Here is a 144179-nt window from a genome sequence, read left to right as displayed (position 1 = left end):
CGTAAAGTTGCTTGCTTGGGGAAAAAAAAGAAAAAAAGTAGTAAGTGACCATTCCATGCAACAGTTCTTCAGTTTTGTATTCTGTAAGCTTTATCTCCATACATCACAGAATATCAGCTTACATTGTTGGATACTTTCTATAAGCACCATTAGGTGCCATAGTTTCACCTAGTGCTTACTAACTGAAGGAAGAATGAAGTCAGAAATGTTGTCATACTTTTAATTTCCCTGAAATCTATCTGGTTTTCGTCCATTTCGATTTTAATTTTCGCTACCATTGCTCCTTATTAATTCTCAGGAACAATTTAAAAAGTGAGAAGCAGGGGACTACCCGACCGTTCACAGATGTCTAGAATGTGTCACCCCTGTCTCCGCGACTGCAAAGCATGTGCGGCAGTACCATCAGCGCACTATGTAAGTCGGAGCGGAGAACGTCTTCGCCAGTCCTCGTTCGGCTCACCTGGAGATTGCTGGCTGCTGTCCAGCCGAAATATCATGCAATGAAATTTACGACGACCGGCTGCAAGCCAGAAATCTTTTTGAACTGTGTCACCTCAATTAGTACGTTGTTCATGCTCCTCAGGATGTTGGTGACAGCCGCATATTTTACAGATTACATAGCTGTATAAGACGCGATATATAACCGTGCCCAGCCATATCGAGGGTGGTGCTCTCTCTCTCTCTCTCTCTCTCTCTCTCTCTCTCTCACACACACACACACACACACACACACACACACACACACAAAAATGTGCAGGGACAATTAAGGTTTGTAATAATCCACCCCCATTTAATAGTACTATGTCGCGAATTCATGTTAACCCCAATCCACGCAGTTCATACATATGATCCCCTCGCGATCCCTCTGCTCCTCGTAAGTATTCATTGTCTGCGTCCCAGATCAGCTTTCTGCACTATTATATTAGTAGAATAGTTTCCGATGAAGGTAGTCAACCCCACTACACCCCGCGAACGATAGTTGAGAAGTCACAATTCCAACATACCGGATCACTACCGTGCCCTGCAGTTAGATTCTGATACTTCCGAAGGTCCGAATACTACAGTGGAAACATATAAAACTAACAATCTCTGTTTAATCTCCCCTCGGCAGACAAGGAAAAAAAGCCTCAGGATATCACCTCGGAGAAGTAAAGGTCAAAAAGTCACACCAAAACCAAACACTCGATTCGCACTGAAAAACTAAGATTCATTCCGATTCCGATGAACCTCAACAAGCCGGTTTCTTCGAACATCGCCTCCTCTAACTAACTATTAACTCTGTAATCTTACACAAAACTGTGGCGGTTTGATTAAATCACCATTAACTCGTTTTTGAAAGTCAGAATTATCGATCACCGGCTGCTACAGTAAAGCTGGTTACCTAAAGCTGGTCACCTAAAATCACATGCACCGACAGTAAATGACTCAGCTCTCCTGTGAAACTCCTCGTCACGGTCCCGCAGGACCTGGCTGATTTCTTCAACAAGGTCCATACACACTTTCAGATCTAGCGGGTTCAGGGCATTTCCAGAAATTTGTTAAAGACTGAGACTTCTTAACCAGCCAGTGACCTACCTGCAGAATGCTTGGTTTGTTTCTCGCATTCTCATTGACTTGGTGGCAAGCTACAGCACACTGAGAAACATAATTAGATAAATAACACCCATAAAAGTTTCCATATCATTATGGGAAACGCATATTTGTTGTGAAAGAAATCGCGAGTGACACACACTGTAGTCGCATTTTGGGCATCTTGGCAACCCGTCCAGCAGCCGACAACAAGCCGCATTGTAGTTCGAATCGCCCTCTGAAATAGCTAATGGCGGTCTGCAGCTTCGCAAGTAAAGCACCTACATTTTCTCTCCGACTTCACATACAGCGTGTTTCAAAACGATTTATCCTGTTTTACAGGAATTTGTGAATGGAGACAAAAACGTATAAGTTGAAGTTTACGCTGAAATAGAAAAACAACTACAATCGCTTTGCAGTAGAAAGGCATCTGGGCCGGATACGATACCTGTCGGATTCTACATAAATGATGTGAAAGAACCTGTTCCTCTTCTAGCAGTTATCGTAGATCGCTGAAGTAACGAACGGTACATAGCGACTGGAAAAAGCGCAAATCATTCCCGTTTCCAAGAAGGGTCGCAGAACAGATTAGCGTAATTATAAGCTTATATCATTGACGTCAATCTTTTGTAGAATAATGAGACATATTTATGCAGAAGATCTATGACTGTTTTGGCGAATGAAAATCAACATGGGTTTCACAAACAGAGATCTTGGGGGACTCAGCTCGCTCTATTCCTCCATGAAATTTACAGCGCTGTAGACATCGGCTCTCAGGTTGGTATCGTTTTAGTAAGGCTTTCGACACTTCCTCGCACTGCTCTTTAGAGAAAAGAAAGTAACGGACCAGATTTGTGACTGGATTCAATACTTCCTTGCAAACAGAACTCAGCACGTTGCTCTTAACGGAACAGAATCGACAGATGTAAAGGTAATTTCGGGGGTACCCAAGGAAGTGTGATAGAACCGTTACTGTTTACAATGTATATGATTGATCTAGTAGAATGCGTCGGAAGGTCTTTAACACTGCTCGCAGATGATGCGGTTCTCTAAAAGAAAGTAGCAACGCCAGAAGACAAAGACGATTTGCAGATGGACCTACGGAGGACTGATGAATGGTACAGAGACTGGTAGTTGAAAATGAACGTAAATAAATGCAAAATATTGTGCACACATACAAAAAGACATCCACTACTGTAAAACTATAATATTGGTGACAAATTGCTGGAAACTATAATCACCGTACCACATCTCACCGTACCACATATGTAACTACTCACAGCAACCGAAGTGGAATAACCACATAAAAAATTAGTAGGGAAAGCAGATGTCAGATTGAGATTCATAGGAAGATATTGGTGACAAATTGCTGGAAACTGTATTCACCTGCCAGCCGCGGTGGTCTCGCGGTTCTAGGCGCGCAGTCCGGAACCGCGCGACTGCTACGGTCGCAGGTTCGAATCCCGCCTCGGGCATGGATGTGTGTGATGTCCTTAGGTTAGTTACGTTTAAGTAGTTCTAAGTTCTAGGGGACTGATGACCACAGCTGTTAAGTCCCATAGTGCTCAGAGCCATTTGAACCACTATATTCACCGTACCACATCTCACCGTACCACATATGTAACTACTCAGAGCAACCGTAAGTGGAATAACTACATAAAAAAATAGTAGGGAAAGCAGATGTCAGATTGAGATTCATAGGAAGAATCTTAAGGACATGTAACTCACCCTCGAAAGAAGAGGCTTACAAGGCGTTCGTTCGAGCGATTCTTGAGTGTTGTTCATCAATCTGGGACCCACTCCAGGAATGATTGATGGAAAAGATAGAGACGATCCAACGAAGAGCGGCACTTTTCGTCACGGAGTAGTTTAGTCGGTGCGAGAGCATTACAGATATGCGGCTGGTAGACGCTACAAGAGAGGCGTTGTGCAACGTGAAGAGGTTTACTTTTGAAAATTCGGAAGAGTACTTTCGGGGAAGTAGGACAACATAGCCTATTACTTTCTCCCACGTACTTCTCGTGAAATGACAAAGAGAAAATTCGAGGAATTAGAGCTAACCCATACGTCATTCGTGAATGGAACATGGAAGGGGGAGCAGTTAGTGGGACCAGAAGTACACTCCACCACTCATTGTTAAAGAGCAGCTACTCACAGAGGTCCAGTGCGGGCTATAATTATCATATGGCAGCGAAACGTGATAGATATGCTGATGCGTTAATGCGGAATCGATTTAAACTTGAAAATAAATTAGTTCCAGTACTGGCCACCAGGTGCATATCTGACGCCGTGACTAAAAGAAAGACCTCAAGAAATGTTTCTATACGTATGTAATGCATTAAGATCGGGACGCTGGCAGAAAAGGTCAAACAAGTGAAAAAGACATAACGTTGATTTTATTATTGACGACCTCTTAGACAGTTTGTTCAATATCACCACTGGAGACGTCGACGAGATGCTGCATACGTACAACGACGTGATCAACAACTGCTCGCAGCAGTCCCAGTGGAATCTCAGCAACGTATTCCAGGTACTTCTAGTGCCAAAAGTCGCATGGATTCAGATAAAGCTATCTTGTATGTCATGCATCTGGAAAAACCTCTGGAGATAACAAGTTCGTGGAAGGTTGCATTGAGCAGATCTTTAACTGGACGAGTGACATGAGGTGTTGTCCCATCTTGCAGTAAAACAATGGTCTCGACACAGTTGCGCTCTTCCAAAGTAGGAATCACGTGCTGTACAAGGAAGTCTCCATAGTGTGCAGACGTCACGGTTCACCTGACAGCCCTCTGGATGTATTCTCTTCAAAGAAAAACGTGCCGAGAATAAAGGTGCTGGTGAATGCACACCACACGGTCACATAGGGGGAGTGCAGTGGCTCTTTGTGCACAATACATGGTTTAACAGTACCCGAAATTCGGCAGTTTTGTGTATTCACTGCACCTTTTAGTGCAAAATGTGCCTCATCACTGTGAAGAATTTTGGCCTGAGACAGGTCATCAATGTCGATCCATACCAGGAACCAAAGAACAAATTCAGAACATCGCTGCACTTCGTGATGTTTCAGTTGCTGCACCATCTGGATCTTGTACGGATACCGGTGTGATATAGACCGTAAAGCTTTCCGTACTGCTGACTATTGGGTGGACAATTCCCGTGGCACTATACACGCACTAGCGCTCCGCAGAGCACGTGCTGCGCAGTCAGTTGCATCAACAGCAACCTCATCAATAACTTTCCAGGATAGGACGCCTTCTTCTTCCAGGTGCCACAGCAAGCGCACCTGGTTTTCAAATTTCATTACCATCTCCTTTAAACAATTTATTGACTTCGGGCCTCTCCGGAGACAATTCAGTCGGCGATACTCTCTCAATGTAACACTGTACTTGCTGCCGTTCACTTAAAACAGAGCCAGTAACTTCGCACGCTCTCTCTTCTCAATAGACGTACTGTTCACTCATGTTATGGCTCGTCAAGTGACAGTGTGGATGTCACACCGTCAAACAAATAGTGTACAGCGCCAGATTTGCACCTGGTGGCCGCAACTGGAACTAATTTTTTCCCAGCGTAAATAGTTTTCGTATTAAATCATCAGCATATTTACCATGTTTCGGTGCCATACGATAATAAAGCCCACACTGGACCTCCACGAGCAGCTACGAAGTGGAGGCCACATTGAAGATTTTTATTAAAAATGAAACTCCTCCAGCTGTACTTTAGATTTCATATTTATTTGGCTACTAGTTTCGACGTTGCGTCAACGCTATCTTCAAGCCCGTACACTTTGATGATATCAAGTTGTATGTAGCTGAGTACTAGAAGTTGTTCCTACCGCTGACTTCTAGTACTGAGCCACACACAACTGACATCATTAAAGTGTACAGGCCTGAAGATGGCGTTGACGCAACGTCGAAACTATTAGCCAAATAAATATGAAATCTGAAGTACAGCTGGAGGAGTTTCATTTTTAATAAAATACCAGCTGATGTCCCACCATCATCCAATTTAAATACGGATGTACGAAGACACTGAAGATTTGTGAATGGTAAATAAAAACTTCGAATCAAAATGAAATTATAAAAATTGTCCCTAGTTCACTGCATGCATGTAAGCGATGTACTCGCGCAAAATCGGATTCTTTTGAAAATACGTAAGTTAAAATTCACTCGCAGTTTTCTGCCTTCATTCATGTAGGAGATGTAGTCTTGGAAATCGGATGACTGTTTTTGAAACACACAGTACTCCCTAGACAACCCATCTCTGTCGGCATGGAAAAGATACAAGTTCTCCTTGAGAACGTTGCCTAATATGCCCGCATCGGAACTGAGCCAGCTATCACTGCACACTTTTTGCTCGGTGCATATGTTTTACTCGCATCAGCAGACTGTCAAGAGCCCCATAAAGACTAGCACTGCGTACTATCAGCTCCTGCAGCTGCGCCAGCTTACGTAACTGGCTGCTCGTCTGCTTCGCGTTGTGTTGCTGTTCTACGTCTTGCCTAATCGAGTGTTTGCAGGCGCATTCAGCACGAAGAAGTAACGATCGCACGCGCATGAAACTAAATTCTGGCGCCAAATGCCACAGATGTGGTAGTTCTTTCAGTCCCATGTAAAGATAACGCGTTTACCGAGAGCGCAGCAGGTCGTTCTGGGTAAAGCAGTGTACTTTCTCAGCGTTTGATAATAGGTATTAACGTCTTTCTCACTCGTCTTATCAACATAGCTGTTGTACGTATCGTTTTCACTATGGTAACACTTCTGTTTTTCTTCATAGGACGTGATCAAAATACTGAATGAGGCGCGCACTGCTACTAACACTGGTACACCATTCTGGTAAGGAGAGCTGTGCAAATACCTGTCCGGAGAGCTCAATTTACGTTTCAGATTATTTCCTTAAGACGTTTACGGCAAGTCCCGTGATCATCTCGTTAACAAGGTCAGAATATACCTTACTTTGACAAAAACAGTGGAAAACTCGCGGATGCGTCTCAATGGTCGTGGAAGCGCCGTTATTAAGGCATTCGACTGAAATTCAGGAGGAGCAGAAATAATGTCCCTGTCCGACCACACAGATTCAGATGGAAACGCCGGGACGGTGCCCTTGACAACCGATTAGCCGATTTTGTTCCCTAATCCGTGTATGTGCTCCGTCTCAAAGATTTCATTGTCAATAGAACGTTAGTTGATAATTTTCCTTCTTTTTGCCCCGACCTTCTGTCACCCATGACAACGATGTCGATGGAACTTTGAAAGAAGTTCAGTTTTTCCTCACTTCTTCATCCTTTAAGATGAATAGGCATGTAGAAGTTGTACGTAACTATGAAGGGAAGCGTTTCGCTGCTAAGCATAACTGAAAACTTACCTCTAATTCCATTTCTTAGTGTACCATGAAGTTACGAAGAAGAAACTGAAAAGCAACATGACGCGGCCTAACGACTTGGAAGACTTTACCTTCAGTGGCAATGGCAACGAAAGTTTCAGGCTTTCATCAGATACTCGTATTGTTTGTCACTAGCAGACTTTCGTCGCATCTCATTCGCCCCTATAACTGTCGGAAGATCGTCTGTACGCTGCCATAAGCTTACTGATTTGTACAATTCCAGCACTGTCGTTTTATCTAATTGTCACGCTTACCTGAACCCGAAACTGAAAAAAGTAACCCATTTTTCCGAACTTCTGGCTGAAGATTGAAGAAAGGAAGATTAGGGCTTAACGTTCAAACTACTAAGAGTCCCATTAGAGAAGGAATAGTTTTCTGTTGGACATTGAGAAATAAATAGTACATGGAAATTTCAAAGGAACCGTCCCAACGAAAATTTAGTTCTGGTTAGCCCAACGAGGATTTTCACGTTATTTCTCTCGAACCTGTCTCGATAGATTTCTCACTGAGAGAGAATTTGAGAAACATTTAGGGCAAGATTTCAGTGTAGACACAATGAAGTTAGTTAGATTTCGTGTCCATGTCACACTCAGAACTTGATGTGATGTTTGAGGTTTTCCCGACCTAATAACTGCTTGAAAGGTTCTCTGGAGTTACGTCGGACAGTGCTGTGGAAATTTCGCAATATTTCAATAAGGCAGCTGCTATTCATTTACTGGTCGCACTCAAGATGACGAGCATAAGCCTCGCCGAAATATTGTGCAACAGTGTCCGGCGCAACGCCCGAGAACCTTTCGCCCACTCTCAACCTCCTGTAAGAAGGCAGTTATCGTCTCTGGAATCCTTTTGTGGTGGTGGTGGTGGTTAGTGTTTAACGTCCCGTCGACAACGAGGTCAATAGAGACGGAGCGCAAGCTCGGGTTAGGGAAGGATTGGGAAGGAAATCGGCCGTGCCCTTTCAAAGGAACCAGCCCGGTATTTGCCTGAAACGATTTAGGGAAATCACGGAAAACCTAAATCAGGATGGCTGGAGACGGGATGGAATCGTCGTCCTCCCGAATGCGAGTCCAGTGTGCTAACCACTGCGCCACCTCGCTCGGTAATCATTTTGTCCTCTCCCCTATGGTAAGCACCATAACAATACTTACAGAAGCGGCGCAACGTATAGAACATACCCACTACAATTTTCAGGTGGATATTGATAAGAAGTTATTACTTCAGTTTTCTGAATGCGGTAGCCCGCTTGCTAGCAATGTGAGCGAAATTTTGAAGACAATGTTCCAATTTATCTTGCTACGTTTTAGGCTTAATTTACGCCTCACGCTTTTCTACTGTTCACACGTGTGTGTTGTCTTCAGTGACAACATTATTATGTGGCTTGTAATTCTTGGAATCAGTTTTTGACAGACTTCTTAAACTAGCCCTCATCTTACAGCACTTCGCAATCAGATATTCATGGCTAACACTTAAGCCATCATGCGTCATATCGAAGTGAAAACTATCTAAATGTACACTGTATCTCTATTCGTTTGTCATGTTTTCTTTTCTTGATCCCAATATTTTGGTATATGCTATAATAATTATTCAGTTGAGTGACTAAGACAATAAAAAAACCGCGAGGGATTTTAATTTCGTAATTTCATTTATCCCTTACTCTGTATGTAATGCTTGGCGAAAATGCGCTGTTGTTGCAGTATTTTCGCCTTCTAGTTCTTTTATATTAGAAACCACTTCTGTTTGGAACGTTAAATTTGGAACTAAACGTGATGCTGTATTTTGTCGTTTGTTATTCGAGCAAAAAGGTAATTTTCAATATTGTACGTTAATGAATTGTCAACTTAGTCAACTTAGTCAACTACAACTGAATTATAGGTAACAAATGTGTTCATAGTGGGCAGTGGCCAATGATTCAGAGTAGTGTCAGCAACATAATGCGAGATGAACACCAATTTTCATCGTAGACTTTTGATTACGAATACAATTCAATGCCCTTGACGCACATAAGAAATTGAGAACAATTTTACGAACCTCTTCGACTACTGTATCACTCAAATGTGACAATAATAAAACCGTAGGATCAGCAACTCCTTGTGACTGCCTCATCTGCAATATCCAATCAGCCTATTCTTATTCCTCCACACAAGATGAAATAGTTCGGCTGATCGCTGTTATCGTTCTCATTCTTTTGCATAATTTCACTGCTTTTCACATTCCATTCAGACTGTAACATCGAGACATTTCCTTTTTCTCTTAGTTTGAGTTATTGTCTCATGGAAAACGATTCCCGCCACAGAACAACGTTTTCAGTAATGTGGTGGAATTTGTTTACGAATACGAGGAATGTTTCTGCTTCTTCACTAACATCAAGCTTAATGATATTAATGATATCTTAAAGATTAACATTTAGAAAATATTTTCTGCGAAAGTTAAGAATTTTGTGTCAAGAAGGTCAGGAACGGGAAAGACATAAGGAAGAATATCTATTCCGGCCATGAGTCAAACCTTAAGAGTAAGGCAGATATCTTTTTAATTATTTGCTGAACGGGCAGAGTTATATAGAAATGATATTGTCAAGCCAGTAGCTCGAAGTAGTGTGTAAGACCTTTCGAGTACAAGGTGCGTCTGAAAAGGTCCGTGAACGGTCTCGTTAAATAAAGGAAAATGTGTTACGAACAAAATACCTATACTGGCTTCCAGAGTGATCACCATTAGTACAACACACTTCTGAATTCGGTTGTGTAGCTGCTGGGAACTGTCAGCGATGCTTCTTATGGAATCGATCGAAGCACTGTGGTTACGCGTTGCTGGACGTCAGTACCATTACAGGAGATGAGACCCCACGTCACCAATACGATCCGGAGACTAAGCGACAGTCAGTGGCATGGTTTTCGTCGTTTCCCCGCCTTCCCCTCCAGCCTTCTCAAAAAAGGGTCGGCTGGTGAAATCCAAGATTAAGACGACGTTGACCTCCATTTCCGACAAAGTGCTTGATTCATCACGAATTTCTACCCTATGGAGGCGAGAATGACGCTGCAAACGGTGTCGTTGACTGTCGCTTAGTCACCGGATCGCATTGGTAGCTCCAGGTCCCATCTCCTGTAAGGATGCGGATGTCCTACAGCGCGTGACAACAGTGCTTCGAGCGATTCCACAAGAAACATTTCCTGACACTTTCCAGCAGCTGCACCATCGATGTCAGAAATATGTAGTAGCTAATGGTGGTCACTTTAAAGGTCAGTGAAGGCGTTTTCCCTATAACTCTTGTTTATTTTCTGAGACCGATCACCGAACGTTTCAGACGCACATTGTACAGGGCTATTACAAATGATTGAAGCGATTTCATAAATTCACTGTAGCTCCATTCGTTGACATTTGGTCACGACACACTACAGATACGTAGGAAAACTCATAAAGTTTTGTTCGGCTGAAGCCGCACTTCAGGTTTCTGCCGCCAGAGCGCTCGAGAGCGCAGTGAGACAAAATTGCGACAGGAGCCGAGAAAGCGTATGTCGTGCGTGAAATGCACTCACATCAGTCAGTCATTACAGTGCAACGACACTTCAGGACGAAGTTCAACAAAGATCCGCCAACTGCTAACTCCATTCGGCGATGGTATGCGCAGTTTAAAGCTTCTGGATGCCTCTGTAAGGGGAAATCAACGGGTCGGCCTGCAGTGAGCGAAGAAACGGTTGAACGTGTGCGGGCAAGTTTCACGCGTAGCCCGCGGAAGCAAGCAGGGAGCTAAACGTACCACAGCCGACGGTTTGGAAAATCTTACGGAAAAGGCTAAAGCAGAAGCCTTACCGTTTACAATTGCTACAAGCCCTGACACCCGATGACAAAGTCAAACGCTTTGAATTTTCGGCGCGGTTGCAACAGCTCATGGAAGAGGATGCGTTCAGTGCAAAACTTGTTTTCAGTGATGAAGCAACATTTTTTCTTAATGGTGAAGTGAACAGGCACAATGTGCGAATCTGGGCGGTAGAGAATCCTCACGCATTCGTGCAGCGAATTCGCAATTCACCAAAAGTTAACGTGTTTTGTGCAATCTCATGGTTTAAAGTTTACGGCCCCTTTTTCTCCTGCGAAAAAAACGTTACAGGGCACGTGTATCTGGACATGCTGGAAAATTGTCTCATGCCACAACTGGAGACCGACAGCGCCGACTTCATCTTTCAACAGGATGGTGCTCCACCGCACTTCCATCATGATGTTCGGCATTTCTTAAACAGGAGATTGGAAAACCGATGGATCGGTCGTGGTGGAGATCATGATCAGCCATTCATGTCATGGCCTCCACGCTCTCCCGACTTAACCCCATGCGATTTCTTTCTGTGGGGTTATGTGAAAGATTCAGTGTTTAAACCTCCTCTACTAAGAAACGTGCCAGAACTGCGAGCTCGCATCAACGATGCTTTCAAACTCATTGATGGGGACATGCTGCGCCGAGTGTGGGAGGAACTTGATTATCGGCTTGATGTCTGCCGAATCACTAAAGGGACACATATCGAACATTTGTGAAGGCCTAAAAAAACTTTTTGAGTTTTTGTATGTGTGTGCAAAGCAGTGTGAAAATATCTCAAATAATAAAGTTATTGTAGAGCTGTGAAATCGCTTCAATCATTTGTAATAACCCTGTATGTAGAAATTTTGAACGTATTGTTAATGAACGAAATAGAGAGCTCGTATTCACCGATTTAATAAAGCCATTCCTGCCTTGAGAAAAGACCGACGGTGACGCCAGCAGGGACAGTTATATACACTACAAAAGTATCCGGACACTTGGCTGGAAATGACTTACAAGTTCGAGGCGGCCTCCATCGGTAATGCTGGAATTCAATATGGTGTTGGCCCACCCTTAGCCATGATGACAGCTTCCACTCTCGCATGCATACGTTCAATCAGGTGCTGGACAGTTTCTTGGGGAATGGCAGCCCATTCTTCAAGGAGAGCTGCACCGAGGAGAGAAGGGGCCTGGCACGAAGTCGGCGTTCCAAAGCATCCCAAAAGTGTTCTGTAGGGTTCAGGTCAGTCCATTACTTTGATGTTATTGTTGTGCAACCACTCCGCTACAGGTCGTGCATTATGAACAGATTCTCGATCGTGTTGAAAGATGCAGTCGGCCATCCACGAACCGCTCTTAAACGGTGGGAAGCAAGAAGGTGCTTAAAACATCAATGTAGGCCTGTGCTGTGACAGTGCCACGCAAAACAACAAGGGGTGCAACCCCATCCATGGAAACACGACCACACCATAACACCACTGCCTTCGAATTTTACTGTTGGCACTACAAACGCTGCCAGATAACGTTCACGGGGCATTCGCCATACCCACAACCTGCCATCGGATCGCCGCATTGTGTACCGTGATTCGTCACTCCACACAACGTTTTTCCACTGTCAAATCGTCCAATGTTTACGCTGCTTACACCAAGCGAAGCGTCGTTTGGCATTTACCGGCGTGATGTGTGGCTTATGAGCAGCCGCTCCAAGTTTTATCACCTCCCGCCTAACTGTCATAGTACTTTCAGTGGATCCTGATGCAGGTTGGAATTCCTGTGTGATGGTCTGGATAGATGTCTGCCTATTACACATTATAAATAGCGTGTGACGAGGGCCTCCCGCAGGGTAGACCGCTCGCCTGGTGCAAGTCTTTAGATTTGACGCCACTTCGGCGACTTGCGCGTCGATGGGGATGAAATGATGATGATTAGGACAACACAACATCCAGTCCCTGAGCGGAGAAAGTCTCCGACCCAGCCGGAAATCGAACCCGTGCCCTTAGGATTGACAGTCTGTCGGGCTGACCACTCAGCTACCGGGGGCGAACATTACACATTATGACTCTCTTCAACTGTCAGCTGTTTCTGTCAGTCAACAGACGAGGTCGGCCTGTACGCTTGTGTGCTGTACGTATCCCTTCACGCTTCCACTTCACTATCACATCGGAAACAGTGAACCTAGGGATGTTAAGGAGTGTGGAAATCTCGCGTACAGACGTATGACTCAAGTGACATCCAGTCACCTGACCACGTTCGAAGTCCGTGAGCTCCACGTAGCGCCCCATTCTGCTCTCTCACGATTTCAAATGACTACTGAGATCGCTGATATGGAATACCTGGCAGTAGGTGGTAGCACAATGCACTTAATATGAAAAACGTACGTTTTTGGGGGTGTCCTGATACTTTTGATCACATTTTGTAGGTAATGGACGAAGTAGAAAAGCATAACACCTGTAGGATATTATGAATAATAGGAAATTTAACACAGATTACAGAATACAGTGGAGCCAGTAAATACCAAGTTCCTTCCGTAATTCTGTATTCATTGACTGATTCTCTCGGTTTCTTCCGTAGGACAGGGCATGTTTGGCGACAGATTTTTTCGCGTATTTTCCTGCAGACGTAGAGTTACAGTAATAGAGGGAGCTTAATATTGAGGGAGCTAGTCGTTCACATTCTATTACCCACAAACAGTTGGAAGGCCCACTGTTGCTCGAGAGAGTGGCGAAATTGCGCTGGAGAATTGCTGGTGTCTTCACAAGAAGATGAGTTCTCGTGCTCTGACCATTCCGAGGAATGATTATGTAGTGTGAGCCGCCGGAGCGGCAGCGGCAGCGCCCGTCCCCTTTATGTTAAGCATTATGAGAGGGCCGTAGCATATTTGCAGTTGTCAGCGCGCGCCCGTTTAGCATAGCTGAGTGAGTCGGCGTGCCACGTTTCCCTCACGCGCGACTGCGGTCCTTCGGGCGCTTAACAGCTCTAGCGCACTGCGGTGTCAGCTGTAGGCGCGCCGTATGAATATTCACAACCTCCGCCCGTCACATTACCGCGAGCTTTTCCGTTCGTTCCGTGCGGCCGCTCCGTATCCTGATTACTGCTAACGAGACCCGCTGCTTAACAGCCAGCGGGGCTGCGACGAGTGCGGAAAGCGCCAGTAACATCCTCTTTATTTTTCTCTCTCGGCTTCCACTTGAGGCTCGTACTCCGAACATGTCAGGAGCAGAAGCTTTTCATTCTGGTCGTGAATACGGCCGAACCAATGTCCTGCGAGGCTTCACGAATGTCTAAGTTAATTCACTGCCCTCTGAAGAGGCGTTACGTGACGAAAAGAGTTCTACAGCTTGCAAACCGTTGAATTAGACTTCGGTTTCAAGTTATTGCCGCTCCCTGGTCTCTGTGGATTCCGGGCCGTTATTTGTTTTGCATGAAAGAACAGTTACGGGCCGACAGTATAATGCATAATCCCCCAGTCTTTCTCCACCAAGAGATAGATAGAGAGAGAGAGAGAGAGAGAGGGTGAGAGGGATACACGCGCGAACACAGACACACACACACACACACACACACACACACACACACACACGCGCGCGCGCGCTCGGGCGCACTAATGAAATGAGGGGGGCTGTGTTTCAACGTACTAGGAAACAGCTGTTATAAAAGAAAAGGATTTTACGGAAAGAAGTAGCAATTGTGACAACCATATTTCAGCTGTACGACGAAACTTCCAATCCTCCGAGTAATATTTGGATGATCACATTGTCAACTTCCCTAACTCCAGATCATCATCATCATCATCATCAGTCTGAATTGCTCTGCTTGATTAAAGCTTTATCTAGACTTTGCTAAGCATTACAGTCTTCAGATAAACATATCACCGCGTCTCCTGCATTTTGTCTGTCATTTATCCAACATCCAGCAGCTCGTCTTTTTCGTCTTTTCTTATCTTCTGAAATCCAGCAAAGATGATTTTGGGTCCCTCTCCCATCGGTTAGGCAGCCTAGATGTCCCACCCATCCCTTCTTCCCTGAGCCACTTGTTTCTCTTTCTGTATTGCGGGCAATCACAACCGAATTTCCTCATTTTGACTGAAATGATCCGTTCTGGCTCTAAAACACCTTTATTCAAAGCCGTGACCTGTTTCGCGTCAACTGAAGACGTATCCTCAGGTGGTAGAGATTCTATTTGACGACTACTAGCGGAAAGGTAACTAACTGTCTTAAAACCAATCACTACGATTCACGTTAAGTTACGAACATATAGCGCGCTAAAAGCGGTAGTCCGTAGTTAAAACGAAGAACCATGCCAAGAGCAGGAAGGTGGTTGAGAGGCAGCAGACGAAGCAATACCGACCGCACTGAACGTAAACTTTCCTTTCCAAAGACACTGAAAATTTAGTCAGTACAGCCTTGCCTGCTACCGCTCATTCATCTTCCTACTCGTGGACTATCGCTTTTAGCGTGCTATGTGTTTTTAATTTCACTTGAAAGACGGAAAGTGGCTATAACGTATTTAACTTTCGTCTTTGAGTTGTGAAATAGAATCTCTATCACCAAAAGATGCTTCTTCAGCTGACAGCAAACCTATCGTAACTTTGAATGAAAGTATTTTACAGCCAGTGCGGATAATTTCAATCAAAGTGTCAAATAACTACCAGCATGGTTCCAGAGCAAACTTTATTTTTTCAATGATATTTACATTAAACAGATTCATATTTTTATCGCGTAAGTGAATGCTGATAAAACATACTGAACGTAATTTATTCTTTCCATTAACATCGAAAACTTCATTTCGAAAAGTCTCCTTAGCTTCTCGGAAACAACCCAAGCCACTTCCTCTCTTATGTTAATTTGTTCAGCTGTTTATCTAGTCCTAATTTCAACGAAATTGCCCCAAGTTCGAATCCATGCTAACTAAATTCGTACTATATGTATTCAACATCAGTTTACTTTTATTGGAAATGATTTTGAAGCATACCCTCAAACTTCGTTTATCACGGTCTTCCGTTCGATATTGAACTCAGTCTGCACTAGAAGCTGAAGTGCTATCTCACCACCAATACAAAGCTGTTTCAGGTACGCTCCATCTGGGTCTGCTCAACTATAGGATTTGAGTACTGCTTTTAGGCCTGCTGACGATGTTTCCGTTATATCGATTCTCTTTGCTTGCCTCCTCTAAGTATCCCTGAAAAGCCTAATTAAGTTGTAGAAATGACGTATTCATTATTCAGTAAGCTAACATAGTTTGAATAATGACTTCTTCTTTTCTATTAGTAAAGAGTTTATTGGAATGTAGTAAAAAGCTTACAATGAATCCATAAATTTCAGACATACGGTAATTCATACTCACTGCTCCTTTTATGTAATTCCGTTCACCAACTGCCAACGGTCCATTGTATTATACCAACTTCCAAAACCAAATAGTTCCTTCGGTCAATTAAAATACTTTTTTTTCTGTCTGGTATGTTGTAATTTTACTAAATATTTCATATCAACTGAAAATACAAATTGCTGTAGCCAGTGAAATTTATAATGTTTTCTGCTATGCGTATCGCAGGTTGTTAATTAGTAAGACGCGGATGTATATTATGTTGAACGGCATTTAAGTAACCTGTAGTGCTGACACACTTCACAAATTGTGTGCCTTATTAAGTAATATAAAAATACCATAACTTGCAGTGGAAAGTACAAAACAATGACTGTGACTAGTTAGAGCAGTTTGTATTTTCTGTTGATTTTTAACAACAATCACGGGCAGGCCTAACCTAACATATTTGACTTAAAAGTTTTTTTTTTTTCTCAGGAGGCCGATATCAACATTCTTCCAATCATGTGGCACTGTCTTTCTTCGAAAATATTCTTTAAATAATTTCACAAGTTTATTTTGTTTAGTTTGCCTCCAGCTTTAACCGTTTCTATTGAAGCACCATGATCTCCAGTAACTTCTTTCATCTTATTGTATACTCAATTACAAATCTAGTATCACATTCAATTTTCAATCTATGGTTAAACGTATTAACATTCAATTCATGTGAAACAGCTATTTCTGACAGACAAAGTAAATATACATGGTGTAAAAATAAATATTCTACATTGCTATTACATACGAGCTACACTTGTGAGACGCATGCTTCTGCCCATATCTTTGAAAATCAAGCACTCTCTGAAGAATCCCAGGGTGGTCACTGGTGGATGGCTGCCACTGATCGCGCGTTCCTGTAGTGTTTGGTCATTTAATGAGCATTCATACACCAAAGATTTCCAGTTCTCCACAATCAAACATCCACGGGATCAAGATCGAGGGTCGGTCGGAGTGGCCGTGCGGTTCTAGGCGCTACAGTCTGGAACCGAGCGACCGCTACGGTCGCAGGTTCGAATCCTGCCTCGGGCATGGATGTGTGTGATGTCCTTAGGTTAGTTAGGTTTAATTAGTTCTAAGTTCTAGGCGACTGATGACCTCAGAAGCTAAGTCGCATAGTGCTCAGAGCCATTTGAACCATTTTGAACCAAGATCGAGGGCACGAGCTGACCATCGTACTGGATCTCCCCGACCATTCCATTGTCTATGACACTACAAAATATGGTCACGGGCATTTCGGAGAAAATTGGCTTGTTATCCATCGTGCTTGAATATGTCTCCAGCCGCTGCTGGAATGGTACCTCCTCTGGCAAAAGTGGATCTTTCCCACATTTTTACACCAACCATTGTAGAACTGCATTCTGGCAAGCTGATCTCGTAGCCGAAGGGCTTGAACACGCTGCACACGATACGGATATAGAACTGTTCACGCAACATCGCCCAGAATACAGGATGACAAACTCCGACAGGCGCTGAGATTCTACGTACACTAGTTCCACGATCTTCTTTCGCACGTTGCAATAGCTCCTCCACAACAGGAGTACGAATGATGTGAGGTCTGCCACGATTAGCCCCGGTGTTGGAATTACGGAGCCTGATTCTGGTAGTCACTGGAAAAGACGGCTGAATAATTGTGCAGATGGTACCCAAAGTTTTGATATTTCTCAGCATACAGGACAGAGGCTCCACTCTTGCTTCCATGTGCCAGTATAACAGAAGATCATATTTGCCATTACCTTGTGAAATAACAGGCTTACATTATACCAGTAAGTGCAAAGTGAAGGCATTTCACAGACTGGTTGCATTAGAACTAACATAACCCTTGCATTTACCCAGAATTTTTAATGTGGCTTATAGTAACAGTACTGTAACAGATGTTTACTGCATACTATATATATCCACAATAGCAGAGTGGTATTTGCTCAGTTGTTTGCTGCGTACTGTAGCCGGCCGATGTGGCCGAGAGGTTCTAGGCGCTTCAGTCCGGAACCGCTTTGCTGCTACGGTCGCAGGTTCGAATCCTGCCTCGGACATGGATGTATGTTTTGTCCTTAGGTTGGGTGGGTTTAAGTAGTTCTAAGTCTATGGGACTGATGACCTCAGATGCTAAGTCCCGTAGTGCTTAGAGCCATTTGAACATTCTGTAGGTAATTTGTAATGTCAGAGACTACAGATTGCAAATTGTTTTAGCCACACTGTATACTGAATATCTGCTTACTCGTTTCGACTTTATAACAAATATACAAAAGCCTTCCATATTAGAAACAAATGGTTCAAATGGCTATGAGCACTATGGGGCTTAACATCTGAGGTCATCACAGAACTACCTAAACCTAACTAACCTAAGGACATCACACACATCCATGCTCGAGGCAGGATTCGAACCTGCGACCATAGCAGCAGCGCGGTTCTGGACTGAAGCGCCTAGAACCGCTCGGCCACAACGGCCGGCCTATTAGAAACAGTGCGTTGCTCGCAACAGATGATTAGGTACTCTGTACCCATATGTGTAGTATGTGCAGTGTTTTTTCTATGGAAGGCTTTTATATATGCCTTTGAAAATGATGTGTAATGGAAACGCGTGAGGCAGCTCTAACCAATAAACAGTGTGGCAAAGAGAATTTTATATCTGCAGTGCAACATGGCGGTTACGTCTCATTGTACGTTATTTGCAGATCATTAATAATAGCAAAGAGCCTGCAGTAGAGGATGTGTTTCACAAAGATTACCAAGTGTTCATAGCTCTTAAGATAGGCACTCTAGAGCCCATGTTTAATGGAAATTTTTTCTTGTTTTGGTGCATACTAGCATATCTCAAAATATGGGAATTAAATTTTTTAACATCATGTATATCAATAAAAGCTAGACAACTATTAAATATCAAAAAAATCATGGGAAAGTGGAACTCAGAATGGAAAGAGCTTTCGAAGTAAAGAATATTCTAAAACAATTGCTGTTTTGGAGACTAGCCTCTGGCACGGAAGACATAAATGCTTCACAATATTGAAGATCACTAAAAAGCCCCTGACTCTGAAACACGGTCTCTACACAAAGCATCTGCATTTTATTCGTTTGGTCGCCGCCTGCTTCATAAAAAAGGACGACGCCAGTCCCATTCTTTTTTCCCAAACTGATTTGATGCTACAGCTACTACAACGTTTTTTTCCCCCTACGTCTGTAGCAGAGCTGGAATGCAGAGAGTTTGGTACAGCGATATTCATTTATTAATGGAAGATAACATCACTTTTTATGTAGATGGTGATCTAAAAAGGTGTGTGTGTGTATGTGTGTGTGTGTGTGTGTGTGTGTGTGTGTGTGTGTGTGTGTGTGTGTGTGTGTATAACGTACTGTAATTGTTAACCTAACAGCACTATGATGGATCCTGAACACCTGGAATTTGGTTGAACGGAAGCTACTGGGAAGCAAAGAAGGAACGTTCCGTAAACAACGGGGTGGTTAAAGGTGGACAGGCTGCGATTGTGGGAGGGTGGGGAAGGAAATCGGCCGTGTTCTTTTCAAGGGAATCATCCTGCAATTTTCCTTCAGCGTTTTGAAGAAACAACTAAAAACCAAAATCTGGATGGCTGGACGGGGATCTGAACCTCCGTCCTCCTGAATGTGAGTACACTTCGTCTCCTTCTTCGGTAAGCTCCTTCGGCACGATCGTTATTACTGGAGGCGATTTACAGCAACTGTAGTATAATATCCAGACTAGACGAGAATAAAAGCTTTTGAAATGTGGTGACGAAGAAGAATGATAGACTGGTTGAGTATATCCGACAGATAATAAGAATGTAAGTCATTTAATCGTATTGGGAGGCAAGTAAACTGTTGCTGCAACTAAAATATGGGACCAATTTACAGAACATATCATGACACATCAAGGGATTGGAAACCTGATTGTACTAACCACATTCAGTTGTGTGTAAGCTATAGTAGTTATGCAGAGATGAGGAGGCATGCACAGAATAGATTACCGTGGAGAGCTGCATCAAACCATTGTTCAGACTGAAGACCACAGCGGCAGTTTAACGTCGACGGTGTAGCCGTTAGACACTGAAAACAGTCTCGGGCACGGGGACCAACCCAGCAAAAATGTGTCACAGTCGTTTCCAAGGAACCAGCATTCGGCTCTAGTGGTGTGTATAAGATAAACTTACTTCCAGTTCGCCGCACAACGTTCGAACCCCATTGCTCCCAAACTCTAATGAGCTTTACTCACAACATTCTGACAGCGCATTTTTCCCAGTGAGCCAAAAAACCATACCTCTTCCAGCGCACTGTACTGAGGGACGCCGACAGTCTTTCTTCCCACGTACGACGCTTGAATAGGAGTGAGTGAAAAACGAGGGGGGGGGGGGGGGTGAGTGAGGGAGGATGAAACATACATTGTGTACCCTCCGCTACACACGGTACAGTGGTTTGAGGAGCACAGGTGTAGATACAGAAACCGGAGTGTAGTTTCTTAACCAGGGCAACACATCTGTCGGTTTCATCAGAAGAGTTATTCCAGTCTCACATCTTTCATCGTACAGAGAACCGTTGCGTAACTTGGGCTACATACAATAAGATATTGCGACGGTGGCTACATCGTGGAAATGAGGACTCCTAGATGTCGCGGCGGGCGCATGAGGCCGTACAAAAGGTAGTTGCGCCACGCAGAGAGAAAAATGACTTTGCTGACTTCGTGAATAGGGACTGGGGAAAGCTGCTTATGTAAGACATTTTGTTAGAGATCAGGCAGTGATGGCCGGGTCGCTGCGAATGCTGTGGGTCGGTCCGTGTTGACCTCATTAGTATCCATCGAAAGCAAAACAATGGCGCAGAAAATGCTAGCAGGCGTCCCATCAGGATACTCGGCTTGTCCGCTTGATGAAGTGCAATAGCCGAGAATCTGTGAGGCAGTTACCAGCATCGTATGATGTTCAGAAAGGTACAAACGTTCAGGAAGACTTTTTTGCAAATGAGACTCCTTAGCAGAAGGCTTTACGTGGGTTAACTTACAACAGTCAAGAGCGCAGTGGCCGCAAGAATACCATGATTCGACCATGTATCAATGGAAACGATCTGTCTGATCTCATGTAACCATACATTCTGATACATACGTCGCTGTTTTATCGAAGAAACTGCTACTCGACACACGCGTCGCGCGAGCAGTCCAGACCACTCGTGGTTCTGACAACCAGCGGTGGAACATTCTTCTCGGTCTCATTAGCTGTTGCACAAGGCTCCTCGAAGTCTGTCGTTTGGGTCAATGTTAATGCCGACCACTTGTATTTCTTCGTGTACAGAATTCTAATTCAAGGTACTAAAAGCAATTCTCAGAGGATGTAGTTTTGTTAAATTAAAATAATCATTTCATGCGAAGGACAAAATGTAGCAGCGAAGAGGAGAAGCTATGCACTGGAAATCAATCGGACGTTTATTTACACGAATAGCAGATTCACACATTTCGGTCGGTGAGCAGAATGAAAATGTGTGAGGAGTACTGTCAAACAAAAGTTCTGATAAACGTTAAACTATTGTTAGACGTTTGGTCCGTGACATTATTCTAATTGTAGGAATACCGGAGCGTATGTCGTTGTCTCTGTCTCTGTCTCTCTCTCTCTCTCTCTCTCTCTCTCTCTCTCTCTCTCTCTCTCTCTCTCTCTCTGTCTCTCTCTATCCCTCCCTCCCTCCCTCCACCCCTTTCCACTCTTACACTCTTACTACTACTACTACTACTACTACTGCCTACTATTACTGCGGTACAAATTCGTTCGGCCATACAGATTTACCTTTTATGTCGCTTGAGGCAAATGCAGGTATAGTTATTAAGAAAATGACACGGCCAATTCTCTTCCACTTTCTGAGTTTAATCCTCCATCCATAACGAACTCGTCGTGCACAGGACCTCGAGTTCTTATTTTCCCCTCTCTATCGGTGTCTCTAGTCATATCATCATTCTGCTGTGCCCAGGCTCGCCGATAGAGGATTCGGTTCTGTGGGAAAGTCGATGGTTCCATTTCTGCGCTTTCAAATAAAACTCTGTTAGTCTGATACCTAGAATTGTTCAAAAATGGTTCAAATGGCTCTGAGCACTATGGGACTTAACATCTGAGGTCATCAGGCCCCTAGACTTAGAACTACTTAAACGTAACTAACCTAAGGACATCAGACACATTCATGTCCGAGGCAGGAGTCGAACTTGCGACCGTAGCAGCAGCGTGGTTCCGGACTGAAGCGCCTAAAACCGCTCGGCCATTTCAGTCAGTTCCCTCTACGTGCGGGAATGTCGCTATTGCTATTATTGTCTTTCAGTGGAGGGTCTTTCCCTTTCTCTGTTGCCTCACTCACGTCCCTGTTTGCCTGTAAATGGACACGTTTACGTAGGTGCAATGTTTTCTGCGGGCGGCGAGGTAACATCCCATTCGCGTGGGGCACCTCTCAGATGAGCAGCTGCAAGGAATCCTGAGCAAAAGTGTCCAGTAACTTTTTGAAATAGCTTTCCTTTATCGAAACACTTCGTTGTCTTGCTATTTTATCCACCGATGTCTATGAGTAAGATTTAGAACTTCAGATTGAAACGTCCCCTTAGAAAAATTATAAATGACTGTGCTTAAACTGACACACAATATTTTTAGCGCAACGCAATCTGACTTTCAAAAATCCCTACAGAAGAATGGCCATGACTAACAATAACCTATACCTTTCATGAATCACTTACCTCACAAAAATCTTCGTTACTCGAACTACTGCAATACAACGAGCGCCACTACTGCCAGCTAAATATAAGATACTAACTACTGAAGGCACTAACTACTGATAGGCATAGTCGGCAAATGAAAGATTTTGATAGAGAACAAACAATGTATTTACCTTAATAATGTTCCAAAGTCATCATATATATATAACAGTTCATGATATCCAATATTACAAATTTACTCTTTCTGATGGACACACATCCAGATCGTCCGCTCTCAAAATTCTGCCATTTCTCTCCCCACATCCACCACTGCTGGCGGCTCACCTCCAACTGCGCAACGCTACGCGCTGTTCACATCCAATTGCCCAACACTACAATAGAGAATATTTCAACAATGCCAATCAGCCACAGACTGCGCACAGCACAGTCAGTGATTTTCATACAGAGCGCTACGTGACGTTACCAACATAAAAACCTAAACAGCCTACTTACAAGATGAAATTCAGGTACGTAAAAAAAATGTAAAAACGGCTTTAGTGAAACCTTTTTTTCGGGGGGGGGGGGGGGGGGTAGGGAGGGGGAGTTGTTCATGAGACCAGTTCGCCTTGCCGCGAAATGCACGGTCTAGACACATTAATGTCACCACTGCCCGTGTTCGAAGTCAACGTGCAATAACCACTCACAGACTGCACGTGCCGTAACTAGTAGTGGAGAAAATGTAAAACGTGCCCAAGGGACGCGGAAAACAGTGCAGTTATTATCGTAAGGCGGAAACGGGGCGGTTTTTCTAACTTCCGAAAGGGCATGACCATTGCCTTTCGGGCCAAGGGTGGAAGAATTTTCGAAACAACTAGGTTTGTAAACGGTTCATGTCCGCCGTGGTTAAAGTACACCGTGAATGGCAAAATGGCGCTGTCGAAAACCACGGGCCATAGATGACAGGGGTGAGCGGAGATGTGTACGAGCGAATAGACGTGCAACTCCTGAGCAACTGATTACCCAGAAGAACCAAGGGGCTGTCACGAGTGTCTCCTGGACGGCCAGTCAGCGAACGTTGCTGCGTATGGGCCTCCACAGGAGGCACCTTGTGCAAGCAGCCGGGCTGGCTGCCGTTCATCGGCGAAGAAGGCTGGACTTTGCGCGCCAATACCGCAACTGGTCGAGGACTGAGAGGCAGCAGGGGTCCTTTCCAAACGAATGACATTTTATGCCAGATGGCTGTTGGCGTTTATGGCGTGAAACACCTGATAGCATCTACCCTGCATGAGTTACGGTCTGGGAGCGTTTTCGTGACATTCCCTTGGTGGTCTCGTCTTTCTGGAAGGCACACTGGATCAGCACACGTATGCATCTATTCTTGGGGCCAGGTCCACCCTACCGGCAATTTGTTTTTGCTTGTGCCGGCCGGAGTGGCCGAGCGGTTAAAGGCACTACAGTCTGGAACCGCACGACCGCTACGGTCGCAGGTTCGAATCCTGCCTCGGGCATGGATGTGTGTGATGTCCTTAGGTTAGTTAGGTTTAAGTAGTTCTAAGTTCTAGGGGACTTATGACCACATCAGTTGAGTCCCATAGTGCTCAGAGCCATTTTGTTTTTGCTTGTCAAGAGAACGAAGGGATTGAAATCGAAGGAAAGAGACTGGCATACTTAACTTATGCAGGCGACATCTGTTTACTCTCTAGGTTGGAAGAGGAGTTGGAGCAAATGACCAAAGCACTAAAGGAGGCTACCAGCAAATTTGGCTCAAATGGCTCTGAGCACTATGGGACTTAACTTCTAAGGTCATCAGTCCCCTAGAAATTAGAACTACTTAAACCTAACTAACCTAAGGACATCCCACACATCCATGCCCAAGGCAGGATTCGAACCTGCGACCGTATTGGTGGCGCGGTTCCAGATTGTATCGCTTAGAACCGCTCTGCCACCACGGCCGGCAGCAAATTTGGGCTAAACATAAACGAAGGCAAGACAGAGTTCTCGTTATGACGCGTGGTCATTGACAGACTGCTGATCATCTACAATCACTGCGGTTGGGGACCAGTCCTACAAGAGAGTGCAAGAATTCAAATACCTAGGGGTACTTTTGACTGAGAACTCGTCATGTGAAGCAGAGATCAGTGCCAGAATACAAGCAGGAAACCGATCTTACCACGGCCTAGCACAACTGATTCGGTTCAGATATCTCTCCAGACAGTTCAAGATTTGACTGTACAAAACCCTGACCCAGCCCGTTGTTCTATATGGCTGTGAGACATGGAGTATCTGGAAACAGGGCTTCCATAAGCTCCTTGTTTTTGAGAGAAAAGTGCTTCGGAAGATCTTCGGTTCGGTTCTGGATGCAGATACAGGGGAATGGAGGATCAGATACAACCGAGAGCTTGAGGAACTATACCAGCAGCCCAACATAGCAGGAACTGTCAAAGCCAAACGAATGCAATGGGCCGGCCATCTGGTCCGGATGGAGGATCACAGATGGCCTCGGAAGCTCCTGGATTTCACACCTACAGGAAAGAGACCGCCAGGGAGACCCAAGAAGCGTCAGAGGGTAATGGTACTTGAATTACGTAACATTACGGCAACTCAACTCAACCTCTCGATACCAGCAATATTCTACTGTGTTTCTGTAAAGTAGTTGACATATTTCTGAGACAACATTCAGATTTGATTTCATTAATGTAGAGATACTTTGATGCATCGATATGATTATGTTGCAATGATATTATTCTTATGTGTATTCTTCCTTTTGTCACTATGATCTTTGACGTACTTGTAACTCTGATTTTTGGGCGCGTAAGCGATTATTAGTTAGTAGTTAGAGAGTCGGACCTTGAGAAAGTCAAGTCTTGGACGTAGTCAGCTTATAAAATGTGAACTTTAACAGTGACTGTGAGGAAGATGTTTTCAAGTATGTTTTGTATTGTGAAGTGATGTTTTGTGTGTTACGTGATATTGCAACAAAAGCAATTAAAAGGAAGTGTAACTTAAATTCGGAGTGCTGATTATTTTCTTTACATCAGTATTGTGCTAACTTTGAAAGGTTTAATCTTCAAGAATGGTTTGTGAAGCGCATCTACAAAACTTTTGAATATAGCAGAATGAAACCTAGGCCTTTTTGCATCCGAGCTTGGAATCATCACCACCTAGATTTTCGACGATTGAGCCATGATTTTACGAGACCAGCGTGGGAAACCCGAAAAGATGAGTGCCTAGTTTATTCATTATTACATGAAATGACTTTATTAACTGTGCTCTAATGACACCTGCCACATAATAACTTTGTTGTTGCCCGAAAATGCAGTATTTAGCAGCGCGAGCAACACCACAATGATTATTGAATTTTGACCTTTGTTGTGGTACGGTTTTTAGAGACTCCATGAAGATTTAAACCAATTGTCGATAGATGTGGACGGATGGAGGATATCAGCAATGGACAGAATACAGTGGAGGAGGAAACTTGTAGATGCGCGCAGTCCTCTGGGCCTGATCACGTACTAGTAGTAGTAGTAGTAGTTGTTGTTGTTGATGTTGTTGTCACTGTGCCATCTACCAGCAGGACAATGCAACGTGTCATACAGCTCGGAGTTCACGTGGGTGGTTCAGAGAGCACCAGGATGAGTTTACCGTACTCCCCTGGCAACCAAACTTCCCATATTTAAACCCAATCGACAATCTCCGGGACCACGTCGATCAGGCTGTTCGCGCCTTCGATCCTCAACTGAGAAGCCTAGCGCAGCTGGCCACGGTACTAGAATCGGCATAGCTCCACCTTCCGGAATCTCACTCACTCTTTTCCTGCACATCTCGCGCTGCAGAAGTTGCTAATTCAGGCTTATGACAGACAGGTGGTCACACAAATGTGACTGGGCGGTGTAGCATTGTTCGCTACGTTTCGTCTAGTGGTTTCGCTCGCCTTACGATTTCTATAGGTCGTCCTCCGACATAAAAAAGCCGTCAGTAGCTCACCTGTATCAGCGGTTATTGCAGGCGACGTGGGGACGTCACAGCGAGACACTGAACACGCGAGCTGGCAGTGCGGTAAGGTTGACGCCGAAAGAAGTGCGCGATTGCGAGAGGGGCCAAGAAAGTTTGCGGAGCAGTCGTTAAGGCCGCATTGTGTACGCATTCCGGGCACCAAGGCGCGGCGCAGCGTGCAGCGCAGAATTTTTGAAAACTGCCGCACCGCACCGCACCGCACCGCATCGGTGGCGACGGCAAAAACGGCGCGGCTCGTGCACGCGGCAGGAAGCCGGCCGGGGCAGAACAACACGGCGGGATAAATTTGGCAGTTGCGCTGCAGCTGCGGTGCATTGCCCCCCTCCACGGCGCCGCTTCCGGTCTTTGTACTCCACATACGGCGGCTTCCGCCCTTCACACGTCCAGCGCCGCCATCGCAACCGCCGCGCCGCCTCCGCCGCCGCCGCCGCCGCCGCCGCCGTCGCGCCGTACCGGCCGACCTGACGCGCCAGGCGTCGCCAGTGCCGGCCATTGTGTGGCGTCCTCTCTACTCTGTCACCATGAAACGCGAAAAAAACTCTGCTCACTGCCTGTCGGCCATTCTGGGCCTATGTTACGGGGTCACTCGTCTCTAATTTCGCGAAGCGTAAAATATTCTCAGTATTGGTACCACGTCATATTTCACTGAAAAATTGAGCTCCCTGTGCCCCTTGTGCTCCTTTTTATAAATGTGGTATCGATTCCGCCCAACTGATCGGTTGCCTCAGAGGAAACACCTTTTTAAAGTATAACACAAAACAGAGTGTGACAACTGTGAAGAGGTCCGTAAGGTATATACATTCTTTCCCAACATCAGGGGGCGACTGAGGATGAAACATGTTAATCCCAGACGGGGTCACGGTTCATTTCTTAATCGGTCATGGGCCATATTCCACTTACTTGCTGCGTGTCAATCTCGGTTTGGAGACTGATTGTGCCTTTGGGGAGAGGGGGACCCCAGAATACACACTTTTTTTTAGTGTGACCGATGGTCGCAGGAAAGACGACTAGCGTACTCACACAACGACATGACACGATCACTTAGAAAATGGCTCTGAGCACTATTTATTTATTTATTCATTGCCAAATTACAGACCTGTTACCTGATGTTTAAAACAGGTCGTACATCCTACAATTTTCGTTTTTCATATTTTTACAGCTTTTCAAAATAACAATAATTTAAGGTTGAAATATAAATAAAATTTTGTTGTTTCTTAAGAAGAATATAAAAAGAGGATAGGATAGATGAGAGATTTGTTAGTACCATCACCGAATGTGACTGACGGTGAATACCTCGGAGTGGTTTCTTCGAGCCGTTGACCGCCAGCCACACACACACACACACACACACACACACACACACACACACACACACACACACACACATACACACACACAAATGGTTATTAGTAGAGAAATAATGTTGCTTATCCTATTTATTACTAATCCTATGTATTAACTGCTTTAGGTGCTCATGCATGTGCAGCATTTGGTGGTTTCTTGGCTAGATTGCCAGCACTTTTGCTTATTTACTGTCACATCTCAGCTTCCTCCTCCTGTTCCTCCTCATTGTCACTATTTTCGCTGTCACTGTGGGTATCGCTGTCCATCCTCTGGATATTGCTGTTACGCTGTACATAGGCATGGTTGTGATATCGTGTCCGCATATACTCTACATGTGTTGATTTTGAAATACTGTTTGTCAGTGCGTTTAATTGTGCCCATTTTTCTTCGTCTCTTATTGCTGTGTATATATCTACGTCTGTATCTGTGTAGTCTAAGTGTAGTGTATGCCTGTTGTTCGCGTATTGCCCGCAGAAAAAAAGACAGTGTGTTCTGGGGAACCTTCTTCCCCGCATGTGCATGTAGGTGTCTGCCTCAGACTCACGCGGTTAAGTGCGTGGGATAAGGTCCGTGTCCGGTTAAGAAATGTACCATACCGCGGCAGGGATCGATATGTCTCATTCTCAACCGTTCCCTTATGTCAACGAGGAAGTCGTGCAGTCTACGTCCCTTATCACTTACATCCCACTCACCCCACTTACATCCCACTCACCTTGCCATGTATCCAAACGCCAACTTTTATGCTGACGTATCGTCTCTATGGGCACACCGGTTATTGTGTGTACCTTATCCAGTATCCCCACCTTTGACCAGTACCTTGCAGCTCTGTATTTGATTGTGATATCTATGGGGCATAACACTGTGGGGCTTAACATCTGAGGTCATCAGTCCCCTACAACTTAGAACTACTTAAACCTAACTAATATAAGGACATCACACACATCCATGCCCGAGGCAGGATTCTAACCTGCGACCGTAGCGGTCGCGCGGTTCCAGACTCAAGCGCCTAGAACCGCTCGGCCACACCGGTCGGCAATCACTTAGAGATCAGACCTTGTACACCTATCTACATAAATACTCCGCAAGCAACATTGTGGTGGGTGCCGGAGGGTACCCTGTACCTCTGCTGGTCGTCACTTTATCTGTTCCACTCGCAAATAGAGCAAGGGGGAGAACGGCTGTCTTTATGTCTCCGTAAGAAATCTAGCAACCCGCCTCTGAATTGCCTCAATGTCTTCCTTTAATCCGACCTTCTGCGGATCCAAAACACAGCCTTGCGGACCGATCACAACGACTGTGCAGACAGAATATCTAGAGCGCTTGCAACAACGAGAGTACAGGCAGCAATGAGCACAGGAAACAAATGATTCCAAAGACAGTACTAGCAAGACAGATGGCAGTAGCAGCGGTAGCAGATCAGACAACAGCGGCGCTGTTGAAGACAGAAAAACATAGAATAAGGACTAAATGCGTAGTCACCAAAGAATCAAGAAAGCAAGTGTTCATAACACATTAATATTACGTAGTAAGAGAAACGTAGAAATAGAAGACAGCACACGCTGCGACATAAAGTAACCTAACGTAGTGTTCAATCATGCCATCTGAGGACGAGAGGCTCAAAGTATTACTGAGGCACTTCCTCCTGGAGAGCAAGGCTGGCGGGGTCCTGTAAGTCTAAGGTCTATCTTCTTATTTTTTTTACATTCTTCATGCGTAAATTGTTAACTTTAAGAATTTCCGGTCCATAATTAGTTTTAAGACTGCAGGTATTTAAACTTAGCAGATTGTCAGGCTTTGTTAAAATGAGAAGAAAACAAACGCTTCATATCCTGTACAAGTAAAATTATATTGTGAAAACACAGCTGCTCTTAGTAACCACGTAGCAGATCATTTGTAAACGCAGATTTAAAAAAATTACGTAGTAAAAGTAGGTTCTGATATGACGTAACGGGCTACAACATAAAATTACTTGCCGGCCGGAGTGGCCATGCGGTTCTAGGCGCTACAGTCTGGAACCGAGCGACCGCTACCGTCGCAGGTTCGAATTCTGCCTCGGGCATGGATGTGTGTGATGTCCTTAGGTTAGTCAGGTTTAATTAGTTCTAAGTTCTAGGCGACTGATGACCTCAGAAGTTAAGTCGCATAGTGCTCAGAGCCATTTGAACCATAAAATTACTTGAAACTGTCCGTCCCTTTCCATGTGCTCCTTTTTGCTTCATGGACTTTCTTTGTGTGCCTCAATTTTTCGTATTTGGTTTCTCGTTCACAAATTTCCCCAACTTGACTAAAATGCATTGGGATCAGAACCACCTTTTTCTTATTCGCAGTGACATAAGTAATTTTTTGTGAGGTTGCTTCCAGGAACTAATTCTACCATACCTGGCAGGACAGCAATGCTCATCTGAATTTTGATAGTTTTTTTTTCTTATAGAAAACATTTGCAGTACTTCATTCCAAGAGTGAAGTCTAAATACCTCGATTCTGACAACTAGTTTTACTTTAATTATTATTAATTAATGAAAGCGTCGATAAAAATTCACTGGTAACTTTCGTATTGTACTTTCCCGGACAATATCCAATGTCAGTTTCATAAAGCTCTGATCAAACTAAACAGTTTGACATACATCACAATAACATCTATTTGATTGTCATTTGAGCATTTTTCTCGTCATTTTTGTTGCTGTATGTTTTTATCTTACCACGAACCCTTTCATCTCAGTTCAATCAATACATTATAAACGCATTTTGCACGGGTTCAGATCTGGCAGTTTGTGAGGAACTCCGAATGCCATTTAGATGCACTAAATTATCCATATATTTGGCGATAGACATACCTTCAGATTGTATGAAACTTGATTTGATGCATAAGACGTGTCGTAATTCTGACGTAGGGCTTCTTTGACGCCAACAGAATGAAAAGGCACCAAAATAAACGAAGGTTGCTCAGCTGGAAGTGGGCAGTCACGGGCAGTAGTGGCGTTTGAGGTCAGCCTTTACACAATATCGACTGCTCTAACAAACAGACGCACTAACCGTTACGAATGTGCTTATTTTCAAGATGCCATTGTACTGTTTTGGTCTAGTGTGAAGTCGGCGAGAGTGAGGCTGCGAGACATTTCACTGCATCTTACTCTTGTTATTGTTTTTATACTGCACAAAAGCACACAAACGTTACTCTAACTTATGATCACGACGAGATGGACCCGTGGACTTCCATCCTGAACAACTAACCACCACAAGATAAATATATCCAATGAAGTTGGGGATTTCAGATTGTACTTAGTGGGACCTCCTATTATTGTCACTTCAAATAAGCGTAGATATCACCCTGTACTGTCAATTCGATAGGTGCAGATCTACTTCCGTGATCGTTACTATCTGATCCTTTTTTAAACAGCAGTTCGCTTCTAATTGACCGACGAATGTAATCGTCACCTTTTCACACAACAAGGAATATAGGGCCTTTCAAACGGATCATCGGATTTCTCTACGCGAATAAAGGTAGAAGCTTTGGATGAAGTTTAATTTACGCGTAATTTACAAAGTTTTTAGCTTGGAAGGACGCATCCGATTTTACGAGGGTACATATTTTACGTAGACACACATACAACCTTGGGGTACTTTTTACGATTACACTTTGAATCAGATTTTTCATTTACCTTTTTCAGATGTTCAGTATGCCCTCTGCCGGACGCACGACAAACATACAGATAATAGGCAAACTCGTCCCACACGTCCCACACTTTTGCGAGGATGGCTGCAGTTACTGCGTTCGCTGGTGTCGCGCGACGTCACAATTAACCCAAAGTGGTAATAGTTTTTTTTTATCGAAAATAGCTTTGGACATGTTTTGACATTACAATTTAAGAACAACAAAAACAAAATAATTCACGTATGCAGACATTTACAGACTTAAGAGTGTAGAATGACGGGGATGGGACAGGTAGTCAGCCGTGGCCTTATACGTAGAAGGGACCATTCCGGCATTTGTCTGAAATAACTTAGGGAAACCACGGATGGCTCGATGAAAATTGGAGAATATAAGGCCACTCTGTTTAAAGCAATGCTACATCGTTCTCTTACCCCTAGTGTTCAATAACTTTTTACAGATAAGTTATTCAATAATGACAAAAGACTACACATAGTTGTTTCATAACACTGCACAATCTCAGTTGACGCCAGGACCATACTATGCACCACAACTTCCCATTTGATAGCCTGAAAAACTGAGGCAGCCTACCTGTACCAGTAGGACGAGTGAGATGTTGAGCTCAGAAAGAGGATATGGTGTTACTATGATACAGTGCATAGATTTGGTAGTACATTTTCCAGAAAAGGAAGAAAAGAAGGAAAAATATAGTGTGGAAGTGTTATGTGGAATCTTATATGTTTCATTATAATTATTATTTTTGTTACAATTTTTACCAAACCCTTATTCTGTATCCTTCAGTGTATAGAATATTTGGGTCAACAAATACTTTCTAACTGCCTTTTTTTTAAACAAGTCTGTTTTAGCAGTTTCTGTAATCTACTTCGGTAATTTATTGAACAGTTTTATTCCATGATAGAAAGTGCTGTTTTGAGTTTTATGTTCATCCTTTACTGGTCAGTGCAAGTTCAGTCAAGCTCTTGTTCCATGCTCATGGACAGAGCTGTTTGTGCAGTTATTACCGAAGTTATTTTTGTTGTGTACAACTGTTTCATAGTTGTCTTCACATGGTGCAGTTGAAATCCTCAGTGTTTTGAATAGGTTTTTATAGCGAGCTCGAGTGCTATTTTCGGTTATAGCTCTTTTCTGCAGTTTGAAAATTATGTTCATATTTTATGCATTTGATCTCCAGAAAAGAATGCCATAGCCAAGAACTGAGTGTACGTGTGGATAGTATATAACTAAAAGACAGTGGTTTTTTCACATTTATGACCGGAATGTGAGGTAATAACGTGCTGATGACATTCTGTTTGCAAGTAACCTTGTGTGCTGACACCATTTTAACTGAGAATCAATATTCATTCCTAAAAATTTTGCGTTTGCTACACTGTCTGTAGAGGTGCCATCTATACTTAATTGAGCCATTTTCCCTCTTCAAACTGAAATTAATGGCATTTGTTTTCTTTACGTTCAGTGTCACTTTATTGCTTATTGACCAATTACTAACTTCCTTGCGGGTTTCATCTGCTTTCTCTCCAAGGAGTTCTCTTGTTCCTCGATGACTATAGTTGCTGTCATCAGCGAAGACAATTTTTCCTTCACGACTAACAACAGGAGGAAAAAAGTTGTTGAAGGGAGCGATATAGACGAAGCCTTTCACGCGCAAAAAAGTTACATACCGTCAGAGAAGCGGCCCTGGGAGCCACTGACGCAACGTAAGAATCGTGCAGCTCTGAGCTGGGTTAGGTGCAGCACCACACTCTCGGCGAAATGTGTGCCACTATGTTGTAACCAAAAGGTACATGGTGAAACAGAGAACGCAAAACGCCATTTTTTTCCTGTGTCATGGCTATTTCGACTGGACGCACACTGCGTTACGAGCGAGAGAGGGAGCTAGTCATATCAGTGAGACCCCTAGCAGCAGCTAGTTGAACCTGCAACTTACTATTGTCACCCTGGTAAATGTATAGGAACGATACGTAAGTTAAAATGAACCTAAGGCTCTGTCTTCATTCATGTAGAAGATTTAGTCTTTTGGAACGAGGTGAAACACATTGTACATCTGCAGTACTATACCACTACCACTGCCCGCACCGTCATAGTTCTTGACGATGATGGAAGTCACCGTAGACACGAGTTTCTGCTAATTAACGCATGATAGAATACCGAGAATATTGTATACAAGAATTTTGTCGCGTATTACTTCTTTAATCTTTGCCAGAACTGCTTGTTGAACAATCTCTATTCATCAGGCAATGGAATCTGTTAGCGTGTGTTGCATTAAGACATCACAGGAACGGCGAAAGACAAAAAAAAATTTAAAAATATATTTCAAAGTGGAGGACGGAAGAGATTGAATAGGGATGGACCAAATTTGTGGGAAACATTTTAGCTTTGATGGAGTTACTGGGACGTGTGCTAAATCATCACGTAATACTTCACATGGTAACGTAGAAAACTGTAAACGGAGAAAGGTGGTAGCAGGATCAAAGGTGCAGTAAATTAACAAAGATGAAGAGATATGCACAGTGTCAAAGTAAATGGAAGAGTTAAAGCATTCGCACGACTGTTGACAAGAGAAAAAGAGACTGGAAAGCATGATACGTACTTCAGAGCTGAATTTATTTACTTACCTCACTTCTTTAAATAGACATTAGCCTTTCTACTGACCTTACGTCACTCTCCATTTCTATGTGGCCGTACCAATCTCTCCCTCCATGCTTGTTTGCAGCGGTCAACGTCGGCAGACAACTCTTGACATGTTTTGCATTCTTTGCCGTCGTCTACAGTATTCGTCGCCGCTGTCGCTTTCAGCGCCACATAGTTCTACTTTCAAGTGCAAGTGTACATTAATTTTGTTTGGTCGTGTGATGCTTAGATTTTCTTCTTTCTCAATTCCAAACGGTGTATGCCTTTCATATCCGTCCTGCACTTTGTTTTAAAATTGTTATTAGATTCGTCTAGAAATTATAAATTAAAATTCAAAATAGTAGTTGCACCAGTATTTTGATGGAAACGAACCAATAACAACACATCTAGAGTAAATGTTTAAGTTTCACACTGTATACTCGCTGAAATGGGAAAAAGAAAAGGGACCAAGTAAATCCCCTGAAGGAAATGCGGTAATAATGTAATTGAAGATAACGCAGATGAAACAACAGATTACAGCTCTCTCTTTACAGTAAGGCACAGTGCACCTCTCCTTTTATGTATGTGCCACTTTCCTATTTCCACGAGCCCTAGAAGCCATCTCTCGCATTCATAACCGGCAGTGTAGGGCCTTTGCCGTGCACGTAATACTGATTTCTTGGTGCTATCGCGATTTAGAAGCACGACAATAGACTAACTACAGTCCTACAATATACAGACTTGTGGAAGTCGTACGGCGCGGGTAGATATAATTGAGGTACGACAGGGTACGGAGCGATAATAATGCTTTATTGCGCTAATATTTTCACGTTAAAAGGATCAAGCCTGTCCTGCTTCAAAACTACGAACGCACTACGGTCTTTGGTCAAGTCACTTACAGCCAGTCATTTAGTACGTCAGCTATGTGTATCATAGCGGATGTTCTCACAAGTGCTATGAGTTCCTGGAGCAGGCAGTTCCTCCATGAAATGACGAATTCAAAACGTTCATGTCGAGTAAGGACGAGAACTACGCTTTGATTTGCCAGAGAAACCTATAACCTCCCTACAAACATATATTATATTTCTGTATTAGATTAAACTGAATGGAAGTCTGATGGCGAAGATAAATATGACAACCATTATGAATCTCATATTAGATTGTTGATGCGAAGTTCAGTTTTCTGCTGGCGAACCACGTATGTGAATTGCATCATTGCAGCCCCTTACATTATTCGGTAAGTAATAGTGTGTTTATAGCCTCGCAGCGTTATGTGCCTATTTTTTATTTATTTAGGAGACTCTTTTGCCAAAATTAATGATTTGGGTCTCATAATTAAGTACTGAAGATCACCTTACTGTGGAATATTTTAAACATGAATTGCAGTGGATGCTCAGTTCCAGAATATACAAGGATTGATGAATGTGTGTTGTATGCCATCATTAAAGTGGTAGGCATTTACTTTGTACGCAAACAACGGTCAAGTTCAATATTTCCTTCCATCATTGTTCGCTCCTTCCAAATAGTCCACAAAACTATATATATCGTAAATTACGTTTCCTGTTCCTACAGTTCTTCATCTATTAATATTTGGTCATTCCATCAGTTTTTAGATGGGTATTTTGAGACATGTAACAGAGGAACTGATGAAAGTGTTCTTGTTGATTCTATTCATGAAGCAGAAACGTTCTTAATGAAACAAGAAGCAGAATTAATGACTTAATGTACTATTTAAGAACGAAGCAGTTGCCTCGAGGAACAAACCAGTAAGGCGTTTGAGAGAAAACCAAAACTTTTAGAAATCACAGTGATTGCTTCAATCGTCCTTACGAAATATATTTACTTATTTGCTGAATTCAGGCATGCTGCTTCGGGACGGCAGATCCGCAACCGTATAAAATTTATGGCTGCAGTCGTTGCCGGTTTCGGGCTGACTATCCCATTCTCAAACAACACACACCTTGTTATCAAACCGTAACTAGTTATACAACTTGGTGCCCATAGGCACGAATAGCTTTGTAACATTAGACACGTGCTCTGCCTTATCCATGAGAGTTCTTGTTGCTCACAGTTTGACTTCCTTGTACAGAGCTATTCGTACCTCTTAGCTCCATGTTATAGCTACGGCTCATAACGAGGTGTGTGGTTTGAGAATGGTGGAGTCAACCAGAAATCGGTAACGACTGCAGCAATGAACTGTATATTCGTGCAAATGAGATGGACAAAATAAAAAAAAGAGTTATCAAATTTTCCTCAATATTTGCTTATTTTACAGACAGTATTAATTTGTTCGAGGAGACAGAGATTATGGAATTAGCGTAGCCATGCATAATAATAATAAGCCCCAAACGAGTAACACCAAGATAGCATAAAAAGAAGTGCAAGAAACTGCCAGTGATTAAAGAACTTGCCTTCCGCGTAAGTCTTTTGAGAGAACACTGTGTACTTTGGTTGCACAAAAAATGACCTTATGTTCTCATTTTAATGAGAGGGCTGAAATGAAGAATGTTAGGCTCTCCAGTACATTCTAGGAGAAGCTGTCAATCGGAGCTTTGGCAGAAAATCAAAATGGCCTCGGAAGTAAGGACTGAGGAAATGGAGGGATGATGATGCCGAAAAGACTGTTAAAATGGTTCAAATGGCTCTGAGCACTATGGGACTTAGCTGCTGTGGTCATCAGTCCCCTAGAACTTAGAACTACTTAAACCTAACTAACCTAAGGACATCACACACATCCATGCCCGAGGCAGGATTCGAACCTGCGACCGTAGCAGTCCCGCAGTTCCGGACTGCGCGCCTAGAACCACTAGACCACCGCGACTGGCGAAAAGACTGTAAAGGACAGACAAGAAGCATTAGCAAGATATCCGTCAACACGGAAACGGGAAGATAAAATAGAATATCGTAGGGAAAGAGCAAGCACTAAAAGAAAAATACGTGGAAAACACAAAGAGAGTTAGGAAGAATTTTTGGTCCATTCAGAACGTCACATTTACAGACCCCAACTGACCACGTTCAAAATTATTAAAACGATAAATAGTGATAGGAAAGTGAATGTGAAAGTGAATCGCATCGCTATCTAAATGGTTGCAGCATTTTTAGAATCTATCGCCTTAAAAGACAGAGCCTCCTACAATCCAGTTTGGAGGGAGCTGTTCAGGAGAAATCATCCTTAAGCCTGAACTTAAAGAAGTATTAAACAAAATAGAAACTATCAAATCCCAGGATAGGAGTCTATCAGTCTACAGTGTTTGAACATGAAAGCAAGTCATTTGTTAACAGATCGTTGAACTTCTTAAATATTATCTGCTCAGGAGGTGATGCGCCTGAGAGCTGGACTAAATCAGTTATTGCCATTCCTATCTTTAAAAAAAGGAACCTGAAAAATTATAGTAGCCACCGTGAAGTAAGCTTCTTGAATTTAGCTTACAAAAACAGAATAAAAAAATAAACTGTACAGGCAGTATGAATTCCTTATGGATGAGGGGCAAAATGGCTTTCTAAAAGGAAGCTCATGCTGTAACTGCTCATTTTCATTGAAAGTACTAAGAGAAAGACATAAAGAGAAAATCGAGAAACACGCATTGTCTCTGCCGACATGAAAAATTCTTTTGATAAAGTCAATAGAAACAAATTATTACAGATTCTGGTAGATGATCACGATCCCCAACCACTTATCGTTAACTTATACAGAATTTTACCGAACATATTTAATTTGCAGCAAGAAAGAGGACAAATCATCAGAGTGAAGATGCGGCAATTCACCACTCTTGTTTATTATCTATATGATTAAAATCATCCGAGAGTGGAGACAAAGGTCATACGGCTTCATTCAAATCACCTAGTTGCACTTGTTGTTTGGTAAAAATACGTTGCTCTAACCTTTCCTTTCAGCAGCTCCAAAAATTGCAATTAGTATTTTCTTTTAGATCATTTTGCGTGAAGCAGTCCGTTCAATAGTTACTTACTTATAATAACACGTGCCCATACAAGTGAAATAAATATATAATTCAGGATAAATCACGTAATAATTGTTAAATCCAGGACAACTAGCTATCTGCTATTACACATCAAAAAATTCGTGAGTAACAAATATCATGGTTGTTGTGTTTATTGACGACAATTCATGTGTTCTCAATTGTTGATATGACACTGTTTGTTGTACAGGACTGGCCATGGTGTATTTTCTTAAAATTTAGAGAACAGCGGATGACTTGCCGCTTACTGTAAACAATTTGCAGATTATATCCGAGAAGTACAGCTTGGACATCAACATCAAAAAAACAAAAACTATGATAATCTGCAGAAAATACCCAGTACAGTGTAATGTATGTTTGAAAAATAAAATTCTAGAAAGAGTGAACACATTCACGTATTTAGTCTATGAACTATCGTTTCTAGAGGAAACAGACCTAGCTGGAAAAGCCACCAGGTATACAAAAAACGGCGAGAGTCACCAATAATGTAGTGAAACCTTCTGTAAACCAGAAGCACACCAAAATACGAGTTTCAGTATTAGAAGAGTATGTTTATATATGTAATATGTCTATTAACTGTAACTGATGACGAAGAACGCTGAAACTTGTCGCAGTAGATAATGACACATTGTGGAAGATGAGCAAAGTATTGGCGTGTGTATCTTTGGCCTTACATGGGTTCTGTATGCAGATAAGTGTGCCGTATATTTCGTATATGACACGCGGGAAGCGAAGTAAGACATTAGCAAGAGCTATACTGCGTTGTGACCATGAAGTATGGAAATTAAAGTCATAACATGCGAAAAGACTAAGAGCCCCGTGAAATAAAATTCTTGGGACGAACAGCTGATCACATCAAACACGATCTCAAAAGGAATGAAGGTGTGTTAAAGAAACTTAAAACGGAAGCTGTCACACATTTTATTCAGATCTACCAAGACAACTGAAGAAAATATCTACAACGAAGAAGCTCAAGCAGAACCCACACCACAGATCTCCAAAGGTGTACGCTCGTTAGGTCGATGAATGCAAAGATGACAGGATATTTTCTCAACAACGTCGTAAGAAATCAAGACGCGTAATATGTGTAAGGAAAATAATAATACTGATAATAGCAATAATAATAAATATGCTTGCAGTTTGTGTGGTCCAAACATCTATAACAATATTAATTAAAGCGCCTGGGGAAGTTAAAGAACCTTAAAAAACTTCGAAGTGGCCCACAAAGTCTGCTATGTTATTATTTAAAATTTCGGACTGCAGTGTTTTCAGGTCATTTCCTTTCAACGTAAATCAGAGTGGTTTAGCTCAGTGATCGCTTTCGAGCCGCATTAGTGAGTACAATTATCAACATGTGACATTTCAGACGGAATAGAACATAACTGTTAAATGCTTCAAACAAGCCCTTAACTGCATCACAGGTTTCAATGAAATTCCAAATCTCATCTCCTATGCGCCCACGAATTTTTTCTGTTCATTACATCTGAATCTTCCTCGACTTGTTACCCTTTACAGGAAGTTTATTTGTTATTTTATGAGACATCGCCAGCGAGCATTTACAGTACCGGAACATCACACTCTGGTTATCAGTGGGCGACTATCTGGACAAGGAACTGTGAGGACAAGAAGTTGCGCAAACTATCAACGAGGCAAATGTAAATGTTCACTTTGTCCTTTTTTGTTGTAATGATGCAGAATGGTAAACTGAGCAACATACGACTCTCATAGACGTTCACTAGAGCTTGTACAACGAATAAAGCGAAGACACGCCAAGGGCAGCGGTAATACAAACCAGTCATCATTCATAGGCCTACGTACTGAGAAACCTGTTTTAGTAAGCACACTCTGGTGTATCAATGGGATATGCACCTTCATGAGTATATGAACATATAATTTACACTGTTAATGCGTTAAACCTCTCGTTTATACTTTTCCAGTTTTCTGTAGTATGGCTGTACTCATTACATGAGACAAAAAAGTTTCGTAGCTGAATAGTTAGCTCCATTCGAAGTTAGATTTATGGTTAAGTATTGCGTATAATTATAATTACTGTATGATACATTTTATCAACCTAATTTCCATCAGAGGTTATCAACATTAAATACGTGAGAAGAAATGTAACTCGGCCGCGTGTGAGCAGGCGTACTTTATTTCAAAATACTGCAGATTTTACAGCTACCAGAATAATTATCGTTTGCTGTTTGTTTTAATCGTACGTCATAGTTATTTTCTAGTGTTGTTAGATTCTCACTTTCCTTCCATGGTAACGCCGCTGGTCAGATTACTTAATCCTTACCTTCATATTTTTTGTTATTTTTTGTTATTTTGAGCTTTTCCTCATTACAGAGGCTTTTCTCCAACATAATAATTTACCTGGAATTGACAATACAAACAATAAACGTTCTTAAACTATACTCTCAAAATATTTCTCCATGTGTTTCGATCTTGCGTGTCCTCTTCCTCTGCGCCCATTCTCCTCATTGTGTGCTGTACATTTTGGAGCCAGGTGGTCACAGGTCGTCCTCTTCTTCTTCTCCCCTCCGGTTCCCACTCCAGTATCAATTTTGGTATTCTGGCTTCCTCCATTCGTCGTACATGCCCGTACCACTGTAATTTCTTCCTATCCATTACGTCATATATTCTTTCTTTTATTTCCATTCTCCTTATTACTTCGGTGTTCCTTATCTTTTCTTTCCTGGAGATTCTTGCCGATCTTCTCCAAAAGTCCATCTCTAGAGCTTGTAATTTTTTAATGTGCTTCATGTTAACTGTCCAGGTCTCCGTTCCATACAGAACCACACTCTCTAATATGGATTTGTATATTAATTTTTTAGTTCTGCTCATTACATTCCTGCTCCATAAGACTGAGTTAAGCATCCCAATGACCCTCCGTCCGCTACTAATTCTTTTATTGATTTCCGACTCTGATTTTCCCTCGATTTCTAAAATGGATCCCAAATAACAGAAAGTGTTTATCTTTTTGATTTTCTTTCCTTCAATGTATAGCTCATCTGAATCATTAGTGAAGTATTCTGTTTTTTGGTAATTAATCTTCAAACCCCAAGTTTTGTATGCTACTGCTAGTTGATTGCACATATAGTTAGCATCCTCCCCATCTTGTGCTACGACTACTTGATCATCAGCAAATAATGAATGATGTAGGTAAACTCCATCTCTTATTTCTAATCCCATACTATTACATTTACGAGACCATGTTCTAAGGCTAATATCTATATAGATTTTAAATAATGATGGTGACATGGGACAGCCCTGTAAAAGGCCTTTGCTTGTTCTAAATTTCTGTGAAAGTTTATTGCCAACTTTCACTTGGCAAATGTTATCTTTATACATCTGTTGTATTATTTTAATCAAGGAAGGGTTTATGTTTGCCATATGTAGTGTTCTCCAAAGTAATTTTTTTGGAACAGTATCATACGCTTTTTCTAGATCTATGAAAATTAATCCTATACTTTTTGATTTTTCCCTATGTTTCTCCAAAATCTGTCGTAATGTGAAAATATGGTCTACACATGATCTCCCAGCCGTGAATCCACATTGTTCTTCTTGGGTTCTAAAATTTTTTTCCAGTTTGTTTTTAATTACTTTCGCAAAAATTCTCATTAATGTGTTTGTAACACAAATTCCTCGATAGTTTGAACAAATTTTGCGATCCCCTTTCTTAAATATTGTATTAATGTAACCTAGCTTCATCTCGTTGGGTACTGAATCTCCATGTATCATTTTGTTGAAGAGCTGTGTTATCATTTTCAGAATTTTGTCACCCCCATATTTCAGACACTCCAGATTGATATTGCCTGGTCCCGGTGATTTGCCATTTTTTCCTGTTCTCAACGCCTGAAGTACTTCACTTTCTAAAATCTGGATCTCATCAACTTCATGTCCTTTTTCTCTAGCTGTTCCTTCTTCTAGATATTGTTCTCTGTCCTCATTGAATAAGTTTTGGAAATACTCTTCCCATTCCTTTTGTGTTATTAGTTGGAGATTAGTTTTGCGTTTCGTATCCAGTCGAAGCCCTTTTAATACTGACCATGCTTCTTTTGCTCTCCCAAATCCTAATTTGCTATTCACCTTGGCACATGTTCTTTCCCATGCTTCATTTTTTGCCATCCTTATTTTTTTCGTCACTTCATTCTTCTTTTCCTTGTATATTGATCTTGTTTCTTCTGATTTGTCATTCAACCACTGAAGGAACGCATTTCGTTTTTCTCTAACGAGGACCTCTAGTTCCTCTGACCACCACTCTGCTGCACGATTGTGGTTGCTATCTTTTTTACCCAACACCTCTGTTGCTATGATTTTCACATTAGCTTTTATATAGTCATATATTTCCTCTGTACTTCCTTCAAATGATTCAACCAGTTTCCTTTCCATCCTGGCCGCAAAGAGTGTTCTGATACTTTCGTCTTGTAGGCTGTCAATATTAAAAGGTAAATTTTCATCTTTCTCAGTCTGGTTCGTTTTATTTATGTTACTTGTATCACTCCTTGCATTCTTCCATGGCCAGAAAGACTTCATTTTAACTAGATAGTGGTCTGATCCACACTGGGCTCCTCTATAAGATCTGACGTCTACTGCCTTGAAACTACTTGTTTGCCTAATGATAATATAATCTATTATAGAACGAAGTTCTTTGGTGTTCTGTTGCCAAGTATATTTATGAATGTCCTTATGTTTGAAAAATGTGTTGGTAATTTTTAGATCAAATTGTTCACAAATTGCACTCAATCGTTCTCCATTGTCATTATATTCGTCCTCTCCATGTTTTCCTACTATTCTACAAGATTCTCTAATTCCTACCCTTCCATTCAGATCTCCCATGATAATCAGTTCCTTTCTTCTTGGGATTTTTTCAATAGTCTCCCTGAGGGTGTCCCAAAATGTATCTTTCTCCTTATCTTTTGTGTCGTTCGTGGGTGCATATACGCCAATAATCACAACTTCCCTAGCAAATAATGTCATTTCAACAGTTATTATACGTTGATTGATGAATGTCCAATTTGTGATTCTTTCTTTCCATGATTTTTTTATCATAATGGAGACTCCTGCTTTGGCTCTTACTGCTTTTGATACCCCACTCCAGATATGTACATAATTATCCAGTTCTTCTTCTCCTTGGCCTTTCTTCTTTGTTTCAGAGAGTACGACAACATCCATGTTGAACATGTCAAGTTCTGCGGGGAGTAAATTTATTTTAGTGGAAATACCTTGCACATTCCAGCATCCAAACATAATTTTCCGTTTCTCATTGCCAGTTCGTCGTCCAAAGTTCAGATTTTTCCGAGGCATATTATTAGGTTTTTTAGCATTTTTATGTTTTTATGTGAGTGAGGAGCTGGCCCACTGCACAACCCCCAACCTGGAGGACCAGGTAATTTTTACTCAAGGTTTTCTTCCTTTAGTCTTTGATAAGCCAATATCATACTACAAGGCAGCAGTTGCTAGTTTTGGTCCACCCCGGGTATTTTATTTCCCCGGTACCCACCATATCTGGTGAGCATTCCCCTATCCGCCACCTGGGGAGGCGCCCGATGGGAGACCAGCAAACTCCACACGGGCTACCTTCATATTTTCTCAAGGAATAAGTACTGCCGCTCTAAAGGAACACCATTGTCAGCGTTGAGAGAGAAAAAATAGATTTCGCGTGGCTGTATTCCAGAAGCAGTTGAACATCAGATAATTAATGCTCCTTTATTCGAACACTAGTGACATAATCCTCACACAAAAGTAGAAGAGGTGGGGGCTGGAGAAGATAGTGGACTTCGAAGGGTGTTTTGACATTGCTGAATGAAGTCTAATGACTTCATAGAAAACATATTCAATCTGTATGTTGAGCAAGCAATAAAGGAAACAAAAGAACAATTCGGAGTAGGTATTAAAATTCATGGAGAAGAAATAAAAACTTTGAGGTTCGCCGATGACATTGTAATTCTGTCAGAGACAGCAAAGGACTTGGAAGAGCAGTTGAACGGAATAGACAGTGTCTTGAAAGGAGGATATAAGATGAACATCAACAAAAGGAAAACGAGGATCATGGAATGCAGTCGAGTGAACTCGGGTGATGCTGAGGGAATTAGATTAGGGAATGAGACGCTTGAAGTAGTAAAGGAGTTTTGCTATTTGGGGAGCAAAATAACTGATGATGGTCGAAGTAGAGAGGATATAAAATGTAGACTGGCAGTGGCAAAGAAAGCGTTTCTGAAGAAGAAAAATTTGTTAACATCGAGTATTGATTTAAGTGTCAGGAAGTCGTTTCTGAGAGTATTTGTATGGAGTGTAGCCATGTATGGAAGTGAAACATGGACGTCAAATAGTACGGACAAGAAGAGAATAGAAGCTTTCGAAATGTGGTGCTACAGTAGAATGCTGAAGATTAGATGGGTAGATCATGTAACTAATGTGGAGGTATTGAATAGAATTGGGGAGAAGAGCAGTTTGTGGCACAACTTGACTAGAAGAAGGGATCGTTTGGTAGGACATGTTCTGAGTCATCAAGGCATCACCAGTTTAGTATTGGAGGGCAGCGTGGAGGGTAAAAATCGTAGTAGAGGGAGACCGAGAGATGAATACACTAAGCAGATTCAGAAGGATGTCGGTTGCAGTAGGTACTGAGAGATGAAGCAGCTTGCACAGGATAGAGTAGCATGGAGAGCTGCATCAAACCAGTCTCAGGACTGAAGACCACAACAACAGAAAACATACTGAGACGAGTACCACTTCGCAATCCCCGTAACATTCATTACAGATCAAGACTGAAGATGACAAATATCATTCAGCAGAACATTAAAGAAAATAGCAGACAGCAAGTCTCAGGATGTTCAGACGGCTTTTTTAAGTAATTTTTTCTGACGTTTCCCCAGCACGAATAGCTGACATTTTAGAAACGTTCGGTAACAAGGCAACTGATTAAACGCTCTGCGGTTTAGAGCTTAAAGACTCTAGTATCTTCCGAAATAGTTCGCAGCCAGACTTCTGTAAGTCGTAGCTTTATGTACTGTTCAGCCGTATCGAAGTATCAGACGGGATGGGCGTTTACTTACTAGCAAGAGCTCTTCTAAATATTACGCCCGCACTTAAACATGGTACAACGATACATTACCTGCGCGAAAAAGTCCCCTGGCCACTGGCAGCGGGAAACGCTGTAGATGCATCTGGAGATGTGTCACCGTCGAGTGGTGCTCAGCCTGCGTGCAGAATCGCCTCCGCCTCCTCGGCGTGGGTGGTCGCCTGGCGCCTCTCGTACGTTGCCAGCATTCCTGATGCGCTCATCAGCGCCATCTCAGCAGCATCTCGTGGTTCTCGCTAAGCATCCAGAATTAACCAGCCGCTGAGGAGTGGCGCTTTTGTTCCAGTGTGAAAACTTTCTTCTTCACTTCCCGGAACAAATGACGTAATACGGAAGGGGAAGAATAAGTGAAAATGCCGTCAACGGAAAATTCGACGTCGATAGCGGTAATAGAAATCTAATACGGATATTCCGCGAGACTCATTCCCTGGGTTCCCGGGTTCGATTCCCGGCGGGGTCAGGGATTTTCTCTGCCTCGTGATGACTGGGTGTTGTGTGATGTCCTTAGGTTAGTTAGGTTTAAGTAGTTCTAAGTTCTAGGGGACTGATGACCATAGATGTTAAGTCCCATAGTGCTCAGAGCCATTTTTTTTTTTTAGACTCATTCTACATATTAATCCAGTATCACTCCGCACGGAAAGCTTGCTCCGGATACTGTTTGTAGAAAGACTATTAGTACTACCTGCTAAATGCTAATGGCTCTGAAACTTCCTGGCAGATTAAAACTGTGTGCTGGACCGAGACTCGAACTCGGGACCTTTGCCTTTCGCGTGCAAGTGCTCTACCATCTGAGCTACCCAATCGCGACTCACACCCCGTCCTCACAGCTTTACTTCTGCCAGTATCTCGTTTCCTACCTTCCAAACTTTACAGAAGCTCTCCTGCGAACCTTGCAGGTTTTAATCTGCCAGGAAGTTTCATATCAGCGCACACTCCGCTGCAGAGTGAAAATCTCATTCTGGGGACTAATGTATCTGTTTGAAATTCTGTCAAACAGAGTTTATATCCCAGAAACACTGCTGTTTCCACCTTGTTGGATTGTACTACATTCCCAGCTGTAGTCTCTTGTGCTTACGCAAATGCGACATGTGTGACACTCCATCCTACTAATTGTTCCTCCTGTAAACGATTTCCCAGTCTGATATAAGGCAGTGCTGCGTGGTTATTCAGCAGACTTCAGTTCTTCCTTTTCAAACGTTCTCTCAAGCTTGTGACACAACTTCCTAAATAGTGTGCCGGCCGAAGTGGCCGTGCGGTTAAAGGCGCTGCAGTCTGGAACCGCAAGACCGCTACGGTCGCAGGTTCGAATCCTGCCTCGGGCATGGATGTTTGTGATGTCCTTAGGTTAGTTAGGTTTAACTAGTTCTAAGTTCTAGGGGACTAATGACCTCAGCCGTTGAGTCCCATAGTGCTCAGAGCCATTTTGAACCTAAATAGTGCGAAAAGCACCTTGGTCAGTGGGTCTACAGGGTATTGCAGAAATGTTAACAAAAACCTTATGAGAATAACTTGAAGAGACCTGTACTGAAGAACTGTATTTCGTAAAATGGCATAAATGATTGTCATTATCATAATCATCATCATCCACGTCGTAATCAACCGCTTGACATCTACTGTTCGATAAAATCTCCGTCCATGAAGTTCTACAGCCTCGCTACATGTCAGGACCACCCGCTATTTCGTCTCCATTACGATCTTCAAGACTTGCATTACACCTCCAGTGTTCGGTGAGCAACCCTCAGCTTCTTATATGTTTTTCGTGTTATGTCTATATCTCGCTGCCATAATTCAAAACTGGTAATACACATTTATTTCAATTTTGCTTTACATACGCAATCTAAACTTAGTTTTAAAAACCTTATTTTGTGCACCAAAAGGACTTAATGCCACTTTTAGTCTTCTGTTTATTTCTTTTGCTGCTTCTCGCCCATTCTCTTCATTAGCGCTAAATACTACGACGCCGCGCTGAGAAGTGATGCTTCCGAGTTGTTTATGTGAAAACGTTTACAGTTTGTTAAATAAAACAAGCTGTATTAACACTCTATATCTTCATTCTTTATACCTAAATACTTGCAGCCCTCTGCCGCTAGAGGGTTCCGAATTGCAGAGTGTGTGTAAAGTAACTACAACGAAGCGTGATAAACAGCGTCCTGTAATCGAGTTTCGAGTTCGAGAAGTTCGTCCACAGATGGAGCACGCTCTCCTTCAGCATACAATGCCAGACCATGTACGAGCACTACGATATCTGCAACAACCCGACGCCTTGGTTACTGTGTCATTGATCGTCATCCATACAGTTCCGACTTGGCCGCATCCGATTTCCATCTATTTCCAAAACTTAAAGAGTTTCGTCAAGGACTTAACTTTGATAGCGATGAAACGGTGTAATCAGTGGTGGGGTTGGGGCTTCGTCAACAAAATCAAACATTCTACACTGACCGTCTCGAAAAAATGGTCTCTCGTTCGGAGAAATGTGTTCGTCGCCACGGTGAGTGTGTTGAGAAATAAATATGTAGACACCAAGAATAAAGACGCAGAAAGTTAACGTTTGCTTTACTTAAAAAGCTTTAATAGTTTTCACATAAAAATTTCGGAGGCATAACTTTTGGGCACGCCCTCGTAAACTGATCAACTAGTTGTATGACTAATGTGGACTATTTTTCATTATGTTCAATCTCTATTAGTTTAGCCTTAGAATAACTGATTTTGAAATATATTTTTAACATTTAGAAAGTTCTTCCGTTCATCATACGTAAAAGGAAGGTGGTTCCGACGTATTCCATAAAAACGTATTTCATCTTCGATTTGACTCGTTAAGGAAGTGAAACAAAAGGAAAGGCATCAAGAAATATGCAAAAATAGCGGAATTTGTATACAGGCAACCTGTTTTCCCATAATTATTATCGGCCTGTCAATGTTTCACGTCAGACACAAATTACTGTCACACGACAATGTTTGATACAGCGTATGATGGCAAATATAGTTAGTAACCATGGTGGATGTATATAGTAGCTGCTTAGAACACACTACACACTTATAGCATTCGTCTTAAACGAGCGACTCGACCATTATAACGGATAATTGTTCTAGGTGAGTTTTTCACACTATCCAAGACCATTTCCGCTCTTCCAACATTTAACTCTGTAGCCAACGCATATCTAAGAGGGTGGAGGAGAGGGGTGGCTGCATCGAGATCATGACGCCGTCAACAAACATCTTAGTAAATAGGTCTAAATTCTTACTTATTTCAATTTCCAAGTTTCTTAGTCAGTTTGCGGAAAATAAAGTAGCACGGAAACAGATTATAAATGGAAAGTAATTCTAGGAAATTACTAGCTATGTTCAATACAGTGCACTTTTAAGTTGCTCTCCTGGGACATGCAGCACTCGACACAGGTGAAGGCCCCCAGTCGCAGGCTGGCCACAGCAACGCATCTGACACGGTATTTGAGTCCACAGGTAAAACCAGCAAACCTTAAGCAGCTGGGTAAGCCAAGACAACAAGAGAAAGGCCCTCAATTCTTGGCTGTAGACAGAGACGGCTGAAAGAAACCGCATTGTTTACTGGCACGCCTAACCATAGTCTGGAGACTCGTGTTCACAATCGCAGTGCTAAGTGGAGTGGCAGTAAGTGTGACTGCACACATCGATTTCGTATCGTATAAATTATTGTTCTTGTGAGTATGCTAAAGCTACGCACGGAGAGACTCTGGTCGTATGTAAAATACGCTAGTGCCAGTACACAGTTAACACGAATGGTAATATTACTGGTGACAGCGCCACTAGAGCGGAGTTATTAAACACAGTTTTCTGAAACTCTTTCACCAAAGAACACCAAGTCAGTTTTCCAGAATTCGAATCAAGAACGACTACCAATGTGAGTCGCTTAGATGTAGATATCCTCGGTGCAGGGAATCAGCTTAAATCAATAAAGGCGAGATCACCGGTACAAATTGTACACCAGTTAGGTTCTTTCCAGAGTATGCTGATCTAAGATCCCCGTACTTAGCAATCGTATGCAACCGCTCCCTCGTCGAAAAATCCGTGCCTAAGGACATCACTACCCAAGAAAAGAAGTAGGAATAAGCCGATGAATTATAGATCCACATCGCTAACATCGATTTGCAGTAGCATTTTGGAACATTGACTGTGTTCGAACACTATGAGTTACCTCGAAGAAAACAATTTATTGACAAATACCCAACACGGGTTCAGAAACTATCCTTCTTGTGAAACACAACTAGCTCTTCAGTCTTAAGAAGTTATGAGTGCTACGACAGGGGATGTCAAATTGATTCTTTATTTTTAGATTTTCTGAAGGCATTTGGCGCCGTTCCTCACAAGGGACTTCTAACAAATTGCGTGCCTATTGAGTGTCGCGTCAATTGTGCGACTGGATTCGTGACTTCCTGTCACAAAGCTCACAGTAGGTAGAAATCTACGGAATGTCATTCAGTAAATAGAAGTTATATTCGACGTTACGCAAGGAAGTGTTGCAGACCCACCACTGTTCCTATGCCATATAAACGATTTAGGAGACAATATGAGCAGCCATTTTAGATTGTTTGCAGATGATGCTGTCGTTTATCGTATAACAAAAACATCAGAAGACCAAAACCAGTTGCAAAATGATTTGGACAAGATATCTGTATGGTGTGAAAAGAGGCAATTGTCTGAAAAAAAGGAAAGGTGTGAAGTCATCCGCATCATTATGGAAAGAAATTCATTAATCTTCAATTGAACGAATAATCATACAAATTTTAGGGCTATCGATTCATCTAAAGTCCTAGGAATTACGACTATGACAACATAATTTTATCAGTGACATAGATAATGTCTTGGCGAAGTTTAGCCAAAGACTGCGTTTTAATGGCAGAACACACAGAAGATGCAGCAGGAGTAACAAAGAGACCGCATACATTACGCTCGTTCGTCCTCTACTAGATCAATTTCAATTTTGGCTTATGCTTGGTGCTGGTGTGTCTGTGCAGCACTGTGTTCGAAAGACCGCCTGTCTGTCGTCAAGCGGATCGCTGTGTGGCGCGCCTCTAATCCTGGACCGTTGTCCTCCTCTGCGAGACACTTCCTGCCAGAACTGAGATTGAAGAGAATATTCTCTTGCATGCCGTGTACCAGGGATACACTAGTTTAACGTCATTTAACTTGAGTTATGCTTCCTTTGTGGACTCGCATTTCCATACGTCCTGAAACCGGGTAGTGCTTTCCTTTTCGGAAATAAATAAATTTTGCGGCTGTTGTTGATTTTATCATTAACGGTGGATAACATTTGTGGATATCCCGTCAAGAGAAATGTGTGTGAATATTTTTATTGTTATTAAAGCATAGGCAAATGTGGCACGTTAAATGTGGGAGTGGCAACATGCTATATTCCTGGCAGGAGGGGGACGGGAAGTGAGGTTGCAAAGAAAATAAGAAACTGTGAAAGCCCCACCCAAAAATAACCATGAATCCGTGTCCGGTCTCTATTCTTGAATTGTTCGATTCACTAATCAAATTTTCCGCAAATAACCGTCGACAAAAAGGAATACATAAACTGTGCTTTTATGCTTAGTGGGATGTACTTTTACTCTTATGCTTACTGGGATTATTTGACTCTATCGGGAAAGATAATTTTTTCCGTTTCTTTATGCCTTACTCGCGACAGATTTTTTCTGTTTGAGCTAAACATTTCAGATCTTCCGTGTCCTAGCACCCAGCGAGATGGCGCCATGTTTAGCGCAGTGGGACTCGCAGTCGGCAGGACGATGGTACAAATCCACATCCAGCCATCCAGATTTAGGTTTTCCGTGAGTTCCCTATATCGCTCCAGGCGAATACCAGGATGGTTTCTTTGAAGAACAGACGTACGATTTCGGTCCAGATCCATTAGTAGGCCGGTCTTGTGCTCCATCTCTAATTACCTAGTATCGACGAGACGTTAATCTGTACTCTTAATTCGTTCCTTCCGGGTCCTACGTCGACGCAGATATCTTGGATGGTCTGCTACTTCCTTGGTTTTGACGCAAGGACTTAGGACATCTTGTGAGATGAGATGTTAGAGGTCCTTAAAGGGAAGGAACCAGAATATTATGTGAAAGTTTATTAGATAGTATTAGATTTTCAAAAGAAGCTTAGTTAGTCGCAAAGCAAATAATTATTTGATCACCATAATTTACAAAGCCCACCGGCAGTATTGCTTCTAGCAAATAAATAAATCTTTCGGGAATTTTTGTGATGGTTAAAAATAGTACCAAATTTTCAATATTTAAATCTCTGTTTCTATTTCAAAAATCTCTTTTCTTTTATCTGCACGAAGTGTCTTCCTTTTTATTATCTTTACTATGTACTAGGCGATCTTTGTTGCTTGTTTTCATTTGTTTAGATATATATGTTTTATTTTCGTCCTTTTATAAGCCACTATGGTCAAGCGGGTAGAACGCTAGACTGCGGACGTAGACGTCCTGGCTTCAATCCCGGGTAGGAGCAGGGATTTTTCCTCGTTCCAGTCCCAGCAGGACGAACCCAGGCCAATTCAGCCTACTATCAAATTTCCCTAGGTAAAAGGACGTCAGGGTGATGGACTCGCCACCCTTCCCCTTCTAGTGAATGAAAAGCTGCACTCTGCCCGCGGTCAGATCAGAAGCCCGTTCAAGCGTTATGCGCCACAGGCCATTGACGTAGCAGTTCCTCTGCAAGTCCATCGTTGCTGTTCATCGTTTGTTCGAATTTTTGTTGATAGCCTTCACTTCAGCATTTAGCTCAAGATATGAGAATATTTCCACACAGACTTTTTTTTTAATATCCTCAGGAAAATTGCAACCGAAGAACGCGTCATAAAGTCTCTGTCCGTATTGGCCGCCTGCGTCAAACACATGAGGTACACGTACCTGCCAGGAATGAGTCGGCTCCGCGTACAGCTCTATGTAAATTGCCGTGTGCCTGCTTCCTCAGATTTAATAGCTCATTGAAAACGATAACATATGCCGGTGTAGGCATTTATGCGCTTTCGTCCGAGAGGGTAGTCCTGCCGGTAGAAGCATGCGTTGAGGAGAGTGTTCGGTCGTAATCTGGCGATTCCGGATCCTTTTGTGTGCCGTAACTGTCGTTCATCGCAAACGATGTTTACTGCATGGAGCCATAAAGAAAGACAAAATGAGCGTTTCCTTTAGCATAGTAATGGAAAAATACTTGTCGACGTACTCTCGCGGAATGTCAGACGCGAGACGTGTTTACGGCCCCTGGAAGGCGAACCTCTTGCATTTGCAGCTCGTCAGTAGCAGCTCTACCATCTCCTAAGTACCCCAATATGTTTTTGACGGGTAACAGTATACATTCGGAAAGTGTAAAAGATAACGATCAAAGAGTTTAACAGTGTAGCTGAAAGCTCCCATTACTCGAGTACAGTCAACAGTAATCCAATAATCTATGGCATTTAGAAACATCCGCTTGGGAATGACGAAATAACACAGGAGGTTCGTTGTGATCTGTTGTAACAATTACCTATGAAACATTCAAGCTTAAAATAAAATAGATATAGTGACCAAACTGGAAATCTACGGAGGAGGAGGAGGAGGAGATTAGTGTTTTACGTCCCGCCGACAACGAGGTCATTAGAGACGGAGCGCAAGCTCGGGTGAGGGAAGGATGGGGAAGGAAATCGGCCGTGCCCTTTCAAAGGAACCATCCCGGCATTTGCCTGAAGCGATTTTAGGGAAATCACAGAAAACCTAAATCAGGATGGCCGGAGGCGGGATTGAACCGTCGCCCTCCCGAATGCGAGTCCAGTGTGCGGAAATCTACGGCTGCCATGTGTCAAAATACTTGCTGTGTAACACTCTCAACAAAAGAATTTACATTCATCGGTCAACGAAAGCCAACTATGAGCTGGTATTTAGGTTTATTTGGGCGTTTGGTCCATTTCCTTCTCAGTTTGGACATGTAAATGAATGTACCCTCCAGAATTCTTCCGTAGATGGTCGAATTTTGTTTAATAGTAAGATGTACCTTGTCTTACTACATGTCGTAGTCTGTCATGATACAGCACTAGCAATTAAATTGTTGCCCTGCGATGTTGTAGACCGATTCCTGGTTGATCAGACGAATTTTTGTCCCATTTCTATCTCACAAAATGATTGTAGGGTAATATTAAGATCACGATTAGCTCTTATAAGTCTAAAAATAGAAGCTTCTTAGTGAATGACTAGATGTTTCAAGAATAAAAACCAGGTTTCACTTTTTTACTGCGGGAAGAATTCAGTTACGTTTAACACTTCATTAGAGAGCGTATGTCGTAGAGTTTTGAATAACTGCCACGAGATAGCTCTGCCACTTACGTTCGTCCCATTTCTACACCATCAAAGATGTAGTTTTGTGCGGGAGAACACACAAAAATGCGTTTCAGCTTTCAAGTTCAACATGACTTCTGTCTTCCGTTCGACAAAGAGATTCAGTGCAGTTAACTAATTTATCAGTGGTGATAAATATTTGTTGAAGAAATGTGCGTTTTGACGAGCGCGATTGCACATATAGTAAATCATAACGTCGAACCAATACTGAAACGAATACTGCTAGAAGTCTTCTGAAATCCACGTAGTAACTAGAATGGAACTTGGCTTTACAAAAACCTCAAGACAACGTATGAAGCCCAACAAATTGCAATGTTGTGGGTGGGACGGCTTATCTGAAGTCAGTAACAAACGATTCGACTTTTCTGCTACGATTCGATGTGCGCTGGAAGGTAAAAAAATTTCCAATACTTTTTTAAGTATTTAAGTGAACGAACTGCCTGGCGTAATTGTTTAACTTGACGAAATGAAACGAGCGTTTTCAGCCTTTGATGTTACTGTAGTTTGTGCATCTTCCTTCTTTGCTACAAACATGTTATTACCTCAGATTCTTAAACATTCAAATAAATTTATTTTCATATGTGACGGGGACCATCATCTTACCATCTAACGTACGGCCCTTTAACAACAGAGTGACTGAGCGATTTTTGGATTCTGATAACCTTGGAGGCCACTTATACAATCATCTAACCAATATCATTTATATCTGTGGGACTACGTGAAGTGAAAAGCATTAACGTGAATACCTTCTCCACTTTCAGAAATGGTATGTTGTACAGGTGCCGTTGTGCATTCAGTAATTCGTCACCATTTAGCAGGGGAGATGAGTTCCAAGTATGTAGTGCTATCCGAGCACTCACGTACAGAACGTAAATCTTCAAAAAATAGAAAAGACTAGACCTCCTTATGCAGTTTATATAAGTCATGCAGTTATTATTTATACATGCACCCTTGATATGTAAAGGAAACAAAGGATTGAGTTGAAAACGGAATAAAACTTGAGAGAGGAGAAATAAAAAAGAGCTCTTGAATGAATGGAGTGTGTTGTAAAAAGAATAAAGAAAATAAACATCAACAAAAGTAAAACAATGAATCAGGTGATATTGAGGAAACTGAATTAGGAAATGAGACGCTAGAAGGTGCACGTAGGTCAGTTACGATACTTCAGTAGCAAAGTAACTGATGATGGCCGAAGTAGGGAAGGATATAAAATTCAGAATGGCAATATCAAAAAAGCATTTCTGTGATAAAATTTTTTAACACGGAAAATATATGTGAATGCTAAGAAGTCTGTTCTGAAGATATTTTTCTGTAGGGTAGCCTTGTATGGAACCGGAATGTGGGCGATAAACAGTTCAGCCAAGAAGAGGCTAGAAGTTTTTGAAGTGTGGTGCTAGAGGAGAATGCTGAACATTGGATGGACAGATCGGATAACTGATTAAGAGACACTGAACCGAACTGCGAAGAAAAAAGTTTATTACTCAACTAGACTAAAAGAAGGGATCGATTCACACATTCACACGTGGCCTGAGGCATGAAGGGATCATGGGTTTGGTATTGGAGGGAAGTGTGCGGTAAAAATTGTAGTAGGATACCAAGGCTTGACTACAGTGGGCATGTTTAAATCGTTGTAGGTTACAGGAATTACGCAGAAACGAACAGACTTTCACAAGGTAGGTTAACGTGGAGACCCGCATCAGACCAGTATTTGGAATAAAGACCACACTGCCGGCCGGAGTGGCCGTGCGGTTCTAGGCGCTACAGTGTGGAACCGAGCGACCGCTACGGTCGCAGGTTCGAATCCTGCCTCGGGCATGGATGTGTGTGATGTCCTTAGGTTAGTTAGGTTTAATTAGTTCTAAGTTCTAGGCGACTGTTGACCTCAGAAGTTAAGTCGCATAGTGCTCAGAGCCATTTGAAGCATTGAAAGACCACACTAAAAACATCACTTACATCTTAGTAAAGATTCTAAATTTGTTCTTCCTTTTACACACTGTATTACGAAGGCGACACAAATAGAACATATGGATATTAAAGAAACAGCTAGTGGTGCCACGAGAAAATCGAAGAACTCGTATTCGCTTTAGAACACCTGTCAGAATTTATTAATTGTTTCTCCTGAGTTCCAGGACATGACTTTAAAAGATTTACCTTAGATGCTCGCATAGTGTTTCAATAACAAAACTGGTGGGTGTTCTAGTAACCATTCAGTCTACAATTACAGAAAAAAATGGTTCAAATGACTCTAAGCACTATGGGACTTAACATCTCACTACCTAAACCTAACTTACCTAAGGACATCATACACATCCATGCCTGAGGCAGGATTTGAACCTGCGACCGTAGCAACAGCGCGGTTCCTACCTGAAGCGCCTAGAACCGCTCGGCCACAGCGGCCGGCAATCACAGAAACCGAAGTCACTAGACTATAGCGACTTATCTAGCTGGTGCTACCATGAGTTGCTTCCTTCAGAAGTCGCTTTCTTTTATCACTGCTGGTATTAATTTAAATGTATTATCTTACAGCATTTATATAAATCGCACCGTAAGACAGACTGGCAAGACTTCTGATTCATCACTAATCATTGAAGCATTTATCTGGTTTCTTCACACTTGCTCGTTGTTTTGCTTGTTACTGTTATTTATCTACTCCTTGGGAGAGGACTTGTTAACGTATTGTCAGCTTAATATTGTACTAAATACTAAGACTACAAATGTTGTGGACGGTACTGAGGAAAATCTATATTTTATAAAAATTACGCAAAGCAGATTTGGAGGCTAAGTGATGGTGTACGCTGCAGTGTGTGGGCCAGGCAGATCACACTCCAGTCTGAACTGCCTGTGAGGCACGTAGGTGCAAGCAGCTGTGTGGCTGCACACACCTGCTGGAATTACGGCCGCCTCACAAAACAGTCCCGCCACTTTCTTTTGCATTTTACGTTGTGCCTTTCTGCACCACACACTTCACATGAAACGGTCAACGGAAGCGCAACAAAGCACTCAAGTTATATCGGCGTTTGATGCATTTCCATTTAATTGGAAGGAATTTACTGTCCAGAATTATTTGATAGACAGTTACATTTTATTTAATAGTATGTTATACTTTCACTTACTAAGTTTTGTTATCTCTCATAATGACAGTTAATTTGTTGTGCTTTGATGTTGTAGACTAACTCCCGGATGTCCGGATGAAATTTTGTTCCATTTTTTGCGCAACACTGCAATGGTTGCCTCTTGTTGCCTTACAAAATAACTGTGATGTAACCTACCTTTCTTTTTACTCAGAAGAAGTATTTGTTTCAGCCTATCACAGATATTTTTTATTCTGCCCTTTTGTCGAAAAGACATACAGCATCCAGCGGAATTAGCGTCGCAGAGTGACTAAATATTACTCCACAACTGGCAGTTAACGATCTTTGACCTCTTCTCCGGTGCCATGTTTATCTCAGCGTCTCAGCAAAATAATTTCGTGTTTCCAGTGTATAATGCTGTTACTAAAACGACACTTACTTTATTACATGTTTCAGCGTCACATCAATGTTTTAAAATGACATAAACAGCATAGAAACGCTGAATGTAATCATGGCTGCCTAGGTTTGCTATTTTGATTTTAATACTTTGTCACGGTGGGGACTGTTTTGTTCTTTGTTTTATTACGAGATTTCGTAAATTTCATATTTAATGCTATTTTTATTCTTTAGATATTTTTGTAGTGTGGCAATCTTTCTAAAAGAGGAAAAAAAAGTGATCTGTGTTCATAGGAGGCACTTCTATCGTTCCTGGCCCCAGTTTACTTCTGTTTAGAGCCTGATATTAGTTGGGACTTACTCTTAGTATTTGACTGCACCTGGGAAGCGAGCGTGACGACTGCGCGCCAGGAGCAAGGGACGACCCATGTATTTTAAAGTAGCCCTCTGTGTACTACTTTTGCTATCATAAAGAGAGAATATTTTGTAAATGTTTCTTACATTATTATTTTAACTATGTACTATAATTTTTTGTTCGTGGGATGGCCTGAGGATGGTACTGTGCAACGAAACCGGTAGCCAATAGGCAAAATAAAAAAAACTGCAACTATAGTCTATAACATGTACTTTTTTCTGATCGTGTTATTCGCTGTTTTTACCGGCAGTTTGTCAGGCGTATGTAAGATGTCTTATTTTTCAGTATGGAGAACTGCGCTGCATTGAACTTGTTTTTACACAGCAAACCTCACACGTATATTCTGTGTTTTAATTTGCGTCATTTTCTCATTAGCTTGAGAAAAAATAAGACAAAAAGATCAGACTGACCACGAATTCGAACTGAAATTCTTAAAAGTACTCTATTGCTTAATTTCGGTCTGTTGTCCATTACTATTCGTTTTCGCTGTTGACACAGTTTTTCTAGTGGTATATTCCTGAATGGAAAATCGCTTTGAAGGCTTGTTTTATGGCCACGTTCTTACTGAAATGAACTGTCACAGGCCTTAGTTTCAGTTTTCCATGCTTTATGTACGATTTTCTGTGTTATCACTTCCAGTTGAGACGAGGACCAGAATACATTTTACTATGCGAAAATGTTCGATATACTACTACGATTCCCGCCTAAATTTTTCATCAGATAGGTTGTATTACAATACAAATTTCCAGTACTTTCAGAGACAATGTTATTTTATCAAAGCCATATAAATTTCATTTATTATATATGTTTTATTTGATTATATTTTATAAATATTTCAATAGTCAATTTTAACTCTAAATGTAATTTTAGCAACGAAAAATGACGAAACCTTCGGAATTTTCTCGAATTAACACTATCTGCTTACAGGTACGGTCTACATAAGTATTCTCACATTGACACATGTGTGTACTTGGTTTAAATTTCATATTAGTTATACCTTAACACAGGTATAAAACATTGCCGTATGTGACGTTTTACTGGATCGTGCTGGATGCTAAATCAGTGTTTCGTGTTCTGTGATAAATGGTGACTAATTTCATTACAGGGGCAACATTCAGATTAGATAAACTATAAGTAGTCTAAAAATAGAAACTTTTTAGTATGGTAAATAAGACTAATTACACGTTGTCTAAAAAGTAAATAGCAGTTTTAGGATGTTTCTTGCTAGAAGAATGTATGTTTTTGAGGTATGTTTAACAAAGCACTACATTGCGCTCGTTCCGATGTTTTACGAGAAATCTCAGCGTTTCAAGTAACTGTCGCGAAGTAGCTTATGTTTGTTCCATTGTTTCGTCGTGGTTCTGGCACCATGAGTGAAGGGTGTACAACATGTGAAAAGTGACTTCTAGCGTTGCCCCTTCAACAGTGGTAAATAAATGATGAAGAAGTGTACATTTTGAAGCACACGAGTGCTCGTTCGGTAAGTGAAAACGTCGAACGAAAACCGGAAAGTGTGTACTAGAAATCTTCTGAAATCCACGTCTTCAGCATGAATGGAACGTGGCTTCAGCAAAACCTCAGGACAAAGTCGTGGTCTTTTCTTCGTTAACGAAAACATAAGAAGCCTTATAAACTGTAATGCTGCATTTAGGACCGATATATGGAGGCAATAAGAAACGCTTTGGCTTTTGTAATGCAATCTATTCAGAGATGGAAGATAAAAATTTTCCCAATCTTTTTTGTTCAGGTGAAGAAGCTTTTCATTTATCGGGTAAGATCAAGTGACACAGTACACTTGTTCTATGAGTACTAGCTCCGTTTGTTTCGATTTTGTTTATAGCTGTACTTTGGAGCACCGTCAGATGCTGACAATGACAGCCATCTAAATATTTCAGTAAGAACCGAATTAATAACTCACCTGGACACGTGGAAATACGTTTTTTTTTTTGCATTAATTTGTCATCTTTCAACGAAGAATACTAGTTTTCATCTGCAGTTCTTTAGTTAGCTTTAAAGAATCGAACTCACTTGTATAAAACAGCTTCAGACTTCTGATTATTTTAGAATATATGAATTAATGTGCAAAAATTTGACTTTAACGACGAGAGCAAGAAAAGTTTAGAAAAGATTTGAAATTGTGTTTAACGATTGTGGGAGGTCGCTAAGTGCTCTCATTATGAAACACTGGATGAATGTAGTCTGGGTAATTTGCACTGAGTTGTAACCAAAAGCTAAATTTTCACACATCTCAATGTTTATGACGTTGTTTCTCCTGAACCGTGTTCATACAATGACGTAATTTTGCAGGTACGCTCAGTGGTATATGTGGATACTGTCTGCAAAATGTATTGCGAATGAAATTATTACTAAAGAAGTAATAAATTAAAACGTCGTGCCTGATGTCGAAGTTTTGCTGCATGAACAGCGAAAACTTTTTTCCTTTCAGAATTTTCTGGGAAAATATTTTCTGCAGAAAAAGTTTCGTAAAGTTTGGAATTATGTGTAAACTTTGTTGGAATTCGCCAAGTGCTCTCATTCTGCGATACTGAGCGAATAAGGTCTGGCTGATTTGAGCGCCGTGAGTTATATTGTCTGAAGATCTACGTACAGTTTCTAACTGTAATATTTGTCTTACTGTGTTACACATTTTACAGAAGATTGTACTTCTTAGTGACTGGATTATGAGAGAATTCTAAATTTTTAAATTCGGCCAATAATTATATGAAAATTTTGAAAATCCAATTTTTGTTACTCCTTGGAGCCGTTAGATAGCCAGCTTGCAACTGGGACGGGGTGATGGTGCCCCGGATTAGTCTTTTAGTGATATTCGAGTATATAATGTGATTAGTAATTACGCAGCTAAGTAACTGCTAGCAATACAGTTGAGTACTTAAGCTAGAATGCAGTGCATTTCATTCTGTAATAGAAATATTTTACATTAATTAAAAAAATAACTTAACGTACCACACAATTACATCTATTTAGCTATTCAGAGAAATAAAATTTGATACTATTGGTGGTTGTCGTAGCTAGGAGATTGAAATTGAAGCCGAGAAAAAGAAAAATCTATGATTTGATCTAGAGCAGTGTTTACGTTTTACCTGACTACATATCAACATCGACCGATGTGTGACTGCTTAAAGATAATGACATTATCTCTCTTTAAGCAGGTCTCGTGTTAAATCAAGGGAGTAACTGGAGCTACGCGCCGCATTATCATTGAAACTATAACAGGGGGGAAAAAAATATATGACTCAGTCTGGTGATCAAACTGTGAGGTGGTAGACAAGTGGGAGAGTTCTGACTATTTTATGCGGCTGCTCGAAAAAAATGTCCAGAAGGAAGACTTCGTTGAACCACACCGAAATCCAATCGAGAACGCACTACATGTCCACTGTTCCTTTCTTACCCTCGCTCTCACTTCAAGATCTGTCTGCTATCCCAGAAATTATGAGGTGTAAGTCTCATAACTGCAAAGTGCCGACTAGTACGAGGTTTTTGGCAACAAATAGGCACTCACCATAATAAGGTCTGTAACTGGAAAACAATGTCGTGTAAGTTCTGTGAAAAGTGGCTCAGGTATTATCAGAAGACAAGATAAAATTTAATTTATTGTGGATATACAAAGCGTTACTCGGCGGCACGTATCTGGACAATATGCTTGCCTCTTTCACTATCGCCAACATGGGAGTGGATATGAACGCTGCTAACACTGATCGTGAAAAGAAAAGCAAATTAGTGATTAACGTCCCGTCAACGATGATGTCATTAGAGGCAGAGCGCAAGCTGGCTTTGGACAAGTATTGGGCCGAAAAGCGGTTGAGGTTTTCTCAAAGGAACTATTCCGTCGTACATCTTAAACAGTTCTAGGGAAACCACGGAAATCCTGACGCTTGGTAACCACACAGGGGTTTGAATTTCACTCTTCGCGATTACGGCCCAGTGCATCATTTCACTCCGTGCACACTGTGTATGAGGACACTACTTACAAGATGGAAAAGATGTTTGCCCAAATTCGTTCCACAAGTACATTGTACTGATTAGGGGAGAGAAAATTTTGAATAAATACAAAACTCATATACTGCGTATAGTACGAAATCTAGAATTAAAAAAAAAGGATATTGGACAAATCTGAAGTATTACTATCATATTTATAAGAGTATTAGAGACAACGAAGGAGATCGGATAAATATTCCTGGATTGTTTTGTGATACTGTGCTGCTCAAAACTACATGAACATCTAAAACTATTTCTACTTGACAGAAGACATACTCTTATAATAAACTACAACTTGCGGTCGGCACAAAATTAATCACATCAACGGAAAACATTAAGTATGCATCGAAATCGCGTAACGGTGAGGAAACCTGGACTCGTCGAAGGCTATAAGTCTTAGTCTGCATGTCGGTATTTATTCTCCTTCTCATATGTCAGGAGTATTACGTGCGACTTGATAATCACTCTATTGCACCAACTGGTTTCGGCAGTGTTACACTCCCAGAAGTCAATCTGCATACAGAACGGTTTCTGCAAAGTGGATGACAGGTGTGGTTCATATCCGCAGCTCTTGGAAATGTATGAAGTGAATGAGATATTTAAGGAACGTGATGGAATGCTTGATTCGTTTATTGTATGAACGTGATGAATAATTTTCTTCGTACTGTACAATGCAAATACAGTGCAAATGATTTGCTGAACTGTGAGTAACGGAAAAGATCGGGAGGCGTGTAATTATTTCCATTTTCCAATTACGAAAATTAAAAATGACAGTCTCCTGAATCTCAGAGATAAGGAAGAAGTTTTCTTATTTGTAAAACCAGCATGTTGCTCTTACGAACCGCCGTATGTTATTCCAAATTAGATAAGCTGCCATTCATTCCTTGTACCTGACCATGTACCTCTTCTTAAGGGGGAAAATTTTTTCGAAAGATCTTGCTGCACTTAAAAAGAATATCAGAGATCGAGAAAAACAAAACAAAAAAAATCTTACTGAATACCAGAGCATGTTCAAAGACAGTATCTCTGAGTGTAAGGTTTTACCTTGCAAAGATGAGCTGTTGGTGTCCTGTTTGCTATGATAAACACCTGTTGGCGTGATTCTGTTTTGTTTGCCCGCTCCAGTAGGCCTTTTTTTCACAACAGTAGTTTGAAATGTCGGCAGGTATCTACACACTTGTAGAAATGATTTATTCTATGACATAACACATGCTTCTATTAGAGAAAGTAAAAGGATGGTACACAAAACTCAAAAGAATTTTTTTTTCTAACATGCGGTTCTATATTTGATCTATTTGAAGGTGGTGTATCATTTTTAAGATGCTGAACCAAAAATTGATAACGTCAAAAAATGATGAAAAATTATTTTTTATTTTTCGTAAATTTCAAAATTCATAGAGTAGCAAACAGGACCTGTTTCAATTTCATATTGAGTCGCGTGACGGATGATAATACTGCACTGAGTTACAACACTTGCGTGTCTCTCTCTTTCTTTCTTCTTTGCTTCGCTTTCTTATGAAATGCGATAGTTCTCATGGACATAGTACATGGGGTATATAAATGATAGATACACAGTCAGGATATTACAAAAGTAGTGCTGAAACCGCGTTAAGTTCATATATGCAGCTAAGGCCGGCGCGTAGTATTTGGGGTGCTCTCCCCTAGAGTGCTCTGTAGCGTCGCGGGCCCTGCTGCCACCTGGCGAACGATCCCGGAACCACGTGCAACCCTCGCTGTTGGGGTGGATTGATTTCTGAAGCGCCGCACGACGCATCGCATGATGCTGCATCATCGTGATGTGCATTAATGCCTCTCCTGTACACGTAAAAAAGCTTCGCTGATGATATGCCTGCGCTGTTAATTCAAAATGCGAATAATTATTTCCGTAGTTAACCTTCGCTTTTTCGTCGTTATAGCTTCACTGTTTCAGCTGAGTGCTGGCGATTTGATCTCTTCACAGATATATCTCATCTCAACTTCCAATTTTTCAACTTACAAGATTTTGTGCTAGATATTATTAATCGGGAGACTATCGCTCTTTTACCTTACCACGGAGCAGACTAATTACGTTACTGACTGCCATCGTAATATTTCTTCTGTCTATACTGTAATGACTTACCACAATGCTTAGGAGTATACTTTAAGTAATTAGTATCCCGAAAGTTAGATTAAAAGGTAAATTACATAGCTGGGAGCTCATAAATTGGCAACTGCGTCCTTCCTGCGCAACTCGTCTATGATTAATCACATTGTTGTTGACAGATTACAACCATAGCTCATGCTGGACTCGTCCTTACGGGAAACTGTATTTGGCACCTACGTCTCTCTGATTCGCAAAGTCTACGTTCCGCGTTTCCTCAGTTTATTGTTGTGTCGCAAATTTTGCGCGTATACCAGCCACTTAAAACGGCACGCAGCGTAGCTCGTAATGCCAGCCAAGTAAATGTTTTATGGAGTTTCATGTCTTCAGTTCAGAAAATGTGAGTGCATTTCATTTGACAGATATCTGAACTAACGGAAGTACAGAAACAAAACAATTGGGACTTTGGTTAATTTGACTGTGATTTCTTGAGGGACGCTGTTTGGGAAACACGGCTATTATTGCAGAAGAAATCACAACTTCGTCAGTGTTCCACGAACTTCTACTGTACTTTACCTAAGTTGAGATTAGGAGCTCATCTGCGGTAGTACTATAGATGACGCGTCACATAGGTCATCATGTCTACCGGTGTTAGATACTTACCTCGCCAAGATATTCATCACATATGACCACAACCTGCAACATGGCTGCCCCACCTGGGATAGTAGTGTGTGCGCACAGCGTACAGTGTGTCCGCAACTTGTAGGGCTTGTAGAGGGGAGTGAGTGCATAATATTATTCATAGGAGCACATGTTCGGAAATGTCATCCAACGACGCTACGAAGTGCCAAAGTTATAAGCGCCGGCGCCCGTAAATGTATACACAGGCTGATTCCGTGATGCTGTTCCCAACTATCTATGTTTATGGAGAAAGATGGCTGTATCAATTTGAGGGAAGGGTCCCTGTAACGAACGAGTCGAACGCTATAAGCGAAAACCGTTGTGATACGTATGACAGTGGAATACATATACCGATACTGTTTTTGTTACAATTGTAGGGCAGGTAATTTTCACAGCTGGTAATATGGACCAAAACAAGAAAAAATATCCAGTAAACATGGGCTCTAAACCGCATACCTGAAGTAGGAGCACTTACTTGTTCATTTTGGCTACAGTGAAACACATCTCGTCTATTGAACTAGTGGTCATAGCTCTTAAGGTATGCGTTTTACAGCCCATGTTTACTAGACTTTCTTTTGTATTGGTCCATTCTACCACCTCTCAAAATGGCCTACTGTCAATTCTTAGCAACAACAGTATCAGTACATCTATTCCACTGTCAGAGGTATCAGAACGGTTTTCTCTTATACTTTTCAACTCGTTCATTTCCGTTACAGAGATCCTTACCTCAAATCGATACATCTATTCGTCTCTATCATCCGTTTTAGTTTGTAACGTCATCACAAATATTCAAATGTGTGTGAAATCTTATGGGACTTAACTGCTAAGGTCGTCAGTCCCTAAGCTTACACACTACTTAACCTAAATTATCCTAAAGACAAACACACACACACTCATGCCCGAGGGAGGACTCGAACCTCCGCCGGGACCAGCCGCACAGTCCATGACTGCAGCGCCTCAGACCGCTCGGTAACGTCATCACGGAATCACCCTGTAGATACAAACATTTACAAGTGCCGGCGCCTGTAAATTCTACGCTCTGTAGCATCGTTTGATGTCGTTTTCAGATACAGGTTCTTATTCAAAACATTTTACTCACTCCACTGTACAAGACCTAGAAGTTTGTAACAGGTATTTCCGAACACCTGTATAATTTCCTAGGAATACAGGGTGGTCGGAAATTCCCGTTACAGACTTCTAGGACTTTTAGAGGGGAGTGACTACATCGTATTTTGGATAGGAACCCATGTCCGGAAACGTCATCTAACGAGACTACAGAGGGTCAAAGTTATAGGTGCGGGCGTCTGTAAATGTACGTATACACGGGGTGATTCCGTGATGATGTTACAGACTTTCTAGGATGATAGAGAACGATAGATGTATTAATTTGAAGTAAGGATCCCTGTACCGGAAACGAACGAGTCGAAAGTTATAAACGAAAACCGTTCTGATACCTCTGACAGTTAAATACACGTACCGGTTCTTGTGTTGCGAAAGGTGTAGGGCTGGTAACTTTCAGTGGTGGTAGTGTGGACAAAAACGAGAAAAAAGTCCAATAAACGTGGGCTCTAAATTGCATACCTGAGGACCTATGACCATTCGTTCATTTTCGCTAATGTGAAACACATCTCCTCTACTGAGCAAGTGTTCATAGCTGTTAAGGTACGCACTTTAGAGCCCACTTATATTGGAAATTTTTTCTCGTTTTTGTCCACACTACCACCACTGATAGTTACCAACTCTACACTTTTCGCAACACAAGAACCGGTACATGTATTCAACTGTCAGAGGTATCAGAACGGTTTTCGTTTATAACTTTCGACTCGTTCGTTTCCGTTACAGGGATACTTACTTTAAATTTATACATCTATCGTTCTCCATCATCCTAGAAAGTCTGTAACATTATCACGGAATCACCCCGTGTGTACATACATTTACAGACGCCCGCACCTATAACTTTGACCCTCTGTAGTCTTGTTGGATTTGTTTCCGGACATGAGTTCCTATTCAAAATACAATGCACCCACTCCCCTCTATAAGTCCTAGAAGTCTGTAACGGGAATTTCCGACCACCCTGTATGTCAGAAATAATACACTGAACTATTGTCTTGATGTATCAGAATTGGTTTGCTCTGTAACTAAAATTAAGTACGAAAGTTTTTTTTTAATGGCACTGAGAATATAAAATCATCGGACAAAATGTTAGTCAGTCCCTCAAAATGGAATACTGGTTCCTTTGCCGCTATAGATGGTGTAGAAATGTCATCAGGCATTCATGTGACCCTGAAACTCTGACGTAAAGTGGTGTGTCTGTGCCAGTCGGTTGTAATGAATCAGCGCAGTAAGGTGGGTTGACGTGTAGACGTGCCAGAATGACGGAAAGAAACTGTCATGTCTGGATGTGCCACTCACCACGCAGTGAATGAAGTTGCCGGTTTGTTGGTGCATCAACGTGGGTGGTCAAGTGTGTCTGCAAGGAATGGTGTCACTCGCAGAGCGTCACACGGCATATGAACAGTGATCGTAGGAAGGTCCAAATCAACAGGGGCCGGAGATGCCACGCCTAGTCGATGATAGTCGGTTTCCAGGCCCACAGGACTTGCTGCCGTCACTGAATGCAGCTCCACCTCATCCAGTTTCCTGGCGAACACTGCGAAGGGAAGTGCATGACGTGGACATTTGGAGACAGATACCTCGCAAAAGGCCACTGTCATAGCCGTAGCGGCATAAAAAGCTGCACGCCTTCAGTGGACCAAACAACGCAGAAACTGGACGGTAGATGACTGGAGGCGTATAGTGTGGTCAGACGAGTCTGGATTTCGCCTCTTTTCAAATGATCCAGAGTGTCAAGAGCCGCCGGCCGTGGTGGCCGTGCGGTTCTAGGCGCTTCAGTCCGGAACCGCGTGACTGCTACGGACGCAGGTTCGAATCCTGCCTCGGGCATGGATGTGTGTGATGTCCTTAGGTTAGTTAGGTTTAAGTAGTTCTAACTTCTAGGGGACTGATGACCTCAGATGTTAAGTCCCATAGTGCTCAGAGCCATTTGAACCATTTTTTTTTTTTTTTTTTTTTGTCAAGAGCCTCAACGGTCCAATGAAGCCCGTTGTGTGCGAAGTGTGTACAGTTTGCCGGAGGTGGTTCTGTAATGTTTTGGGGGTTGTTCTTCTTGTGTTAATTTTGGCCCACTCTTTCAGGTATCGTGATTATGAACCAGGATAATTACGTCAACATTCTCGTGTCCTGTCTTCTACATCTTCTTGAAGAAATGCTGTAGCAACTGTGGTCACTCCCCTCTTCCAAGATAACAACAGCCTTATTCACAGGGCTGCCTGCGTATGTTCCTATCGCACCTCGAATGACCTGCTTCATCACCCACTCTTAATCCTACAGAAAATGCCTGAGACTATTTGGAACAAAGGGTGAAAACTGGAAATCAAAATCCCTGTAGCTTCAACTGGATATAGCATGCCTGAAGAAACTTGTGGACAATCTACGTCGCCAAACTGAAGCCATTACCTAGGCTTAAAGTTATGTCACCTGTTATTTGTATGAGGTATCCCGCCACGACTAATTTTTTGTGAGGTGCGCTTCTATCAACTCGTGGATGAGTTAAGGACAATTACGGGGCTACAGTGCAGCAGATCACGCGTCATTTAACACCGAGACGTACGTTTTCCTTAATTTCCCTATACCACATAAGGCACTAGCTGGATAGTTCCCTTCAAAGGTCACGATTGATACCCTTCCCCATCCGACATAGTGCTCGTCTCTAATACCGTCGTCAACGGAATTTTAAATTCTCTTCTTCCTTCTTCTTGTTTTTTCTCACTGTGGGCACCAAAGCCTTCTCAAGTAACCACTCGTCACAGTGCACAGTGACGATGGATGCGGGAACTCTACAGTAGCAACGTAGCATCATTGAGGAAGATTAGTTAGACTCATGAGTCGCAGCAGACGACCACACAACTGCGACGGAAATCACGTACGATGGATGGTTCATGAGACTAGTTCGCCGCATACAGATCATGCCGATAGCCATAGTCTTGAATGAGTAATTATTAAACGGAATGGTTTCCAAACATCGTACGTATGATTTCATCACAAACAAATAGTAGCAGATCACAAGCATACGTATTCCACTGAAGAAGTCTACGGTCAGCAGGACATTACTGCCAACTGCTAACATATTGTACCAAATTGGATCTATGAACGCACCATGGATATGCAGATGCTTGTACGGTTCCCGATTTCATCCGACTTTAATTTGATTGTGCACATCTGAAATTCTGCCGAAAGAACAGTAAGTGTCATAGTCTCTGGCCAGAGAAATCCCCGGAAGATGTCGTGAGTCGTTCACCAGCCACGTGCCAGCGCGGCTGCACAACGCTCTCCGTGTCACAGAAAGAGACTTGATATGCGTTTTGAGAGGTGTGACTCCCAAAGTCCATTTATCGATTGCTCGTACATAAAATGAAATATTAATATCACTCAGAATTATAGTCTGTTGTTTTAAAGCAGTTTATATTCTCGAAGTGTAGTGAACTGGTCGACTTTCCTCACCAAGTGGTCGACAGCATTTGTCTGAAATGATGACGAAGAGCGTGGGACTCTGAAGCGTGGGAGCTCAAATTGAAGTTATTTCACAGGTCTTAGGGGCTGCTACTCCAGAAAATATTTCTATAAACAGCAGGTGCACACTGTTAGCCCAGATCCAGTCACGCATAGGTGATTGTGGTAGAGTTTGAAACTGAATATCACAGGGTAGGACTGATGTACGAAAGTCTTCTGTAATTTGTCTAGACTCCCTCATTTTGCTCGGATTACGAAGGCTTCTCGGAATTAAACCTCCAAATAGCTCCGTGAGACTGAGGGGTCAGTAGAACGAGATGAAAACGGGACCAACTGGTTTCCTGCCAGCGACGTTGTTTCGCCAGCAGTGGGGTATCAACATATGCAGTCACCGTATTGTTAGCCTGGGAAGACGCATTCTTTAAATAGCCACCTAGCACAAACGAGGCTGATTTGCCGTTGGTACAGCTCAAAAATTACACAGAACTGGAGGACTGGAACGTGAACTAACCGATCTTGGTTGTACTCCGCGGGTTTAGTGGAACTGTGGAATGACGTTTTGTAGACCATCGGAATCCATTCCTAGCGTGCAACACGGCACAGTACTATTAAGATAGCGTGAACTAGCGTGTTGACTGCACTTTCAACTGTACTGACTATTGATAATGAAAATAGTGAAGCTTCTATTAGGTGTATGTTAAGTGGGTATATTAAGTAAAATTGAGTAGACACCTATGATTTCAGTATGGCCGGTACAAAGCAATTAAACATTTTAAGGTACTCTTCAGTCAGATCTTCAATCGACGTGCTGAGTCTGTGCTGATATGAATGACATCAGTGCTGCATCAGTGAAAAGCCGTGCTTTCAAATGTGTCGGACGACAGTTTGGAGCTGAATTTTTGAATTCACAGGATTGCCCTGCCGCAATGATAATGAATACACTTTCATAGAGTGTATTCATGATTTTGGGTCACCCTCTATATAGCTTTCTGTACCAAGTACTGGAAGTAGGCTGTTTAGGTTTTTATGTTGGTAACGCCTCGTAGCGCTCTGTATGAAAATCACTGACTGTGCTGTGTGCAGTCTGGGCTGGTTGGCATTATTGAAATATTCTCCATTGTAGTGTTGGGCAGTTGGATGTGAACAGCGCATAGCGTTGCGCAGTTGGAGGTGAGCCGCCAGCAGTGGTGGATGTGGGAAGAGAGATGGCGGAGTTTTGAGAGCGGATGATCTGGACGTGTGTCCATCAGAGAGAGTAAATTTGTAAGACTGGATGTCATGAACTGATAGATATATTATGACTTTTGAAGACTATTAAGCTAAATACATTGTTTGTTCTCTATCAAAATCTTTCATTTGCTAACTGTTCCTATCAGTAGTTAGTGCCTTCAGTAGTTAGAATCTTTTATTTATCTGGCAATATTGGCGCTCGCTGTATTGCAGTAGTTCGAGTAACGAAGATTTTTGTGAGGTAAGTGATTCATGAAGGGTACAGGTTATTGTTAGTCAGTGCCATTGTTTTGTAGGGATTATTGAAAGTCAGATTAAGTTGCGCTAAAAAAGAATTGTGTGTCAGATTAGTGATGATCAGAATAAGTAAAGAGAGAAATGACTGAGTATGTTCAGTTTTGCTCAGCTGTTTGAAAATCAAATAACGTAATAGGTTTACCAGCACTGTCATTCATGGTTTTTCTGGGGGATGTTTCAGTATATTAGCAGGAGATTAGTAGAATGATAAGACAGTTCACATCAGAATATTTGCTTGTATAATAAGAGAACAGTACAGTATAAAAATGATCTAAGTCTGTCTCGTAATGAATCCAGCCAAAATGAGGTGGTCGCCTCTCTCTCATAATTATACTACATAAGCAAAGAAAGTTGTGATAATCCAAACCATAATGCCCTGTGCGGTTCTCAGTGGGCGGATGTCTCAAATTCAGGTCTACCCTGCAGCTTGAACTTAAATGCAGCAAAACTGCCTGTTTTGAGGAGCGACACCACACTTCAACAAAAACGAAAATAAAAGGAATTCAAGTTACTGTTAATAGCTCAGGATTACAAAATGTGTAACAGCATAGGGGACTGCAGCAGTCTAGTTGATTAGAAACTCAGTGCCAGATACCGAGGTGATAATGCATACCATATGAACTTGACGTGGAAAGCACAAGATCTACTAAATCTCAGGTACAATTTCATCAATAAAACAAGACGTACGTAGTAAGTTCTCCGTTTGCTATTGCACTTACTGAACCTGTACGAAGCAAATATTTGTTCAAAAACTTGAAATAGAGTACAGCCAGAAATATTGATTTTAATTCAAAATTTCCGAGTTACGGTTTGACAATTAGCTGAATCCGTGAGTCTGACCTCATTTAGACCTGACTTTTGAAATACACTGCCTGACAACAAAAGTAAAGCACCTAGGAGAAACGGTCGGATTTCAATGTAGCTTCCTAACTTACACATCGTCGGTGGTTATGCAAATGATCAGAATTGCAATTTATTCTCTGTGGCAGATAGAACGTCCAACAGAGCGCCTTAGTGTTGTTCGTAGTTAGTGTTGTGACCAGGCCTGTTACGGTTTATAAGGGTTGTGGACAGCGTCAGGCGTTGAGTGATCACTGTCAAGGACACGGAGACGCGTGTACTCTAGTGATACAGAGTTATCAGTATCTCACTGAGTTTGGAAGGGGCCTCGTAGTTTGTCTCCATTTGGCGGCCTGCTCTGATGCTTGGGACATCGGCATGTGACAGTGGCCCGATGTTGGGCAGCATCGTCAAGGTTCCGTTCGACCACGTCTGACCACCACAAGACAGGATAACCGTCTAGTGCACCGAACACATCGTAACCCCTTCACATATGCGCCCGCCATCCTAGAACAAGGAATGGACCCCGTGCTACGTTTTGTCATCCCGCACTACTAGCCGGAGACCAGCGGTAGCGCCACTAGGGAACCGCCGTCCCATGCTGTAGGCTGTCATTAACACCGGAAGGTGCTTGACTGCGAAGCGTGGACTGCTGATGAGTGGCGTCACAGTACATTCATTGAAGAATCATGATTGTACGCTACCCTGGATGACCATCGTCGGCAAGTACGGCAGCGATCTGGGGAGAGATCTCATTCTTCCATTGTTGTGGAGCGACACTGTGGTGTTACTCTTTGCATCAAGGTGTCGTTAGTCATCGGGCGTGATTTCAGGTCATGACTATTTAGGGAACTGTGACGACACAAGATTACGTCACGGAAATCCTGCGTCCTCCTGTGCTACCTCTCATGTGGCAATATCGTGGCGCCATTTTTGAACAGGCCATTGCTCGTTTACACATAGCACGTGTCTGCCTTAGGTGCCTATGCGATGCTGAGGTACTCCCGTGCCCAGCAAGATCCTCGTACCTGTCTCCAATAGAACACGTGTGGCAACAGCTCCGTCCCAGTGGCAGAACCTAGGATATGAAAAACCAGTTACAACGGTGGTGGACCAACTTGTCTCAGAAGAGGATACAACGGCTTTGACAGCTCAACCAAATGAGTGCGTGCGTCCAGGTCAGAGGTGGTGCAATGTCATACTGCTAAGTAACCTTATACTGCCAAGTTCTTTGTAAATGCGACTCGATTATGAAACCACTGCACTGATATCACATACCCTTTCAGCCCGTCAAGTTTCGTTTCCCTCTCCGCTTTTGGGTATTCTACTTTCTTGTCAGGTTGTGTATAAAACGTAAATGTTATGTTATATTGCATTATTTACAAAATAATAATAGCCAAATGGGTCAAAAATCATAACAACGTATGTGAGCTGTTATATTTCTACTTTTTGTGTACCTAGTGCCATTTTATACGTGTGGGTCCACTTCCCCATTGATAGAGCGTATCGCGACTGGGGTCCCTTGTTGTTTAATACCGTCGATGTTTTAGCACACCCTGTGTGAGCTAAAATTGGAAACAAAGTGAGTTTAATCTATTAGCATGTGGACACACTCGAGTGTAAGCAGCAGGTGCACTAAAACGTCTCTTCTGAATATATTTTAAGTCGTATCCTGAAGTTCACGTTTTATGCGAAATTGGATACCCAGGGCCACCTACGAAAGTTTGTCAGTGGATTCGGTTTCACACTGTATAACCTCATAGATGTTCCAATACAACGACGAAGACCACCATAGAGCATTTGATTAATCTCGTTGTACATGCAGCAAAAACAGTAAGTTTCCCCTTAAATCGAAGTAAGTACTTCGTTGAAACACTAGAATATCCACAACTTAAAACCATTTTTGTTCTAATTTCGCTGCGTTTATGGATCCCGTTGCGAGCTCCCTCGCTTGCTCACATCGGTGAAAATAACGCTCTGAGCACTATGGGACTTAACTTCTGAGGCCATCAGTCCCCTAGAACTTAGAACTACCCAAACCTAACTAACCTAAGGGCCGAGCGGGATTAGCCGAGCGGTCTCAGGCGGTGCAGTCATGGACTGTGCGGCTGGTCCCGGCGGAGGTTCGAGTCCTCCCTCGGTCATGGGTGTGTGTGTTTGTCCTTAGGATAATTTAGGGAAAGTAGTGTGTAAGCTTAGGGACTGATGACCTTAGCAGTTAAGTCCCATAAGATTTCACACCCATTTGAACATTTAACCTAAGGACATCACACACATCCAAGCCCGAGGCAAGATTCGAACCTGCGACCGTAGCGGTCGCGCAGTTCCAGACTGTAGCGCATAGAACCGCTCGGCCACCACGGCCGGTTCCGATCTTTGTCGATTAAATATTGTTTCACTATTAATTTTATTTGCTAATTGCTTGGGTCGAGCTCAGTGGACTGAGTTCTCACTATTAATGTCTTACATCGTTTTTCAAAACATATTATTGATTCATGGTAACCAAATCATGCCACGAGATTCGAATAAAACTTCATCTTTCATGAATGCTTAAATCGTGGCCGACGTTCACTGCTTCTGAATTACTGTTCAGTATATCCAAAATATACTACATTAAATGGCTGTCTTTCGAAACTTTCTCCGACCATTTCTTCACGACCGACTCCATCAGTCAACTCCTTTTTAATGACTGCCGTGCTGGTGCACGCTCAAGAGCAAGGGACCATAAAACTCATGGATCCAGAGATGTTTAACCGCGTGTTGTCGCACCTTGCAGAGGTTTTAGTTATTCACTTATCGCTGAAGATGCAACGATGGTGATTACGCGGTATTGGTTTTTGATTACCCGTACACTGAGCTGAAAGTCGATATCCGCGGATCCGTCACCGTGCATATTGCCAGTGGGCATCTTGAGGGCTTACGAGGGCCGCTCAGTAAGTAACGCAACTCTTGGTTTCTGAAAGCAGGTGGTTTTCTTCAGGATTCCAATATACCGTATTATTCCCTATTGTTTTGGCTACAATACCTTATTTGCGATTGCAGTCTTTCTCGGCGTATTCCACTGATGAATTCTTCTCGGGTTATCAGCCAAGTGGTGGCGTCGTCTTGTCGCAAGACAATAACCTCCGCATCATCCAAGTACTGCTTCCCGAGGAGTGCATCCTTCATTGGGCCAAACAGGTCGAAGTCAGAAGGTTCGACATCCGGGTTGTAAGGTGGATCAGGAAGATCAGTCCATTGAAGGTCTCTGTGTTCCTCTCTGGTGCTCATACTCGTGTGAGGCCGTGCGTTTTCATGGAGAAGGAGAAGTTCGTTTGCACTTTTGTAGCGACGAACATACTGAAATCGTTTCTTCAATTTGCTGAGGATAGCACAGTACATTTGAGAGGTGGTCGTTGCACTACAAGGAAGGACATCAAACAGAATAACCCCTTCGGAGTTCCGGAAGACCATCGCCATTGCTTCATCGGCTGAGGGTGCGGCTTTGAACATTTTCTTCGAAGGAGAGGCGGTGTGGCGCCACTTCATGTGTTGCCGTTTTGTTTCCGGTTCGAAGTGATGAATCCACGTTTCGTCTCCGTGACGATGTTCGACAAAAATTGTCACGATCAGCGTCGTAACACGCGAGCAGTCCCGCATAGATTGTCCTTCGTTCCTCTTTATGGTGTCCCGTTACGCGGTGAGGAACAATCTTTCTTTCCACGAACAATACGAGACTGGAATAAAATGGCCGGCCGGTGTGGCCGCGCGGCTCTAGGCGCTTCAGTCTGGAACCGCGCGACCGCTACGGTCGCAGGTTGGAATCCTGCCTCGGGCATGGATGTGTGTGATGTCCTTAGGTTAGTTAGGTTTAAGTAGTTCTAGGTTCTAGGGGACTGATGACCTCAGATGTTAAGTCCCATGGTGCTCAGAGCCATTTGAACCATTTTTGGAATAAAATGGAGAACCGATAGAGCTACTCAAGGTAGCCTCCGCCACACACCGTCAGGTAGCTTGCGGAGCATGGACGTGCATGTACATGTAGAGGAACCAAGGGGCCACACACCTTTTAATACCCCGAACTGGTGGACGAGTGTCAGCGCTACCCTCAGAGACGTCCAGTTGAACAGCGCGGTGTGTAATTGTAATTCGTCGTTCCCCTCTAGTGAGAGTGTGCGCACGTTCCATCATGGCACGAGTCATAGCTGTGTGCTAACGGCCGGCACGCGGGGGATCGGTTAGGTTTGCGCGATATTGTTGCAATGACGACAGGCGCCCCGCCCAACGACTCGCCGTGCTTCTGTTCATCGCTAGGTCTCCGTAGGAATTCTGCAAATGCCTGTCAATATCTGTGATAATCTGGTTTCCCGTCGAAAGAAACTCAGTGACAGCTCTCTGCTTGGGACGCACCTCCGCTACAGGCGCCATTTTGAAGACTACGTATAGCGCCGCCGCCTATCAGAACTTCATGAGAATATAGGGAAGAAGGGCGAATACCTGATGTCCTACAGCAAATTCCGTATTTTTTCAGTTGAAATTGACCGCGAAACAGAAGTGTTGCATTACGTAACTCGACATCTTTTTTATTCATTTTGATGACCGCCACCGAAGAGCGATAGTAATATCGTAATAACAGTGACAGTAGGGGCATCTGCGAATGACGTCCTTGCGCGGGTCACGTGTGTGGACAATGAGGCCTGGCAGCAGCGCTGGAAGCAGAACAGGATCGGCTGGCGCCGGCCTCGTTCAGCGTGTACGAATCCGGCGCTGGCGCATTCCGGACACGGTGTGCTCGCTTCCGCCCTTCCGTTCCCTTCTGTCCTTTTTGCCATTTTTTCGCGCTCGCCTTTCCTTCCTTTCGCGGCCCGCATCCCGGCATCCCCCGACCGCCTCCTGCGCCCGAATTTAATCTCGTTGCGCCCGTCGTTCACCGCGCCGTCTGTCGCCGCTTATTAAATTCGCACGCTCCTCCAAGGATAAAACGCCGCGTAAAACTTTTCTCCGCAGTCCGCGTGCGCTCCTGCAGACAGCAGCCTAGCTAGCTACTGCTCCAGCCTCCTCCATAACGTTGGGCATGAACAGTATGAGCGACCACCGCAGTGCGTGAAATACCGATCGTTTAGAAAGATGCAGGTTTGTTCCGAATGCTGGACGATCTACTCACTGAAGCTTCACACGTGTTAATTTTCGCCAGAGATATGCCGGAGCACTTCGTTTGACACGTGCAGAACTGCAGCCCTCGTCTTCAGTATGAAATCGTAGTCTACGATGACATCATCCTAATACATTCGAGTTCAAATAATTTTCTCTCCAGTCATTAAACTATTCACTAGAATTAATGGAAGTTCAGGTCTGTTCTTACAAAAAGTAAAAACAGAAACAGTTAACAATGAAATTTATGAGGAACAAATAGCACCGTTTCCGGTTTGGAACCGACATGTTAATCGTCAGATTTATAATTTAATTTATGCTGGACAAGAGATGGTGGATGTTCCTGGTAGTGGTGAAAGTTCCATGCGGTGGTTGTATTCTACAGCTAAGAATTATTTTGGAAATAAGGCTACATTACTTCATAGGACCTTGTGCTGAATGGAAACCTAGCGCAAACAACTTCAGAAGATAAGAGTGAAGTTCGTTTCGTGGTACTTCGCAAAACGCCACTGCGCTACGCATAAACGTAAACAGTCCCTTTGATCTGAATAAATGAATCCGGTCGATATGCAGATCGCCTTCCTCTGTGTCAGCTGTATTTGATAAACTGCTCGCAATGGAAATGCATTTAAAAAAGGTTGGCCCTGACAAGTGAGTCGTGGGTGTGGTTGCTGCTGAAATTAATAGTGATACTCTACTGAAAGGTTGATATCTTAGACCATCGTTCATTACAAAACAATCCAAGGGAGGAACGGAACATAATAAACAAGCATAATAGTTAACCCCCTCACACACTGAAGACGAGTAGAAACTGGAACATAAAATCCGTATAACCAAACAGTTGACACAATCTGAGCAGCAAAGTAGGTGGGGAGGGGAAAGAAATAGTCTGGTGTCTAACTCACGAGTTCATACAAGTAAATTAAGTACACAGTTTCGCATCGGACATGGTTATTGCATTGTTCTGGTGGGGTTAGTTATTTGGGTTGCTGCACGTATTTTTCTGAGTCATGGTAATGCCATCGATTGCCAGAGCGTTATTTAAAACGAGATCCATCGAGATTTAACTGGAAGCGCGCCCTCTCCTGTCTCTTCACTAACGTCCCGCCTCGATTTGTTGCCATAAGTGACCAAAATTAAGAGAGTAGAAGATGGGCTGCTACTTCAGCAACTGCAGAAGGCATCTGCGCTGCAAGTGCTTCGTACGGCCAGCTCAGCAGTTGAATTTCTCCGCTCGGTTAGCATCCAGCAGAAGGGGACTACTACGGCTCGTTAGCGACGAAGAGTACCGCTCTGCTTCGAGTCCTAAGATAACTTCTCTACTCCGCGTCCTGACCAAGCGCCTCTCAACAACGACGGTTCTCTGAGCTCTCTCCGGAGAAACTGCAAAATTGCTGATTGTCTAATCAGAGAGAATGTTAGAAACACTTCCAATAAGAGTTCACGTAGCAAACATTTCCCTCTATTTTCCAACAAGTCTGTTATTACTTGAGGCAATCGTCTAATTTTTCAGTTTAAATGAATTTTTTAAAAATAAATTGTTGTGAGAGCCCTACCAGGGAAAAGCGGTGGAAGCGCTGACCTATGCGAGAGAACTTCCGTTTCCACCACTTTGAAAGGCGACGCCTGTTCCGCCAATCTGGCTAATCATCAAATCAACGAGTGCTCTCCACTGAGGTGACAGAAGTCATGGGATAGCGATATACAAGTATACAGATGGCGGTAGTATCGCGTATTCAAGGTGCAAAAAGGCAGTGGAATGGCAGAACTGTCATTTGTACTCAGGCGATGCACGAGAAAAGGTGTCCGGCCGCAACACCGGAATTAACTGACTTTGCAAGCGAAATGATACTTGGAGCTAGACGCACGGGACATTCCATTTCGTAGATCGTTAGGGAATTCAGTATTCCGAGAGCTACAGTGTCAAGAGTATGCCGAGAATACCAAATTTCAGGCATTACCTCTTACCAAGGACAACGCAATGGCTGGCAGCCGTCACTTAATGAATGAGAGCAGCGGCTTTTGTGCAGATTGTCAGTGCTAACAAGCACGTAACACTGCGTGAAATAACCGCAGAAGTCACTGTGCGACGTACGACGAACTATCTGTTAGGACACTACGGTGGAATTTGGCGTTAGTGGGCTTCGGCAGCAGACGACCGACGGGGGCTCAATGAAAAACACGACCGCACCATAACACCACCTCCTCTGAATTTTACTGTTGGCACTACAAACGCTGGCAGATGACGCTCACCGGGCATTCGCCATACCCACACCCTTCCGTCGGATCGCCACATTGTGTACCGTGATTCGTCACTCCACACAACGTTTCTCCACTGTTCAATCGTCCATTGTTTGTTCTGTTACACCAAGCGAGGCGTCGTTTGACATTTACCGGCGCGATGTGTGACTTATGAGCAGCCGCTCGACCATGAAATCCAAGTTTTCTCACCTCCCGCCTAACTGCCATAGTACTTGCAGTGTATCCTGATGCAGTTTGTAATTCCTGTGTGATTGTCTGGATAGATGTCTGCCTGTTACACATGACGACCCTCTTCAACTGTCGGCGATCTCTGTCAGTCAACAGACGACGTCGGCCTGCACGCTTTTGTGCTGTTTGTGTCCCTTCACGTTCTACTTCAATATCACATCGGAAACAGTGGAGCTGGGGATGTTTAGGAGTGTGAAAATCTCGCGTACAGACGTATGACGCAAGTGAAACCCGGGTCCATGAGTTCTGCAGAGCACCACATTCTGCTCTCTCACGATGTCTAATGACTACTGAGGTCGCTGATATGGAGTACCTGACAGTAGGTGGCAGCACAATGCACCTAATATGAAAAACGTATGTTTTTGGGGTTGTCCGGATACTTTTGATCACATAGTGATCATTAAAACAAAAACGTTTTTCGTTGCCACGGGATCTTCTCATGAAATTTCAATCACCAGTTGTCTCCTCCGATTGCGAAATCATTCTGTTGCCACCCAACTGCATGGGGAGAAATGATCATCACGATAAAATAAGAGAAATCAGGGCTCCCACAGAAAAATTTAAGTGCTCGTTTTTCCCGCGGGCCGTTCGAGAGTGGAACGGTAGAGAGACAGCTTCAAGGTGGTTCATTGAACCATGTGTCAGGCAATTTATTGTGCATAGCAGAGTAATCACGTAGATGTAGATAGTTTATTTCGGGTACTTGGAGACCATTTGCGGCCGTTCATGGACTTCATGTTCCCAAACAACGATATAACGTCACCGAGCCGCAGTTGTTCACAATTGGTTTGAAGAATATTCTTGACCATTCGGGAATATGTTTTGGGCACCCAGATCGCCCGACATGAATCCCATCGATCGTTTATCGGACATAATCGAGAGATTAGTTCATGCATAAAATTTTGCGTCGGCAATACTTTCACATTCATTGGCGGCTGTAGGGGCAGAATGGCTCATTATTTTTGACCACGACGAGCTGCTATATTACGTCGGGTAAAAAGAGGTCCGACACGATGTTATTAGGTGTCCCATGACTTTTGTCACCTCAGTGCATTTCCTGCGCAGAAGGTCAGGTCGATAACCTCCAAGTATTGGCGGCAGTCCACACTATTGTCCAAATTTTTCAGAAGCAAATTCCAAAATGAGCGTAATGTGTACGCTATTGCCTTCCTGTCATCCTCCTCGGCCTGCACCCGGCACAACTGCCCAGAGTCTGCGGACACGTACTGTGTGCCCGCCAACATGGCATTACGTGCGATACCGGAGCGAGCGGTCAGCATCCGTTTGTAGTGCCCGATACAGCGATGAGGGAGGCCAGACCACTGAAGGGCTGGCGACATGCTTATCTGCCGTGCGGGAACGCTCTGCACTCCAGTGCTGCCCAAAAAAGGTACTAGCCAGATCCCACATGCAACCCAGTACGTAATTAATGGTAAACATTTATGTAGAAGTTGCTTCCCTATTGCTTGCCTCATGGGTTATAATGTTTTCCGCTTCATATTTTGGTGTACATTGGTCCAGAAAGAAAGAGAAAGAACGGTAACATCCCGTCGACGAAGATGTCATGAACGACAGAGCATGCGTTCTGATAGGAGGGTATTGAGAAGAAAATAACGAACTATCCCGGCATTCGCATTGATCGATGCAGGGAAACCATGGAACAGCTAAATGTTGGTGTGCTGAATGGGGTTTAAATCCTGCTCCTACCGAATGGAAGTCCATAGCCTAAATGTTTGCGAAGATATGTGTGCAGCATTGGGTTGTTTAAATCACAGCAGTCCTTTCTATGCCGTCGGATAGGTGATATGATTTTCGCACATACTGTTTCTTTCACTAGTTTCTTGGTCTTTCATGTCCTCAGAAAATGTCTCTGAGCACTAAGGGACAAAACATCTGAGGCCATCAGTCCCCTAGAACTTAGAACTACTTAACCTAACTGACCTAAGGACATCACACACATCCATGCCCGAGGCAGGATTCGAACCTGCGACCGTAGCGGTCGCGCAGTTCCAACTTGAAGTGCCTAGAACCGCTCGGCCACACCGGCCGGCCTTCATGTCCTCAGTACGCCTCATTGTACATTAGACATCCATCGTTATTTCACAACTGCACAAGTTCCCTGAAGCACAGCATCTTGGCTGCACCTGTGCAGAACACAAACACTAAGTCTTTCTCCATATCCATAGCAATTCCAGCCGAACGAGTCTGGAACAAACTATCTAGTAACCTACGACTGACTCAAATCTACTCTGCCTTCAAGAAAGCTTTACCTTTCGTCACAGGTGTAGCTTCCCTCTTGCATATCCTCCCACAGCAAACCAGTATTTGTCACATTGTCAACACCAACCCAGCTTCCTTCATCCCTAAGTTTGTCTTTTTTGTTCCATCTCATCTGCCAACTTTACCATATTATTTTTCACTCTTCCCAAACCAGTCAAGTTCTCCAGATTTGATTCCTCTGCACTGCTGTCATACGTTTCTGTTACTACATCACTATCCTGATTCTACAGGAACGTTAATGGGAAAATGGCTTAACACGCTGTTAAGAAGGGTGAAATTATTATAATATCACATATTCATTACGATATCTGTAATTATTATTTTTTGGCTCACTTATCCCTCCATGACACTGATATAATGATAGTGGTTTAACGTCTTAGTTATCAACAGCTTTAACCGTTATGTAGTACTGGCACGTAGAGAATGCATTCACATCTTCAGTCCATTACATAGACACTCGCGGTTTACCGCCTTAGTGTGAGTGATCTTTCGTTTCAAATCGAAACTGAGGAGTTTTCTCATGTGTCACTCCTAATCTGTCGAGGAGTTCCTTGAAAAATTAAGCTGATTCTTATTGTATTGTTGATTGCGTTTACTTAAACTTAGGGACTGACTTTTTTCGGGTTCATAAACATTTATTTTTATCTGTTATTACTTTTATGTTGTAATTTGATGTACTGACACGTTCCATGACCTTGGAGATTTGCTCCTCACTTTGGTCCTACAGAACTTGATGTGTGAGCTGGAATAGTTTGATGCTCTTCCTGTGTGATGGTAGCAGATTCGGATGACTTGATGCGAGGCCTTCTGGAAGTGTGTCAACGACTGTCAATCGAATACTGTAGCCCACAGCGACATCACCGGAGATGCCATGCCAATCACTGGCAGCGTCTTTCTTCCGAAGGTTCTTTTGCTATTTCCACTTGACTGGCTATGCTTTTTACACCTACTATCAGATATGATAAGAGCGCCGCTAACATTGGGATTTGACTGTAAGCTGTGAGTCATCCACGTACCTCACTGTTGAGTCCTGTGGTCTTCCCCTGCTGCTGGAGGTATTGATGAATGAGCGGTTATGGTTTTCTTTCGGGGATTCTCTTTCACTTAGCCGGTTTTGGTCGGCTGTAGGTATCCGACTTTCCCTATACCAACCATACACCGTCCGCACAAAAAAAAAAGTCCGAGACTGATTTTTTTCCTGGGGTGTAAGCGACGTCAGCTCAGTAGCTACGGTGGCAGCTTGAATCAACAACTGTAAACAACAGACGTGCATTCGACCAGTCAGTTATGAGCAGTGTTAAGTAGTGAGCGTGCGACCGTAATGTGTCAGGGTTTTCTGTTACAAATCACAATGGAACAACAGCTTTAAATCAAGTGTTCACGACATACCCCGGGATGTGCAAAGTCTGTCACGCACACCTTGATTTCTGAACAAAAACAACGACAAATGGACCGCTGCCGCGACTTTATTGAAATGCGAAACGTAAATAATTATTTTCTAGAAAATATAATTATAGGGGACGAAACATGTGTTATCAATACGTACATACCACAAAAAGGGAAAGTGCAGTAATTCACATAAAGGGTGAACGCGTTGACGACATAACTATCAACCCAAAGTGACGCCCGAGTTGAACACCTACCAAAGAAGTACTTTTCTGACGGTTTCACGTGGTTGTATGAACGCTCTGTGCGTTGTACTCAAGTGGGCGGAGGCTATGTAGAATACCTGAACCATTAAAACCATTATCATAGCTTTTCTCTGTTATTAATATGGTTTCATAACTTTTTGGACTGACGGGTACCTGGAAGACATATCTCTATCTGTCAAATGGAAAGGCCCCCAATGGGTGAAAGCAACTTAACACAGGTTTTTATTGTTCATAAAGCTTAAAGGCAGCGCGCTGGGTTGCGAGGCAGCGAGGTGAGTCAGAACCGAATAGAATGCCCGCGGCAGATCAACGATCATTGGTCTGCTACACTGGCCAGCCTGATTGTGATTTTCAGACGGTTTTCAAGCATGTGCAGGCAGATTTAGGGCTGGTCCCTAGTATCCCCCTAAAAAAATATGACACACAAACATTTAAGATACGATAACACACGGTACAAAATCTACTCGGTTAACAGACAGACGGCGCAGACGACTCCCTTAGGTTAACTGACGGCAATGGCGACAGGAAGGGAATCCGACATCGAAAATTAGAATGAAATCAATTAGCCAAATCACGAAAACAGCGGAAAAGCTGCAACGGGATGAGTGATAGGAAACTGAGATATCATTATTATTATTATTTATATTATTATTAATAGAGTTATTATTGTCATTATCATCATTATTACACACCATGTGTCCGTAATTAAAGTACCTGTTTCAATACACTGTAGGGACAGAACTACGGCTCAGAACGTTTTTTCAAATTTGAACAGAATATTACTGACGCAACGGGGGCCAAGGAGCAAAATATTAACGAAAATTTTACCAATAGCTGTAAGCATCTTAATATAAATGGGAATAGCTACAAATGACAGATGAATCGCAGTACGACGGCTATGGTCTGAATTCCACATTACAGCATCCTTACTGTTCAATGTGTTGAGTGCGCAAGTTCGGCAGTGAACAGTTTTGGAACTGTTATTTAGGTGAGCCCCTCCTCCGCGGGTAAGTCGAGCCACATAGGATGGGAAAAATCGGTTTTTAATTGTCCTGAGGCCAAAAAAGGAATGAAAAACAGAATGACGTCGGTTTCTGAGATTGGCACAAGACATGTTCAATACGCTGTCTACCGTTTTCTGCCACAAGTTGAAATCGAGAAACAGCATGTTCCGTTACAGCTCGGAGTGTCTGGGGGATCACGTTGCACAGTGCGTGCCTTCAATTCAGCCGGCCGGGGTGACCGAGCGGTTCTAGGCGCTACAGTCTGGAACCGCGCAACCGCTACGGTCGCAGGTTCGAATCCTGCCTCGGGCATGGATGTGTGTGATGTCTTTGGGTTAGTTAGGTTTAAGTAGTTCTAAGTTCTAGGGGACTGATGACCTCAGAAGTGAAGTCCCATAGTGCTCAGAGCCATTTTTGAACCTTAAATTCAGCTACGTTCGTAATTGGAGCACTGAACACAACATCTTTCAGATTACCCCCAGGCAGAAGTCACATGGATCAGGTGCTGCGGACAACTACGCTGACGAGAAATGACGGTTAATACTTCCAGCATTTCTGAAATGCCTCTGCAGCGGCCGCTCCACTGGCTGTACAATGCGCGATGAAACGCCGTCATGAATAAAAATTATCCTATCCACGCATCCACTGTTGAAGGACTGGAATGACGCTGGCGCGTAAAACTCTCGTAGCGTTTACCATGTAACAGTACCCGCAGGACTCATCTCGAAGAATTGCTACCCTACAGTACACGTTGCCGTCAACTCGCACCACACAGTCACCAGTTGACGAGCGTGAGGATTTTCCGTTGTCCATATTGTGCAATTCTGCGTATTGACATGTCACTGGAGATGGAAATGTGCTTCGTCTGTCCAAAGAATGTGCCACAGCAAGAAATTCGAGAGCAAACGTTTATCTTGCTGGCAAGTCAGCATGAACTCCTGAACATAGATGATTTTGTATGGATAGCATGCACGATGTTTCGTAGGATTTCATGCACCGTGCTCGCAGGTCTGTAGCGTTCGGGCAATTCTCCGTCCACTGCATGTTTGCACACCACCGCTCGACCCCTACTGCAGTGCTGTGACCACATCTTCGACAGAAGTCGGATCAACCGCTTTCCTCCCTCTGCCACGCTGTACTTCGAAAGTACCTTCCTTTTCCAAATTTTTTAATCATTTTCTTCAGACTCTCAGCAGTCATCACTCCTATGCCTTTTTTTTTCATACCCTTGAGTGTCGGGAACTTCTGCGGAGTTGCTGGCGCACAGTCACCGTTCTCGTAAAAGAGCTTTACCAGCGGCACACGTCCCTCATTGAATTATCTGGGGAACAACCGTGTGCGGCGCGTCTCTTGCCATGCATATTCTGACACTTATAGAGCCATCTGTTGGTCAAATTTTCGTAAATTCCTTTTGTTCACGAATTTTCCCGCGGCGTCACTAATATGTTATTTAAATTTGACGTCATTCTAAGCAGTGGTTCTCTTTCTGCAGCGTTTTGAAAGTGGAACGGACGCCCTATGCAGTTCAGGAGATTGAAATTGCAGAAGCTGATGTACAACTTATGTACTATACTCATTGTGCTCGCCCGGCTAGCCGGGCGATCTAACGCGCTGCTTCCCGAGCGGGAAGGCGTGCCGGTTCCCGGCACGAATCCGCCCGGCGGATTAGTGTCGAGGTCCGGTGTGCCGGCCAGCCTGTCGATGGTTTTTAAGGCGGTTTTCCATCTGCCTCGGCGAATGCGGGCCGGTTCCCCTTATTCCGCCTCAGTTACACTATGTCGGCGATTGCTGCGCAGACATTGTCTCCACGTACACGTACTTCATAATTACCCTACCACGCAAACATTTGAGTTTACACACATCTGGTAAGAGACGTTCCTGGGATTTGGGGGGGTGTAGGGCGGGAGGGGGGGGGGGGGGGGTGGGGAGAGCGGCGTTCCTCTAGGGGCCGAACGGCACAATAACCCTGGGTTCGGTGTGGAGCGGCGGTGGGGTGGGCGGACTGCTGTGGCCTGTTGTGGGATTGTGAACCAATGAGGGCTACGGCGGGACGAAGCCCTCAGTGGCCGTCGTTTCTAGGTCCCCGGTTTAAATACACAAATACATGCACAGATCTCATTGGGGTGTTAAATTACTCACCACTTCTTGTTAGATGTACGACAGAGCTTGAAGGCTCTAATCTCACCAGGTTAAACAGACACGTACGTAAATAAAATAAATCATCGGTGTAGGCCCTAAGGAGTTCCAGTTTCATGCTCCTTACCTTACTAATTACTTTTGCACCTTGTCATTGTCCCTGTAAGTAGTACCATCATGACCAAAAGTCCCTATCTGTAGCAACTGACAGAAGATGTGTGGTTTAGCTTCATCGTGTTGGCAGTTATTTTCATACGAGAAAGCTGCATTAAAGTTCCGTAATCAAAAAAATGGTTCAAATGGCTCTGAGCACTATGGGACTTAACAGCTGTGGTCATCAGTCCCCTAGAACTTAGAACTATTTAAACCTAACTAACCTAAAGACATCACACACATCCATGCCCGAGGCAGGATTCGAACCTGCGACCGTAGCAGTCGCGCGGTTCCAGACTGCGCGCCTAGAACCGCGAGACCACCGCGGCCGGCGTTCCGTAATCCACACATCATCGAGATACTGACAGAGAGAAGTCCAGAAAATGCGTCAACTATTATGTTCATAAAACTTCACTCACACTTCTTCGTTGGAGCTGGTGTATGGGATTCCTGAGACACTGGATGTTTGGCTGGCTGGATAGAGCGCCCCTGCAAAGGGCCCGACACGCTCTGGCTGCGGTCGGCCTGCGACGGCAGCGAACATCTGCAAAAACAGCACAGCGCCACTGCAGGCGCCCGCTCCACCCGCCTCTGTTTATCAAAGGACTCACAGGCGAGAGTTAAATGGGCCGTGATGCCTTTATGATGACAGCAGCAATTACGCGACAAGTTTTATAGGAACTTCTAAAAGCGTCTCGCTTTTCGCGCTCAAGTCCGCTTGCAACTTACTTTTTTGTTCCGGACGACTGGACGTGGCTCGGCGGGAAGAAGGGAGCAAATCAGACGGCATGTATTGATATTCCTTTACTTTCTCCATAGCGTAGAATATGTTCTGTATTTAATAAGATATGTGCTGAATTTTTTCGATTCCATACCACACCGGCGCATATCCATCCATTCACGTTGAGCTAGATTTAATGATGAGATTCGGGGAGCCATGATAATTACTGTTTTTTGTCATTAGTTTTCTTACTGGTCTAATTCGACACGCCTCAGTTCCTCTCCTGTGCCAAAATTCGCATCTCACAGTATCACTTGCATCCAGCGCCCTCAATTATTTGCTGGATGTATCCCAAACTATTTCTTTCTCTGTATTTTTTACGCTCTACAACTTCCTCTGATGCTATGGAAGTTATCCCTTATGTCTTAGCATATGTTCTATCGCCCTGTCCCTCGTTCTTGTCGGTGTTTTCCACACATTCCTTTCCTCGGTGTTCTCCGGAGAACCTCCTCATTCCGATTCTGTTCTTTTTTTCTGTTTTCTCACACTCCATGTTCGACTACTATTCAATACTGTGCCCCAAAAGTACATTCTCAGAAGTTTCATCCTCAAATGAACGCCAATGTTCGAGTATAATAGACTTATTTTGTCCAGCAATTTCTTCTTTGCCTATGCAACTCTGCATCTCACGTCCTTGCTTTCTTCTTCCTGGGTTGTTTTGCTTTCAAGGTAATAAAATTACTGTAGATGGTCTACGTTGTGATCCCCAAGTTTGATGGTAAGTTTATCACTCACTTCCTACTCCTCATTACTTTCGTCTTTCTTCAGTTTGTTCTCAGCCCATATTCCGTGCTTTCCGTGCTCAGTAGACTGTTAATTATGTTCAGTATGCCTCCGTTTTTCTGAAGATAGCAATGTCATCAGCGAATATTACATACATCAAAAAAAGTTTTGCATCACATCGATACGAGAGTTCCAGAACCGGTACAGAAAATTGAACTAGAGGTCAACATAAACCTCATTTCCGCCCTTTCTTTGCTCACGAAAACCACACATTGCATGTTGTACCACCATACAGCGAGACCTTCAGAGATAGTGGTCGAGATTGCTGTACACACAGGCATCTCTAATACCCAGTAGCACGTCCTCTTGTATTGATGCATGGCTGTATTCGTCGTACCATGCTATCCACAAGTTCATCAAGATACTGTTGGTCCAGTTTGTCCCGCTCCTCAACGGCGATTCAGCGTAGTGGTCGGTGGATCACGTCGTTCATAAACAGCCCTTTTCAATTTATCCTAGGCATGTTCGATAAAGCCGGCCGCGGTGGTCTAGCGGTTCTATGCGCTCAGTCCGGAACCGCGCGACTGCTACGTCGAAGGTTCGAATCCTGCCTCGGGCATGGATGTGTGTGATCTCCTTAGGTTAGTTAGGTTTAAGTAGTTCTAAGTTCTAGGGGACTGATGACCACAGATGTTAAGTCCCATAGTGCTCAGAGCCAGTTGAACCGTTTTTTTGTTCGATAAGGCTCATGTACGGAGAACATGCTGGCCACGCTAGTCGAGCGATGTCGTTATCCTGGAGGAATTGCTTTTCACAATATATATAAATGACTTAGTAGATAGTGTCGGAAGTTCCATGCGGCTTTTCGCGGATGATGCTGTAGTATACAGAGAAGTTGCAGCATTAGAAAATTGTAGCGAAATGCAGGAAGATCTGCAGCGGATAGGCACTTGGTGCAGGGAGTGGCAACTGACCCTTAACATAGACAAATGTAATGTATTGCGAATACATAGAAAGAAGGATCCTTTATTGTATGATTATATGATAGCGGAACAAACACTGGTAGCAGTTACTTCTGTAAAATATCTGGGAGTATGCGTGCGGAACGATTTGAAGTGGAATGATCATATAAAATTAATTGTTGGTAAGGCGGGTACCAGGTTGAGATTCATTGGGAGAGTGCTTAGAAAATGTAGTCCATCAACAAAGGAGGTGGCTTACAAAACACTCGTTCGACCTATACTTGAGTATTGCTCATTAGTGTGGGATCCGTACCAGATCGGTCTGACGGAGGAGATAGAGAAGATCCAAAGAAGAGCGGCGCGTTTCGTCACAGGGTTATTTGGTAACCGTGATAGCGTTACGGAGATGTTTAATAAACTCAAGTGGCAGACTCTGCAAGAGAGGCGCTCTGCATCGCGGTGTAGCTTGCTCGCCAGGTTTCGAGAGGGTGCGTTTCTGGATGAGGTATCGAATATATTGCTTCCCCCTACTTATACCTCCCGAGGAAATCGCGAATGTAAAATTAGAGAGATTAGAGCGTGCACGGAGGCTTTCAGACAGTCGTTCTTCCCGCGAACCATACGCGACTGGAACAGGAAAGGGAGGTAATGACAGTGGCACGTAAAGTGCCCTCCGCCACACACCGTTGGGTGGCTTGCGAAGTATCAATGTAGATGTAGATAGATGTAGAAGTCATTCACACGCTGTGCACCATGAGCGCGCGAATTGTCGTCCATGAAGACGAATGCCTCGCCTATATGTTGCCGATATGGTTACACTATGGGTCGGAGGATGGCATTAACGTATCGTACAGCCATTACGGCGCCTTCCATGACCACCAGCGGCGTACGTTGGCTCCACATAATGCCGCCCCAAAACATCAGGGAACCTCCACCTTGCTGCACTCGCTGGACAGTGTGTCTAAGGCGTTGAGCCTGACCGGGCTGCCTCCAAACACGTCTCCGACGATTGGTTGAAGGCAAATGCGGCACTCATCGGTGAAGAGAACGTGATGCCACTCCTGAGCGGTCCATTCGGCATGTTGTTGGGCCCATCTGTACCGGTGCCGGTGCATGGTGCCGTGGTTGCAAAGATGGACCTCGCCATGGACGTAGGAAGTGAAGCTGCGCATCATGCAGCCTATTGCACACAGTTTGAGTCGTAACACGATGTCCTGTGCCTGCACGAAAAGCATTATTCAACATGGTGGCGTTGCTGTCATGGTTCGCTCCTCTGTATATCCTCCATGTCCGAACATCATCTCTTTGGTTCACTCTGAGACGCCTGGACACTTCCCTTGTTGAGAGCCCTTCTTGGAACAAAGTAACAAAGCGGACGCTATCGAACCGCGGTATTGACCGTCTAGGCATGGTTGATCTACAGACAACACGTGCCGTGTACCTCCTTCCTGGTGGAATGATTGGAACTGATCGGCTATCGGACCCCCTTCGTCTAATAGGTGCTGATCATGCATGGTCGTTTACATCTTTGGGCGGGTTTACTAACATCTCTGAACAGTCAAAGGGACTCTGTGATACAATATCCACAGTCAACGTCTATCTTCAGGAGTTCAGGGAGCCGGGGCGATACAAAACTTTTTTTTGATGTGTGTAATATTGATATGCTTTCACTCTGAATTTTAATCCCAAATTGGAAACTTTCTTTTATTTCCCCAATTACTTGTGTGTATAGATTGAACAGCAGGGGCGAAAATTACAGCCTTGTCTCAAGTGCTTTGTAATCCGCGCTTTTAGTTGCTAGTCTTACATTCTTATTTTACTTCTTGTACCTATTGTATAATTCCTGTCATTCCTTGTAGCTTATACCTATTTTCCTGAAAATTTCGAACATATTGTACAGATTTACATTGTCGTACGCTTTTTCTAGGTCGACAAATCTTGTGAAGGCTTCTTGATTTTCTTTAAATCTTGCTTCCATTATCAAGCACAACATTAGAGCTACTCTTATGAAGGCTTTACCTTACCTAAAGATAAACAGTTTTTTTGAACTTCAGTATCTGGTCTGCTAGCGAATAGTTTACCTTTTTGACTGAACAGATTCCTACTTAGTGTCTGGGCTATCTTGTGGTTGTTTTCAAGTTGTTGGGCCGTGGTACCTTCTTTATGTTTCTTCTTATGTCATAATGCTGTGTGCAAGCCTTATTGTTGGGAGTTTTTGAACATGTTCATAAAATTTTTATCTTCTTTGTCTATTGTCTGCTGCCAGATCTGTAATTTCTCTGTCGATTTTAATCTGCATCCGTCATCCGTTTTTTCTGGCAAGAATTTTTCTCATAATCCTTTGTTATTCTTCCAATACGTTTTCCAGATCGCAGTATCTGTTGAGAATTAAAGTTTCGCTCGCGTAGAGGGATTCAAGTTCGATAAGCGTGCTGTGTTGTATAACTCTTGCATTGTAGAAATCACACTTTCTTTCGTACGCTGTCTTGAGTTTTTGTAATCAAAGTCCTTGTAATTCCTTTTCTAGCCTCGTTGGTTGTGTGAGCCCGCCGACCCTTTTGATTTACCCACACTTCTGAACGTCAAATTCTGCGCACATGAACTCGGTTTTTTTTCTAAAGGTAATTGTAGGCTAAATTTTTCAGCACATTATTTGAATACTACTATCCGTTTAATTGCTGTGATTTCACTATCCACTGGTACTGCTAAATTGTCTCTGAAATATAACTGTAAGCAATAGGTCTTAATGTCATCGTTCGTTCGTTCGTCCAACATGGATTTCCTTTCCTTAATTATTGTTCCCATTCCCTAATAACTATATCTAGGATGAGAACGAAAAGGAGTAGCAGTAGTCCATCTCTTGGGGAACACCGGCTTTCATTGCAAGGGACTCTGACATCTCCTCCACAAATTTTTCAGTGCTTTTTGTTTGCGTGAGTGTTTGCTAGATGAGGCTCATTATATTTCAGTCAAGTCTCTGCCATTACAGTATTTCAGTAACAGTATTCACTGTACCGAGAAAATTTGAAGATTCACTATGAGGATAGTGTCGGCCATCCGGACATTCGCCTGGATTGATTTGGGGAAACCAGGCAAAACCGGAGGCAAGTAGAAAGCCTTTTTCTAGTTCCTACTGATATTCGTGACTGAGTATATGTACTGCGTAACGTGTCATATTTCACGAGCAGCTTAAGAAATAATACAAAGAAACGGGACTATGAATATATTTCAGAGCTCATAGTGGAAGTCTTTTATCTACCGAGACAATGAAGCAAGTATGGCCTCCTAGATCTATTTGACCTTTTTAATGTCTCTCGAAATGGGAAGAACTGACTTTAAAAGAAAAGTGTACACATTCGCCATTCCAGTTTTTAACTAGAAGAGTATATCCTAACATTCCTTGTCTTTCTCTTTCTCTCTGTGTTGTTCATGCTTGCACTTTTACCTGATTTATTTAGAGAATCTTGAGGATGGTACAGAAATAATGGTATAATGTCTAATTGCCTGAACTATTCATTGAAGTAAAGGGCTCAGAACAGTCTGATATAAACAGAACGCCCTCTAATTTATTTGTCAGTGAACATACAACGTATTAGCGCCTGATCAGAATGGAGGAGGAGATTAGTGTTTATCGTTCCGTCGACAACACGGTCATTAGAGACCGAACACAAGTGTGGGTTAGGGAAAGATGGGGAAGGAAGTCAGCCTTGCCCTTTTCAAAGGAACCATCCCGGCGTTTGCCTGAAGCGATTTGGGGAAATCACGGAAAACCTAAATCAGGATGGCCGGACCCGGGTTTGAACCGTCAACCTCCCGAGTGGGAGTCCATTGAGTTACCCTGGTCAGAATGACGTGGTAGCATGCGTTCTCTCCAAGAGTACACATAAAGAAGGGCAGTCGCAGTCGTCTTGTTTTGTTTCGCCTCGAATTTTATTTATTTATTGCCAAATTATAGACCTGTTACCTGATGTTTAAAACAGGTCGTACATCTTACAATTTTCGTTTTTCATCTTTTTACAGTTTTCTATTCTTTTGTTTTATCTACAACATTTACAAAGAATGATACTTTTCAAAAATAATTTAAGTTTGAACTGTAAAAAAAAGTTGTTTTTTTTTTAGAAGAATATAAAAAGAAGATAGGATAGAGGAGAGACTTGTTAGTACCATCACCGAATGTGACTGACGGTGAATACCTCTGAATGGTTTCATCGAGTCGTCTCACTCACTCACACACACACACACACACACACACACACACACACACACACACAAATGGTTATTAGTAGAGAAATAATGTTGCTTATCCTATTTATTACTAATCCTATGTATTAACTACTTTAGGTGCCCATCCATGTACGGTATTTGGTGATTTCTTGGCTGGATCACCAGCACCTTATGCTTATTTACTGTCCAGTCGCATCTTCCTCCTCGTGTTCCTCCTCATTGTCACTATTTTCGGTGGGTATCGCTGTGCAACCTCTGGAGATTGTTGTTACGCTGCATATAGGCATGTCTGTAATGTCGTGTCCGCATGTACTCTTCATGTGTTGTTTTTGAAATACTGTTTGTCAGTGCTTTTAATTGTGCCCAGTGTTCATCGTCTCTTATTGCTGTGTATATATCTATGTCTGTATCTGTGTAGTCTAAGGGTAGTGTATGTCTATTGTTCGCGTATTGCCCGAAGAAAAAGACAGTGTGTTCTGGGGAATCTTCTTCCTCGCATGTGCATGTAGGTGTATGCCTCAGACTCACGCTGTTAAGTGCGTGGGATAAGGTCCGTGTCCGGTTAAGAAATGTACCATACCGCGGCTGGGATCGATATGTCTCATTCTCAACCGCTCCCTAAGTCAGGGAGGAAGTCGTGCAGTCTACGTCCCTTATCACTTACATCCCACTCACCTTGTCATGTATCCAAATGCCAACTTTTAAGGTGACGTATCGTCTCTATCGGCACACCGGTTATTGTGTGTACCTTAACTAGTCTCCCCACCTTTAACTAGTACCTTGCAGCTCTGTATTTGATCGTGATATTGAAAGGTCTCTGTTGGCTTCCTTTAATGTTAATTTCTTAAATCTGTTGTCATTTACGGTATAAATTCCTCTTCTAAATTTACTGTGGTGTTTCTGACTATCTGGGAGGAGACTGAGCAGTGAAACGTGTTACTTTTACACATAAACAAGAACGATCTGTCACACTACTGCACTTTAAAACACAGTTTATATGTAATTCATGTCACACAGTCTCATACGGAACCTACGCGCGCTTTCTTTTATATGGTATATATGATAAGATACTGTCATCCCCCTTCCCTTCTGTGTGTAAGGATGAATGAGCAAATGCATTTCTAGTTGCATGCTTGATGGTAGCAGACAAGCCTGTCTGCTAGAGAACAGTAGGACCAACATCGGAACAGGTAGCTACCCTTTCTAAAAGCAAAGAGGTTTCTATTCTTAGTATGGTCCTGTCCGTCTCTTGTCATGTTGGTATAGGAAGCTGCCTCTGGTCACTTCCGTTTGTATCTGTTAAGCACTCTCGGTAGGGGCCCAGGTCAGTCTGTCCGCGGCGAGCGTCTGAAGTGGTAAGATCTCCGGCTAAGCGCGTGTCTGCTAAGTCCGTAGGACAATGGATTTCTTAAGTTCAGCCTAACTGAAAATTTAATCACCTTTATTTCAGGTTTAGCTCTAAAATATCTAATGTTATCTTAAATTGCAACGCAGTGTAATTTGAGTGTGAAGTTCAGAATATCTTCCGGTAGTTGCTTTGTCACTACTTTGTGAGTAAAGTGGAACCACGTGTTGATCAGTAACTCTAACTAAGAACATCAGTCTTAAATGCGAATGTGCGTGAGATTATAACGTCTCGTCGTGACAATATTTTTCAATATAGCAACTTTTCTTTATGTTCAACCCACGTAGTGTGTACTTTGTGAGACCAGTACCACGTGCTTATACAGTTGTTTGACCCATCAGGTTAATAGTAAGACGATAGTAACAAGTTCGAGGTTTTTCTTTTGTAAATTGCGTTTCCATATAATATATTTTACTTATCAAAATTATTGTGGAGTTACACTCTTTGTGTAAACCAAGTTGACCACGTGAAGCATGTGGTGTAAGCATCAAAGTAGCCCTCAGCTATTCTTTTCGGGAAGATTTCACAGAGAGTTAGTATGAATTTAGTATAGCAGTGTGTGGTAATTTCATGACGGACAGGATTGCGCTACGAACGTAACTTCTTTGGGTGAAAATTGAATTTGTTGGTTGTGGTTAATTTCCTCTTGCATATGTTTCAACATTCTTCGTGTGTTGTTTTATGAATGCAGTGTTGTATGTAGTCTCCCAATCTTGGCTCCCTATTTGATGTGTTCCGTAAGATTACAAACTCACATTTACACAATCCTAAATAAGGCACCAGCTTAGTTATGAATCAAGTTTGGTATGCTGAAATTTTAACGGAACAATGATCAATGTTAAAATAAATGTCCAAATATAAACTGATTTATTTCTTTTTATTTAAATTGTCTTTATATATCACCGGTTATCGTAAGATGAGTACTAAAAGATTATAATTAATGTTAGTCTGGTTGGGAATTTGGTAAGCTACACTGGATACCTGGTGAAACAGTTGTGCAGTAATGCAAGGTTAACTTCCTCAGATAGCTCACAGCTTTTAACCCACTTTTATGGTCTTGATATCTGCACCGCTTTCAGAACAAATTAATGCAACAACATTACAATATCTATAGGCCATATTCCTAGCACCACACACAGTGCTCATGCTGAGGTGGTACCGAAGGCTCCAGATAGCCTAAGTAGGACACTTCGTCTCGAACGTGAGAAGTGCAGGAAACGGGGGCTGTAGCGATATACTCTGATAAACCGAAAAATTATGACGACTGCTCACCGCGACGTTGGAAGCCGTCTGGTGGCGTTGCGGGCACGTGACGCTGAAACAAAAGTACATAAGTGGAGCAGACTCTGACGGGGATCACCCTAGCAGAGATATTGGCTGTAAATGGGGAAATCCATTGAGATAAGCGACTTTGACAAAGGGCGGATTATTTATTATTAAGCACAGCCTGTGAACGAGTATCTCGAAATGGTGCACCTGGTCGAATGTTCACGTGCTACTGTCTAAGCATCTACGGAAAGAGGTAGGAGGAAAGCGAAAGTACCACTAGGCGCTGAAGCTACCACTACGCGCAAAATGGTTGGACGTCCACGAGTCTTCACAGAACGTAGGGTTCGGAGGCTTGTCTGCTCTGTGAAGTAGGATGGATGGTGATCTGTGGCTTCCCTGCCGAAAGGGCACTCCGCTGGTGCACGCACAAGTGTTCAGGGCCCACCGTTCACCGTACATTGTTGAACATGGAGTTCCACAGTAGACCACACCTACGTGTTCACATGCTGACCCAACGACCTCGTCAGTTACGATTGCAGTGGGCTCGGAACCATCGGGATTCGACAGTCAGTCAATGAAAACGAGGCGGCTCCTCGGGTGAATCACATTTTGCTGCACTAGGTCGACGGTCGTGTCCACAGACACCATCATCGAGGTGAACGGTGGCTCGAAACGTGCAGCACGCCACGGACGCAGGCTGTGGGAGCAGTATTATGCTACGGGAGACATTCTACTGCGCTTGCGTGGGACCGTGGTAGTAATCGAAAACACTCTAACAGCTGCGAACCACCTGCTTCCCTCCATGCTTGATGTCTTCGCCAACGGCGATGTCATCTTTCAGCAATATAAATGTCCGGGTCTCAGAGCATTATAGTGAACTCACGTTGCTGTCTCGGCGACCAAATTCGCATGATGTCAATCCTGTGTAACCCATCTGTGTCACTATCGGACGCCATCACCGCGTACGCAAATCTGTGGCCCGTTATTTACGCGAATCACATGACATGTGTGTAGACATCTAATGCCACATACCTCCACAGACCTACAAACACACTGTCGGATTCCTGATACGTAGAATCAGGAATGTATTTCGTTCCAAATGCGGACAGACAAGCTATTAAGCAGGTGGTCATATTGTTTTGGCTCAACAGTGTACACGCTAACAGAGGAAAGCCTTGGAAAAAAGATCGCGGTGTGGCGATATAAATGTCCATGGAGCCAAATAGAAAGACTACTATAACTGAGAGGCCGATGTACGTTACACGGTGATGCGACACCTCGGAAGTCTTACGTGAAACTTTCCGAAAAAGAAAAACAAAATTAATTGGGGCTGCCGCAGAACCCGATCTTACTACATTGGCAAAGCAGGTGAAACTCAGCTCTGACGGCTCTCCTCGCCTTCACATTCTCTCCGTTTCCCTTCTTTTATTTTTTTAACGAATAATTATGATGTATACGTTACCAGCATGGTATCAGTACTCTCCTATGCTAGTATGGCGAATTCTAAGAGTGCTCAGGCGTTCGCATTACTTATTAAGTAGTCGTGACAGCAGACATCGAACGAATTCAAAAAATGGTTCAAAAGGCTGTGAGCACTATGGGACTTACCTTCTGAAGTCATCAGTCCCCTAGAACTTAGAACTACTTAAACCTAACTAACCTAATGACATCACACACATCCATGCGCGAGGCAGGATTCGAACGAATTCAGACGCACGCTGGTAGAACTGTATAACATCGTGAAAGTGGTTGTGTCCCATGCGGAAATGGAAGGAAAGATACTCGGGGACTTCACTGAGTATCTTTGGAAGAAAGGCTGTACTATTCTCATAAAATCATTTAGGGTAGATTATGCAGCCGGTATTCGAGGGAAAAAGAGGAGAGTTCTGCTACCTTCATCGTTCGGTACGAGTATATCTCGTGTAGGGGATATGAGAATATAGTAAGAGATATTAGGGGGCATACTGAGGACTAGTCGTTTTTCCCTCACTTTACATGAACAGAGTAAGACACACAACGCTCTTCTATGACCTGAACCTTGGCAGTCCAACACTTTTAGTTACAATTTCAAACATGTAAATTTTATCTTCTGAGATAATTAGCTAGTGTATCATCAGATGCTGAAAATATCATTTCGATATTTCAACAGTTTATGAAACACTGGAGCTGTCCCATTATGTGGGACTCCCCTGTGTTGTTCTGGCTTATATCGAGCGTCAGCGTCCGTATTATCTGATCGTCGACGCGGCATTAACCCCTAAGCATCTTTCCTGCCTCCCTTTTCGACGATCATCTTTCGTTTCAATTGTAGGAGTGTTAGAAGAAGGGGCAGTATTATGAGAATGACGGATAGGTCTAATCAGTGTCCCGGCGGAGGTTCGAGTCCTCCCTCGGGCATGGGTGTGTGTGTTTGTCTTTAGGATAATTTAGGTTAAGTAGTGTGTAAGCTTAGGGACTGATGACCGTAGCAGTTAAGTCCCATAAGATTTCACACACATTTGAACTTTTTTTTTTCTAATCGGTCTAGATGAAATTACTGCCAGTGCTCATTGGGCGAAGCATATCAGTGGAAAGAGTACATTTACCGTCGGGGCAGTGTACATTAGGTCTACTTAGTGATGTTACACCCGATAGATTGTAAGTGGAACGATCCGAAAAAAAGCCATTGACTGTCAAGGATTCCCATGAAACTGAAACTTCTTGGCAGATTAAAACTGTGCGCCGGACCGAGACTCGAACTCGGGACCTTTGCCTTTCGCGTGCAAGTGCTCTACCATCTGAGCTACCCAAGCAAGACTCACGCCCCGTCCTCACAGCTTTACTTCCGCCAGTACATCGCCTCCTACCTTCCAATCTTTACAGAAGCTCTCCTTGCAGAACTAACACTCCTGAAAGAAAGGATATTGCGGAGACATGGCTTAGCCACAGCCTGGGGGATGTTTCAAAGAATGAGATTTTCATCCATTCCCACCTTACTGCATGTGCAAATGAGGTAAAACTCCATTGTGAGATGCTTGAGGAAAGTGTTCCGACAAAATATACTTAGGGTTATGCTGAGAAAACGGAGTCCAGTTCATAAATAATTTGCAGGTCGATTCACAGGCGGCTGGCCGTTGTGGCCTAGCGGTTCTAGGCGCTTCAGTCTGGAACCGCGCGACCGCTACGGTCGCAGGTTCGAATCCTGCCTCGGACATGGATATGTGTGATGTCCTTAGGTTTGTTAGGTTTAAGTAGTTCTAAGTTCTAGGGGACTGATCACCTCAGATGTCCAGTCCCATAGTGCTCAGAGCCATTTGATTGACAGGCGGGAGGAGAGGAAACGTAATTTAAATACCAGCACTGTATGTCGATAAACGTCATTTAGTTAGCGGTTTCAGCACCCGAAAAGCACTTCGGTAGCATATTACCCTCCACCTTATACGCATATCGCTTTGAACTGGAGTTCGGCCGGAAGCCCGCAGGCACATGGAGCCACTAGCCCGCAGGCACATGGAGCCACTCGGCGCGCGATGGGATTGTGGCGCTAGTAGCGCGAAACGAGGCTGCACTAATTCGGGGCGAACTGTGCGCCTTCTGTTTGCTTTGCGCAACGGCCGCATCTGCTCGCTAACGACGTGCATAGCCGGCGGCCCGCTACCTGCCTGCACGGCCGTGCATATTCGTTGCGCGCGCGCGGCCGTGGGAAGCTGCCCCTGATAAATTGTTCTTAGCCGCGACGTCCCTAGCCGGGAAGACGGCCACCCATTGTCCGCTATCTCCCTAGCAGCGCTCCCGAGAAAGCCAATACTCGCCGCGCATATTCTTCCTTGCATAAATCTTATCGTCGGAGAGAAAGAAAGGGTTAGGTTTTCGGGTCGGGTCGGTTCGGGCGCCCGGGATGGGGCAGCAAGCAATCTGCATTATAAGATCGGCGCGGCCGTCTCCCCTCCGCTAATGGGTTTTGCTGCACGGGGAGCGAGGCTTTCTGGCGTGATTTATTGGGAATGTATTGGCGGTATTCAGATGCGCGTCACCTGTTCGGGAGCGGCGCTGGTGGACCCCTTCGCCGAATCTAGCCAGGTGGCAGCCCTCGCCGCCTTTGGAGAGATTCTCCAGGTAGAGGGCGCGCATTTCCCAGCCGTTGGCGTTCGGTTTCCTCGTTTCCTACGTGATTTACGGCGCAAACGCTTTAGACAGTTTTGTATCGCCTATGCGTGTTTGTCAATAGCTGTCTGTTCTCCCCGACAAATAACGGAAATCAAATGCGATGCACAAACGTCTATTTAAAGTGGTTTCCAGTCATATTCAAGAGAGGAATATCTAAATGTTATTTACTTAATTGAGCTACGATATCCTTAAGATCTACAGTACCGTTACAACACATTGTTACGCGTGACGGGGACACCGCCAACGTCGCAAACATTTCACCAACCGAACAATGTTTCCCGCAAATTTTACTTTTGCGTCGCTTAATGCTCCTAACTTCTTCTGTCTACCGCCCATTAAAGTTACTTTAATTTTGTACTTTCTGTTGGCCTCCGCGAGCCACTGAAAAGAAGAGTATAGTAATACGACACTCGTTACAGACTAAGCGAAACTAACCACATCTGACTTTTGAAAATGTGGACATACGGGAAACTGCTGCTTCATGCTAAATGTTGCACGAATATTCAGTCATATCTTGAGACTATTTCACAGTGGTGGAACGCCGGCCGGAATGGCCCAGCGGTTCTAGGCGCTACAGTCTGGAACCGCGCGACCGCTACGGTCGCAGGTTCGAATCCTGCCTCGGGCATGGATGTGTGTAATGTCCTTAGGTTAGTTAGGTTTAAGTAGTTCTACGTTCTAGGGGACTGACGACCTCAGATGTTAAGTCCCATAGTGCTCAGAGCCATTTGATGTGAACAGTGGTGCAACGTTTGCCAATGAAAGGAGAAGCCGTACCAGGAAACGAAGGAGTCATCAGAATTGGTCACAAATTGATATTCATACAGGCATCGACGGAGAATACAGAACTATAAACTTCGGAGCTTTGTGGCTGAACGTGCGACACTGCATTGCAGCTTCATCGCGCAGGTGGCAAAGATAATAAACAGGGACATGTCGGTACTAGGGCATAAAGTCTTTGCGAATTTCATTCCGTGTACTCAGTTGGACAGTAACTATGTGTCTCTGACAGGCACGTGAACAACGAACGCAGATGTTAGCATTAACAGAGGACGTGTAGTTGGGCTCAAAGAAGCCGGTTGGAGTAATCGGCGAATCGGTCGGCATATGAATAGTACCGATGGGGCTACTCGTCGATGTTGGCAGCATTGGGTGAACCATGAGCGACCACAGCGTCAAGAAGGAAGCGGTGGACCTAGAGAGACGACGGGACGTGAGGACTGAGCAGTCGCCAGAGTGGCACTCAGAGCCCCGGTTTCAACATTATCATCGATCCCACGTCCAACTGTTGCTTCAGTGACTGCTAGGACCATTAACAGGCAGCTGAAACAAAGAGGGCTGAGCTTACGGTGCCCCCCTTACGTCGACTATAATTGACCAAGAAACCCGATAGCAGTGGTATCGGGCACATTCGGGCTGGAATTTCATTGACTAGATTAGAATTGTCTTCAGTGATCAGTCTCGCTACGAACTGAGCTCCAATGACCAGAGATGTGTCTGAAGAAGCCCCGGATAGCGGTGGGATACCAGCCTGACTGTCGCCGGCCATACGGCCAGAGAGCCAGGAGTGATGGTCTGGGGTACCATTTCATTTCATAGCAGAAGCACTTTGATTGTCATCCGCAGCACCCTTACAGCACAGCGGTACGTCGACGATATCCTAAGCTCCGTTTTGTTGTCCTTCATAGCATGCCATCCTAGGCTTAAATTTCAGCAGATAATGGTCCCCTCCCCCCTTCCCCTCCCTGCACACGGCGAGAGTATCTGCTGCATGTCTCTGTGGTTCGCAAATCCTATCTTGGCCCCACAAGGTCGCCGGACCTGTCCCCAACTGAGTAAGTTTAGAGCATTATAGGCATGGCCTTCCAAGCAGCTCGGGATTTTGTCGATTTTACACGGCAGTTGGACAGAATTTGGCATGGCATTTTTCAGGACGACATACAACAATTCTGTTAATCAGTGCCAAGCCGAATAACTGCTTGCTAAAGGACCAGAGGTGAATCGACGCGTTATTGACTTGCTGAATTTGTGAAACTCTTTCTGCTGAATAAATAATCCAGTTTTTGTGAAACTGTGATTGTTTGTTTCTCTGTACATGTACATCACATCTACCTATGTCTGTGCAACGGATAATTAGTTCGTAGTGCGTGTTTTCTCTCTTTTTCTTCTCTTACAGTGTATTTTAAATGTTTGGAAGTGGAAAACTGCGCACTTCAAAACAGAAAAAAACACAGTTCTTGTGACTACAACATCAGTAAGTCGCAATTGGAGTCTGTCAACTAACAGAATTAGAGGTAAGGCAGGATAAAGAATTCCGTACAATGACAGTTTACTAGGAAACTGCTTACAAATTACTTGTGCGTCCTAACTTAGAGTAATGCTCAAGTGGGAAGGGGGGGGGGGGGGCGGAGGGGGCTCGAGTCAACAGTACTAACAACGGATATTGAATGTATATAAATAAGGACAGCACGAATGGTCACGAATGGTCACAGATTCGAGTCGCGAGAGAATGCTACGGCAATTTTGAAAAAAACGTTCAAAATGATTCAGATGGCTCTGAGCACTATGGGACTCAACATCTGAGGTCATCAGTCCCCTAGACATAGAACTACTTAAACCTAACTAACCTGCCCGAGGCAGGATTCGAACCTGCGACCGTAGCGGTCGCGCGGTTCGAGACTGTAGTGCCTAGAACCGCTCGGCCACACCGGCCGACTGAAAAAACGTGATCTAACACATTTCTGAAGATAAATGCCAGTCATCCAAAAGCCTAATCCCAAATCTTCATTGACCAATATTACTTCGGAATCTAGAGATATTCCTCAGCTCCCTACGTGTCACAGCGGTAGAGATAGTGAAGACAAGATCAGATAATTACAGCACGCATAGACGCATCCAAGCACTCATCTTTCCCGCGCTCCATACGCGATTAGAACGGGGAGAAAACCTAGCATGTGTTACCATGCTAAGTATCCTCTACCATGCACTTCGCAATGGTTTGCAGAGTATGTGTGTATACGCAGAAAGTAGCGCGTAATTCGCAAATGTAATGAAAATTTGCCTCCGAACATAATGAAGCTTCACTTGACGATCTTGCCTCTGTGCGGGTTCACCGCCCCAGTATATTGTTCGAAAGAAAACATTGTCCATTATTTAATGTGACCAGCGACTATGCACGTTGCGACTACGCACGTTGACCGTGCAGGTGGTAGTACTAGCTGTCGAGGGTATACAAAGCGTGTCGAGGTGCAGTTGTAACACGGAAAGGGGGGGATAGATCTCACGTCCACAAGGCCATTATCATTGGCTTTCGGACCCCGGATGGAAGCATTTTCGAAAAGGGTAAGCTTGTAAACCGTTCGCGTGTCGTCGTGTTTAATGTGTACCGTGCATGACAAAAAGGCACTATCCAAAACCGGCGCAGAGACAACTGTGGTGCACCACGAACCGTAGATGACAGTGGTGGCTTCGGAGACGTGTACGGCCAACATGTGTGTAAATGCTGAACGACTGACCGCCCAGATGAACCTTGGGGCCGCCGACAGCGTCTCCTCAAAGACCGTTCAGCGAACGTTGCTTTGCATGGGCCTCCGCAGCGGGCAGCTGGATCACATACCCATACTGACTGCTGTTCACCGGTGACGAACGCTGGGATTTACATTCCAATACCGCAACTGGACGTCCGTTGAGGGGCGACAGGTGGTCTTTTCAAATGAATCACGTTTTATGCTCCATCGAATAGATGGCGCGTACAGCGTGAGAAGTCCGTAACAATCGTCGGACGGGTCCAGGCCGGAGGAGAGAGCGTTATGGTCTGAGGAACGTTTTCGTGGCATTCCCTGAGTGATCTCGTCATTCTGGAAGACTCAATGGACCAACACCAGTATGCATCTATCGTTGAGGGATGCTCCCCTATTTACTCGTTACTACCCCTTCCCCTCCCCCCCCCCAAATATCTCTCAAGTCTTATATCGCCGAAGTGGCCGAACTGCTAAACACTTGTTCACCAACAATACTAACAATAATTTAGATAATTATTAATTAATCTTACAGACACTGACTAGCAGTTTGAATTGATTACATTTTAAGATTAAATTAAAATAAACAGTACTTATAATGTGCTCCATATAACACTTTTAATGTACACAGGATGTTTTTTGATTTTTTTATGTGGGTATGTTTCTCTATGCTCGTACGTTGAACGGTACATGGATCATTCATATGTGTTGTACTGTCCCATTGTCAAAGACCAATACCACTAGTAACGTGAAGTGATAGAAAACGAAATTGCTTAAATTTTCTGTCTTTCTTTTCACTTACAAACTCACGCATCTTAAAATTTTTGCGTCATAGGCCACTGGCGAATTTAAGTGTGCGATGGAGCTGACCCTGATTGTCTCACCTTATACACTATTATTGCTTCCGTACCTGTTCTCTCCTTTCCGTATTGTCCCCTGTTGAAAACCTTGATACGGTGCACGTATTAATGTCACAACATGGAATGTATAATAGTGCCACATATATAAATCCATAGTAATTTTCTCTGACAGCTAGCCATAGAGATTGTCGATGCTCATAGCCTCCAAATACAGACACTGTGTGATCAAAAGTATCCGTACACCCCAAAGACATACGTTTTTCATATTAGGAGAATTGTACTGCCATGTACTCCAACGACGTCAGTAGTCATTAGACATTGTGAGAGACCAGAGTGGGGCGCTCCGCGGAACTCACTGACTTCGAACGTGGCCAAGTTATTGGTTGTCACTTGTGTCATACCTCTGTATGCGAGATTTTCACACTCCTAAACATCCCTAGGTCCACTGTTTCCGATGTGATAGTGAAACAGAACGTGAAGGGACACGTAGAGCACAAAAGCGTACAGGCCGACCTCGTCTGTTGACTGATAGAGACCGCCGACAGTTGAAGAGGGTCGTAATGTGTAATAGGCAGACATCTATCCAGACCATCACACAGGATTTCCAAACTGCATCAGGATACACTGCAAGTACTATGGCGGTTAGGCGGGTGGTGAGAAAGCTTGGATTCCATGGTCGAGCGGCTGCTCATAAGCCACACATCACACCAGTAAATGCCATACGACGCCTCGCTTGGTGTAAGGGGCATAAACATTGGACGATTGAACAGTGGAGAAACCTTGTGTGGAGTGGCGAATCACTGTACACAATGTGGCGATCCAATGGAAGGGTGTGGGTATGGAGAATGTCTGGTGAACGTCATTTGCCAGCGTGTGTAGTACCAACAGTAAAATTCAGAGGAGGTGGTGTTTATGGTGTGGTCGGGTTTTTCATAGAGAGGGCTTGCACACTTATTGTTTTGCGTGGCACTATCACAACACAGAACTACATTAATGTTTTAAGCACTTTCTTGCTTCCCACTATTGAAGACCAATTCGGGTGTGGCGATTGCATCTTTCAGCACGATCGAGCACCTGTTCATAATGCACGGCCTGTGGCGGAGTGGTTACACGACAATAGGATCCCTGTAATGGTCTGGCCTGAACAGAGTCCTGACCTGATTCCTATAGAACACCTTTGTGATGTTTTGGAACGCCGACTTCGTGCCAGGCCTCACCGACCGACATTGATACCTCGCGTCAGTGCAGCACTGCGTGAAGAATGGGCTGCCATTCCCCAGGAAACCTTCCAGCACGTGACTGAACATATGCCTGCAAGAGTGGAAGCTGCCATCAAGGCTAAGGGTGGGCCAACACCATACTGAATTCCAGCGTTACCGGTGGAGGGCGCCACGCACATGTAAGTTATTTTCAGCCAGTTGTTCGGGTATTTTTGGTCACATAGTGTATATAAATTTCGTAGCTTCTACATAGCATTTAAGAAAACTAGAAGCGTAGTTATTGATGTGTAAATCGCACATGGAAATGTAGGCCACATCAGGAGACACGCAGTCACGTTTGCGGTTTGGACCATGTTCGCCGGGTTTCAAAAATGTCTCGGCCTTTAGGTAGTCATCACACACTGCAGTAAACAGAACATGCCGGCAGTTACAGGTAGCGCGCTGCGCGGTACTAACCTTTAATGGGAGGAAGAAGAACACTACTGGATGGACACTATTGCGAAATCACTCACGCAAAATGCAGAAAAAGAGTAACAAAGACAAGATACGGATCTGCACCAGTTCTACATTTTCTCTTCTTTTCAGAAATTAGCAGATTTCTGTCAGAAATAGAATTCTGGTCGCGAAACGGCATTTCATTTATAGATTTTCACAGACCAAATCCTAACTGATTTGACCATAGCGCTAAGTAAAGCGCCTCCCGACAGTATCAGCGAAGAGTGCGCTTAGCGAAACGTCTCTTCCAAATCGGTATGCTGTGAAATGTTGTCTCCGAAACCATCTTATGCCATCGTAGTATACAAACACCAAGGGTTAGCAAGTTATATTGTTATTTACGCTCCATCCAAATACTGACGCGGGCAATATGCAGATAGAAGAAGTGAAGCAGATGTACTCTCTCTTTGACGAAGGCTATACAGGAATAATTTAGTTTCTCCGATAACCTGTTGGAAAATTGCATCTCATGAAGAAAACTGTTTGTAGGAACAGCTACGTGTCCTATTCTCAAATCCTGCAGTGACATGTTACGGGACATAAATCCTATCTCTACATTCCACGACGCCAACGGGTCGATAAACTCTACTCTGCATCTTATCTACCGATAGTTATTTCATGCACTAATTTTACAGCGTTATACGAGTGATTCGCAGTGAAACTTGTGAGTTTTCCAAAAAACACCGCAATACTCCTGCAATTTCTATGAAAAATTAACAAGCATCTTATCGACTATTCCATGAGGTTTTGGACTTGCAACCGGGTGACTTGACATCTTCCCATGATATTTCGGCTGACAACCGTCCAACCATTTTCAGGTAAGATGCTGTCGACCGAAATTTCGTGGCAAGATGTTGACATCATCCAACTGCTATTCCGAAAATCTTAAGAACCACATTTTGTCAGCTGCCCAAATAGTGCCCTTGTAGCGAACATGATGCCAAGGTTACATCAATTATTTCGTTAACTACACCGCATTTGATAGCATAAAAGTAAGTATTGCTCCTGTACATCATTCTAGAGTGGAATTAGAACCGCCATACACAATACTGGTACATTAGAAGTAATATCTGTTATTTAGCAGTATTTAGTAAATAAACCTGCCACTCTATCAAAAAATGCCTGAAAGCCTCACAGCGAGATGTAGAGTATATTTCAGTACTGCTCGAGACATTCACCAAAAGAAGGTGAGGCAATGATACACCTTCATTTCAACCATGTCATATGTACTACAAATACCTATGAATCGAAAAGAGATTATTAAATGCATTCTACTTCTTCATTTCTTAGCCCAGTTAAATTTCTCCCGTGCCTCCTGCACTCGATTTGTATTTCCCATAGGGCACTGTACACCGAATTCAAAGTTGTGTAATCGTTTAATGACAGCATAAAGTCTACAAATGATGTGTGTCACTTTATATCAGAAGATTGTCTCTGGTTTCGAGCGGCTAACAGAGGTGGTTCAGGCTGCCAGTCTTGCTTGGAAGACGAAAGCACAGCTGACCATTTGCAGCATAGTCGAGAGGACCGATTGCGGACCTCTGGTACAGAGACGAGTGGAGGGTCGGAATCAGAGGCTCAGACGGTTCCGCTACCGTGTAGGCTGCAGATTCCTCGACTTGCGCACAAAGGGTGGTTGGGTTTCTGATTCCGCTGAATAGGTCAGGTGTCCACTATGCGCAGGAGGCGGCTGCAGCATAGCAGGGGCTGTGTAGCGTGGACTGGGCGGTTTTTCAGGTTAGAGGGTCTTGGGAATACAGAAGAAGAGCTTCAGTCACAAAGGGTGCAGACTGAACACAGGAAGAACTTAGATACAGGAACCATCAGTACAACAGTTGTGAATTGCGGTAGCTGTGTTGGGAAAGTACCAGAGCTCCAAGCGCTAATACAAAGCACTGATGCTCAAATTGCTATAGGCACTGAAAGCTGGCTAAAGTCGGAGATAAGCTCAACCGAAATTTTTGCGAACAACCTAGCGGTGTTCCGAAAGGATAGACTAAACACGGTTGGCGGTGGCGTGTTTGTTGCTGTTAAAAGTAGTTTAACTTGTCGCGAAATTGAAGTAGATACTTGCTGTGAGTTGGTATGATCAGAGGTCATTGTTGGCGACCGGAATAAAATAATAATTGGAGCCTTGTACCGACCTCCCAAGTCAGATGATACTGTTGCTGAAAGGTTCAAAGAAAACTTGAGTTTGATTTCAAACACGTTCCCGAATCATATGATTATAGTTGCTGGTGACTTTAATTTACCCTCGATATTTTGCTGAAATACATGTTTAATTCCGGAGGTAAGCATAAAACATCATCCGAAATTGTGCTAAACGCATCCTCTGAAAATTATTTCGAGCAGTTAGTTCATGAGCCCACGCGAATAGTAAACGGTTGTGAAAACACCTCTTAGCAACAAATAATTCTGAGTTAATAACGAGCATCAAAAGGGATACAGGCATTAGTGAACACAGCGTTGTCTTAGCGAGACTGAATATTGTAATCCCCAAATTCTCCAAAAATAAACGATGAATATTCATAAAAGCAGATAAAAATTCACTTGACGCCTTCCTGAGACACAATCTCCACTCCTTCCAAATTAAGCCGGCCGAAGTGGCCGTGCGGTTAAAGGCGCTGCAGTCTGGAACCGCAAGACCGCTACGGTCGCAGGTTCGAATCCTGCCTCGGGCATGGATGTTTGTGATGTAGTTCTACGTTCTAGGGGACTGATGACCACAGATGTTAAGTCCCATAGTGCTCAGAGCCATTTGAACCATTAGCCTTCCAAATTAACTGTGTAAGTGTAGACCAGATGTGGCTTGAATTCAAAGAAATAGTATCGGCAGCAATTGAGATGTATATAGCAAATAAATTAACAAACGACGTAGCTGATCCTTCTTGGTACACAAAATGGGTCAGGACACTGCTGCAGAAACAACGAAACAAACATGCCAAATTTAAGACGCAAAATTCCCAAGGTTGGCGATCTTTCACAGAAGGTCAAAATTCAGTGCTTATAATAGTCTCCGCAACGAAACTTTGTCTCGAATCTGGCTGAAAACCCAAAGAGATTCTGGTGGTATGTGAAGTATGTTAGCGGCAAGAAACAACCAATGCCTTCTCTGCACGATAACAATGGAGATACTATCGAAGACAGTGCTGCCAAAGCAGAGTTACTAAACAGAGCCTTCCGAAATGGCTTCACAAAAGAAGACGAAGTAAATATTCCACAATTCGAATCAAGAACAGCTGCCAACATGAGTAACATAGAAGTAAATATCATCAGATTAGTGAAGCAACTTAAATCACTTAATAAAAGCACGTCTTCTGGTCCAGACTGTATACCAATTATGTTCCTTTCGGAGTATGCTGATGCATTAGCTCCATACCTAACAATCATAGAAAACCATTCGCTCGACGAAAGATCCGTACCCAAAGACTGGAAAGTTGCACAGATCACAACAATATTCAAGAAAGGTAGTAGGAGCAATCCACTAAATTACAGGCCCATATCATTAACGTCGATATGTAGCAGGATTTTAGAACATATATTGTGTTCGAACATTATGACTTACCTCGAAGAAAACGGTCTCTTGACACACAGTCAACATGGATTTAGAAAACATCGTTCTTGTGAAACACAACTAGCTCTTTATGCGCATAAAGGGTTCAGTGCTATTGACAAGGGATTTCAGCTTGATTCCGTATTTCTGGATTTCCAGAAGGCTTTTGACACTGTACCACACAAGCGGCTTGTAGTGAAATTGCGTGCCTATGGAATATCGTCCCAGTTATGTGACTAGATTTGTGATTTCCTGTCAGAGAGGTCAAAGTTCGTAGTAATTGACGGAAAGCCATCGAGTAAAACAGATGTGATTTCTGGCGTTCCCCAATGTAGTGTTATAGGCCCTATGCTGTTCCTTATCTATATAAACGATTTAGGAGACAATCTGAGCAGCCATCTTAGGCTGTTTGCAGATGATGCTGTCGTTTATCATCTAGTAAACTCATCAGAAGATCAAAACAAATTGCAAAACGATTTAGAAAAGATATCTGATTGGATCGAAAATAGACAATTGACCTTAAATGATGAAAAATGTGAGGTCACCCACATAAGTGCTAAAGGAAATACGCCGGGCGCGGTGGTCTTGCGGTTCTAGGCGCTCAGTCCGGAACCGCGCGACTGCTACGGTCGCAGGTTCGAATCCTGCCTCGGGCATGGATGTGTGTGATGTCCTTAGGTTAGTTAGGTTTAAGTAGTTCTACGTTCTAGGGGACTGATGACCACAGATGTTAAGTCCCATAGTGCTCAGAGCCATTTGAACCATTTTTTGCTAAAGGAAATACGTTAAACTTCGGTTACACGATAAATCAGTCAAATCTAAAGGCTGTAAATTCAACTAAATACCTATGAATAACAGTTACGAACAACTTAAACTGGAAGGAACACACAGAAAATGTTGTGGGAAGGCTAACCTAAGACTGCGATTTATTGACAGGACACTTAGAAAATGTAACAGATCTACTAAGGAGACTGGCTACACTATGCTTGTCCGTCCTCTTCTAGAATACTGCTGCGTTGTGTGGGATCCTTACCAGATAGGATTGACGCAGTACATCATAAAAGTTCAAAGGAGGGCAGCACATTTTGTATTATCACGAAAAATGGGAGAGAGTGTCACTGTAATTATACAGGATTTGGGCTGGACATCATTAAAACAAAGGCGTTTTTCGTTGCGACGGAATCTTCTCACGAAATTTCAGTCACCAATTTTCTCCTCCGAATGCGAAAATAGTTTGTTGACACCGACATACGTAGGTAGAAGCGATCACCGTGATAAAATAAGGGAAATCAGAGCTCATACGGAAAGATATAGGTGTTCGTTCTTTCCGCGCGCTATACGAGATTGGAATAATAGAGAATTGTGAAGGTGGTTGATGAACCCTCTGCCAGGCGCTTAAATATGATTTGCAGAGTATCCACGTACATGTAGGTGCAGATATAGATGTAATATTATTTGCTCTGTTTAGCTGTGTACTTAAATGAAGCCTCGTCCAGACAATCATTGCTTGGAAAATAACACGGTTGACTTCCTTTCGTGTGCTTATTTTACATGCACTTGTCCTCATGTGGGTGCACTTGTCCTCGGCGCCGGCCGCAGTGGTCTCGCGGTTCTAGGCGCTCAGTCCGGAACCGCTCGACTGCTACGGTCGCAGGTTCGAATCCTGCCTCGGGGATGGATGTGTGAGATGTCCTTAGGTTAGTTAGGTTTAAGTAGTTCTAAGTTCTAGGGGACTGATGACCACAGATGTTAAGTCCCATAGTGCTCAGAGCCATTTGAACTTGTCCTCGGCGGCACGTTAAGCTCCAGTGGGTGTACTTCTTGACTTAAGGTGCTCGTTGTGTTCAACGTTCTTAACATATAAAAAAAAAAAAAGCTGAATTCTGAGCACCACAGTTACTGATTCAGAAAGCCGTCCATTCCTCTATAGGAAGCCCTCTTTGTTTCTGAGCTCTATTGTTTACATGTTGCACAAAGTGTTTGTAGTACCAAGTAAGATATTTCACAGCGCAACAAAGCCACTGTGAACACATGAATAATAAAGAAGAGCAAGATCATTTTCCCAGTAAGTGTACTTTCTTATTCTTTTCACAGAGTCGACTTACAATCGCAAGTAGACACGTTGAAAACTAGACGATCCCCTTTCTCTCATCTTCTTTCGTGAACGGGATGGTATTCATTGGACTGGCTGTAATGTAACCATATTCACACACATTCTGAGTAACATACGACATCATCACATGCTCTTATGTGACTGACTGATTATCAGTGACATGAGTTTACGATGACGCGTTTTGTTGTGACAGACCATCTCAGAAGCTTGCGCGATACAGTATTTTTATTTTGAATTGAGATTCACAAATATTCTGTTAAAAAAGCTGTCTTAGTGTTATGACAAACAACAGTGTTATAAAACAGTTCTGGGAAATAAATATGGAGTGTCTCTGAAATATCTGGCAATTTAAAAAAAATTAGTAATTCTTATGTATACAGTATGTAAATATGTGTTTGAGGGACGATTTACTAGAATAGAGAATGGGGATGGTGTCTAACGTGATGCATTTTGTTTTCTTACAGGTAAGATGACGAGATGCTGTACGCCTGGTAAGTCGTTGCTGATTTGGATCGCACAATGAGCAACAAAGCTACATAATTGTATGTATTGCACATTGGACTGAATATACGTTTGGGACGCACCGTGTGATATAAAGAGCTCTGCTGCTGGCGAATTTACTTTCTCTCCATCGGTGAGGTGGTTTCGTCCTTTGATATATATGCGTCAACACAGCTCTCTCCAGCTCTCGTACATGACAGTATAATGTCAGAATTGTCATTAAGTTTCCGAGGTATTGCTCCTAGTGTCTGTCTTCGAGGGATTCCCAATGCTGATTTACTTGAGGAGTAGTGTAATATGGTTCCACTTTAGACCCATGATGCATTATTATAAAGAAAAGAAAGATAACGTGACTACTTTTTTGAGGAATACAGGAATGTAGTTCTAATGACTTTTGCTTTTGTAGGGTAAATTAACGTAGTGAATTAGAGCTGAAATCGTGATTGCAAAAAGTAATTCGCCAGTATGGGGCAGAGGAAATTATATCAAAGATTTTTAATTGTGTGAAAGTACTGTTAAACAGAGCATCGGGAAGTGTGAGGCTACTTCTGAGGCAGAAATCGGCGAACTTCATTGGTATTGTACATCAGTGGCACAACCGTCGCCGGCCGTTGTGGCCGTGCGATTCTAGGCGCTTCAGTCCAGAACCACGCGGTTACTACGGTCGCAGGTTCGAATCCTGCCTCGGGCATGGATGTGTATGTTGTCCTTAGGTTAGTTAGGTTCGAGTAGTTCTAAGTTCTAAGTGACTGATGACCTTAGATGTTGAGTTCTAAGTGACTGATGACCTTAGATGTTGAGTCCCATATTGCTTACAGCCATTTGAACCATTTTGCATAACCGTCAAAACTGTCTCAGGTGAAATTAACATCAGTCCTTAAACAACTGCCAAATGCGTATGACCAAGTTCACATGCCAGGTTTTTCAACTCCGTTTATCCATATTGTATAGAATCATAGGTCTGTCTCGTTGACATCAGGCAGCGTGCTTCGTTCGTCCACGAAATCCAGAAGGCCTGAAATAATGTCGCCCGACCTGATGACAATTTCTTTGATCTTTGGAAGGCAATCAGTACAGTTACTACAGTCGCGAGTGAACAGAATACGTATTTACGAAATATCTGACCAAGTTTGTGACCGAGTGCAGGACCTCATTTCATCTGGGAACCAACAGGTCGGTCTTAACCGGGAGAGGTCATAGAATGTAAACGTAGCTTCATGAGTGTGATAGCTGTTGTTCTCGAAGTATATAAATGGTCTGGTGGACTACGTGAGAATCTCGGTAAAGCTGTTCGTGTATAATGCTGATGCACAGTATCTGATCAAAAGTATTCGTGGGCGTTAATTGGGATGTGTCCAACCTTTGGCTATACGACGGCTTGAACTATGATGCGGACAGTTTCATTGAGGTATCTGAATGTCTGCCGAGGAATGGTAGACCATCTTCCTCACGAGTCGAAATCAGAGTTGTTGGACGCAGGAATCTGGAGCGAAGTTGACGATCCAACTCAGGCCAAAAGTGTTCAGTAGGGTTCAGGTCGAGACACTGGACAGGCCAGTCCATTGCAGGAATATTATTGTTCACAAACTATTATCTCAAAGATTCTGCTTTTTGACAAGGTACACCGTCATGCCGATAGAAACAATTACAGTCTCCAAACTATTCCTCTAATGTACGCAGTATACAATGTTGTAGAATGGGTTTGTATAATTCTGCATTTAGCGTTTTCTTTAACGCTATAAAAGGAGCGCACCCTAACCAAGAGAAACATCCTCGTACCATAACACCACCTCCTCCGTAGTTAATCGATAGCACTACATACGACCGCAGGTAAAGTTATCCAGGCATCCGCCAAAACAAAACCTTTCTACCGGGTTACCATAGGGTATAGCGTGGTTCACCACTCCAAATCACTAGTTCCCAGTCATCCACTGTACAGAAGCGTCGCTCTTTCCATCACCTCAGGCTTCACTTAGCACTGAATTTGTGACATATGAGGAGCTGCTCGACCATTATACCGCATTCACTGTGTCAGCTGGGATACTGGTAGCAGTTTGTAACACGCGAGTGATTCCTTCGGCTGATTTCGTGCGACTTTTTACAAGTACCCTCCGTAATTGTAGTCTGCCGAGTCTTGGTTTAGCTGTGGTTGTACCTTCACGTTTCCGTTTCACAATCGCATCACCAACAATCGACTCGAGCAGCTTCAGAGTGGTTGAAATGTCTCTGGAGGATTTGTTACACAGGTGTCAGCCAATGACTAGTCCACAGTCTCCCGACCGATCCATCCTGCTGTTACTGCTTCCCTATTGACGATTGACAGTACCATTTCCGCGCCTCGTGTTACACTCGCGCGACCGCCTCTCGTGACATCTGCTGGTCAGTTCCGCATAGGCGATGATCATATAGTGTGCGTAGTTGTCCCGTAAATGGACACATTTGCTGGCATTAGGTATTGCTTCCAGTTCCTAAATAACAGTTACATTGCATTTAAGAAGAGTAACGAGAATCCAAAATCCAATCCCAAAGAAAGCAGGTGTTGACAGGTGCGAAAATTACCGAACTATCAGTTTAATAAGCCACGGCTGCTAAATACTAACACGAATTCTTTACACACGAATTGAAAAACTGGTAGAGGCCGAACTCGGGGCAGATCAGTTTGGATTTCGTAGAAATGTTGGAACACGTGAGGCAATACTGACCCTACTACTTATCTTAGAAAATAGATTAAGGAAAGGTAAACCTACGTTTATAGCATTTGTAGACTTAGAGAAAGCTTTTGACAATGTTGACTGGAATACTCTCTTTCAAATTCTGAGGGTGGCAGGAGTCAAATACACGAAGCGAAAGGCTTACAATTTGTACAGAAACCAGATGGCAGTTATAAGAGTCGAGGGACATGGAAGAGAAACAGTGGTTGGAAAGGGAGTGAGACAGGGTTGTAGCCTATCCCCGATGTTATTCAATTTGTATATTGAGCAAGCAGTAAAGGAAACAAAAGAAAAATTCGGAGTAGGGATTAAAATCCATGGAGAAGAAATAAAAACTTTGAGGTTCGCCGATGACATTGTAATTCTAAAAAATGGTTCAAATGGCTCTGAGCACTATGGGACTCAACTGCTGTGGTCATAAGTCCCCTAGAACTTAGAACTACTTAAACCTAACTAACCTAAGGACGTCACACAACACCCAGTCATCACGAGGCAGATAAAATCCCTGACCCCGCCGGGAATCGAACCCGGGAACCCGGGCGTGGGAAGCGAGAACGCTACCTCACGACCACGAGCTGCGGACCATTGTAATTCTATCAGAGACAGCAAAGGACCTGGAAGAGCAGCTGAACAGAATGGATAGTGTCTTGAAAGGAGGATACACGATGAACATCTACAGAAGCAAAACGATGATAATGGAATGTAGTCGAATTAAATCGGATAATGCTGCGGGAATTAGATTAGGAAATGAGAGGCTTAAAGTAGTATAGGAGTTTTGCTATTTGGGGAGCAAAACAACTGACGATGGTCGAAGTAGAGAGGATATAAAATGTAGACTGGCAATAGCTAGGAAAGCGTTTCTGAAGAAGAGAAATTTGTTAACATCGAGTATAGATTTAAGTGTCAGGAAGTCGTTTCTGAAAGTATTTGTATGGAGTGTAGCCATGTATGGAAGTGAAATGTGGACGATAAATAGTTGGACAAGAAGAGAATAGAAGCTTTCGAAATGTGGTGCTACAGAAGAATGCTGAAGATTAGATGGGTAGATCACATAGCTAATGAGGAGGTATTTAATAGAATTGGAGAGAAGAGGAGTTTGTGGCACAACTTGACTAGAAGAAGGGATCGGTTGGTAGGGTATATTCTGAGGCATCAAGGGATCATCAATATAGTATTACAGGGCAGCGTGGAGGGTAAAAATCGTAGAGGGAGAGCAAGAGATGAATACACTAAACAGATTCATAAGGATGTAGGTTGCAGTAGGTACTGGGAGATGAAGTAGCTTGCACAGGATAGAGTAGCATGGGGAGCTGCATCAAACCAGTCTCTGGACAGAATGGTTCAAATGGCTCTGAGCACTATGGGACTTAACATCTATGGTCATCAGTCCCCTAGAACTTAGAACTACTTAAACCTAACTAACCTTAGGACAGCACACAACACCCAGTCATCACGAGGCAGAGAAAATCCCTGACCCCGCCGGGAATCGAACCCGGGAACCCGGGCGTGGGAAGCGAGAACGCTACCGCACGACCACGAGTTGCGGACTCTGGACTGAAGACAACAACAACAACAACAACGAGAAGTATTACACACATCCCTATCAGGTATGCGGTGGGCCTGTAGAACGATCTACTTCAACCCTATATACCGTTTCCAGGCTACGTAGTTACCCTGAAAGAGCCAGCTTTATGCACTTCGATGGCTTAAAAGTCTGAGATAAAACCTGATGGACAGTTGAAAATGCCATACCGTTGTAATCTCAAACGTTCTTTAAGCAAACAGAGTCGCGTCCCTAAATGGGCTTCCAGCTTGCAGCAGAAGAATTTGCTGAAGCCTCACATTCCATCACTTGGTTTGTCCACACCAAACATTTAACATGCTCGCAGCGTTTCTTCGTCGTCTGCAAATACAGTGCAGAAAGAAGTGGCGACCTGAAAGCTGGCTATTTGCTAGCCGTGGGTACCGAAGGCGTCACTTGGGCACGGACGTGGGAACGCCGCCGCGGCCGCGCAGGTACCTCGCCTCTCCTCGCCTCGCTGTTTGTTTTCTTTAGGCGGCGCGCATCTTTTGAAGGCGGCCGCGCCTTTTCGAGTGGCGGGCCCCGCGGGCTCGCGACTATCGCCGCAAGCACGCACCCCGCTACCCTTTCATGCAGATTCAGTTCCCAAGCGAAACCCTGCCTATCGCGGCGCATTGCGACGGCACATATATCACGTGTGCAAATAGCGGGGCGGTTCGTTTCCATCACGGGGCGACGCTCTAACGGCAGTCCCGCGATCGCGGGCAGCGCATTAACATGGAGAAGGGGGAGAGAGGAGGGAGGAATATCGATAGCATAGCATCCTTGCATCCCTTCCTCACTTAACAGTTTCTTATTTGTCTAGATGTTTCTCCCAGGTTTTCGGAAGTTGATGGGCTGGGGAAAATAGCATTTTGTTCCAAATTGAGCATTTATACTCGTATTCGAAAATGCGATGGTGGTGGTGTTTGTGCTGGTCGTGGTGGTGGTGGTGGTGGTGGTGGTGGTGGTACACTGCTCTGTAATACGTAAGGACGACGTGGATAAGCTATCATAAAATTCACTAAAAAAAATCGACGCATCACGAAGGAATTATCCGAATGTAATCGGTAGACCTGATATACTCCTACATTTACAGCCAAATAAGTAATAAAAATTTCAGATAAAGTGGAAAGAGCTTCATAAAACTGAGTAAGTCATTGACACTTTGGCGCACCTCTGGCTCTTGTGGCAGCAGTTATTCGTCTTGGTATCGATTGATATAGTTGTTGGGTGTTCCCCTGGGGGATACCATGCCAAATTCTGTGCAATTGGCGCAACAAAAAGTGGTTCAAATGGGTCTGAGCACTATGGGGCTTAACATCTGAGGTCATCAGTCCCCTAGAACTTAGAACTACTTAAACCTAACTAACCTAAGGACATCACACAATCACACACATCCATGCCCGAGGCAGAATTCGAACCTGCGATCGTAGCAGCCTCGCGGTTCCAGCATGAAGCACCTACAACCGCTCGACCACAGCGGCCGGCTGGCGCAACAGTTCATCAAAATCCAGAGCTGCTTTGAGGAGCCCTGCCCGTAATGCCCCAAACTTTCTCAATTAGGAGAGATCCGGTGTCCTTGTTGGCCAACGTTTGCCAAGCACGAAGACAAGCAACAGAAATTCTCGCAGTGTGCGGTTGTGCATTATTTTGCAGAAATCTAAGGCCAGGATAGCTTGCCATGAGGGCAACAAAACGGTGCCTACGATACCGCTGTACTGTAAAGGCCACGCGGATGACAATCAAAGAGGTCCTGCTCTAACAAGAAATGACGCCCCAGACGATTAATTCTAGTTGTTAGACTGTATGGCAAGTGACAGTCGGGTTGGTATCCCATCGCTGTTCGGGGCGTCTCCAGATACGTCTTTGGCCTGGAATCTCATTGACTGGAGTAGAACGATCTTCATTGATGAGTCCCGCTCCGAAATGAGCCACGATGACCAATGAAAACGAATCTGGAGACGCCCGTTTCGTTGACCTTCATGCCAAGCCATCCTGGATTTACATTTCACCAATATAATGCCCGCTCGCACACGGCAAAAATTTCTACCGCTTGTCTTCGTGCATTCCAGACCATACTTTGGCCATCAAGATCGGCGGATCTCTCCCCAACTGAGGACGTTTGGAGCATTATGGGCAGAGCCCTCCAATCTCAGGATTTTGACAAACGAACTTGCTAATTGGGCAGAATTTGGCACGCTATCTCTCGAGAGTACATTCAACACTGTCAATCAGTGCCAAGCCGAGTAACAGATTGCATAAGGACCAGAAATGTGCAAACGCCTTGCTCAATTTGCGAAGCTCTTTTTCTTGAGTAAGTCGTCCAATTTTCCTGAATTTGGAATCATTTGTTTGTCTGTTCGGATAATACCTTGATGGGTGTTTTTTAGTATATTAACAACTAGACAGAATTGAATGAAACTTAGGGAGCATATTTCCAGAGATCCCTTTAGACGTGTAGAAAGTTGGATCTCACATAACGTGAGGTCTGCGTGCCTTTAGATCCAAATAGGCTGGCTTCGCAACACGAGACAGTTTAAGGAACCGGAAACGACAGTGCGTGTCAATCAGCGAGCATTTACGGGCACTGTGATCATGTTTTTTGCTGTAATATGGCTGGGAGAGAATATTTGGATGACTTCACTCAGGGACGAATCGTCGGGATACTGGAAAATAGAGGAATTGTGATGAGTCTAGCCAAAGAATTTGGTGTTGCTCACTGCGTTGTTCCACGTGCGCTGGCCGGAGTGGCCGAGCGGTTCTAGGCGCTACAGTCTGGAACCGCGCGATCGCTACGGTCGCAGGTTCGAATCCTGCCTCGGTCATCGATGTGTGTTATGTCCTTAGGTTAGTTAGGTTTAAGTAGTTCTAAGTCTAGGGGACTGATGACCTCAGCAGTTAAGTCCCATAGTGCTCAGAACCATTTGAACCATTTGTTCCACGTGCATGGGAAGCGTTCCGAACCACAGGCACTGCTGCCCGAAGGAGAGGAGATGGCAGGCCGCGGTCTACTACAGAAGCAGATAACGGCTACATTGTGAGGGAGGATAGAAGGGACCTACGTCACATAGCAGGTGCAGCTGCAAATACATTTAACAGGAATACGTGGCGCACAGTCTCTCGCACGAAAACTGCCAGAGCGTGGTCTCTTTGCTCGACGACAAGTACGTTGTGTTCCGTTGATACCCGTACGTAGACGGCAACGTTTGATATGGCCCCAAGAGCGTAACGGCAAGACGAACGAGTAGTGTGTTCGCGTGCTCTTCTCGGATGAGAGCACATTATGTCTGAGTAGTGGTTCCGGACGTCCCCTCATATGGGGAAAGGTGAGAACACGTAAAACTCCCAGGATTATTGTCGAACAGGCTCGTTTGGTGGTCTAGGTGTTATGGTGTGGGGAGTTCACAGTTTTGCATGGGCGTACTGACCTCCAAATATTTGAACCTGGCACGCCCATCGTTCATCGTTATCGTGACATTCTACTCCTTCCCAAAGTGCGTCTTTACAGGGTTGCATTGCATTGGACTCCGAATTTATTTTTATGTGTGACAATGCGCGGCAACGGCCTTGCCGCGGTGGATACACCGGTTCCCGTGAGATCACCGAAGTTAAGCGCTGTCGGGCGTGGTCGGTACTTGGATGGGTGACCATCCAGGCCGCCATACGCTGTTGCCATTTTTCGGGGTGCACTCAGCCTCGTGATGTCAATTGAGGAGCTACTCGACCGATTACTAGCGGTGTCGGTCAAGAATACCATCATAACGACCGGGAGAGCGATGTGCTGACCCCACGCCTCTCCTATCCGCATCCTCAACTGAGGATGACACGGCGGTCGGATTGTTTCGGTAGGCCACTCGTGGCCTGAAGACGGAGTTTGACAATGCGCGACCGCATAGAACAGCGCAGGCGGAGGAGCTCTTTGAACATGGGGATATTCGGCGAATGGTTGGGCCTGACCATTGCCCCGCCTTGAATCCCATCGAGCGCGTTTGGGATGTATTGGGAAGATGTATTTGCAGCGCGTCCACATGCAACAATGACCATTCGTCAGTTGTCAACCGCGCTGGTGGATGAATGGAACGCCTGACGACAACAACTCTTTACCAACCTCGTGACCAGCATGGGGGATGTGTCAGAGCATGCTTTGCCATCCGTGGTCATCACCCACTAAGAACCATTTCCCACCTTTTATAACCTCTAAGGTATCATCATGAATCACGATGGCTTCAGTGTAACTTTGAATAAAAGTGTCATTTCTGTTCGTCTCATTGCATGTTTCTTTCAGTTACGTCCTGTTACTGTACTGTAGCAGTTCTGATATGACCAAAGTTTCATCGAACTATGTTACGTTGCAGTGACACGTCATGCGAGAATTACTTACGTCTGTAAGTTTTATTCATCTGTTATATCATTTACAAGAATACGTCGCTGTCTTACAATTTAAGTACAAGAAAAATAACATAATTCATATATATATATATATATATATATATATATATATATATATATATATATATAAATGCATTTATAGGTCTAGACTGATAATTATGGGAGAGATAGTCAACCGTGGCTTTATAGTAGAGCCGGCACGGTAGCTCAGTGTGTTCGGTCGGAGGGTTAGCTCCCTCTGTAATAAAAAAACTGAGTTAATCGATAAATAACGAACTTAAACGGATGTCTTACGACGTCCGCCCCGAGCAGATGCAACGAACAAAATGAGTAAAAGAAAAAAAAAAGCGGTTCCGACAGATAATAAGAATGTAGGTCATTTAATCGTATTGGGAGGTAAGTAAGTGTTGGTACAACTAAAAGAAGGGGCCAGTTTACATAACACATCATGACACATCAAGTGATCGGAAACCTGAGTGCTGCCGGCCTTAGTGGCCGAGCGGTTCTAGGCGCTTCAGTCTGGCACCGCGCGACCGCTACGGTCGCAGGTTCGAATCCTGCCTCGGGCATGCATGTGTGTGATGTCCTTAGGTTAGTTAGGTTTAAGTAGTTCTAAGTTCTAGGGGACTGATGACCTCAGAGGTTAAGTCCCATAGTGCTCAGAGCCATTTGAACCATTTTCGAACATTTTACTGAAGTGATTTAGGGAAACGACGGGAATTCTAAATCTGTACGGCCGGATAAAGATAGGAAGCTCAAGCCTCCTAAATACAAGGCCAGTCTGTTTGAAACCTCATTCAGTTTATACCTAGTGTACAATATTGTTTTGCAAAAAGGTCATTTGATAATGTGAAAGGCTCTGTTTATTTATTTTTCAGTCTCACTCATTACAGACACTATGCATCCATTATTACGTAATGTAAGATTACACACACTATCAGCTGATATTAGGGCTATAGCGACGATGTTTGGTTTCCATTTTACGCATCGCAGCTTCCCATTTACTAGCGTGCAAAGCTAAGCATTCCTGTCTAATAAGTGACTAAGAATAAGGCATAGGTTTGGGAATAAGGTTTTTCGTAAAAGGGAAAACATAGAAAAAGGAAGAAAAAGTAGAAGCAACGAGTGGTTAAAAAGTCTGTAATTTTTTTTTGCAATTAATACTGCGACTTGCTCGTTTCGTCTTTGTAGATACTTACAACCATGCTCTTCAGGTTTTTATGCACCTTATCCCAATTAACTTTGCAATAAACTTTCTTTAGAGCCATCAGAACTATGATATAAATTCATTGAAAGGACCGTTAGAAAATGTACTCCACCCACAAAGGAGGTAATTTACGAAACACTCGTTCGACCAACACTCGAATATAACTCGTCATTCGGGGATCGGTACCATATAGGACTGATAGATGAAATACTTGAGAAAGAACAGCGCGTTTCGCCACGGGTTCGTTTAGTAAGGCGAAAGTGTCACGGAGATGTTCATCCAGGTTCATTGGCAGGCGTTACAAGAGAGGCGTTGTGCACCGGTATATTTTACCGTTAAAATTACGTTAGCGTATCTACTTGAAGAGCCAGTCAATATATTGCTCCACCCCCCCCCCCCACACACACACACACACGTGTATTCTCGCGAGAAAATCATGAAGGTACCATTAGGTAGATTCGACATGTCAAGAATTTCATTCCGCATGGAACAGGAAACAAAGGAACGAGACTGGTATGCCAAAGTACCCTACATCACGCACCATAGGGTGACTTTCGGAGTACAGACGTAGATGTAGCTCCTGATTGTTATTTATGCTTCCTGGAGTTAATAAGCTCAAGATCAGTATCGCTTCTCTACTACTTTAGCGACTTTTTTTTTTTTTTAAGTAAAACTGATTTTCGCCCAATACTTAAGTTACTTTGTTTTAGTTATTAAGTAACAGGCATAAAGTATAAAAATCATTGTCTGACGGTTTTCACTTTCGCTTCCCGTATGTGCTGTGGCAATGTGGCGATAAATTCTTCTTACAAATTTGTTGTACTGCCTTCTGTTTGGACAGATTCCCTACATCTCACACCGATTTGAGTGGGTCCGAGAATCGTCATGTGTTGCTGATTTGAGCTTAAGCCATTCATTGATCTTTTCAACTCTGATCGCTTTGTTGGTTCGCCTACTTCTTCTACAATTACCTAATTTTATCACGCTACGGAACACGTATTCGAGTGTGTCCATCTTCAAGAATGATTTCCCTCTAGTATTTGTACATGCTTTACAGAGCAACATTTGGCTCCTAAATTTTACCTGTCCTTGATGTAGGCGATATCTTCGCCTGCTCCCGGACTTGTTCCAAGTCTACTCATGTCCGAAAGATGAACGAGAAAGGATGGGAGGAAAGCAAACAGAGAAAAGTTAAGTAAATCGCTGGAGATCATAGTCAAGATTGTGGTATGAATATAGAGAAAAGAGAGCTCTCTGCTTCCATTAGGAACATTGTTCCACGGTAACAAAAAGCAGGGCATTAGAACCACACCATCTCAACCGTGTTTACACCTTCCTCGTGAGCATGCTGCTGCGGTCTCTTGGTGAAGACCTTAGTTTGCAGATTTTAATCGTCGGGCATATCAAACACTGCATTCAGTCTCAAAAGCTTTGAACGGGGCTTTCAGTAGCGTGTGAAGGGTTTGTCAATGTTGAAACTTTGTCAAAGTTTCCCAAACAAAGTTCATGCCGGCAGAGGTCTGTAAAGTCTAGACCAAGGTTGGTCAGTCCACAACATGATTTATATTTAGCCTTCAAGATCAAATCCACCGTTGTCTGAAAGGGAGAAGTGTAGAGACTTTTGTCCCAAGAAATACTACATTTTGTCGTAGGAGATACAATTTCCCACGGAGATCTCTATCGTAGGCTTTAAGAGAGTAATATGCAAGACAGACGCCTGGGCAGCAACTCCGAGGTTTGATCGTAATCATTAATGTCCATCTCACGAAACCCACGCCAGTTTGCAGAATAATTCTCGTCATACATTCTGTAAGTAGGCTGTTTAGGTTTTTATATTGGTAAAGCCACGTAGCGCTCTGTATGAAAATCACTGGCTGTGCTGTGTGTAGTCTGTGGCTGGTTGGCATTGTTGGAATTTGCTAATGTATTGTTGGGCAGTTGGATGTGAACAGCGCGTAGCGTTGCGCAGTTGGAGGTGGGCCGCCAGCAGTGATGGATGTGGTGAGTGATATGGCGGAGTTTTGAGAGCGGATGATCTGGACGTGTGTCCATCAGAGAGAGTAAATTTGTAAGACTGGATGTCATGAACAGATATATATATTATGACTTTTGAACGCTATTAAGGTAAATACATAGTTTGTTCTCTATCAAAATCTTTCATTTGCTAACTATGCCTATCAGTAGTTAGTGCCTTCAGTAGTTAGAATCTTTCATTTAGCTGACAGTATTGGCGCTCGCTGCATTGCAGTGGTTCGAGTAACGAAGATTTTTGTGAGGTAAATGATGCATGAAAGGTATAGGTTATTGTTAGTCAGGGCCATTCTTTTGTAGGGATTATTGAAAGTCAGACTGCGTTTTGCTAAAAATATTGTGTGTCAGTTTAGTTTGATCAGAATAAGTAGAGAGCGAAATGTCTGAGTACGTTCATGGCTGCTCAGCTGTTTGAAAATCAAATAACCTAAGAGGTTTATCAGCACAGTATTTCATTAATTTTTCTAGGGGGACGTTTCAATTCTTCTGGAAGGAAACTGGCACCTAATGCAATCACAGGAAAATCGTTTTGAGATATGAGTCTTTTTTCCACATTTTTATTCGGTTGCTTTCTTGTCTGTCTGTCCCGTACAAATTTTTGCAATTGATTTTAAGGTAACTTCTCGATGAGCTAGAGACTTGAAATTTCAAGTCACCTCCACTCACATAACTCGGAACATAGCAATGTTAACTGTCTTTCTTGTGTGGTGTGTGGTGGAGCGTACTTTGTTTACGTGTTATTTCCTGTTGAGCTAGACACTTCAAACATTCAACATTGAAAAATTTTGACAGTCACAAGAAAAAAGCAGAAAACAGTTATTTAACCCTTAACTACTATCGACCGTCTCTCAGACCGCTACTAATTTTTGTGTCGAGATACGAGGGCCGAATTTTACGACGAAGGAATTTACAAGCTCGTCCATCGCTACGATAAGTGCCTTAATTTAAATGGCAACTATGTAGAAAAGTAGTACTTAAGTGTGGCTTTCATCTGTATATAATAAAAAAAATTTCCAATACTTTATTTATTTTTAATTTCAAAACGTAATGTACTTTGTGGATAGCCCTCGTGCTTCTCACACCCCTGCAAAGCCAAATGGTCCCTTCCATGTACCATCCTATTGGCTGTCAAGCTACACGTGCCAGCATTCTTGCATTGTTGCTGCTCTTTGTTTCGTAATTATTAGCCTTGAGAGGTCTCACAGACGTACCATAGTGTTTGCGTGCCGCGTTTTTATTGCATGCTATTGTTTCTCCTTGGCGGGGAAAGCTGGGCCTTCTCTGCAAAGTGTGTTATGTGAGACAGATGTCTTCACTTGCAAGATGAGCCTCAGACACCGAAAGAAGAATTCGAAAATCGAAAAACGTGCACCTCTTGCCCTCCTCGTCTGAAGAGGAAAACAAGGTATCCATGTCAACAGCGTGGTGTTCCGATTTGTTCGGAGTGTCTGCGTGAAGTGTTTGCAGGTGGAAATTCACTAAAGTATGATCAGTGGCACATGAGAACATGTATTTAGTTTTTACTTGTAATTTTAGAAGTAAAATGGTGGCAAAGTTTCTCCATTCGTAGACTTGTGGACTGAAATATTCGCTCGAAATTGCAAAGTGAGTCGTAAACTGAAAGCTGACTTCGCACACAATTTATCGTGAGTCATGTCGGATTTTGCCACCTAGTTATATTGCCAATTTGTAATATAATCCCTCTGATGAAAATCTGTGTGTTAGTAGAGAGCTAACTATTTGCTGTTATTTTCGTAACTCATAAAATAAAAATATACTCCAGATTTCGCTTTGTTTTAATTGTCGAAGTGTTTAAAATACCGCAGTGTTTAAAAAAAAATCAAATTTCTACAAAAGCTACCTCTAAGAAGTGTAATGAATGACTGGAAGTCAAGAATATATAAATATTCAGCAAAATTCTGGTTTGATATATAAAATAGAGAAATGCGGTCTGCGAGATCCCTCCAAGGTAATTGTGCTCCTGTGAATGACCATAGTAATTAAATGAATTTTTATTATACCACGTTTTTAAATTAGACTAAAACCATACCGTAATTTGTCGTAGCACCATACACAAATAGTCCTAAACACATGTGATTGAGAATTTTTAATAACTATGAAAATACTTGTGAAACTGTAAACTTAAAACGTGGGGCACATAGAACACATAACTGGAGATGCATGAATAGTTCTCCCTCTTACTATTATCTATTGCCGATATCCCACGTTTTTCCGTTTTAAATCTTACAAGTAATTTTATAGTTCCTAACAATTCACAAGGTTTTTTCTGATATTCTGTCTTATCTAGTAACACAAAGTGGTAACGCCCAAAAACTTAAAAGCGATACTCGAGAAGGCAACATTCCACATTTCGCTGTAGGTTTTGAGGAGGCTGAAAAATTACACCAATACGCCTGCTAGGCCCGAATACCAGCCTCGTGTGCGCCTCAGCATTCGGAGGCCTGGCCGACCGTAGCAGGTGGCGGCGTCCTGTTGGGAAGCACCGCTGGAGAGCGACGAGGCTGGCGGACGCACGTGCGCTGCCACGCTGGACGCGCTTTTTGTCCGCGTGAGCCGCGACGCGGTGGCAGTCGCGAATAAACAGCGTGAAGGCCGGCATCCGGGCCGCGGGCGGCTGCGGCGCAAAAAGCGAATTAGCGGCCTCGCGGGGCTGGACGCGCGCCGCGCGGTCTGCGGCCGATAGCATCGCTGCCGGCCGGGCGGTGCACGTGCGCCGGCGGGCTGACGGACGGACAGGTGTTGGCCCGGCTGTGGCTCCGCGGGGCTCCGCCTGCACCTGCACCACCGGGCCGCTGGCTTTCCCCGCCGCCGGCGCCACGCCGCTTCCGCGTGCGCTTCTCGAGCTGCGGAAATGCACCTTGGCGCCTTTGCAAATGACTGACATCGTAATCACCGTCAGTGGCACGGCAGCCTTTGTGAGTCACAGAGGGAGGTGGTACCATGGATAAGACTCTAGACTCGTATTCTGGAGGATGGAGGTTCAGTTCTCAGTCTGGCCATTCACATTCAGATTCTCCGTGGTTTCCCTCAATCGCTTAAGACGAATGCTGAGATGATTCCTTAGAGATGACGCGGCCGATTTCTTTTGCCCATCAGCATTACGAGCTCCGGTTTAGTGCCGAACTCCTCCAGCATCAATTCCAAGTTTCCTTACGTCCTTGACATGCTCTGCCTCCCATCTTAATTTTGTTCTTCCATCCCTCCTGCTTTTTTCAGAACCTGTGCTCAATATAATGTTAATACTCCCGTCAATAACTCTTAGTAGATGCTTCCTGCACCAGTCCAGCCGTTTAATCTTAAATTGCAATATGTGTTTCATTATATCACATACGTACCCAAAAATGGATGCATGTATGCATGTGCTTATGTTCCCCACCTCCTCCTAAACCAGAGGATCAATTTCAACCATATTTGTCACACTTATTACAGCCAGCCGGAGTGACTGAGCGGTTCTAGGCGCTACAGTCTGGAACTACGCGACCGCTACGGTCCCATAGTGCTCAGAGCCATTTGAACCCTTACTACATATTGTATGGGCAAAAAGGGTTTGCAATTTCTCAGATGCAGGCTGCGTTGAGTGACGTGTTTGTTGTGTCGGTTGGGGGTTGTTTGGGGGAGGAGACCAGACAGCGAGGTCATCAGCCTCATCGGATTAGGGAAGAACGGGGAAGGAAGTCGGCCGTGCCATTTCAAAGGAACCATCCCGGCTTTTGCCTGGAGCGATTTAGGGAAATCACGGAAAATCTACATCAAGAAGGCCGGACGCGGGATTGAACCGTCGTCCTCCCGAATGCGGGTCCAGTGGGCTAGCCACTGCGCCACCTCGCTCGGTGTGTTGTGTGGGTTGTATCGTAATGTGTTCTAGGGATTGTGTGTGCGTATGGGCACAGCTGGGCAGGGAGAGGGAGAAATGGATCGTGGGAGGGGGAGGGGGATGGATGATGAGGTGGACAAACAGAGGGGGGATGAGAAGATCGACAGATAGTGGAAGGAGGATCAGGTGTCATGAGGGAGGCTCGGAGACGGAGTTATACAGAGGTGGCATAAGGAGACGATCAGAGGGCGAAGGAGAAGAACGGAGGGAGAAGGAAGAGGTGGAAAAAGAAGTTGGGAAGGAGACAGACAGAGAAAGGGAGAGGAGGAAAAGGGCAGATTGGGGGGAGGAGAAGGAAATAGACAGGGAGAGGAAGGAAGAGGAGCTAGAGAGAGGAGGGCAGGAGTGGGAAGAACGAGATGGACAGTGAGAGGGGGAGGAGGAGTTGGCTGGAGGGGGGGGAGGGGGAGGATAAGACGGACAGAGAGATGGAAAGAGGAAGAATGATGCGGGATGGACAGAGAAGGGGAGGACAAGACGCTAGCAATATATAGGTGCCACAAACGTATGCAGCCGAAGCCACAGGAAATAGGCTAATACATTATATAATTCGTAGTTGGATCGCCTCCTAACTTCGTTAGATTCCAATTTTCAGCAGCTTGTGTTAGCACTGGAATCACTAAAACTTTATACACGGTAACTTACATTTTCCTGAACAGCGGCTTAGATTTCAGATTTTTTTCTGAGGCCAAGGTAGCATTTTTTGGCGATGGTATTCTTTCTGGCTTTCAGAAGTGACATTTTCCTATAGTTTACTTGTAATCTAAGTTACGCAAGTGAAACTGCGCACGGCATCAGAACTACAGAAATTAATTTCTATGAATTAATTTCATTAGGATAATCTTTCTTGGTTACTACCTGCCAGGATAGCCGAGAGCACTAACGGGCTGCTTCCTGGACTCGGGTAGGCGTGCCGGCTCCGGATCGAATCCGCCCGGCGGATTAACGACGAGGGCCGGTGTGCCGGCCAGCCTGGATGTGGTTTTTAGGCGGTTTTCCACATCCCCCTAAGTGAATACTGGGCTGGTCGCCATGTTCCGCCTCAGTTACACGCATCGCAGGCATTTGAAACACGTCCGCACTATTTCACGATTTGCACTAGATGCAGACAGTTGGGGTACACTGATTCCGTCCTGGGGGGGAGGGGGTACGGGGTGGCGGCAGGAAGGGCATCCGGCCATCCCTAACACTAACACTGCCAAATCCGTTGTAACCACGCCGACCCTCCGATCGCTGCAGGACTATGGCGTAATCGAAAGAAAGAATCTTTCATGGTTACTGGCATACACTTAATTTTCCTTTTATATACTTATAGATTCATCTTTCTAGCAGCTCTTTCATTGCTCGTGGTGTTCTTCCAGTTATACTAGTATTATCTTCATACGCCAGCACTTGAACCGATTTCTACATATTAGTCCCCCTTGTATCAGTGACTGCATCTGTTACAGCATTTTCCAAGGCTAGTATATTAAACATGAGACAGGATAGTGAATCTCCCTGTCGTATTTCTTTTTTTTTTTTTGTGTTCGCAACACTTAATAACATAGAGCACTTGCCCGCGAAAGGCAAAGGTCCCGAGTTCGAGTCTCGGCCCGGCACACAGTTTTAATCTGCCAGGAAGTTTCACTTAATAACATGTTTTGTAATTTGAGTTGACTGCTTGTCTTTCCATTGTACGTATCACTAAGGCGTTGAATTTATAAGGAATCTCTAACTCTTCTGTCAACACTGCCATAGGCTGATCTGATGTCATTTCCAGATCCTTGCCATGTTTCTAGTATTTGCCCTATCGCGAAGATGTGATCAACAGAAAAGCCTATTAAAGAGGATGCAAGGGAATATCCTGTATGTAGTAGGTAGTAGGCAAATTTTGCAGTACGAAAATGATGCCGTTTTTGTGTTGGGATCCGTACTGTTAATGTTGTATATTAGTGACCTGACAGACAATACTAACAGTAACCTCAGATATTCGGATGCACCGAGCGAGGTGGCGCAGTGGATAGCACACTGGACTCGCATTCGGGAGAACGAAGGTTCAATCCCGCGTCTAGCCATCCTGGTTTAGGTTTTCCGTGATTTCCCTAAATTACTCCACCCAAATTCTGGGATGGTTCCTTTGAAATGGCACGGCCGACTTCCTTCCCTGTCCTTCCCTAATCCAATGAGACCGATGACCTCGCTGTCTGGTCTCCACCCCCCCCCCCCCCCATTCCGATGCAGTTTTCTTCAGTGACATAAGTATTTGATTTTACTTCATGTCACGACACGATAGTATGGTTCAGTGTTGTGGTCTTCTCCTAATACTAAGGCCCATCGACGCAGCTTCCCAAGACTAAACGCTTCATACGAAGAGTGATTGCCACGTTCATGGCAGGTTGGTGAACTGCAGTATGCTGTGTAGGAAGCACCATGCACCGCCGTCGTAGGCATGGAAACCGCTGGGATAAACAAGAAACAGCAAATGAGGCCGAACAGCGTCAACTGTCATGAGCGGAGTATCACATAGCCAGACTGCGCCACTGTTCCCCTGGATGTTGAATATTGTCTCAGTATACATGATTTTGGTGCTCAGTAAATAATGCTATTATTGTGGATAATACATACTCGAAGTTTTATGACATGAACTGCATATGATCATTAGATGAAAATATGTGTTGTTCTGCCTTTATTGTTTTATTAGAGTGGGGACTGCTTTATCCATTATGTTCTACGACATTCCGTATTTTATGCGATTTTCAGTTTCATAGATATTTTGCATTGCGTCTCTTTTTAAGACACAAGGAAACACTTATCACTTGTGTCAGCGTCTGTTTAAACCATAACATTGACCTTTACTTTTTGTATATGATACACGTATCTCAGAAAGCGACCATAGCGACAGTGTGCCAAGGCTAAGGGCTCTTTCTGTATTTTAAGACTGCACTTTGTACCATACGTTAGCTTCTCATAGAGGAAAATATTCTGTAAATGTTTCCTAAAAAGTATTTTTACTACGCAATTTCACAGTTTTGGTCATAGGATGGCCCGATTACAGTAGACGGTAGTGAAACGGGCAGCCATTATCCAAAATAAAAGTGCAACTACAGACTAAAGCAAAAAAAAAAAAAAAAAGGAAAAAAACTTTGACGAAGTACCATCTAAATAGAAATGCACAAATATTCACTGAAAACTTAATAAAATTTCAAAGTGTTGCAAGATCTTGTAACTCGATTTAAATCAAACTAAATGTAAAATTGTGCGATTTATCGAAGGAAAAAAAAGTGTCCGATGATTACAAAATCCAGTCACAAATGGAATCAGTCAATTGATACAAATACCGGGGTGTAACGACTCATAATTATACGAAATGGAACGCTAATGTAGGTTCAGTTGTAAATAAAGCAGCTGGCACACTTTTGTTCACTGGCAAGGGACTAAGGAAACGTCATCAGTCTACGAAAGAACATGCCTACAAAATATCCGTGCTGACCTTTGTAGAATATTGCTTAAGTGTATGGGACCAGTACCAGAGAAGATTAGCAGGGTATATTGGATCTATTCGATGAAAAGCAGCTTAGTTCGATCCACGGTAGACGTCAAAGGGTGACAAGAAACTTGTTAGTTTCAGAAGCTTGAATATAGATGATTTAGTCGATGAAGAGCAGCTTTGTTTGACCCACGGGAGACATCAAAGGGTGACAAGAAACCTGTTAGTTGCAGAAGCTTGAATATAGACGTCAGTTACCACGTGAAAAGTTTGAAACTTCCTGCAAGATTAAAACTCTGTGCGGAACGGTACTCGAACCTGGGACCTTTGCCAGTTGGTGGTAAGTGCTCCGCCGACCGGGCTTTGAAAGGAATACTCACGACCCAACTTCACAGCTTTACTTCCGCCAGTACATCTCCTACTTTCCAAATTTCACACAAGTTCTCCAGTATACATTGCGGGTCAAGCACTCCTGGAAGAAAGTATATTACGGAGACATGGACTGACACAACCGGGGGGATAGTTTCCAGAATGGACTTCCACTCTGTATCGGAGTGTGCGGTGATCTGAAAAAATGAAATGAGCTGATGGCATCGTTGGCCGGGAGGCCCCATCCGGGGAAGTTCGGACGCCAAATGCAGGTCTTATTTCAGTCGACGCCATATTGGGCGACTTGCGCGCCGGTGATGAAGATCAAATGATAAGGACAACACAGCACTCAGTCCCCGAGCGGAGAAATCTCCAACCCGGCCGCATATCGCACCTGGGCTAGCTTGCATGGGAGGCGAGCACGTTAGCATCCACCTAAGCAGGCGGACGGTGATCTGAAACTTACCGGCAATTTAAAACTGTGTGTCAGACCGGGACTCGAACATGGGACCTCTGTCTTTCCCGGGTTTTCTTCCACGAGTGCCAGTGCCTCACAAGATACGCATGTAAACTTCTGTGAAGTTTGGAAGGTAGGAGATCGGTTAGTGGAGGACGTAGAGCTTTGAGGATGGTTTACGAGTCGTGCGTGCGGAGCTAAGTCGGTAGAGCGCTTGGCAGCGAAAGATAAAAGTTTTAATCTGTCATTATCAAATCAGGACAAACTCCGATGCAGAGTGAAAACTCATTGTAGTATCCCACGAATACGTACTTACAAAGTTTCAAGAACCAGATATAAGTATGAAATCTAGGAATTACTACAACCCGGTACTTATCGATCTCGCATGTATCATTATCACACTAATAACAGCGCGCATAGAGACTTAGATGTAGATACAGAAGAATTACTATTTAACCACGATACCTGCTGTTGAGAGCTTCCTTAGACAGTCGCTTATCTGTATATGTCCAACTTCTAACGTGACTCTTCCTGTCTACTTGAAACGATAACAGAGTTGTAGCGTTACTCTTGCGTCCGAAATTGTTCATTATCTGTTGTGCACGCTTGACTGTGCCCTGCTATATCACATTTCAAGTTTGATGACGGAAGGGCGTTGCTGGATCAAACTGTATTGTCAACACCGAGTACCGGGTGTTAATAGAAAAGGTTTCTATACAAACATAAACTCACCAGAAAAAAATTAATTATCCACTTAAAATATGATAATGGTCGTTTTGTAGCGTTGTAAATAGTATACACAATGGTTAGACACAAATACAGAAAAGTTACATGCTTGCACATAAATGCAGACCGCTGTTGTGTCTAACTACGATAGGGATGCCCTGTGCAGTGGCCAGAACAGTATTCTGCATAGCTGTGAGTGCATTACGTCGGAACTAAGTGAATTCGAGGGGCAGCGTATCAAAGGTTTATACCGCATACTGGGAAAACAGAAAAATATCATCCGCTACCTCACAACGCGGACGAGAGTGATGGTGACGGATGGTCATTCAAGAGGATTGTGACGAAAAACGGCTGCAAAAGTCATTGCAGAACTGAATGTCGCAATCACGAACCCTGCCAGCACCAAAACAACGTGAAGGGAGCTCCATAAGCAGAAAATCGCAAGGCGAGCTGGAATTAAAAAAGCACTTATCAGTGATGGAAGTGCTCGTAACAGGATAACCTGGTGCCGAAGCCATAAAACCTAGACGATGGAGCAATGGAGGGGGGTCATTTGGTCGGATGAGTCGTACGTCACACTGTTTCCAGCTTCTAGCCGTGTTTACGATGCAGACTGCTTGCTCCCAAGAGTCAAACATGACTGGTGTTCTGTGATGATCTGAACAGCCATATCGTGGTATTCCAAGGGCCCCATGGATACTCTGCAAGGTCGCATTCCTGCCAAAGGTAATGCGACCATTTTGGCAGGTCAGGTCCATCCCGTTGTCATGCTGTGTTCTGAGACGACAGGCTCCGTGTTCACAGAACTCACATCGTCCAGGACTGATTTTGTAAACACGAGGTTGATTTGTCTTATCTGCTCTGGCTACCGTACTCAACAGATCTCAGTATTATTGAGCCTTTGTGGTCCTCTTCGGGGGTAAGGCTCCGTGATCGTTATTCACCACGATCATCGTTACCTGAAGAAGCCTCTGGTTTGCAGGAAGAATGGTATACGGTTCCCTTTAAAACCACACAGGACCTGTATTTGCCTTTCTCAGACGGTTTTGGATGCCAGCAGTCTTCCTAAACAGTATTGGGCATGGTAATATATTATGTTAGCAGTTCTTTCTTATTTCTGATCATGCTCTTTAACGTACCAGGCGATAATGCGACTCTCCACAGCTGACGTGAGCCGTGGCATAGAAATTGTGTGTATTTGCCAGTCGGTTTTATGGAATCAGCTCTGTAAGATCTGCCCGCGTTTAGACGATAAAGAATAACTGAAAGGAGCTATCGTGTTTGGACTTGTCCGTGTGATTAAAGCTGCCTGTTTCGTTGGTGTATAAAGGCAGACGGTCTAATACATCCACGAGGAATAGCGTACGACTCGCAGCTGTGTTAAAAAGTGTAAGATCAGTAGCAGTAACCAGCAGGAACCGGAGACCAATCTCTCTCCTTGTCAGTGACAATCGGGCAATAAGGTTGCGCCCATATGTTCCTAGTTTGATAGATACTCAGGCATCCCTTCACATCTTGACTGGCCCACTATGTCACCCGATCTTAACCCCACAGAAAATATCTGGGACCGTTTCGAATAGCGGGTGAAATGTAGCGATCAACATCCACGCAATTTGGTATCTCTTTATGAGCGCATCGTCAGTGAGTTGCTTCACATCGACGTCACATACCTGAGGAAACTAGTTGCCCCTCTTTGTTACCGAATTGAGACCATTAGCAAGGCTAGAGGCGTTGTTAAATGGTCTCCTCTTCGGTGTCCTTATACCCTCATTTGCTCTAGTGTGGAGGCATTCTAACTACAAGACAGTCACAAGTCGAAACCGAAGAAACTACAGGAGCATCCGTGGTAAGGTCCCAGAATTAATATCGCTTATTGAAGGTTATAATTCCCAGTACATTACGAACATGAAGTTGGTTGAAATGTGAAGCGAACAGCAACGAAATCTAAATTTAGATTGGTAAATTTTTAGTAAGGATAAAGGTGGCGGCGTGTGTTTTGCAATACGGAATTCGTTAATATATACTGAGATTATCATGGATTCCTGATATGAATGAATCTGGGCGAAGTTACGCATCAAAGATGGGTCAAGAACGGTAATCAGACGTTTTTATAGGCTGCCTGCGTCAGGAGCTGTAGTGGTAGAGCGCTTCAGAGAGAACTGGCGTAGTAAGCGAATTATTGTCAGTGATATTTCCTTGGCGCTCTCGAGCCCGTCTGGCCTTCTCCTGACGACCATAGGGGTCTGGGACCAGACTCCCATGTTACCTTTATCCCCTGTCTTACGGGGTCTGTATGTCAATTTGTGAATTTCGCAACGTTAGTTGTAGAGAGTGGCCAGTTGCACCTTCTGTGTCCCCACCCTTCTCCATTCTTTTCCCTCTGAGACAGAAGTTGTCTGTATCTACTGCTACCCACGTGAAAGCGTGCAAACGTTTTCTGAATGTTCGTGAATCGTACAACTGAGACGGTGCGTCTGCACCATCCTGGTATTCACCTAGACGGAAACTGCCTTGAAATGGCCAGTGAAGTAGGTGCTAGGGGAGCAATAGGGCTAGACCGTCAAATAACATCAATTGCAGAACAACAATTTTATTAAAGTAAACCAGCATTGGGCTCATTAAATAACAAAACACAAATGGTTGCCCAAATGTTGACAGTACAATTATAAATGCTATCATGTATCAAATTAGCTTCCTTTTACAATCAGCCGAGTGTGGGAAGGCTCAAACCCGGCACCAATTCATAGTGCAGGACGCACTGTTCTACAGATCGATGACCAAACAGTTCAATTACTGATAATTTGAAAATATGTAAGCAGATTATATTTAACATCGCACGATAACCAGTTAACAAAAATGGGCGGCTTTCCAAAATTTCACAGGCCTAAACACTTCATTGTGCGTGCCCAGAAATATATCTAAAATAACCTTTCACAATACTAATAAATAATTTAAACCCCGGAAATAAGAATAAGGTGAAACAATAGTGGTTGTATCTAATGCTAGTTGCTATTAATTCTTCAATAATAAACCAACAGTAGATCCTGGGAAACCTAGTACAAGCGTAATACAGCTAGGCTGAAACTTGCAAGCAATAGTGATGATGACGGAAATCTAATCGAGTAGAATCAAGCAAGAGCAATGGACTCTGCACTTTTGTTGCCAGCTGGAACCTTCCTTCTTGACCTCCCCGCGAACCCGGTATGACTGTAAAATGCTCAAAAGTCACTGCGCGCGTTCTCTCAGGCACAGTGCGCGAAGCCATTGCTGGGTAACAGAGAAAGAGCGTAATCACGTGCAATATCGACAAGAGTCGACACATCTCATGCCTAGAAACCATATCCTGGCTCGTCGGCAACCCGACGCTCGTCTTTGATTTCCCGGGCAGCTTCGTTCCCCTGAATTGCGAAAGCGCGAGGCTAATGCTACATGGGGGAGGGGGATTTCTTTTAGTTAATTTTCCTTGTTGTAAGTAGGCTGTTTAGGTTTTTATGTTGGTAACGTCACCTAGCGCTCTGTATGAAAATCACTGAGTGTGCTGTCTGTAGTCTGTGGCTGGTTAGCATTGTTGGAATTCGCTATTGTAGTGTTGGGCTGTTGGATGTGAACAGCGCGTAGTTGGAGGTGAGCCGCCAGCAGTGGTGGATGTGGGGAGAGAGATGGCAGAGTTTTGAGAGCGGATGATCTGGACGTGTGTCCATCAGAGACAGTAAATTTGTAAGACTGGATGTCATGAACTGATATATATATTATGACTTTTGAACACTATTAAGGTAAATTCATTGTTTGTTCTCTATCAAAATCTTTCACTTGCTAACTATGCCAATCAGCAGTTAGTGCCTACAGTAGTTAGAATCTTCTATTCAGCTGACAGTATTGTCGCACGCTGTATTGCAGTAGGCTGAGTAACGAAGATTTTTGTGAGGTAAGTGATTCATGAAAGGTATAGGTTATTGTTAGTCAGGGCCATTCATTTGTAGGGATTATTGAAAGTCAGATTGCGTTTTGCTAAAAATATTGTGTGTCAGTTTAGTGTTGATCAGAATAGGTAAAGGGCGAAATGTCTGAGTACGTTCAGTTCTGCTCAGCTCTTTGAAAATCAAATACTGTAAGAGGTTTATCAGCACAGTCATTCATAAATTTTTCTAAGGAGACGTTTCATATTGTTTATTGAATATAACCTTGATATCGCTACCCCTTAAGGGTGTGAAAGCATGAAAGCACAGACTGGCAGGTTCAACTAAGGGGCATGGTTTGGTTTCTTGTAATTTAATGTTCTCAAATATAGCTGGCAAATATGGCTGGCCTCGTAATCTAGGCACGTACTGAATCTTCTACCGGTCGCGCCGTGCTGCTGTGTACAGCACCTGGCTTATCTGAAGTGCCCGTCGTTTCCAGTAGGCTTCTTCGAATATTGACATTAGGTATTTGTAGCGATAATATTCTTGCCGCCTGCCCCTCCCCGCCTCTTTGTTGCGGAGACGCAAGTGCGTCAGTATGCCTGGCTGTTGTACCGAATGCAGCACGTGACCGGTGGAGGGTTAAACTAACGATCCCCTGAAACCCTGAAGCGGGTGCTGACGAGGATGGGGGGGGGGGGGGGGGGGAGGAGGAATCTCTGGTTAATTCGACTTATTTACGGATTATAACGTTGATGTCCCTATTCTTTGGGGGTGTGGAATCACAGATTGGCAGCTTGAACAAAGGGGAGATGCTTTGCCTTCTTATATTGTCAATTTTTCGAAGATGACTGGCGTAACTCCCGTTTTAACTCATAAATGAGGGACGTACTTAACGTTGGGGAGAAAGCAGAGAAGACTGGCCTTACTTCAGTTTTGCCTCATAATCCAGGCACTTCACTTTATCTACATACGGAAACCGGAAAATCTAAGTCCACGTGGCCTGACACGTTTTTACACTGCTGACCTTCCAAATGCGAATGCAGTGTGCTGACAACTGTGCGACGTCGATCGGTCCCAATAGAACTGTCCTTACGATTGAGCGTAGGAAGTACTCTGAGATCTCGAAACGGGCCGTATTGGTCCGTTTTTAACTCACATGGGAGGCATACACCCAACGGCCCAAGAATTTTACTCATTTTTCGTAGGACTGCTTACATTCTATAGATATAACAAATGCAGCTGTAGCAGGATGTGCTTCTAAAGAGTATTCGTGAAATTGGGGTTGGATGTTTTATCAGCATGTCGAATACTACGATGGGGTGCCAGGCGTCGAGTGCAGTAGTTTGAACAAGTGACCTGAAGTCTTCGCGTATGCGTTCGAGTAACATTCCCTTTTTTCTCTAAATTTCCACAAAACACTTGTTCGGGGATAGGTGTTCTGAATATTTCTAGCAAGTCATTGACAGCTTGTTCTGTATACGGGGTGAACCAGAACTCTACCGGAAAACTTTCAGAAGTTGTTCAGAGATACATTGTGCATATTTTGATGTTAAGGACCCACGGTCTCTGGTGGCTCGTTGTATTAGTTATTGCATTTCGTTTGGTATCTTGCCCCAGTAATTTTTGTATCTGTATTGACTGAAAACAATGCACAACAGTGCAATTTTTTTTTTTAAAAAAAAAAAAGGAAAGGTTCAAATGGCTCTAAGCACTATGGGACTTAAACGTCTGAGGCCATCAGTCCCCTAGACTGAGAACTACTTATACCTAACTAACCTAAGGACATCACACACATCCATGCCCGAGGCAGGATTAGAACCTGCGACCGTAGCAGCAGCATGCTTAAGGCCTGAAGTGCCTAGAATCGCTCTACCACAGCGGCCGGCTGCAAATTTTGACGGCGCTTCTATGGATAGGGTTACTAATGAAGAGTCGAGCGATATGTATCGCTGAAGAACCGCTGAAAGTTTGTTGGTGGACATTCACTAGGGTTTCATATTTTTTTGAGTGGGACGTATTGTCCCATAAATAAATTAAAAACTGTTCCCATGCCCCGGTTATGAGCAAGTTTTTCGCGATGTTTCTCTTGATTGTAAGGCAAAAGTTGGAACTGAATACCCGCTCCCAAATATTCCCTACTGGAATTCCTGGGAGTCTCCTTGCCCCATTACCAGTTGGTCTGGTATTTGAATCCAAAGCCCCTGACTCTCGAATAGTTCATGGGGACAGGGAATAAAAAGTAGTAATAATAATAATAATAATAATAATAATAATAATAATAAAGTGTCGCTACAACGAATCACATTTCTACGGAATGCACGGTCTAAGGCGCTGCAGTCATGCACTGTGCGGCTGGTCCCGGCGGAGGTTCGAGTCCATCCTCGGACATGGGTGTGTGTGTGTTTGTCCTTAGGATAATTTAGGTTAAGTAGTGTGTAAGGTTAGGGACTAATGACCTTAGCAGTTAAGTCCCATAAGATTTCACACACATTTGAACATTTTGAACGGAATGCAACAATAACAATAATAATAACGATAACGCTAACCGTAGTGGTGGGTTCCTAGTGAAGTATAATCGAGGTATGATAAGGAACTGTGATGTAATGGACGTTAACTTATGGACACATTCATTCATTCATGAAGTCATACATACGCAGTATTTGTGATGCACGCATGAATGTATCGGTAACTAAGCAACCATTTCGTCGTGACTCATTATTACAATAATGTCCGCTATTTATCCGTGTATTGTAGTGAAATATCGGAATGCACCTGTTTCACATAATGTGGACCGTATTTAGAATACGTGCGTTAGTGTATCGATAAATAAATGTTCGTTTCTTCACGATTCCTTATTATTATTCCCTTCCGAAGAAGCGGAATTGGTTGTAGCTTTGTTAGTGTCAGTGGAGGATTAGGTTCAAATGGCTCTGGGCACTATGGGACTTAACTGTTGAGGTCATCGGTCCCCTAGAACTTAGAACTACTTAAACCTAACTAACCTAAGGACATCACACAACACCCAGCCATCACGAGGCAGAGAAAATCCCTGACCCCGCCGGGAATCGAACCCGGGAACCCGGGCGTGGGAAGCGAGAACGCTACCGCACGACCACGAGATGCGGGCCCAACGAGGAGACACAGGATAGCGCGACAGCAGGAATTTATCTCTGGCACGCCACCCGCGAAACCGACATTCTCATCGTATTGTCCCGCACTACATTCGTAGTGCCCCCGCCCATTATACTTATTACTCGCGGCGCGTTGCCGATTCCCGTAAGAGTTCGGGCACTGTTTGTGCATTCGCGCAGAAGATGAAGATGGTCAAGTGGCCGGTGAGCCGTAACTATATATATACTAAGATGGTATCTGTTCTTTCGGACATGTCCGAAAGAACAGATACCATCTTAGTATATATAACATTATATTAGTTTGAAACTTGAGTGGCGGGTAGTACTAGGGCAGCATTTATTACAGATACCCACGTGCTGCAGTCGTGCGAAAGACGAGAGTATTCGGTGACCAGTTGAGTGTATGTCTCGTTTGTCAGCGGGAGTCGACGGCAGACTATCGCCAGCATTGTGGCTGCGGCCGCTAGTGGACGGGTCAGCGATCAGCGACGGCGGCGGCGGCGGCGGCGGTCAGCGCGCGGCATCGATCGCCCCCCTTGGCTGGGCGCGTGCGCCTCTGCCTCCGCCTCTGTCTGGCACTGCCTGTGCCCGCGGGCCGGCGGCCAAATTAACCGGCGGGCCGCTAACGAGCTCCAGCCGCCCGGGCCCAGCCTGCGGACGCCCCCGCGTCACAGTGCCGCCCGGCGAGCCACGCGGGCAGGACGCCGGCGCCGCTGACGCCAACGACGCCGACGCTCGCCGGCCGCAGCTGCACTGCGCGACTCCCGGCAGCGGCGCCTCTGACGTGCGGCGCTCCAACTACTGCTGTGTGCCGGCGCGTTAACAGTGGAAGTGTCCACGGCACTGCGTCTCGATCTCGAATGGCTGGTCTTTACTGCAGACTGCGGACTCCATTTCCAAAGCAGTGTCTTTTCCTGTTCGAAGTGGCTGCTTTTCTGTTAAAAGTTACTGGAGTGATTTTGTTATTTCTTCTTCCGTTAGACACACAGATACACTATATTGACACGTGCATTACTCTCTCGATGATCTGATAGCACATTTTGTTCTTTCTCTCTCTCTCTCTCTCTCTCTCCCTCTCTCTCTCTCTCTCTCTCTCTCTCTCTCTCTGTGTGTGTGTGTGTGTGGGGGGGGGGGGGGGGGGGCGGCCGGAGTGGCTGTGCGGTTCTAGGCGCTACGGTCGCAGGTTCGAATCCTGCCTCGGACAAGGATGTGTGTGATTTCCTTAGGTTAGTTAGGTTTAAGTAGTTCTAAGTTCTAGGCAACTGATGACCTCAGAAGTTAAATCCCATAGTGCTCAGAGCCATTTGAACCATTTTGTGTGTGTGTGTGTGTGTGTGTGTGTGTGTGTGTGTGCGCGCGCGTATGCGCACCCGCGCGCCCGCGCGCGTGGGTTTCTATTTGTGCGCGCTCCCTCTTATGGTTTTGTCTGGAAGGCACATCTTCGTAACTTCGAACGAAAACTTCCGGATTTAGTTTTGAACAACATTGGTACAAGATGGTATGAAGTAAGACTTCAGATAATGGGACAGTGTACATTATTTACATCAAGCTCCCGATTACACGCATACGGTGTATCTGGTTTGCCGATTAACTGTGAATAGTTCGGCGAGTTTTCAAAACAGTAAAATAAAAACCAAACGAAGCCTGATATATTCTGTCACAATTAGATAGAATACTTTCATTGTTAGGGTACGTATTATTATGAATGTGACTCGCATTTACCACCCGAAGGCGATGTGAGCTCCAATCCCGCCGTTAGACATCCCCTCAAATAATTTCAAATATTTTCACTTTATTTTCCAGCTTGTGTTCAGGAAATTCTATCTTAGTGTCAGCGCCCGATTTTCTGTCGACATGTTTGCCTCGGCCTTTTCTTACGATACTAAGGTCGCTAATTACCAATGCAGCAAGGTTGCCGTGCAAATTCTGTAAATAGCAATTTCCCCTAGAAGCATGTGTATTTTGGATTATCCGTGTTTTCCGGTTCTCCATGCAGCCTCAGGTCCACGTCAAACTCCATAATCTGTAGCTTGCTGTGCTTTCCTTGGAACTCTTAGTTTCGCTCTCTACGGTGAAGTTTAGTAAAGCCAAAGACAGTCCCGTTGTTAAATATTACTCGACAAATGGGGATGTGCTCTTGATTTTAGCAGGAACTTCCTTCGTATCGTGGCTTAATACAAACACGTCACAGATAAGAAAATAATGCTAGTTGGTGTCCCTAACAGCTTTATGTAAATGCCATTAGGTTTATTCGCGGTCGAAATCAGAAAACTACGGCAGTATCGACGTTAAATGTAACGGAACGGCTGGCAAAATGTTTAATGAAGTGTGTGTATTTATGAAATCAGCGGCAAAGCGTTCATGATGCCAAGAAGAGGGGGATTCAATAATTTGCTCCAAAAAAGGAAGATTAAGGTGTCTATGTAGGAATTCCTGGGATACCAACTTTGTGAAACCATCACTCTATTTGCAGCAGCTCTAAATTTCAGAACCAGAATCATGATTATAGGAGTGTTCTTAAACCTTCCGTATTGAAAAGAAATTACGGATTTCTAAGAGAGCATACTGCATCAGATTTTTGCTGGGAAATAAAACAGCGGAATTCAACGGGCCGGTGGTGTACTTACGTACACATGCACGCGTTATTCGGTACACGAGTATAAATGACAGCTTGGAACAGTTTTCGAGGAGTATTGTCAAAGCTGCCGATCAACGTTTAATATCTGCAGTCGCTTAGAACATGACTGTGCTGCACTTGTAACGATATTGAAGCATACGCTGTCGCTATCCCCCCCCCCTCCACCCTCCCCCCCCCCCCACTCTCTCTCTCTCTCTCTCTCTCTCTCTCTCTCTCTCTCTCTCTCTCTCTCTCTCTCTCTCTCCCCCCTTCTCGTCCTTAAATACAACGGTGTGCCGCCAAGACGGGACTTCACTCGGCGCATTGGAAAATTATTTGAGACTGTTAACCTTCTTCTGCAATTTTCCTGGTTTTTGAAAAATGATTTCCGTTATGCTTCTTGAACTTCATGACATTATTTGCACTGTTGTCTGGTTGCGACCATAATTGTTGTCTTCCGTACGAGGGCTGGTTTAGTGCAGCTCTCCACACAAGTGTGTCCTACGTGAGCCTCTTCATTATTGCACCGTTCAGCTATTTGAACCTGCTTACTCTAGTCGGGTCTTCTTCTCCCTCTACAGTTTTCATCCCCACATGCCCCTCGATTATTAAATTAAACGTCCCTTTATTCTTCAGCACGCGACCTAATCAACGTATATCGGTACCCTCTTTTAGCCGGAGTATGCCATCAAGATGTTTTCCCTTCGACTCGATTCAGTACCCCTTCATTTATTACCGATCAACCCATCTAATCTTCATCATTCCTCTTCAGCACTTTATTTCAAACGTTTTTATTCTTTTCTTGTATGTGCTTATAATTCCTGAATTAAATTTGTCCACCACTGAGCGAAGGAAAACTCGAATAAGGCTAAGATACCGCTCGAGCAATCTCGTGTTGAAGCTTCCTAGACATTCACGAATTCTTTCCTTAGCTTTTGATTTTCATTTGAGCTGATCTAAATATTATTTTTAGTACACTTTCTACGCTCGTAGGACTCACAGGTTTTCTATTTTAAGTATCTAATATTCAGTAATTTTCAAAATGAAAAATGTTCTGGTGGCTTATTGTGTGCTATCAGTGTAACACCATTACGATTTTTTATTTCTATACAGTAATTTTGTAGTAACAAAAGTATGACAACGGACTCTTTATTCTTCTGAATACGTGCTATTCTCATTGCTGCAGATGTAACTTGAGTAACCTCGGCCTAAGCAATTAGTAATTGCTGTCTTTCCTCGGCTGGGCGCAAACATGGAATACAATTTGTGATTTATGTACATTCGCTGCCTTTGTCACTGCCGCTGAATTATGAGGAAAAAAAACTGTGGCGGGGGCAAGAGGCAGAGAGAGAGAGAGAGAGAGAGAGAGAGAGAGAGAGAGAGAGAGAGAGAGAGAGTGGGGATGGGGGCACGGGAGCAGTACAGTACAATTTGCTAATACTTGCCATCTTATTTGGCGGAGTGCGTCCGTGGGCTCTTTAATTTTGATTATATAGTTTATATCAGACAAAGCTTACATAATGTTTAATGCTTGCTTATTAGCGGTATGGTTTCCGACTTTTCAGTAATTATCGATAGAGGACTCTAGTAGGAACCTTGAGGATATGCTCACTCCTACCACACTCCAGGCGAGGATCTATAGGGGTTGGAGGGGGGGAGGGAGTGGTGGTAAGGGGGTCACAATCCCTCCCTCGTAAAAAAGTATTGTGAATATATGACAGTATTTTATTGTTAT

The 144179-nt window shown here is 43.6% G+C and overlaps 1 protein-coding gene and 1 pseudogene across 1 annotated transcript; one reads left to right on the top strand and one right to left on the bottom strand.

Moving 5' to 3' along the window:
* Window positions 1–27137: 27137 nt before the first annotated feature.
* LOC124606128 lies at window positions 27138–126786 on the bottom strand. Its single transcript, XM_047138093.1, has 2 exons — window positions 126313–126786; window positions 27138–27275 (listed from the first exon to the last, which is right to left on the bottom strand). The coding sequence occupies exons 1-2, from the start codon at window positions 126784–126786 to the stop codon at window positions 27138–27140; spliced, it is 612 nt and encodes a 203-aa protein (XP_046994049.1).
* Window positions 119812–119929, top strand: LOC124608581 (annotated as a pseudogene).
* Window positions 126787–144179: the final 17393 nt, after the last annotated feature.

Source organism: Schistocerca americana, chromosome 3 (genome assembly GCF_021461395.2).
Source record: "Schistocerca americana isolate TAMUIC-IGC-003095 chromosome 3, iqSchAmer2.1, whole genome shotgun sequence".
Classification (NCBI taxonomy): domain Eukaryota; kingdom Metazoa; phylum Arthropoda; class Insecta; order Orthoptera; family Acrididae; genus Schistocerca; species Schistocerca americana.
This window is presented reverse-complemented; position numbering and strand designations above follow the sequence as displayed.

Coding starts and splice junctions, on each gene's coding strand:
- LOC124606128 (XM_047138093.1), bottom strand. CDS start 126,786: ATGTCAGTCATTTGCAAAGGCGCCAAGGTGCATTTCCGCAGCTCGAGA. Junction 27,276..126,312: donor CTGAGGCGCACACGAGGCTG/GTATTCGGGCCT, acceptor TCATGGTGACAG/AGTAGAGAGGACGCCACACA.